The 144,179-nt window shown below is 42.1% G+C and overlaps 4 protein-coding genes across 5 annotated transcripts in view; 3 read left to right on the top strand and 1 right to left on the bottom strand.

Moving 5' to 3' along the window:
* IRAG1 (inositol 1,4,5-triphosphate receptor associated 1) overlaps positions 1-9,552 on the top strand; it is a 117,097-nt gene extending 107,545 nt beyond the window's left edge. The window contains 3 exon segments of the mRNA XM_047070566.1: positions 810-926; positions 2,334-2,468; positions 7,881-9,552. Of these exon segments, the coding sequence (XP_046926522.1) occupies positions 810-926; positions 2,334-2,468; positions 7,881-8,124 (496 nt within the window). The 3' untranslated portion in view covers positions 8,125-9,552.
* Positions 9,553-20,986: 11,434 nt separating this feature from the next.
* Positions 20,987-33,609, top strand: LYVE1 (lymphatic vessel endothelial hyaluronan receptor 1). The gene is made up of 6 exons (XM_047070039.1): positions 20,987-21,071; positions 24,754-24,925; positions 25,034-25,173; positions 31,857-32,165; positions 32,806-32,884; positions 33,423-33,609. Exons 1-6 carry the CDS (start codon positions 20,987-20,989, stop codon positions 33,607-33,609), a joined length of 972 nt encoding a protein of 323 aa, XP_046925995.1.
* A 20,768-nt stretch (positions 33,610-54,377) lies between these two features.
* RNF141 (ring finger protein 141) lies at positions 54,378-78,645 on the top strand. 2 transcript variants are annotated; one of them, XM_047071549.1, is made up of 6 exons: positions 54,378-54,466; positions 65,586-65,780; positions 68,879-68,987; positions 70,928-71,109; positions 72,772-72,879; positions 78,283-78,645. In XM_047071549.1, the coding sequence occupies exons 2-6, from the start codon at positions 65,638-65,640 to the stop codon at positions 78,431-78,433; spliced, it is 693 nt and encodes a 230-aa protein (XP_046927505.1). In that variant the 5' UTR covers positions 54,378-54,466; positions 65,586-65,637; the 3' UTR covers positions 78,434-78,645. The 2 variants fall into 2 exon arrangements, with proteins under 2 accessions (XP_046927505.1, XP_046927506.1); XM_047071550.1 differs by lacking the exon at positions 54,378-54,466 and adding an exon at positions 58,924-58,966.
* Positions 78,646-83,479: 4,834 nt separating this feature from the next.
* AMPD3 (adenosine monophosphate deaminase 3) lies at positions 83,480-121,062 on the bottom strand. The gene is made up of 14 exons (XM_047071908.1): positions 120,841-121,062; positions 109,582-109,786; positions 105,810-105,972; positions 103,471-103,690; positions 101,368-101,497; positions 96,916-97,110; positions 95,483-95,614; positions 94,787-94,950; positions 93,904-94,030; positions 91,036-91,199; positions 89,786-89,906; positions 88,425-88,598; positions 86,456-86,566; positions 83,480-85,417 (listed from the first exon to the last, which is right to left on the bottom strand). Exons 1-14 carry the CDS (start codon positions 121,059-121,061, stop codon positions 85,241-85,243), a joined length of 2,304 nt encoding a protein of 767 aa, XP_046927864.1. The 5' UTR covers position 121,062; the 3' UTR covers positions 83,480-85,240.
* Positions 121,063-144,179: the final 23,117 nt, after the last annotated feature.

Here is a 144,179-nt window from a genome sequence, read left to right as displayed (position 1 = left end):
GCTAACTCCTGCCTCATTGCCTCTTTTTAGTTCTTCAAATATCTTTACATCTTTTGTGTCTCAGGGTCTGCACATATCCTGCAACCTCCCCCGAGGATGATCTCCCCTCTGCTACAGATATGGCTGACTTTTCACCTTTCAGGTCTGTGTTTCAGTTACTCCACCTCAGAGAGGTCTTTTATGAGCACTCAATCTAAGAATATCCTCCCCTTATTGTTTTCTGCACCACAGAGTTTGTTTCTTTCATAAAAGTTATCACAATCTATAATTAACTACATATTTTTTTCCTTCCTCTTTTGGGGCATTCTCTCCCGCTAAGCTCATGTTGAAAAATGCTTTTTTTTTTTTTAATCATCCGATGTATCCCTAGCACATTGCAAGGTGCCTGTGACTTAGTCAGTACTCAGTAGATATTTAAATGAATGAAGCAAAAGATGGACTACAGGAATGGAATAACTCTGAACATTTTGGTCCACCTCCATCTTCCTAATCTAAGTGCTGTGGAGCTCCCAAAAACCATCTGTCCACTTATAGCATCTCCTGGAGTAAGAATAAAGGTGGATTTCAGAGCATGAAGAAAAAGGGACCTGGGATAATACCCAAACATTATTTGATGTTTGGATGTCTAGGGAGGGTTCTTGGGTGAGGACCTTTATAAAATCTTGTCTCAAAGTAGAAGGATTGAAATGAACTCAATCAAGAATGAGTTTCCTCACTTCTGATCAGGAATCAGGCCAAAGACATGGTTTGGTTTTCAGACACCGAGTCTTTCCCTGAAAGGACACCCTGTACTTCCCTCTTCTCACTAGTGGAAAGACAAATGCAGACCCAGATTGTGAAGCCTCTGCTCCCATGCCAACTTTGAGCTGCGTGGATATTAGCCAGGAGACCACGGCCAGGATGGAGGAAGAAGCTTACAACAAGGGGTGAGTCAGACTTTGTCCACCCAGAGGTCACCTGGTAGGTCTCAGAAGATACCTTGCCATGTGCTTTTCCTGTTTCTTAGAGGATTTAGGGAAGCAACCAGTGGCCCTAGGACCTCCTTGCTTCAGTAAGGAACTACTGAAAAGAGCAGTACTGTTCCACAGGAAGGACAGGAGGAAGCAGGGTGAGAGGGTGTGGTTAGGCAATAATTAGACTGCCCTCTTTTTAGGCAGAAAGCCACCAGGATGCCACTGCTCAGAATGGTCTGGAACTAAGGCCCCTGGGTGGGTTCCTCTTGGTGGTGCCTGAGGCTTCCTGACACGTGCTCAGAGGAGTCATATTGCTACCAACAATCCCAGGAGCAGCTGTAACTCTACTTCTTAGAACTTCCCCTGCCATCTCTTCTTCCTGTAAACTGGAGTCCCCTCAACTTCCAACTGTCCCCTATTGAGCTTCAGTAACACTGTGGCCCATTGTCAGTCACTGAGGGGACGGAGTACTGAGGAGGGCCCAAGTCCAGCCAAGTAGAGAATTATCTCTAACATAATTCTGGCATAGCATCCTTTTCTTCACATCCATTTCTACACATCCATTTCTTCACATTTCTGTGAAGAAAGTCTTCGCAGCTTCTCAGAGAGACATAGCTTCCCACTTACATGGAACTTGTGGGCATCTATATGGCAGTCATATACAATGTGGTGGAATTTCCCTAGCCAAACTGAGCTTGCCTTAAACATTCAGCTGTAGGACAATCAAAAAGAATATGTTCAGGGTAATACTGATCCTAGAAGAATAACATCAGAAAGATGTCTCTTTGGAAGCCATCTTTTTACCCACAACTATCCTCTATACTAAGCATGTACGGGGGTAAATACCTCCTTTGACTTTGTAAACATTTACTGAGTACCTCCCTAGGCCTAGTATGTGCTTATCACTTCCATAAAACTTCCCAACAAGCTATTGTGATGGGTGTCACCTTCCCTAGGTCAAGCTATATGCCTGGCACTGCCTCAAAACATTCCCATAGCCATGAAATGGGGGCCACCCTGTCCATTTTATAGGTGAAAAGCTGAAGCATCCAGGTTACACAGAAAGCAAACACACTGTTCTCCCTGCTGAATATTTTGTAGGATAAGAACACAATCAGGAGACTCTGCACCTACATTTTTCCCTGTCAATTTTGCCACATATTCACATATAAACAGGAAAGATGAGTGAGGAATGAGGGGAAATTGCACTGACATGAGCCACCTTGGGATTCAGTGGAGCTTCCCAGCTTTTTCCTGTTGTGTAGAACTACAGGAAGTGTATAATTATTGGAGGTGTTCAAGTTCCCACCTCTAGGAACTCAGGAAAAGATGCTCTGTGCCTCGCCTTTCCAGACTCCATTGTTACTTTTCACCCTGCAGATACCAGGAAGGTCTAAAGAAGACCAAAGAGCTTCAAGACCTGAAGGAAGAGGAAGAAGAACAGAAAGGTGAGAGTCTTGAGGAAGCTGAAGAGGCAGAAGAAACTGAGGAAGAGGAAAAGAACCAAAGAAGCAGGTTGGAGCCCTTGCCATTGCTGAAATGGGTCACAATTTATTTAACTGCACAGCATCCTGAGAGGTGCTACTCCAGGGCAACAGTGGGTCTAGGGTCCAAGTGAGCAGCCAATAGAAACCAAGAAGGGCACTTATTTTGGGAAAGAAGCAGAGGAAGGAGCCAAAATAGTTAAAAAAGAAATGTTTTCAAGAGCTGAGGGGTCAGAGGTGGTCAAGAGTGAGGCCAACAGCAATCAAGAACTTAGGACTAAGAAACTGACTGGAGTCCCCCCTAGCCCAACCACAGTTAGCTCATTTCCCAGATATTCCCATGAAAGAGCCAAGGTTAAGGGAGCTGTCATGAAGCCTTAGAGGTGGTTTCTTACAGGAACAGGAGCAGAGAGAACACATAGGGGTAGGAGACCCACTCAACTCATTGGCAAAGGTGAGTCTCCAACAGGTTCCACTTGGATTGGAAATACTTGGGCTTTCTTTTTTGATATACTTTATACTTCAAGTGTCTGTTTCCCTAAATCGGGGGAAAACATTAAACATGTAAACAAATATTGAATAGATCCTGCATCTTGTCCTAATTGTGCCCTCATAAGGGTCCTGGATTTTAACCATAGCCCCAATTTCATACATTCTGCCTTACTGTTTCTATTAGTCTTCAGTTTTGATTTTTAGAAATGTGGTTATAGAAAACCTGGAACACTTCATTAAAATCTTTGTTTTTAGACCCCCACCCAGGCTATCTTGGAGTCCAGGGTGGCTCCTGCCAAAATGATAATTATCCATTCAGCTGCTAAAATTCAAACAGGGTATGTGTCTGTGCCTCATTGCTTGACCAGTTAGTTTGAAATCACATGTGTGCAGTGAGTAAGTTAATAGAATGAAGATTAGAAGTGAGACAGATATGCTTCAAAGCACATAGGAACAGTCAATAGAGCCCATTTGGTGGAAGATTCAGCCAGAGTGAGAGGTCTCAGCCTGCATGGGTCAAGCCTAGTGTTCAAGGGAAGAGCAGTCTAGGAGAGCTGGAGAAAATCCTTCCCTGTTGAAAGCAAACCTATGCTAGGATGCACCATCTCCCCTAATGAAAGAACCCCTAAGTTTTGACAGTGAAAGCACAGTCCCTACTCCAAGCAACTGGATTCTAGTCTCCTTACATCTCTTCCTCTTGGGGGTCCCCTGCTCTTATTTATTTTATTTTATTTTTTTTAATTTACATCCAAATTAGTTAGCATATAGTGCAACAATGATTTCAGGAGTAGATTCCTTTTTTTTTTTTTTTAATTTTTTTTTTTCAACGTTTATTTATTTTTTGGGACAGAGAGAGACAGAGCATGAACGGGGGAGGGGCAGAGAGAGAGGGAGACACAGAATCGGAAACAGGCTCCAGGCTCTGAGCCATCAGCCCAGAGCCCGACGCGGGGCTCGAACTCACGGACCGCGAGATCGTGACCTGGCTGAAAGTCGGACGCTTAACCGACTGCGCCACCCAGGCGCCCCAGGAGTAGATTCCTTAAGGAATCTACCTCTGCTCTTATTTTTTAGAGATCACTACATTTTTTTAGAGGTCACTTTAATGTAGTCAAGCCCAGGCCTGGACAACAGCTCTTTCTTTGGCTTCTTTGAATACAGCTAAGACAGGCTAGAACTTCTAACACTTCCACATACCAAGAAAGAACAAAAGAAAATTAAATAGGGTACATGGGATATAAACAGTTTGGTTTACAAAGCACAGGACTGGAATCCTTATCTAGCTAATTTGATCTCAGCCAATGAGTAGCTCTGTCCCATTTTGTGAAACCGCAGGGGAAGTAAGTCTGGGCCTGAGTCCCTCTCTGTCTATCTCCTGGTCAGCAGCACATGGCAATGGCTGTCTTTCACATCCATCATCCAAAAGTGTCCTCTTGGTCCTGCCAATCCTGAGAGGACTTGTTCTCTCTCCTAACCTTTTCTCCCTCCTCGATTTACTTTTTGATCTTGAGAACATGCTTGTATCTTAAATGATGGATACCAGACATCAGCACAGCCTTCAAAAGTGTCCTTGTCCTTCATTACAGGGGTGTAGCTTCCCCTTTTCAGGCCCAGGGTGTGGCATCATCTTGTCTGTAACAACTAACACTGCTAGCATATGAACTGCCTGCTCATAGTTATATAGAGCTCCTTCCTCACCTGTCACCAAAGGAGACTGGCTCTGAGAGCCTGTTGTCTTCAATGCCAGGCAATCATTCCTGAGTCCTGTAGACATATGGTTGCCTGCAGGCACCTGCACTCAAACATGATTTTCCCCATGAAATTTTGGCATTGCATTAATAAGGAAGGTCTAAAGTTATTAAAAGTTCCACATCCTAATTAATGTATTTTAAAAATACTGGGCTAACCCCAGCAGTGAACCTTAGTTAAGAGATTCCACATCAAACACTATAGTCTTTTTTGTCTGAATTTCTCCTCTGTTATAATAATATACAGTTGACCCTTGAACAATGTGAGGGTTAGGGGTATCCATCCTCCATACAGTAAAAAACCCAAGTATAACATTTGATTCCTCAAAAACTTACTACTAATTGCATACTGTTGACCTAAAGCCTTACCAATAATAGTTAACACATATTTTGTATGTTATACATATTGTACAGTGTATTTTTACAATAAAGTAAGCTTGAGAAAGGAAAATGTTATTAAGAAAATTGTAAGGAAGAGAAAATACATTTACAGTACTATATTGTATTTATTTTTTTAAATGTTGCATAAAAGTGGGCCCATACAGTTCCAACTTGTTCAAGCATTAATTGTATAATAATGTAATCTGTTATAAATAGTATTTTCTGGAGTATCAGCTTAAATGAACATAGGGTGAATCAACCCAATATCTTAACTATATTAAAATAGAGAATACAGTCTTCTGACATTTATATGATACATTAAACAAGAGAAACAAAGTGCAATAGAAAATGTTAGCCTTTTCTGCCTATTCAAATCTGCTCCATGGGGTTAAGATAATGTTAGGCAGATTCCTTTACTTTTCCAGTAACTCTCAGAAAGCAGAACTCCTCTTGTCAAGTTTAAGTTCCAAGAATAATCTCATTTCATTAATTAAAATAGCCAGTTCCCTAAAATAGTCAAAAGCCTGAACTTAAAAATTGAACCTCTTTTCTCCCCCAACTCGTCTGCTTCAAGAAGGAAGCCTATATAGCAGGCAGGGGAGCATGGTTTCTTTGTCTCTACCCTCCCCCCTGCCTAAGCTTCACCAAATGCAGCACCTGACTCTCTAGAATCAATTCTGGGAAAGGGAATTGAGATGAAGGGGTAGGAAAGGTATTACTTGAATTGTACTGTGAGCAGGCTCCACGGCTTGGCAGGGGTTTAAAGCTGACTTGATGACTTTGATTAGTGCATTGCTTTATGGGACCTCTAGAGAAAACTACTCCTCCCACCTCCCAGCATACACACACATTCACACCGTGGCTGAGATCCGCTCAGCTGCTGGTCCCTCTATGAGGTTGAATGCATGTCTTTTAGCTAGCTGGCCACTTAAAATCCCTCTCAGTCCTCAGGCAGCTGGAAGTATATCTTTACTGTTCAGCTTTTAGGTAGAAATTTTGAGCAGGATCTGTGATGCCCCAAGCCATCTCTCCTTATCCTAACTATATCCAGTCAAGGTGAAACATGTACCTTTGGCCCACTATGGGTAGGATAGTTTTCTCTATCATGGCCCACTATTCTGATGCCATCAAGCACATCAGAAAGATTTTTGCTCTTCGAATTGCTCATGTGTGAGGCACACACCAGTCCACTGTGTCCCCCAGACCTCAACATGTTGAATTCTCCAGCAGTGTCTCTGAAGCCCCTCTCCCTAGGCCCAGGTGAAGGGGAAGCCACTTCACCCCTCCCTATAGGAGATTAAAAAAAATTGATTTCCACAGGGATTCCATTTCTAATCTAATTCTATTTCTTATTCTTTTATAAGCTAGAAATTAGGGACCAGCTAAGGGTCACAAAGCTAGATCTTGGCATCCTCCTCTGAAGTCCCACTTAAGAGTAGGGTTACAGTGGGATTCTCCCAACCCTAGATACTTGTTTTGGAGCATGGAATATGGCCCAAAAGGACTGCATTTTAGCATCCAATTATATCTAAGTAGAAACTAAGGACTCTAAATAGGGATGAAAGAAAAAAATCTTCCATTTCCAAGCTATCCCTTCCCAACAGTTGTGAAAATGGCCAGTGAATTTCACCTCAGCTAATGTGCGCTGTTTGGCTTTGCTTAACTCTTCCTGAAACAATCATTGAATAGTTTCCATGTGGAAGAGATACCAATCAGTACCTTAGCATCCAAGACAGGCACTCAGAGCCTCTGGTCTCTTTCCAAGGAAGGTATTTGTTGAGTTTTTTCCATGGGTCATTAGGCATATTTTTTCTACAAACTATATTAGAGCTGTCTACTTCTCAGCAAATGGCCCACATATTTCGGTATCTACGTGAGCCTTCAGAAAGCCTTCTTGTCACTTTTCTCACCTCCATTTGGTGATCCTCAGTAACCTTATTTTTTACATTATTATAAAACATAGATCAGGGATTGGAAACAGGAAAAAATTCTAGCCTAATGAATGTGTGCAGGATTTCTCTACAGAGCTTGAAGAATAGATTCTGTAAAGCAGGTCATATGACCAAGTGTCTTTTCACTAGGCTACAAAGAGAGAGGGGAAGTTGAAAGGCAATTGGGAAGAGAGCAAGAAGGAAAGGGGGAATGAGGCAGCCAGAAAATGGAGAGGGAGACAGATGAAAGGGAAGGAGGAAAGAGAAAAAAGAGAGTGGAGAAGGGAGAAGAAGAAGAAGAAGGAGAAGAAGGGATTAATGAAGAGAATGAAGACTAATGGTGTTGAGAAAACATCTGGAATAAGCCACTGAGAGGTTGCTAGAGGCTACTAGTCTTCTGGTTGCCCCTGGGATGGTTTGAAGTGAACTCTTGAGGTTGATCTGGTTCCTTGTCATTTATCATTGAACATGGAGGGTCTTCTAAGGGTTTAGCACAGTTCTTCTATTCTGAACACAGTCAGATGTGGAACAAAATATGCACTGGAGCACGGAGACAGGGGACAGAGTAGAACTTGAAACTGATCACTAAATAACACTAAGTGCAGAAAAGATGCTGGTCCCATCTGCATGCAAGGGAGTGTGGGTCAGCTAACCTTGTATCCTGGGGTTGGGAGAGTTCAGACATTAATGAACATCTCATGAATAGATCAGGGTATGTATGTATGTATGTATGTATGTATGTATGTATGTATGATCAAACAAGTAAATGGAGTATTCTAGCCCAGGAGCTCCCAACATCAAGGCTATGGACTGGTGGCATCAGAATCACCTGGGGAAAATTTTTAATGTGCCCAATATACTAAGCCCTTCTCCTATTTTTTCATTTGACAGCAAACTTGAAGAATTGGTTCATTTCTTACAAGTCATGTATCCCAAACTGTGTCAGCACTGGCAAGTCATCTGGATGATGGCCACAGTGATGCTGGTCTTGACTGTTGTATTGGGACTCTACAGTTCCTATAACTCTTGTGTGGAGCAGGCTGATGGGCCCCATGGGAGATCAACTTGCTCGGCAGCCCAGAGGGACTCGTGGTGGAGCTCAGGACTCCAGCATGAGCAACCTGCAGAGCAGTAGGAAACCTGACACCCAGTCAGTGCCCTGCTCCAGCACATAGCTGACTGCTCTTTTCCCAAGCATATGTTTCAGGCCAGTTGTGGGCATGCTGGCACCAGCCTATCAGGAAATAAGCAGGGTTCTTTCATACTCAGCAACCGTGTGGGAGCTATGTATACACAGTAACTGATGTTTTTGGAGGATCAACAAAACTGTCCTGGGAACACTTCTGGCGGATGAAGTCACCTTCACCAAGGAACTCTAACAGAAGGGAAAGTCATCTGTCCCTAGCTCAGATGGCAGGGGGAAATAAAACACCTTCACTGCAGAAAACAGTAAGAAGTTCACTCTCCCTCCCCTTTTTCCTCTCTGTAGTCAGAAATCAAGAAGAATTATGCCCAAAGGCTAACTCTGACCTTGAGGATCAGACCTAGAATTTGGAGTCAACATGAATATCATCCCATTTCCCATCTCATTCTCACTGACTCTTCTTCAGCCTCCCTGCCTCCCCTTTGGAACCAGAGTTTCTCTTTACAGAAGTAGGGAAGGTTTCTCAGAAAAATATTTAGGCTGAATTTAGATCAGTGCTTGAAATGAAATGGGAAGATGTGAGTTAACATATATGCATCTGTATGCACACACAGCACACACATACACACAGCATGCATGTGCATGAAGCCAACAACCCTCCAGACGTGTGCTCTAGGTGTGTGTTCTGGATAAAACAACCCACAGATTTTTCACTAGGTGTGGGGCAGTCACCAGGCACCTGTTCAATGAGCTCTCCACATTGATTTAAGATGTTTGAAGACACTGAAAACTCATGGCTGCAACAGTGAACTTGCTGGTCGCCATTTCAAGTGCTAATTCTAAGCTGTTGTACAACAGTCTATTCCCTATTTGTCCTCTACCATTGAGAACCCACCTCTCATGTGTGATTTCAGCCCTCGTGTACCCACAACCACATGTGCAGTTGCACCTTAGTGCTTCAGTTCAAATGGGTTTTCCAACCCAAGTACACATTTCAGAGCATTCTAATTGTTCAGCATAAAACTGAGGGAGCACATCCCATTTCCAATTTGACTTCTTGCTCCACCTTTACAGCCACTGCCTTCATTCATCCCTTATCAGTTTTGAGGGGTGTTGGTTTCTTGTGGGTTTTATTGTTCTGCTCTTGTTTTTGTTTTGTTGTTGATGTTGTTTGTTTTGTTGCTAACACTCATATAGAACTTACTATGAGCCAAACACTGTTCTATGTATTATATAGGTATTAATTCATTTAATCCTCAAAAAAAAAAAAAAAAAAAGAAAGAAGAAAAGAAAAGAAAAAACAATGAGGTGGGTACCACCCTCCCCATTTTCAGATAAGGAAACTGAAGCACAAAAAAACACAACTAACTTGCCAAGGACATCCAGTTAGTAAATTATGGGCCTGGAACTCATATCCAGGCAGACTGGCCCCTGCACAAAATTGCCTTTTCCAATGGTCTCCTAACTGCATGCCTTATGTTTCACTCCCACTTCCCCAAGTAGCCCTCCAACCACTCCAAACTATTTCTGGTTCCCAGACTAAACTGTTTTCTCATAGTTCTGTTCCTCCACTCACTAGTTTTTCTTTTGCCATTCTCCTCTTTTCTGCTGGTCACCCTTCAGGACCAAGTGCAAAAATTATCCCTGACGCACAGGCTTTGATGACTTCCCTCCAACTTCCTACCATACCCCACATAATAGGTTACACCCTCCTCTGCTGACACTTTTTAAACATCTTCATTATTTACTGTTGTGACAGTATATCACAATGACTTATTTAAGTGTCTGTCTCCCTATTTTTCCTCAAAGACAAGAACCATATCTTACCCATTCTCTGGGGTAAGTACCTAGCATGATGGCTGCTGATGCATGGGAGGGTGTTATTAAATGTTGATCAAAAGAACAAGTGAGCATTCAAGGTTGTGGAGAGTAGCCTGGGGAAGCTGACATTTTGCATACCTCCCAGTTCTAGCACCATCATTGCCACTATCTCAGTGAGAAAAATAACATCTTTATTAGCTTCAATTTATTCTAATATTTTTCAGTCTACTCTGTGAGAGAGCAGAAATGAGACCTAACTAGCAACACAATTTCCAAGCTCAAGTACTGGGCTTGATGCAACCACTCCTTTCAGAAAGACCCACCTAGATCAGCCCTACTATAAAACAGCATGCTGTTGTTGCAGAGGGGGAGGGGGTGGGGAGCAGGGGCGGGGAGGGTAATGGCATCCTTTACAGTGACTAAAAAACCACTGTGGGAGAAGCCCAAGCCAGGGTTGACCAAGAAAGTGCCATTAAGGTAAAGAGGTGTAGATCAAAGCAGAGGGACTTTGGGGATTTGGATGGATGGTTTTCCCTGCCTATTCCAGGGGGACTGGACACACTGAAAAATCTTTTAGGCCCTCAGAGCCACAGACACGATGCAAATGGAGCTCCAGAGACAGTAGCTGTGGGGCAGGACTCTATACTGGCAATGTCCAGTCTCAGCCTCCCTTATAGAAGGACCAGGCTGAACTGGGCCATTGTCCACTTGGCCACAGGGTTCCAACCTTTGTTACCAATTAAAACAAAGGTCAGGAGAACAGCTACAGTGAGCTCCTGAACCTCCAGCTGCTCCACAGAAAAACCTTCAAGAGTACTTCCAGACATAGGCCCTCACCCAAAGTGCTCTATGAGTAAGAGAGGTTGAAGAAAAGAACTGTAAGAGTAACCACATTTCCAAGGGCATTCCTGAAAAAGTACTCACTGGCATTTCTTTTTTGAAAAGCAAAGATCGATCTGAAGCAGTTGGAATGTTTCCAAAGCAGCAATGAAATGGAGAGAAATGGCCCCTGTATTTCCAATGGTGATATTGATCTAAAATAAAAATTCCCCTCAAAATGTCTCTGAAGTCTGACATTTCTGCTTAGCCCTAGGACTCTGGGTGCCTACCTTGAGTTTCAGAGTGATGTGTTGTTTGTGTCATTTTTGTTATCACTTCTTAAAAGGGCCTTCACTTTCTGGCTACCACAAAATCCTGTGTACAGCCTGGAAGAGTAAATGGAGAGGGAGATGCTGGATTTATGTATAACTGACTGTCAGTTCCTAATGTTAAACCTCACACAGGTGTGCTAGCATTAAACTACAGAGTGTCACATACCTGAGTTTGAAAATAAAAGCACCTTTCCAAACCTTTTGCAGTAGCCAAATGCCTCCTCATTTTCTGGAGCTAAGCCACAGTCTTACCCCAACCCTGAGTCAGATCCTCTTGGATATTAGTGCCTCCCAGAACCAAGCCAAAAGTCCCCAGCCCTTGGGTCACTATACTATAGGTTACCTCTTAGGGGCTGAATTGGTTCTTTTCTCTCTCCACTTCGTCATTCTTGATACTAGTTTCCTACACCTTCCTGGTTCATGATTTCTTTTTTGGGTATACAATACAATGATTCAACAATTCCATAGATTTCTCAGTGCTCATTGAAATAGTGTACTCTTAATCCCCTTTATTTCACCCATCCCCCTTCCACCTCCCCTTTGGCCACAACTAGTTTGTCCTCTGTACTTAAGAATCTGTTTTGTGTGTATGTCTCTTTTAATTTTTTTAAATTAATACATTTTGCTGTGCTAGAGACTGCTAAATTTTCACCAACATGATTTCCACAGCTAGACTACATTTTTCAGTTTTTCTTGCAGCCAGATGTAAGGGAATATAGACCCTCCAGATATAATTTCCTAAAAACAGACTCTCCTACCCAATATTTCACATTGCCTTTATTCCCCCTCTGCCTACTAAATTCAGAGGATTTAGCTGGGGACCTGAGGTCTAAGAAGATGTCAGGACCACTAGATGGAAGCTGGATCTTTGAATGGCCACTCACAGAATTCAACTGTGACATAAGCAAAAAATCAAATAGTGTATTAAGCCACTGAAATTCAGGAATATTTGTTCTAGTAGTTAGCCTACTCTGACTAATGTATAGATTTGAGCCAGAAATGGGGTGCTTCAATGGCAAATTTGCAAAATATGAGGCATTGGTTTAGCAGTCAAGTAGCAAAAAAACAAGAAAACTAATATCAGGAGCTAGAATTATGGTGACGCATGTAGTGAATAAAACAAAAATACTTGGCAAGGGGTTACCCATGATAACTTGAAAGGCAGTCCATGGGCAGCCTATAGCCCTAGGAGAAATGGTCAGAATAAGCCCAAGTATTGAAGTATGTGATCCTTTATTGGCTGCCTTTGGCAAGGTATTGTAAAAAAAAAAAAAAAAAAAAAAAAAAAAAATGCACTCAGGAAAAAAATGGCTATTTGGAAGTGGAAAAGAAAAAAGAATACATATTTTTAGATTGAAGGGTTAGAAAGCCTGTTTCTAAACTCCAAACAGTAAGGATAAAAATAGCTTTCAGTGGGAAAGAACCAATAAAATTTTTCAGTTGAACTCAAATCAACTCAGCCTATGGCAAAGGCCAGATTAAAGATGTGTCCCTTCCACCTGTAATTTCAAATGAACTCAGTGTAGGAACCATTAAATTAAAGAAAGAGTGGGATGGAGCTGAGAAAATAAGGAAATACATCTTGAGAATTATGACTGAGAAAGGATTTGGGGTATGATTATTAGCACATGGAATCAAATGAAAGCAAAAGATCAGAAATCTAGGTTTGTGAGGGAATTGTACTTTCAAAGAAACACAAGCCAAGATGGAAAAGTTCAATTGTTCAAATTAGAAAACAACTTTTGCCATCTTCAGCTTACAACAACAGAAGGTAGACTACTACCTCCCACCCCCGCCACAGGAGGGCATACTGCTTGATCTAGCTCAAATGTGGCCAAGGATGATTATATACAATGAAGGGCTATAGAGGTCAGTGGACATGGGACATAGCAGTTTCTCCCAGAAAGCAGAATCAAGATCTAATCAAAGGTAAGTAATTGTAGTAGAAAGAATTTGTAGAATTTCCCCCTCTCCAAAATGTCCCATCCCAATCCCTGAAACCTTTGCATATGAAATATCACTCCTGTAATGTAATATGGTAAAGTTGACCTTAAAATAGGGAAATCACCTCAGGGGGCCCAATGTAATCACATCAGCCCTTAAAAGCAGAGAGCTTTCTTTGGCTAATGGTAGACATGAAGGTCAGAAAGATTAAAGGTATGGGAAAAACCCAAAGAGTCATTGCTGCTTTGAAAATGGAATAAGTCAGATGAGAAGAAAAGCAGGCAGCTTCTTGAGCAAAGAATGGACCCCAGTTGACAGCAAGCAAGCAAATAGGGACCTCATTTCTACATCATCAAGGAAATGAATTCTGCCACCAACCTGAACGAGCATGAAAGTGGATTCTTCTCCAAGACCTCCAGGTAAGAGCACACCACAACCTACACCTTGATTTTAATCTTGTGAGACCCAGTGCAGAGAACCCAATTGAGCCCACCCAAACTTCTGACCTGTGGAACTCTAAGATAGTATAAAAGTGTTGTTTTAAGTTGCTAAGTGTACAGTAATTTCTTACATGACAATAGAAAATTAATATAGTGGCTTTTATACTGACTCTTCATTAGTATTCCAGGGTGTAGTCCTGTATCTCCCATTATTTTCCTTTACACATGAGATTTTTTTTGTATTATCTATTTAATAGTTACTACATTCCACTAACAAAAGTTCTGGAAAATTGAATTGAAATCCTTGGGGTGCTTAAGGCCAGAAAAAAAAAGAGCTTCACATTATTCTGGTTTTTATATTACAGAAGATATTGAAGTCTTTTGAAAGACCTTAAAATTTAAAGATAGAATAGTTTAATGCAGTTAAGTGTCCAACTCTGGATCTCAGCTCAGGTCTTGACCTCAGGGTTGTGAGTTCAAGTTCCATGTTGGGCTCCACACTGGGTGTAAAACTTACTAAAAAAAAATGTTTCAGGTAAGCTTTTTTCTGCATTATTTTTTGCAAATTTTACTTCCAATGTAGTTAACATACTTTATATTAGTTTCAGGTGTACAATACAGTGGTTATTCAGTTCCATATTATTACTCAGATGTTCATCAAGATAGTCCCCTTCACCTGTTTCACCCATCCCCCTCACTTATGTCCCCTCTGGTAACCATCTGTTTAATCTCTATAGTTAAAAGTCTTTTTTTTTTGGTTTGTCTCTTTTGCGGGATCTACACCCTTGGTACAGTCTCCTTTTTACTCTCTGCAGATCCTGGGTTGATCTTTCTTTAATATATATCATTTTTTTTCTTTTCCTACAGTCTGGTAAAATAGTAGGAAAGTTTTATTACTGTTCAATCCTCTCAGATTTTTGATAATTTTTTTTCCCAATTCACGAACACATGGGATATTTTTTATTGAGGTCATCCAGATCCTGCTTGATCATTACATTTAGGGGGAAGAATCTAACATTTTTAGCTCATAGGTCACCAAACCCCAAGTGCCACAGGTGAACCTGATAGGGAAGACTGGGCATAATTCAGAAATCAAAGACTTTGAGCTAGATGGAATTCTGCATTGGTTCCCTTGAGAATAGTGATTATATTCTATGTGTGGGAGGCATAGCAAACCCTATATGAGGTAGATAAGAAGGGTAACTGCTATGTGTTCACCAGATCACTTTTCCATCTGTTCCTTGGCACACAGATAGATTATATTTTCCAGACTCCCTTGCACTTAGATGGGAAGATGGGACAGAGTTCTGGCCAATGGGAAGTGATACAGCTACTTCCAGGCCTGGTCCCTAAAGTAATTTCCAGCACAATTCTCCACACTTTCTTCCTTTATTGCTGGCTCAACCAGAAGATCTTGGGGGAGGGCTCTAAGGTAGTAAGTAGGTAATGGTAGAGCTACAACATCTCTGAATAACTGTGTGTACAAAATCTCCTCAACACAGTCTCCACCACTACCACCACCACCACTGTCAGCCATTGGATTATGACATAAGACAAATGAACTTTTAATTTCTAAGGCACAGAGATTTGGGGTTAGTTATAGCAGTTAGACTACACTGACTAATTTATTTGCTTATCTACATATTTTAGAAAACAACTAATCCATATAATATCAGGTACCATAGAATTATATTGCTATGTAACTTTTAAGTTCAGATAATTCAACTCTCTTATTTGACAGATGATAAAACTGAGGCCCAGAGAAGTTTAAGTCGCTTGCTCAAACTCACACAGAAAATCAGTGTAAGAACTTAAAGCAAAATTTAGATATTACCCCTCAGTCTAGTCCTCTGGGTTGTACTGTATTTCCATCTTTCATGCAATATTTCAAAATTTCTACTCTATTTGAACTTTTATTTGCATGTATCAGATTAAATATAACTTGCACTCTTATGTGCCATATCGAGGGAATAAGAAAATGGGTTGGTTTGAATGCCACATTGGCCCAAATGGATCTAACAGATATATTCAGAATATTCCATTCTAAAAGAGCAGAATACACATTATTTTCAGGTGTACATAGAACATTCTCCAGAATAGACTACATGTTAGGCCACAAAATGAGTCTCAACAAATTCAAAATGATTGAAGTCATACCGTGCATCTTTTCCAACCACAATGATATCAAACTAGAAATCAACCACAAGAAAAAATCTGGAAAGAACACAAATACATGGAGGTTAAATAACATACTATTAAATAATGGTCAACTAAAAAATCAAAGAGGAAATAAAAAAATACATGGAGACAAATGAAAATGGTCTAAAATCTTTGGGATGCAGCAAGTGTGGTTCTAAGAGGGAAGTTTATAGCAATACAGACCTGCTTCAAGAAGCAAGAAAAATCTCAAACAGCCTAACCTTACACCTAAGGAGCTAGAAAAAAGAACAAACAAAACCAAAACCAGTATAAGGAAGGAAATAATAAAGATTAGAGAAGAAATAAATGAAATAGGGACTAAAAAACAAAAACAACAACAAAAAAATAGAACAGATCAATGAAACCAAGATGTGGTTCTCTGAAAAGATCAACAAAATTAATCAGTAGCCAGAGTCATCAAAAGAGAAAGAGAACTCAAAAAAAAAAAAAAAAAAAAAAAAAGCAGGGGCGCCTGGGTGGCGCAGTCGGTTAAGCGTCCGACTTCAGCCAGGTCACGATCTCGCGGTCCGTGAGTTCGAGCCCCGCATCGGGCTGTGGGCTGATGGCTCAGAGCCTGGAGCCTGTTTCCAATTCTGTGTCTCCCTCTCTCTCTGCCCCTCCCCCGTTCATGCTCTGTCTCTCTCTGTCCCAAAAATAAATAAAAAAAACGTTGAAAAAAAAAATTAAAAAAAAAAAAAGCAGAAATTAGAGAAATAACAATCAACACCTCGGAAATACAGAAGATTATAAGAGAATATTATGAAAAATTATATGCCAATTAATTGGACAAACTAGAAGAAATGGATAAGCTCCTAGAAACATATAACCTACCAAAACTGAGGCAGGAAGACATAGAAAATTTGAACAGATCAAATACCAGCACTGAAATTGAATTAGTAATCAAAAAACTCCCAACAAACAGAAGTCCAAGACTAGATGGCTTTAAGGGAAAATTCTACCAAACATTTGAAGTGGAGTTAATATCTGTTCTTCTCCAACTACTCAAAAATATAGGAGAGGAAGAAAACCTTCCAAATTCATTCCATGAGGCCAGCATTACCCTGATACCAAAACCACACACACACAAAAGAGAACTGCAGGCCAATATCTCTGATGAACATAAATGCAAAAATCCTCAACAAAATATTAGCAAACCAAATCCAACAATACAGTAACAAAACCATTCACCACCATCAGGTAGGATTTATTCCCAGGATGCAAGGTGGCTCAACATTTGCAAATGAATCAATGTGATACATCACATCAACAAAAGAAAGGATACAAGCCATATAATGATTTCAGTAGACGCAAAAAAAAAGCATTTGACAAAGTACAACATCCATCCCTGATAAAAACCCTCAACAAAGTAGGTTTAGAGGGAACGTACCTCAACATAATAAAGGCCATTAATGAAAACCCACAGCTAACATCATACTCAATGGTGAAAAACTGAAAGCTTTCCCCCCAAGATCAGGAACAAGATGAGGATGTCCTCTCTCACCATTTTTATTCAACACAGTACTGGAAATCCTAACCACAGCAATCAGAAAACAAGAAATAAAAGTCATCCAAATCAGGAAGGAAAAAGTAAACCTTTCACTATTTGCAGATGACATACTATATATAGAAAACCCTAAAGACTCCACCAAAAAACTACCAGAACTAATAAATGAATTCACTAAAGTTGCAGGATACAACAGATAGAAATTTGTTGCATTTCCATACACTAATAATGAAGCAGCAGAAAGAGAAATTAAGAAAACAGTACCATTTACAATTGCACCAAAAATAATAAAACACCTAGGAATAAGAATAACCAAGGAAGTGAAAGAATTGTAGTTTGAAAATCATAAAATATTGATGAAGGAAATTGAGGATAACACAAAGAAATAGAAAGACATTCCATGTTCATGGACTGACAACAAATATTGTTAAAATGTCCATACTACCTAAAGCAATCTACAGATTTAATGCAACCCCTATCAAAACACCAACAGCATTTCTCATAGAACTAGAACAAATAATCCTAAAATTTGTATAGAACCCCAAAAGACCCCCAATAGCCAAAGCAATCTTGAAAAAGAAGAACAAAACTGGAAGTATCACAATCCATATCCTACAAAGCTGTAGTAATCAAAACAGTATAGTACTGGCACAAAAAGAGACACTTAGATCAGTAGAACAGAACAGAGAATCCAGAAATAAACCCACAATTATATGGTCAATTAATCTATGACAAAGGAGGCAAGAATGTGCAAAGGGGAAAAAGACAGTCTTCAATAAATGGTGTTGGGAAAGTAGACAGCTACATGCTAAAGAATGAAAATGGACCACTTTCTTACACTATATGCAAAAATAAACTCAAAATGGATTAAAGACCTAAATATGAGACCTGAAATGATAAAAATCCTGGAAGAGAACACAGGTAATAATTTCTTTGACATTGGCAGTAGACATTTTTCTAGATATGTCTCCTGAGGCAAAAGCAAAAATAAACTATCAGGACTACATCAAAATGAAAAGCTTCTACACAGCAAAGGAAACAATTAACAAAACTAAAACGGCAACCTACCAAATGGAAGAAGATATTTACAAATGACAGATCTAATAAAGGATTAGTATCCAAAATATATAAAGAACTGATACAACTTAACACCAAAAGAACTGATAGAACTTAACACCAAAAAACCCCAAATAATCCAATTTAAAAATAGAAGACATGAACAGAAATTTCTCCAAAGAAGACATGCAGATGGCCAATAGACACATGAAAAGATGCTAAACATCACTCATCATCAGGGAAATGCAAATCAAAACTACAATGAGATATCACTACACAACTGTCAGAATGGCTAAACTCAAAAACACAAGAAACAGGTGTTGGTGAAGATGGGGAGAAAAAAAATCCTCACATACTGTTAGGGGGAACACAAAGTGGTACAGCCACTATGGAAGACAGTATGGAGGTTCTTCAAAAAATTAAAAATTTTAGAACTACCCTAAAATCCAGTAATTGCACTACTGACTATTTACCCAAAGACTATAAAAACACTAATTCAAAAGGATATATGGATCCCTATGTTTATTGCAGCATTATTTACAATAGCCAAATTATGGAAGCAGCCTGTGTCCATCAATAGATGAATGGAATAAAGAGGAGGTGGGTGAAATAGGTGATGGAGATTAAGAGTACACTTATCATTATGAGCACTGAGTAATGTATGGAAGTGTTGAATCAGTATATTGTACACCTGAAACTAATACAATATTGTACATTATACTGGAATTTAAAAAACAAATTAAAAAAAAGAAAATGGGTCTGGATATTGTTTCCTACTCTCCTTTGCAATTTGATTGCTATTCTCTTCATTTTCATTTAACTTTTCAAATTTCCCTTCTAATTCTACAAATTTTTCTTTGTTGATTCTCCTTGATTATAGCATGAGCTGTTGTTTTAGAAGAGGACAGTACTGCTGGTTCTTTTTCCATATCCTAAACACTGTTCCTCAAAACAATAAAGAGAAATTAACTGGCAATATTTTCTTTATAGCTCTCCAGTTTAGCTTTTCACTCCTGTCAATTAACTTTTCAGAAACCTGCCTTGAGTGAGAGGCCTAGAACTGAAGATTGAGCATACTCACATTTAGCGAGAGAGGCAACAAGTTCCCATCAATCATTCTCAATCACATTCCCATAGTGGCTTAACTTCTCTCAATATAGATATCCAAAAAAGTAAGATTGTTTCCTCTTTCAGAAACTCATTCTTAAGCACCAGCACCATCATGCAGACTCCCTTTATCTAATAACTCCCCTTCTAGAAGTTTGTTTCCAAAATTTAGGTCATTCTTTTCTTTTCTCATAAGTTATTTCTCCCATCCAAATCCTTGCATTCTACAGTTTGTTTTTCCCTTCCTGTCTTCTTTCCTTCTTTCTTTTTGAAATACTTTAGAAAAATGCTTGAAGGCTACCTCTCCTTTGGGCATGGTGCTAGGTTTTAAGGATAATGATGAAAAAGACCTGATTCCTTCCTCCTTGTCTATCTAGTTCCGTGGTGATAGAGTCACATATGTTTCCAAGTTAACTATACCTTGGGACTTGTGCTCACCCAAGTAATGAGGTGGACAGATATTTAAATATTAGAGACATTTAAGGGCTATCCCCTGGTCTCTTACAAGTCACCTATGTGCAGAACAGATTCTCCTTTCATTGCTGGTATTTTCTGTATGGATATCTAATTTTATGACCAATACCATTTGTAAGAAAATAAATCATTATCCAAAAACTCCTGTGAATGACATTCATTTTGAAGAAAACTCATAAACCATTGCTCAAGGCATTATTCACAAGTCAGAATTCCATAATTCCCATGGAATACAAACCATTGAATATCCATCTGGGAAAACAGAGAGTGCAGTCTACTTATACACAGTACATATAAACCTCACATTCATCAAGCAAGAAAGGGGAACTCTAAATTGAATTTTGGTCTACCAGAATAAAAGAGAAGCTATTAAAGAGAGAGTTATTATATAAAGGATGCTTGTGGTAATTACTATTATAACCTCAAAAATCCTTTTGTAAAGTGAAAAATGACTAAAATTTTGTGAATTGTCCCCCAGTTGTGTTTTCTAAATATGAATTGTGTGTGTCTTGTTTCTTTGAAGAAAGAATCACTTGCCATGGTGTATGAGAAAAGATAGGCATATACACCCTGTTCTCAGTATTTAAGTGTGCATTTGCTTTCATGAGCTTCTGCATCATCCCCTGCCCACAACCGCCGCCTTCACAAAGATAAGCAGCTGGAGAAAAAAAAAAAATCACTGACTGTGGGAGGAAAAGAAGCACAATCCATGCTCAATCTCCTTTAGAGACAGACATTCCTAAGAGTATATAAATGAATGGGCTCCACAGGTAATAACAATGAACCATGTCAGAACTGAGCTGGTTGGGGAGGTAGGGGATGGCAGGGAATATGGGAATTGGGGAAACCTCTAGCAGTTTATGCTGTGCTATCTGTCTTCCTCATTTGTGTGTTTTCTGAGTCAGCATTAGCTAAATTTTCCAGAAAGCAATCCACAAAGTACAGCCTGGGCATTTAAGGGACGTCACTCATTTCCCCCAGTGACCTTGACAAGTCAGAAGCTTGAAAGCAGGGAAATCCGGATGTCTCAGTTATGAAATGAAGCAGTGGGGCTCCAATGTATTTCCAGAAGACTCCATCTAGACTGGTGATTGCCTGCTTCTATTACTACCAGTGACCACCCAGGGTGCTTCTCTGGCTCATAAGGGATTTGCATAATGGCCAAGTGCTTCAGCCTGATGTTGCTTCTTGCCTCCATCTGGACCACAAAGCTCCTGGTCCATGGCTCTCTCCGTGTAGAAGGTAGGTTTCTTACCAGATTTCCAACCTGAGGCAAAGCAAGATCTTGCAAACTGTCCTAAGCCTACCAAATTCTTAACTATGGATTGCTGGGAGTAGGGGACCCTCAATATCCACAGATCTAGTTCATAGTGTTGCTCTGCCAGAAATGTTTTTACCATATTGTTGACTTCACCAGACTGATTCACATTTACCTTTATGTTATTTTGACTTTTATTTTTGGTTATCGAATCTTTTTAATGAGAATATTTTGAAACAAAATATTGAGGAGAGATCATTTGTTTTTAAAAGTATTTCATTGAAGAAATAAACCATGATTGTAATGAATTTTAAGCAAGCACTAAAAGCTGGGAAAAATGGCCAACTTTCACTAAATATTGACCTGTTTTATATTTTTGGAAGTGTCAATATAATTATTTTAATTTCAATTTTTCTGTATTACAATTGAATGCATATGTTTTTAATATGAAATAAATAGCAAATTAACTGAAAAAGTGTGAAAATATAGGTTTGAAAATTAGTCACTATCTCCCTACCAAAAAGGAATGGCTTTAAGGGATTTCCAGGCTTTTGAGATGCCTAAGTGGTAACCTCACTCTGCAATGTAGGCAAAAAAATTGTAACCACAAATCACTTATTATAGCTCCAGGCAAATGAAAATTTGAGCACTTTAAAAAGAAAGTTGTGTGTTCCTATGCTGGAATAGGCTCTGTGATATAAAGTATGTAGGAATCAGATATCCTGAGTTGATTCATATATTGTTATATTTATTATGAGAGCCTAGAGTAATATTTTTTTTTCAAAATTCCAGAATTGTTATTCTCAAATAAGTTTGGTCCTCTTTGAAATTCCCCTGGGAGACTTTTCCCCACAATGCTGCCATGACTCAAATATTTTGGAAATTGTTCTTTAACAATAATTCCATTGCACTCTGGACTATCTTTAATGATGGCAAAAATTTCCTAAGGAAATTAAATTATATATATCATATTTTATATTATATATAACTTTTATGTACGTAATATATGAAATTTCATTTAATCTTCTCAAGAAGGGGCACCTAGGTGGCTCAGTTGGTTAAGCGTCTGACTTTTGATTTTGGCTCAGGTCATGATCTTACGTTTTTTGAGATCTTCATGGACAGTAGGGAACTTGCTTGGGATTCTCTCTCTCTCTCCCTCTCTCTCTCTCCCTCTCTCTCTCTCTCTGCCCCTCCCCACTCTTGTGCTCTCACTTTCTCTCTCAAAATTAAAAAATCAACTTAAAAAAAATCTTCTCAAGTAGACATTTTATAGATGAAACAGCAGGCTCAAATGAAGCCAAGTGACTTCCTAATGCCGTATAGATGGTAAAAAAAAGCTTGGGTTTGAATTCAACTCTATCTGATCCAAACATACAGTATTTCTACGATGCCTGCTGTTTCCTAAAAATTCTTAAGGAAGAGGTTAGTGGAATAGCCCTTGGATTCCAACTCCCTACTTTTGTCTTTAAAAAAACTAGGAAAGCATAAAAACGACTAATATTTGTTGACTATCTCTTATGGACCCAGTCCCTGCTAGGCACAAGTTATCTAACTTAATTCTGACAAAAATTTTGTGAAGAAGATAGATAGAACCAACCATTTTCATCTTACAAATGAGAACAATAACTTGCCAGAGTCCCAGAGCCTATTAATAACAGGTGAATAATCAAAGCTAGATCCATTGTCCAGAATAGGTCCTTCATTACTCTAAATAATAACTTTTAAGGTAAAAATGAGTTATGATGGAAGAGTAGCAATACCACTTTATAGCGTAATTAATAAACCTTCTCTGCAGGTATTCCTAAAGAAACAGCCATGAGATTTGAACAATAGCAAGCTCATGGGCTAAGCCAAATTCCAGGACAAATGGTGTGTTTGGAGAGTTTAGCTCTAATTGTAGAGTGTGTGTGTGTGTGTGTTCATTTTCTCCTCCATAACACAGTGGGAAGCAAAATAGTGGGGTTTTAGAGTTTGTGGGGTTTGTGCACTCAATCTGTCCTATATCCATGCTTATATCCTTGGGTTTGGGAAAGTTACTTAATCTCCCTGAGCCTCAACTTTCTATTAAAGGAGACAGGGTTTGGCACAGAGTAGCATAAACAGATGATAGATGTTAGAATTAGTATTAGTATTTTTTAAAGTTTATTTATTTATTTTGAAAGAGAGAGAGCAGGGGAGGGGCAGAGAGAGAGGGAGAGAAAGAGAATCCCAAGCAGGCTCCACACTGTCAGTGCCATCCAGGTATCCCTAGTATTAGTATTAATATCCGTATTGCTATAGGTATTAGTATTAGTACATATAGCCATAAGAGGCTGTTTTGTCATTAACACTCATTTTGGGGTGTTGACTCTCTGGTTTCTCATCGTGAGGGCAACGTCTGGAAGCAAATAAGGCCATCCACAAATATTGTGTATCATATACATATTACCTCTTCTAGCTTCTTGCTCCAGAGCATAGCAAGGCCACATGGAGGACTTAGAAATACTCCTTCTATGTTTTCAAGAAACTTATTTTAAATACCAACCTAGAAAGTGATCAAAGCATTTGACTGGGTATCCAACACACAGATCTGTGTACAAGCAACCTCTTGGAAGATTGCAATGCCCTCTTATGGATTTTTGTGGACAAAGCCCAATAGGAATAATGCACCTGAATGCAATACAATTTTGCAATTTTATACAGGTCTATAAATCCCAGATCCAAGAAAGTGATCTAAAGAACTTTTGGATTCATGAATTTTTGAGTAAAATATATTCACAACATATCTATTCAACTGCCTCACCTTCCCTTGAGAGATCAGTCATTAGAGAACTAAAACCAAAAAGCTTTGAAGAGAACATAATGATGTTACTTATGATTTACTGAGCACCTACTTTGTGACAGGCACTATGCTAAGCATTTTTATTTGAATTAATTCATTCAACTGTCACTACCCTATACAATAGATACTGTTACTCTCTCAATTTTATGAATAAGGAAACTGAGGCTCAAAAAGATTAAATAACTAGCCTAAGATCTCAGAGCTAGCAAGTGACATAGGCCAGACTCCAAAACTCAACTTTATTTAGTTTCTCTGTCATGCCAGGTTTACTGCCTGATTTCTTTAGGAACTTCTGAGTAAGCCTGCCCCCCAATGGTCAGAGAACACCTGGGACTGAGAAAGCTCACATTGTGTTATACCAAGTGCAACATTTTTCAGCCCATCTCAGAAATACTGGTGTTCCCAAGCCATATTGGTTTGGTGTATTGTTAGCTGTTCTATTAACCAGAGCCCTGAATTCTATCTTTCTCAAAATCTCAGACCTTTCATTTTATAGACTCTAAAAAGGTTCGCAGCAACTGTATCACCTAGACTCAACCCAAGGAACTGGTGGCGAAAGTCTCTATGTAAAGAACAAGTCTCTATGTAAAAAACCCCTTAATGTAGTGGTGTAGGATAGACTCAAATCTGATGAGAGGTACAGCTGGGACCAGAGCAAAGACCCACCCTAACCCAGCAGGATTTCCTTGTGGGAAATGTCTGGCCTGTTATAGCTAACCGTCAATCCCAGCCACAAGGACCTCACTACTCTAACAAGACAATAATACTTTGCTAGGAAGAATAGCTTACAGGCTGGGAACAAGGACAGCGGCAAATTGAGGACCTCTGTGATTCCTTTGCAGAACTTTCCATCTCAGCACCATGCAGAATTGTAGGGGTCACCCTTGTGAACAAAAAGACAACCCAGCAGCTGAATTTCACAGAAGCCCAGGAGGCCTGTAGGCTGATGGGACTAACTTTGGCCAGCAAAGACCAGATTGAAGCAGCGTGGAGGTCTGGCTTTGAGACTTGCAGGTGAGAAACAACTGTATTCACAATACTGCTGTGCCTCTTCCAGCTCTGTGTTCTTGTTCAGCAGTAGAGATAAATGTTTCCATTCAACTCATGTGTATTCTGTTATAGCTATGGATGGGTTGCAGATAAGTTTCTGGTCATCCCTCGGATTCTCCCGAACCCCAAGTGTGGGAAGAATGGGATGGGTGTCCTGGTTTGGAGAAATTCACTCAGCAAAAAGTTCTTGGCCTACTGTTACAACTCATCTGGTGAGTCATATCTGTAGCCTCTCCATGTTTTCTCTAGCTCTATGACCTGTCTGAGTAGCCCTGAGTAGCAGCAGAAGGAATCTTGGTGATGGTCATTTAATACTCCCAATACTGCCTCTATGTAGGACCAGGCCAGAGTTGGTCATGTGCCCCTCAGAGGAAAAAGTTAGGGAAAATATGACTAAATGGCAACATAGGAAGAGGGCAACCCAGGAGGTTCCATTACCCACATTCCTCCATCTTATAAGATAAATAAGAAGAAGGTAAGGAAATATTCACTATAGACAAAGCAATGTATTGAGTTATCATACTGAACCTTGACAATCTCTTTATAAGGTATACTTTGTCACTCCCATTTTGCAGAGGAGAAAATTTAACCCAAAGGACATAAGTATATTTGTCTAAGTTCTCACTTACAACAAAGATTTTAACACAGGTCTAACTCTGAAAGCATGCTCTTTACCTTACCCTACATTCTTTTAAAGGAGAGGAAATTCAGATGCTACATTTTTTCTTTTTTTTTTAAGTAGGCTTCACACCCAGCATGGATCCCAGTGCAGGGCTTGAACTCATGACCCTGAGATCAAGACCTGAGCTGGATCAAGAGTCAAATGCTTAACTAACTGAGTCACCCAGGGGCCTCACTACACTTGACATTTTTAAGAATAAGATCATTTTATGAAGGAAGGAGTTGAAGTTAGGAAATAGAATTGGTTTGCTCATGGTCACACAGTCATCCTATTAACTTTGCTTGGAGACCACATCCACCTATCCCAAGTGCTCTACCTAAGGAACTTCCCAGAAAGTTTTTCTTTCACTAATTACTTATTCTCTGCTGATTTATTACACTTCACACATACTCATAAATCTGACCTTCTAAAGATCATATACAAGGGCAGATTCCAAAGTCATTCTCTAAGATCCAAGAGATAAGTGTGCACCAGCAACATTATGTTGCCCAAAGGCAACATAGGATCCAAGCAGTTCTCTGAATCAGGAGGCTTTGACCTAGAAAGAGCCCTGAAAGACGCTTTGTCCTCTTCCCTCATTTCATGGATGAAATGATAGCTCAGAATGAAGGTTTGGCTTGTTCTGTTGGTGGCAGAGTCAAAAGTGGAATAAAGCTTTTTTTGTTTGTTTCACCATCCTCCTTCTCTCTTCTGCCTCTTATGCCTACCGCTTTTGGTTGGGGAATTGGTGGTTCACAAACCTGTTTATCTCATAGCCAGCCCATGCCTGTCAAGTGACCTAGCCTTTCAACTTCCTGGCCTTCCTCCCAGCTGTCAGTGTGATGATATGATACCCAGCCCTCTGGACTTCACAAAATGGAGTCAAAGGAAGAGGACTTGGATTTGTGTATTTCCTCATGGTTTCATTTAACTCATACTTCCAACCCCTATATTTCCTGTATGCTTAAAGTTAGATCTAAAGGCTTGATTAGACTCTTGTTCAACATTTTGAGAATAATATTTCATAGATGATATTGTGCATTTTAAATCACATCCCAACTTAATGTCAGTATGTCCCACTATTAATATGCTAACTTTGGTCATTTGAATAATATGGTGACTGCCAGACCTCTCTAAAGGAACTCATAAAGATATGCTTTTCCCCTTGCAATGAGTAAGTAACCCATAATGTGATATTTTGGCACCATGCATATATTCTGACCCCAACTATCTAGTACCTAGAGTTTAAGCAGCCATTGGTTATTCTTACTGGAATCAGTTATTATATGTGGGGTTACAAAATGGTGATGTTTCTAATCTTCCTTTTACATTTATTAGCTGGAATTCTTTGATGCAGAAGAATCTCTCTCTTCTCCAACCCCACCCCCCACACACATTTCTTCCCCCCCTCTTATACTACTATGAATACATTATATTTTACTTATTCTGTGTGTTCAATATGTTGTAATCAATTTTACAATTATTATTCTTTTATTCTTTTTGATGCTCAAATTGTCCCAAATTTGGTGAGTAGGAGCCCCTTCTAGTTGACTTTTGTGTTCTTTATTCCATTAATATTTGAGTAATTCCTTGCTTTCTGACATAATAGCATGTCCCACACTCACGTTGTACTTTCTCTGCCCCTGATATGGAACCAGCCATTTATTTCTCCAAGAAGCCATGTTCTTTTTAATGGAGAATGTTAATTTGAAACCAAGATCTGGATGCAAGTAGTTTTCATTACTACTGGAGTATTCACTGCTTCTTCAGTATTTTTAGTGGATAGCTCTATACATATATAGCTCTCGCTCTCTCTCTCTCTCTCTCTATATATATATATATATATGCAGAGCTATCCACTAAAATACAGACTTATATCTAAACATTATGAATTTGGGGGCACCTGGGTGGCTCAGTCAGTTAAGTATCTGACTTCAGCTCAGGTCATGATCTGGTGGTTCATGAGTTAGAGCCCTGAGTCAGGCTCTGTGCTGACAGCCCAGAGCCTGGAGCCTGCTTCCAATTCTGTGTCTCCCTTTCTCTCTGCCCTTCCCCCACTCATGCTCTGTCTCTCTTTGTCTCTCAAAAATGAATAAATTTTAAAAATTTTTAATAAAAAATAAAAATTATGAATTTGTATTGATATTTCCAGCTCAAATATAACAGGTCAAGCTTTTTCTTAGTTTACTTTGTTTTACACTTATATTTTTCTCTTACACAGAAAATCACAGTTCCCAATAAATAATATTACTATACTTTCTCATCCTATGATAGTTTCAAAATTATAAAACCAACATTATTAGGAATAATGAGCCCATTGAGCGAAATTTGAGATTTCTTTGCATTTCTTTTAGTCCCCAGAATATAGCCCTCTAAGGGTGTACTGTCAATGAAGTATGTGCAAAAGGGACTTGAAAAATTCACAACTCTGTGTAGTTATACTATCAGTTTGAAATAAATTAGGTTCATCTGCTTTTGTTTGCCATCTTTGTGAGGATCAGAGATAATCTAACTTTTATCCAAATGCTAATCCTAAGCATATGCCATTTGTTTTTATAACTTTCTTTTTTATGGTTATCTTGTGAGGTCTATCAGAGTAACTTAAACCTGACCCTACACTTTATCCTAATTGTCTTTTTTATTGCTATCTTTGTGAGCTTTGGGGGACCAGATCTAGGTGCTTTGAATGCTCTGCATGCACCATCTGTTTCATGCTGTTCCCTCCACCACAATGCCCATCTTTCTATTTAGTTAACTGCTACTCTTTATTCAATTCTCGAGTGCCATCATCTTCAAGAAGCCTTCCCATACCCTTTACTCCTATCTTTCCTCTTGGACTCCAACTACACTCTGTGTTTAATATCAGTACATTTGGCACATTCTAAAGAAATCATATTCATAGTTTGAGGTATGTCGTCAACCCAGTAGGAATTATGGGACCAGACTGCTGTTGCTCCCTCACACTGTGGCCCTGTTGGCTATATTTAATGAACAGAGAGGCAAAGGAAAGTAATTGTTAGATAGATCCTGTCTATCATGCTCATACATTATGACAGGCCCTACACATTTATTATCTCATTAACCCTCAGTAAAATGACAGAAGGGTATCATTTCTATTTTCCAGGAGAAATAACTGATGTTTAGAGTATATTTTGCTATGATCCTAGTCAATAAAGGAAAGAGCCAGGATTTAAATCTTGAGTCACTACTCCCATGTAGCACCTTCCATGGTGATGACTACACATCAATAATATACCAGGCCCCGGTTGGGTTCTGGGCATCAATATTTTTAAAAACTCCCCAGATGACTCTAACCTATAGCCAGGGTTCAAAAAATCACTTTTCCCTAGGAGATCTCTAAAATATAACTTTTAGGATTCCAGATACTTCTGGATTCCCCTATTTCTTTGCAATTGCAATAATCTCCTTCCTTATTCCTGGATTGTACTCTCTCCCCATTGCATTTCATCCTCCACACACCTCCACTGATAATTATGTTACTCCTCTGCTCCATAGCCCTTGGTGACTTCCTATTTGAGAATATGATGTAAACTATGAAGCCTTTTACGCATTAAAGTGAGCATGTATGAGAACTCCTGTATATCAGTTAGGAGGTTTGTGGACCCAGTTGAAAATTCCATTTCCTACAAAATACATTCCAAATGCTTTAACAAGGCAATTACGAATCTCAATACTCTGGCTCTAGTCAATCTACCCAGTTTCATCTCCTGCTTGCAGTCTTTCATGCTACCAATCATATATACACTCTACTCTCCAGCCACCCTGCACTCCTTATCATTTTTCTGTAACTACATTTTCAAACTTCTGGATTCTTGGATCATGCTATTCCTATTGACTGGAATATTCTATTCCTTCCTGCATACTAGATGAGCTTCTGCTGTGTTCCAAACATACTGGCCTTTTATTCATCAAACATACTGAGTTCATTCAGCTTTGGGCTCTTGAACTTCCTGTTCTCTTTTCTTGGAATGATTTTGCCCTAGATTTTCAATGACTGGCTACTTTTTATCATTTAGGCCTCAGCTTAAGTATCACCTCACTTTCTCCTATCATCCTATTCAAAGTATCTTCTTGGGATGCCTGGTGGCTCAGTCGATTAAGCATCTGACTTCGGCTCAGGTCATCATCTCATGGTTTGTGAGTTCAATCCCCACGTCAGGATCTGTGCTGACAGCTCAGAGCCTAGAGCTTGCTTTGGATTCTGTGTCTCCTGCTCTCACTGCCCCTCCTCCTCCCCAGCTCATGCTCTCTCTCTCTCTCTCTCAAAAATAAACATTAAAAAAGATTTTTTTAATAGTTAAAAGCAAAGAGGGAGGGAGGCAAACCATAAAAGACTCTTAAATACAGAGAACAAACTGAGGGTTAATTGGGGGGGGAGCGGGGGGAGAGGGAAAAATGGGTGACGGGCATTGAGGAGGGCACTTGTTGGGATGAGCAATGGGTATTGTATGTAAGTGATGAATCACGGGAATCTGCCCCCAAAACCAAGAGCACACTGTACACACTGTATGTTAGCCAATTTGACAATAAATTATATTAAAATTTAAAATTTTTTTTTAATTCAAAGTATCTATCCCCCACCCCTACCAGTTTAATCCTTATTCTCTTTAATTTTCTTCTTAACATTTATCATACTCTGAAATTTCTGGCTTTTAAAAAAAATCTTATCCTTCCATTAGCATATAAGGCCCTTAAAAGTAAGGACTCTGTTTTCTTTGTATCATGACCTTAACACCTAGAACAGTGTTTTGCACAGAGTTGGAACTCAATAAATATTTGTTGAACAAACACATTAACCCTCCATACCTTGCTCAAATGCCATCTCCTCTGTGAATCTCTTTATCAAAATACTTCTGTACTGGAAACTGGAACTAGACCTAATTGTATCTGTATTTTCAGTTCCCAACATATAATGTGCTCATATGTTTTTTCCCTGATATTGAAATTTTTTCATTTTTTGAAGAAAAACTTAGCATGTGCTCAAGAATGAGAAATGTAACTAAAAGTTCAAGGCAGAGGTCAAGGATGATGTGTGTTTCAATAGAGATATTTTATAAGTATAATAAATAGTATAAAATTCTGACTGAATGTGTGTGTAATGACCTTGTCTGGTAATTTATGGTATTTTTCAAAAATGAATGAAATAACTTTTTCTTCCTAGCTAACATTCCAGCTGATGGTACCCACTGCCAGAAATAAGTAGGAATTTGAAATAGATGCAAACTCATATTATATCTATTATATTATACTATATATTATAATATGTCATATTATAATATATCATATGGCTCTGCCATTTACTAGGTATGTGACTTTGGGCAAGTTATTTAATTTCACTGAACTTCAGTTTCTCCCTATAAAATGAGAGTTTAATAAAATTGCTAAATAAAGTGTCATGATTGACTCAGAGTTAGCTGCTCAAAGATGTTGAGTTTCCTCTCCACCAGAGCCAACAGATAGGAAACAGATAAACCTATATCCAGCCCCTGCTCCCCTCCTTAAAATTTTTTTTATTTTGAAGAGCACAGAGAAAGCTGGTTTTAGATCTTTGTCCTGAAGTGGTGTCATCTGTATATATTCAGTCTCCCCAGCTACTCCTTCCATCCTGTCACTTTTCTTTCCTTTCTTTATTCATCAAATATTTATTGAGCATGTATTATGTGCTAGGCACAGGGAATGATAAGACAGGGGTCCTGCTTCCAAGGAGCTCAGTCTATGTAGAGCAGTGCAATGAGAACCTTGACAAGGGAAGTATAAGGAGGTACAAAAACATATGCCTCGGAACCCAATCTAGTCATCAAGTCTGCCTAATAAAGAGATGTTCAATCTGAGACTTGAAGAGTAAGTAATAGCTAAGTAAAGGGGACAAAGAGTCTTACAGGTGAAGAAAGCATCATGGTCAAGGCTTGGATATGAGAGAAAACACATCAAAGAAACTGAAGAAATCTGAGTAGGCAAGAGGAAGGAGAGATACACTGGTCAGATAAGGCTAGCCATGTCAGCAGGAGACAGATCACAAAGGGCCTTATGGGCCACTGAGTAGAGGCAGTCACTGAAGGATTCTAAGGAAGTGATATGATTAGATTTGCATTTTTCTAAGACCATTCTGGCTGCAGTATAAGGGGACTGGAAAGGAGTAACACTAGAGGCAGGAAGAACATTAGGAGGTGTTACAATACTTACTTGTTACTTTATTTTTCCCTCCCCCAACAGATACTCGGATTAACTCATGCTCTCCAGAAGTTATCACCACCAAAGATCCCATATTCAACACTCATGAGGCAACATACACAACAGAAATGATCACCAGTGACAGTGCATACTCGGCTTCATCTACTGTTGCACCTTACTCTACTACACCTACTCTTGCTCCTACTTCTGCTTTGGCTTCCACTTCTCGACGGAAAAGAAAGTTGATTTGTGTAACAGAAGCTTTTGTGGAAACTAGCACCATATCTACAGAAACAGAATCTTACATTGAAAATAAAGCAGCATTCAAGAATGAAGTTGTTGGGTTTGGAGGTAAAAGCTTTCTGTGTTTGCAGTATATTTGTGTGTGTTTGTGTGTTTATGTATAACAGAAAATACATAAAAAACTAGGCTGTCTCCAGATTGGCCATACAAGTAAAACCTTAATGCAAACTCAACTTTCATAAAGTCATAGAACTTGAGGGCTCTAAAGAACCTTAATGATTAAACTAAAAATCATAGTATATGAGTATAAAATAGCTTCACTTTTAAAACTCAAAGACTTTAAAAATAAGACACTATTAATATATCAGAGTTTAATATATATATATATATGTATATATATATATGCTTTTAAATGCCTATGATTAGAAAGTTTGTCTTCCTATTTAAAAGGAAGGGTTTACACCTAACTAGCTCCAAACCTATCATCCCACAGCCACAGAGAGGAAATGGACTCCATGATATTGCAATTTATAGAATAGAGCTTGAGAGGCAAGGCCTGGGATTCTATAGGAAAAGAAGCAAAGAAGCAGATGTGGGCCCAACATTCTAAGTAGCCTCGTTGTGGTCACAGAGAAGGCTTTTCCCCTGCATTATCTGTTGTCTTCATGCGTGTAAAGAATCATTAGAAGAGCAGCACACAACACTGTGTAAGCAAAGGACCCACAGACGATGTCTCTGTTTCCTCCAGGTGTCCCCACGGCTCTGCTAGTGCTTGCGCTCCTCTTCTTTGCTGCTGCAGCTGGTCTCGCAGTTTGCTACATCAAAAGGTGGGGTTGTTGCACATTGTTAGTCTTGTAATGTTTGTCACATTCCTATCTTGTGTTTTTTCCAGGGTTGTTGTTAGCATTTCGTCAGTCAAAACAGAGACAGTAGACTTCTCACATCGTAAATTTTCTCCCTCTTCTCACCTCTCCTCCCTAACACCCAATCTTTCCTACTATTTCAGCACATGCATGTCACCCAGACTTTAGAAACAGGTCAATGGGTGTCCCTTTGAAAATCAAGAGATAAAAAGAAAAGACTGAAATCTAGGGGGGAAGTATATGCTTTATTTTGATTCGGAATTCTCTGTTGTTGGTGGGAGGGTTGTGAGGTCAGCCTTAAGTGTGGCCTGCAAATTTACTGTCTCATCTAAATGAATCCACTAAGGTAGGGATGCAATGTATTTGAGAATGCACATGTTAGCATCTGACATAAAGGTACCAGCATACTGTGCTAATACATGCCAACACAGACAAAGCGTTATCTATTGTCATATGTGTTACATAGAAGTGTCTCACTTTAATTTTATGTTTATGCCTATAGGTATGTGAAGACCTTCCCTTTTACAAACAAGAATCAGCAGAAGGAAATGATTGAAACCAAAGTAGTAAAGGAAGAGAAAGTTGATGATAGCAATCCTAATGGGGAATCAAAGAAAGCTGATAAAAATTCAGAAGAGCCCAAGAGTCTGCCCAAAACTACAGTGCGATGCCTGGAGGCTGAAGTTTAGAAGAGAAAGAAATGAGAGGACACACCTGAGGCTGATTTCTTTCCTGATTCATATCCTGGTCCTAGATGGGGAAACTTAAAGGGCCAAAGAACCAAACAAGAAAGTCCACCCTTGGTTCCTAAATGGAATCAACTCAGGGCTACTTTTGGATTACGGAGTTCACCAAACGGAATTCCCTTCTTACTGCAATCCTTTCTGGATCCTCCTACCTCCAAAGCTTCCCACAGCCTTTCTAGCCTGGCTATGTCCTAATAATATCTCTGTGGGAGAAAGGAGATTTACAAACCACAAGAACCTAAAACAGCTAATCAGAACGCATTTATAAAGAGGCTTCTCAGCTGGCTGACAAGAGGTGCGTTGAGAACCAAGAGATTGTTGAGACCAAGCTTTTCTCTATTGATTCCACAGGCCAGATCCTTTCTTCAGCTCTGAAAAAGTAACATGCATCACCTGGCATGCCCTTCTGAGCCAGGCAAGAACAAAAGAAGGAAGGAAAAGTTCAGCAACTGAAGGTCATGGACATTCCCATGACTTGAGACCTGATCTCTGTAAAGCCAAAATAAGTAGAGAAAAAGAATGAGGCCAAGGATGTTGCCAGCATATTGTCAGCAGGGACTATAAGTACAAACAGGGTCAAAGTAGTCATCTCTGAATAATCTGAGTTGGAATCACTTTTTAGAACACACTTTCTTTTCTCTCTCTCTTGCTGCTGCCATTTTTTCTAGAAGTATATAATTTTATAAAGGAATCCCCCCCAATCTCTTACAAATTTTTATTTTTATTGGAGCTGTATCTGGGAAATTAGTACTGAAGAAAATTACTGTATTAAAAGGCAGTAGAATTTAACAAACATTTATTGATATCCTACTATATGTCAGGTGCTGGGTAAGGTATTATATTCTATAATAGAATATTATTTATCAAAAACAAACAATAAAATGTATGAAGCTAATTTTTTCAGTTTTGATATCCTTAGCTTATCTACTTGCAAAACTAATTTTTTGCTAAGACTAATCCATTCACTATTTTCTCTAATATGGCAGCCACTATAACCTTAATTTATTATTAACATACCTAAAAAGTACATTATTACCTCTACGCACCAAAGCACATTTTGAAAGCGTCATTAACAAATGTATTGCCAGTTCTTTTATCAGCAAGAAGGGCTCAAGAGGCGCAGAAATATTTGTGTCAAAAAAAATAATAAAAGCATTTAGAAAATTTTGTTGCTCCCTTATTTACATAGATGCGTTATAATTTTCATGGAAAACTGAAGTAATCTGTTTTTTGCAAAAGTAAGAGGGACAACTTTGGTTGTTGAAAAACAAATATTTGTAAACCCAGCGGTACATACATCACCATGTGGGGTTATGCTTGCTTTAGGGGGTCTTATTTTAAGTTGGTCAAGTACTCACCCATAAAACAGTCCTTTACTTAGGATACATTACAATCCATTTCAGAATTCACAGAGAGCTGAGGATTCAGGATTGTTCCCCTGTCCTGTTTTTCTAGCTTTCTCTCTCCCTCTCTCTGGTCTTCCCTTTTGGACTAGTATCTTCTTTCCCTTACCAGTGACTGCACAGCTAGCTAGCTCCATGATCCTTTCAGCTCAGAGACCATAAACTGCTGGCAGTCTTTGGTAGTTGGCCCAGAGTATTATCTTAAATTTTGGGTTAATTGCCGGGAATTAAAACTTGAGGGGTGCCTGGCTAGCTCAATCAGTAGAGTATGTGACTCTTGATCCAGGAGTTGTGAGTTTGAGCCCCATGTTGGGTGTAGAGATTACTTAAAAATAAAATCCTTAAAGAAATCAAGGGTTTTCACATATTTATATTTCTGGGTTCCCTTGAAAAGGGAAGATCTGGGGGCACTTCGTCTGACTTCGGCTCAGGTCATGATCTCACGGTCTGGTCCCTGAGTTTGAGCCCTGCGTTAGGCTCTGTGCTGACAGCTCAGAGCCTGGAGCCTGCTTCAGATTTTGTGTCTCCCTCTCTCTCTGCTCCTCCCCAACTCATGCTCTGTCTCTCTCTCTCTCTCTCAAAAATGAATACACGTTTTAAAAAACTTTTTTAAAAAGAAAAATGGGAAGATCTGGAAATCAAGAACCCATATTCCTACACAACAATAACTATCTCAGACTGAGTAGTGGCTGTTCCCTTTAAAAGGCCTCTGCTTAACAGAAGACCATGGGGGAGGGGAAGGGGAAAAAAAAAAGTTAGAGAGGGAGGGAGCCAAACCATAAGAGACTCTTAAATAATGAGAATAAACTGAGGGTTGATGGGGGTGGGAGGGAGGGGAAAGTAGGTGATGGGCATTGAGGAGGGTACCTGTTGGGATGAGCACTGGGTGTTGTATAGAAACCAATCTGACAATAAATTTCATATTAAAATTCATTCATTCACTCATTCATTCATTCATTCATTTAAAAAAAAAAAGGTCTCTTCTTGCTTCACGCCACCACAGTGTTCACTGTCTATTGCATTTTCATGCCAAAATAAAGGTGCCATGTCCCATGGATCTTGTAATACTATTGCCTTTTCTTTCACACTCAGCCCATTTCACTCATTTACAATCTTCCAGGTGCTGAGGTCTATGAGTTTGAAATTCTGGTTTGTCAGTCCTTAAGTTTTATTAGCCTCATCTAGTTCTCAAGTAGTGAAGAAGAAACAGCAAAAAAGAGCCTAAGTAATGGTCTTCCTTTTGTGTGTTAGCTGAAAAATAATCAGATCTTCCACACAAGATCTCTCATCTTGAAGGCATCTACTATATATTAAGACACTATCATCTATTAATTTAGACAGGTGTGTGTCCTCCTCAGGAGGAAGGGGGAAGGAGAAAAACCCCACCCATCCACATATAATCACTAGATAGCCCAGATGCTAACTGCAAACATATTGATGAAATAGGTAACATTCATCGTTAAGGAAGAAAGGAAAGGAAGGAAGGGAGGGAGAGAGGAAAGGAGTAACACTGAGTACCTACTAAGTGGCAGTCATTTTCACATGTCCTATTTAATCACTATGTTTTCTCTGAGAAGAATTATTACTGTCATTTTTTATTAGAACATTTTATTTTTAGAGGAGTTAAATCACTTTTCTATGGTCACACGTTTACTTATGTGCTAAAGGTAGGATTCAATCCCATGTCAGAATGACTGCAGAGCCCATATTCTTTTCCCTACACCACCAGACTCCTTTTGCAAATGACAAGAGAGTGATATAAACTATTCTAGTATGTAAGCTTGAAATCAGGCACTTGCCAAAAAACAATAGTGGGGAGATAAGAAAAACAACTTAGGACTCCTGTCCCAACTTCAGGGAATTTTTCCTAAATCCACTTGCAATAACAAAGAAAAAAGAGAACCACTAAAAACCTTTGAGAACTGTTCCCTCATTGATGCAGACACCAACCTCAGCAAAGACTTACCTGGTCCAGCTCATATGGTCAGAAAATGCAAGGCTCACAAGGATCCAAGATAAGGTCCTCTAAATTCTTCCTTCACAAAGTTAAAAAAATGAAGCCAAATGTCGCTGATAGCTAGAAGTGAAGTAGAGCCAGGTCTACAAGTCTCCTTCCTAGCCAAATTCTCTTTATTCTCCATTGAGCAAAGAGAAATTAGAAGAATGCAAGATATGACCCCAATTCACACCTACAATCTGGCCCTTGTGAAACTAACTGCTTTTTATAAAAACTAGGCCAACTATCAAGTATAAACATGTTAATGTGCGTCCAATAAAAACAAGCAGATTTCTAAGAGTGGAAAGCTGGAGTAAAGCAGAGGACTTGACACCCAGCACATGTATGCACAAAGTGGGAATTCATAAATGCCCACTGGCTTGAACAAGATTGAATCATGTTGATTTCCAGAGCAAAGAATCCTGCATGTTACTGCCCTTCTGTAGACTTTTAGCTGGTTACCAAAGCAAAATCAAACTAGGGAAGAGCAGGTTTCTAAGGACAATAATAATAACACTCAAGTAAATAAATTCTTACCAAGGAATGAGAGAGTTACTCACACACACACACACACACACACACACACACACACACACAGGTTTAAGTTTCCAAACAGGAAGAAAAGCAATTATTTGTCAATTCAATCTCCTAGTTAAATGTAAATAAGATTTAGTTGTTTATCATAATAGTCTATATGTAAGGTCAGGTTTGACCTAAGAGCATTTTTAATAATATTAAAACCAGCTCAGAGCATTCTCCTCTGTTTGTTCTCCAGGAAATGCCCAAATTTCCAGACAGTGCTGATGTGAGTTAGGATGTCCTCCTTTAGTATCTAGGCCATTTACTTTTTATTTAAAAAAAATTTTTTTTTAATGTTTATTTATTTTTTTAAGACAGAGAGACACAGAGCATGAAAGGGGGAGGGGCAGAGAGGGAGGGAGACACAGAATCGGAAACAGGCTCCAGGCTCTGAGCCATCAGCCCAGAGCCTGACACGGGGCTCGAACTCACGGACCGCGAGATCGTGACCTGGCTGAAGTCGGACGCTTAACCGACTGTGCCACCCAGGCGCCCCTAAAAATTTTTTTAATGTTTATTTATTTTTGAGAGAGAGAAAGTGTGAGCGGAGAGAGAAAGACACAGAACGTGAAGCAGGCTCCAGGTTCTGTGCTGGCAGCACAGAGTCCAATGTGGGGCTCAAACTCATGAACTGTGAGATCAAGACCTGAGCCAAAGCCGGATGCTTAACCGACTAAGCCACCCAGGCGCCCCAAGGCCATTTACTTTTTAAAAAATATATTTTTTTAGAATAGTTTTAAATTTACTTAGAAAAAAAGTGGAGATAGTAACAAAGAGTTCTCATATACCCCACAGCCAGTTTCCCCTATTATTAACATCTTATATTAGTATGGTACATTTGCCAGGCTTAATGAACCAATATTGATACATTATTATCAACTAAAATGTATACTTTATTCTGACTTCCTTAGTTTTTACCTAATATCTTTTCTTCTTTTCCAGGATCCCATCCAAGATATCATATTACAGTTAGTTGTAATGTCTCCATAGGCTTCTCTTGGCTTGACAGTTTCTCAGACTTTCCTTGTTCTTGATAACCACATCAATTTTGAGGAGTACTGGTCAGGTATTGTGCATAATATCCTTCAACTGGGGTTTCTCTGATGTTTTCTTATGAGTACACTGGAGAAGGGGAGAAAGAACACAAAGAAAGGTAAAGTGCTATTTTCATCACAGCATATCAAAGATACATACTATCAACACGACCTATCACTGTTGATATTAACCTTGGTGTCCATCAGTTTTCTCCAATGTAAAGTTACTCTTTTTCCCTCTTTCCATACTGTACTCTTTGGAAAGAAGTCACTATGCATAGCCCATACATAAATCGAGGGCAGTTATGCTCTGCCTCCTTGAAAGCAGAATATCTACATAAATTATTTGGAATTCTCCTGTGAGGAGATTCATCTATTTTCCCTCATTAATTTATTCAATCCTTTATTTACATCAGTGTGGATGAATATTTATTTTCTACTTTATGTTATAATCCAATGCTATTTAATTTATTTTTTGCTCAAATTGTTCCTGCTTTGATCACTGGGAATCTTTTCAGTTTGCTCTTGTGTCCCTTTGACCTAAGTTTGCTCCAGTGTCCCTTTGACCTACCCCCATCATGGTGTTTTTATTGTGTACTTCCTTACTTTCTGGCACTGTATGATAACCCAGGCTCATCTTATATATTTCCTGCCCCACTCCTAAAATCAGCCATTTCTCCAAGGATCCCTTGGGGGTTTTTTGTTTGATTGGTTGGATGTTTTTGAGAATGGTCATGGAAATAAAGATCTAGGTGCACTCAGGGCACCTGGGTGGTTCAGTTGGTTAAGCATCCAACTCTTGGTTTCAGCTCAGGTCATGATCTCACACTTTTGTGGATTTGAGCCTTGCATCAGGTTCTGCACTAGCAGTGTGGAGCCTGCTTGGGATTATCTCTCTCTCCGTCTCTCTCTCTGACCCTCTCCAACCTGTGCTGTCCCTATCTCTCTCAAAATAAACTTAAAAAAAAATCTAGATGTGCTCATTGCTGTTGGAATGTCATTTCTTCCAGGCCCTTTCCCAGATATCCAGGCAATAGGAGCCCCAGTAGTCCTAATTTCATAGACCAATGATTCTTTTTTAAATTTGGGGCTCAAAATAGGGTTTTTAACTTTTTCATATTTTCAGACAAAAACATCTAAAATTTATACTTCTAATACTGCTATCATTTTACAAAAGATAGCAAAGGAGAAAGTTATAAAAATCAGAATAAAGAAGAGTCACTAAATAAGTCTAGTTTTATGAAAAACTGACTACATGGACCTTATTTTCCTCATTTTACCAGTGACAACTAACTCACTGATAAGTACCAATCAAAGGATTGGCCTTTACCAATCAACTAGAAGAAATAATTTTCTGAACTGTACTTAAGATAACCCTTTAGGATAATGTGGACATGCTGAGAGCAAGTAAACAAGTCCTATGATTGGGATCTAACTCCTTCTACCTTCCCAGTGGTCTCTCCTTCCACATTCCTTCCCCTACCACAGCCTGGCCCGCTACATACACATACCATTACCATTAAGCAAAAAGAGAGCTCAGTATGTGGAAGGAGAGACAATTTACAATTCACAGTACTTTGAACCTAACTGTACTAAATGCTATAATTTCAACACAGACTATGGGAACTCAGAGGAGAAACAACCTCTGATTTATCTGGAAAGGCTTCATGAAAGTTATGTTATTTAGGCTAGGCTCTTAAGGATCCATAAGATTTTTGACAAGAAATGATGGAAAAAAGTGACAATCTGAGATTTACAGTCTTGAAAAGGCCCAGAGATATGAAAAAGGGAGCAATGTTCCCTAGGTAACCAGTTGTATATCGTGGCTACAGCCTATGGTATCATGGCAATAGGGAAGAGATGGAAAAAAATGAAACTGGAGGGGGGTTATGCAAGGAGCCAATTCTGTGGTGTCTTAATTCCTAGGCTAAATACTCTCTGATTGGCACAGGAAAGCATCATTGAGTTATGATCATCACAGGGATATAATAAGATTTTGAGGACTCTAAAAAATGATTCTAGTGGTGGTGATGTAAAATATGGGCTTAAGAAATTGTTAAACCAAATCTAGCTGATCACTGGACCCATAGAAGGAGATTTATAAAAGCTCAAAATCATGGGCCCCTAACCCAGCCCAAAAGAATCAGAATGTTTTTTCATGTTTAGGACCTAGAGAGATGTACTGAAGCAAACACATAAACAAAAGCAAAATAAATCCCAGAGAATCTGATCCAACTGATCCCAGGATCAGTGAATGGGAATTGCTGAACTACAGAAAAGAGGGATTAGAGACAGTAAGACAAAGAGTACCAGTACAAAATGATAAGGGCTTGGACTCTGGCAGTGCAGATAGGACAAAAAATGGATTCCAGAGAGATATCTGAGACTAAAATCAGAAATAGTGGCTAATTGATGAGATATGAAAGTAACTCAACAAGGACAGTGAAATTTTCAACTTGGGCAACTACATGAATGGTTCTTTCACTAGCCAAGTTAGGGTACAAAGAAAAATTAAGCATATTTGAGATAGAAGATAATGAGTTTGGCTTGAGTATGTGGTGTTTCTGGTATGGAAACAATATGTGAGTGGAAGTATCTATAAAGCAGGTAAATTTTTAGCTATGGGGGAAAGGTAGGACTAAAGATCAGGATTTTTAAGCCATTAACATGCAAGTGTCTTGGGAGGGAATAAGGAGAAATTGGTTTGGAAATAAAATCAAAGAAATATACCTAATAGTTGACAGTGAAAACTGTGGCAGGACAAACATTACTATGCAAACTTTACTTCTCTAATTGCCAGTCTAATTTTCCTCAAAATAAACCCCAAACCAGAAGGGTTTACTTTGCTGGAGAGAGTCTAAGTCAACCTATACAATCAAGGAATGAGAAGGAGGCAGTGATGGAAGGGGAATGAGGAAAAGAAAAAAATTGCAGGGGGTTAGGTGTCAAGAGAGAGTTAGGGGATTTATGGGAGGAGATGCCCCAGAGTACTTGGAGGCTGTGATGGAAGTCAATAGGATTGGAAGGAAATGTTTTACCAAGTTTGCTGTGGCATATGTATGGTCATAGTTTTTGAGAAATGTAAAAATAAATAAAACAGTATTATTTTGAAGTGAATTTTGGTTGTTGTGCTGTGTTTCTTTCACTTCAGCACCACTCTAAGCCTGAATCATACAGACCTAAGCTTAATAAAGAATAAAGAATTATTAGATTTGATAATACAGTAAGAAAGTACAGTTCCTGGAGTACTATTGTTACATTCAGAAAATACAGCCCCCAGAGAAGTGTCATTCAGGGTACATGAATTAAGGGACATAGAGTTTGAATGGTGGCATTAAATATTAACTGAATTGGAATGAACTCAATTTACTTTGTCTTACACATCCTCTGACCTCTCCTTGGTATTTCCTAGACCCGAGTTCAAGCTCTTTATCATTTTTCTTCTATACCACTGCACTGTTTCCAATCTCAGCAAACTCTCTGTCACACCTACAGTCCATCCTTTTCTCCTACATAAATGTATTTTCTCTAATACAGAGCTTATTATATCATTCCTCACACTTTGAGGACTCACCATTTTTTTCCAGAAGGAAGTCCAAACACGTTACTATACTAAGTGGATATGGTGAGTTGGCATTCAGCATCCATTTTGAGTGTGTGCTTTCTTAAACTGTAGAGGATGAAAAATGAAAACTACTTTTCCCAGACTGTCTACAGCTGGACTTCTGGAATCCAATAAGTTCTACCAATTAATGCATATCCACATGAGTTAGAAGGCAGTAAGGAGAGACGAACTTTATGCTACTTCAGCTACTGCTACAGGCAAGCATGATCATGGAAATACTGGTTTTTTCTGCAGCAAAGTTCCAGAATCTAGCCTAGCTTCTTGGGTGTTGAGAGGCAATTATAGTCATAGCAATGATCAGACTTAGTTTTAAGCACTTCTAATGGTTTCATAAGCACCTAATTCCCCATATTAAACTTTTTCTGTTTAAAATATTTGGAGAGGTTTCTGCTTCTCTTGAGGGAGCCCTGATTGATACAAATGCCATTAAACACATTTTACTATTTGGCCCTCCAATCCTCATCTCAAATCTTGTCTTAAGTCATTCTTAAATGATATTTCACACTATAACCACAAAAGATCATTTGCCATTCCAGAATTTAATCTATCCTATACACTCTCATCTCTACAAATGCTATTCCTTCTATTCTCATTACCCTTGATTTTCTTCCTAATTGTATTAGTTATTTGTTGCTGTATAACAAATTACCCCAAAACTTACTAGGTTGTAACAATATTTATTATCTTGTGTTGCTGTGGGTCAGGAATGGGGTCCTCTGCTTCAGGGCTTTCACAGAGTTGCAATCAAAGTGTTGGCCAGGGTTGTATTCATCTCAAGGCTCTATTAGAAAGGTATCATTTCCAGGTTCATTCATACTGTTGTTGGCAAGATTTAGTTCCTTGTTTGCTATTGGCCAAAGTTTGCCCTCAGTACCTTCCCATGTGAAACTATCCATTGGGGCAGCTCATAAAATGGCAATTTACTTCATTAGAGCAAGCAAGAGAAAAAGCCAAAGACAGAGGGTAATAGCAAGATGGAAATAATAATCTTTTAGACCAAATCTTGGATGTGACATCCTATTACTTTTGCTATAATTCTATTCATTATAAGCATCACTATGTCCAGACCACACTTAAGGGGAGGGAATTATGCAAGAGCATAAATACCAAAAGGCAGGGAGCCATTTTAGAAGGCTACCTCCCACATTAATGAATCCTTCTCATTCCTTCTCTTTGCAATTTGTTTATATATCACTACCTTGTACTATTGTTAGTTGTATACGATATTTTATTTTTCCTTTTATCTTTAGCACTTGTGTAGTACATGCTAACCTAGCACATACTTAGTTGGCTTTCAGTAAATGTTGTTGAATGAATGAATGCATATATTCTTTGGGATTTCACAAGTTCCAAGTCTTACCTTTATCCAGCTGTCTATACTAAGTGTTAAGATCATTCACTATAGGACCAAGTGATCCTGTCCACCTAAATATTGTTCATTTTGATGTCCTACTTTTAGTATAGAATGCAGTTGTTAACAAACCAGAAGAATGAATAAAGGCTATTGTGTTTGAACTTTACTCTCTGAGTTGGCTATTGACTCACTGCTATTGTGAGCAATCTCACATTAATATTTATTTTAACAAGGAAACTGCAGTGTGTTTTGAACTGTGGTCAAGTCAAAGAAAGTTGAGGGCCCCTAGGAAACCACATAGCCAATAAATATTGACAAAAATTTGGTTCCTTGGTCTCTAGATTTTTACTTTAGTCTTTGAAGGCTAAGATGCTTTCTTGGCAATCTGGAATTCTGCCTAACAAATACTATCATTTTCTAGAAATTAGAATCCTTTTGAAACATTTCCAGAGTTTTAATTTTACTACTCCAACTGTGTTGTTGTTATTTTCTTTGGGTTTAGTCTTCAGCTAAGTTGAAGACATTCTTTGTGATCAAAAAAAAAATAAAAATCAATTAAAAGTAAAATATCTATGAACAAAAAAAAGATCTGATAGAATACTCCATATACAGATTCTTTTATCTATGAAGATAATAATTTCAGCAAAAGTCAATATTATAAATAATAATTGTAATAGCAAAGACTTAGATGTTACAAAACTGCATAAACTGCTGTATCATAGAGGTGCCTGGGTGGCTCAGTTGGTTAAGCATCCAAGTTCAGCTCAGGTCATGATCTCACAGTTCATGGGTTTGAGCTCCACATTGGGCTCCCTGTGTCAGCGTGGAGCCCACTTTAGATCCTCTGTCTCCCTCTCTCTCTGCCCCTCCTGCACACATGTGGTCTCTCTTTCTCTCTCAAAAATAAATAAACATGAAAAAAAGTGCTGTATCATAGCAAAATATTAAAATCATATTACATTTTCTCCATTAGTAGGTTTTTGAAAATAATCTATTAAAAAGCAGCAAGAGAAAAGAAGACAGTTACATGCAAGGGGAAACCCCTATAAGGCTATCAGCAGATTTTTCAGCAGAAACTTTGAAGGTCAGAAGGGACTGGCATGATATATTCCAAGTGCTGAAAGGGGGAAAAGTGCAGCCAAGAATACTCTATCCAGCAAAGCTATCATTCAAAATAGAAGGAGAAATAAAGAGTTTCCTAGATAAACAAAAGCTAAAGGAGTTCATGACCACTAAGCCAGCCCTATAAGAAATTAATTAAAGAGGACTCTGAGTGCAAAGGAAAGACCATAAGTGAGAGTATGAAAAGTAAAAAACACAAAAGCAGTAAAAATAAGTATTTCTGTAAAAATCAGTCAAGGGATTTGTAAAATAAAAAGATGTAAAATATGACACCATATACCTAAAATGTGGGAAAAACGGACAAAAGATAAGAATGGACTATTCACAACAAAATTGAAAATGGCTCTTAAATGACTACTACTCATAATAAGAAACCATGAAAATTATCCTTGCTACACCACTTCTATCAGGTTGGCACAAATTCAAAAATGTGACAGAATATTCTTCTGATCCAGGTGCAGAGTAATGAGCACCCTCATATATTCCTGCTGAGAATTCTTCCCATAGAGAGAACTTAGGTAATACCTGGTTAAAACAACAAAAAAAAGTGAAATTACTTACATAAAAGATCATTGACTGTTGAATTCTGTGGATAACAACAACCCAAATGTCCATCAAAAGGGGTCTGGTTAAAGAAATTATGATAAAGCCATGTTTGAATTCTATGTAGTTATCCAAAAATGAAGTAAATCTCTATTTTTTAATTACTCTAATATGAAATGATCTTCAGGATATATTATTAAGTGAAAAAAAAAGGAGTTACAGAACACTATACATTGTGTAATAATGGGGTAGAAAACACAAACACGTTTCTACTTTTATTTATGTTTGTGTATGTATTTGCTTATATTTGCAAAAATCCTGGAAAAAATACAAAAATGTTTAAAAGTAGGAGTAAAGAGGTAACAGGGTAGAGGACTGGGAATGGGCATGACACTTCTCCAAATATGCCTTATTATATAATTCCAACTTGGGAAACGTAGAAAAATTTTACATTTCAAAAGTGAAATTAAAAAGAAATTTCTAAAAGTAATAAAACAAACTGAGGAACTACTAGAAAAAGGAGAATTATTTCAAGGGACTAGAACACAGCTATTTTGACTCTGCATCACTAGTGATACATAGTCTAAAGACAAATAGAACAGTAAGAACATGTAAAGTCATTCAGTAACCAGTCAGTATATTGGGATTTTTATTTTGTATCTATTTTCTATATTTTATAATATAAATAATTACTTAATTAGGTAATATGATTTTCAATGTAAGATTAAAGAGAGACAACTATTAAAATAGTGTTATATTTAAAGTCTTGTAATATTAAATTTAAATTAGGAATATCAGTACAAACTCTAAATTGTTATTTTCTTTTCAAACATACATACTCCCTAGCTCTGTCCTCCAAAAAGGACTAGAAATAATCATAATCCAATAGCTATGAATACATCTAGCAACCAGATTGTCGTCTCTAAAATACCATTCCCCATTGAAAGGATCCAGAACTCCTTGGAGGGATAGCTGGTTCCAGATCTGAAGCCGGAATTAAAGAAGATAAGCCAGGGAGAGACCAGGATGCAAGAAAGTTGTCTTGTCAAAAAGACAATATGAGGTGCTTACCATTGGCCAAAGATGGGACTAAACAACAAAAGAAATACTAAATGCAACTGATCAAGTATATAAAACCCATAAATTTGTAGTTATACTAAAAATTTTATATTCTACACGTTGGACATGATTGCAAGTAACTAGGTACCAACTCCTTAAAAGGAAAGAATTTGACATTTTTCTTGCCTTTCCTGTATGAACAGTATTTCGAGGTAGCCCCAGTTCATAAGAAAAAGGTTTTTTTTACAGAAACATACTAATAAATAATCATCATTTTTTAATCCGTAATAAACTGGATTCAGACTACCATCCTAATAGATAAAATCATTAGATAAACTATTGATGAAAACCCCAATGATCAGTCTAAAAGTGGACAAGCAGATATTGTGGACTTCCTGATGTAACATGAAGCACACAGCACCAACTATTTTCTTGCCAGAACAGTCTGATGGAGGCTGAATCTCTCTAAAGCCAAACTGTATTTATAGAAAATATGGAAAGAAAACAAAATAAATGACACTACAAGGAAGAAAACAGATAAATCCAGAATGTAGGAATAATCTACACAATTGACCCAATGTGATAGTCTTTGTATGTCAATATAGCTAGACTTTTAGTCCCTAATTATTCAATCAAACACTAAACTAAGTGTTGCTGTGAAGGTATTTTGTATAGTAATTAAGTCCATAATCAATTGACTTTAAGTAAAAGAGATTATCCTAGATAATCTTGAAGAGTCTGATTCAATCAGTTGAAACAATTTAAGAGCAAGAACTGAGGCTGCCCAGAAGAAATTCTACCTGGGCATAGTAGTTTCAGCTCATGCCCATAAGTTCCACTCTGCCCATCCTGACAGTTTACCTTATGCATTTCTAACTTGTCTTACCAGCTCTCCCAACTGAGATTTGCAATTCTTTGCAATAAATCTCTTAGTATATATCTCCTACTTGTTCCGTTTCTCTGGTTGAACCCCAATACACCCAGTTTCTGATACAATTTAATAGTACGAAGAAAGGAGGGGAGGAGTACTGCTCTCAATTAAAAGAAATTTCAAATATAACAATCAAAATGTAATGAGATGATCTTGTTTGGATCCCAATTCAAAACAAATTAGTACAAATTTACTATCTGTAAAGGACATATTTTAGATAATCTGGGAAATATAATTATGAACTGGCTGTTTCTAGTCCTTGTTTTCCATGTAGCAGAGTGACAAACTGACCTGGGATTGCTCTCTGGGAGTAAACTGTGTCATCTCACATTGGTCTGTCTGTGGTAACAAGGACCCAAAGGACCAAGTTGGATAGCTCCCAGGACTGGAGCAAGTATTCTCTATATTGTTTTTGAACTTTCTGACTTCATTTCCCCTGGCTTGATCATTCCTTGCATTGTACATGATAATGGGAAGATTTTAGTTTTGCATTTGCATAAGAAGAAACATGATTTCTTTGATCTGCAGTTATTAGGCCTAGTTAGCTTAGAAAACAACAACAACAACAACAACAACAACAACAACAACAACAACAAACAGACTTCCAGATGGAAAAGTTTAAAGAAGAGAGATGGCTGGTTGATAGTATTAAAACACTGATGTGAAAGGATGTGACAGCTAGGGAAGAGAATGTTAACTGTCTCCTAGCCAAAAAGGTTGTCATGGAAGCAGATTCCTTTGATTTCAGTAAGGTAGAAATTGTTTGAAGGAAAGGCAGATAATGGCAGAGGAGTTGTTGGCAGGAGAATGGAAATTCCTGAGGTCAAACTGACATAGCTAAGGCAGAGAGGAAGCTAGCATGAGGTGAGTGAAGAGGTATGCCAAAGGAAAGTGGGTCGTAAAGAACTGCAAAGATCAGTGATCATAGAACATAGCAATGAAGGATTGTGGGGAGAGTGTTGGGAGGTGGTTTGGAATGACATAACAATGGGGGTAGGTAGTATATTAAATGACTTTTCCCAGGATCCAGGTAGATCTCTGGGGCAATGGGATTGTAAAATCATCCATTTAAAATGAGTTCTCAAACACTGGGGTCCATTCTGTTGATATGTTCTGGCCTAATACTGAGCACCAGCACCTTTATGGCATAGACTTAATAATGTTTTAAGTTGGTTGGTCTGGCAGCAAGATACAAGATGGATTGAATAAATATGTTTCAAGATAAGTTGATTGGCTAGGATGTTGTTATACAAATTCATCTGTGAGACAAGGGATTTGTATTGAGATGATAGTATGGAATGGACAAGAATGGGTTAAGCCCAATAGTAGAAATATAACTCAGTAGCTAAAACTTGAGGTTCTAAAATCAGACAGTGGATTTGAATCCCTGCTCTACCATTTATGAATTATGTAACCTTGGGCAATTTATTTAACCTCTCCAGGACTGTTTACCCTTCTGTAAAATTGAGATGATATTGATATCTATCTTTAGGACTGTTGTGAGGCTTACATGAGATAATACATATAGAATACTTTTGGTACTTGGCAAACACTAAGAACTCAAAAAAAAAAAGAATAAAAAAATAAAGCAAAGAGAAATTTTAAAGAAAATATAGGATACCATGACAGAATGCTTTAGGAGACAGAAAGAAATCTCTTCATATGATTTAGCTTGGGAGACCAGAAGGAATACTGAAGCTACTTTGATAAGGAAATTGTTGAATTCAGGAGCCCATCACTGTAGTACCTTCATCCCTCTGGGAGATATTCTATGTAAATACGGAAATACAGGATTGGAACACTAATGAAAGATAACAATTGGCAATGTTGATTTGGAAATCATCTGAATATGGATGATAATTGAAGCTACAAGTGCCTGAGCTCCCCAAATGTTCAAAAATAAAAGCAGAAAACTGAGGACAGAGCTTGAGAAGAAACAGCCAGAAAGGAGGGATCAATAAGACATAAAAACCTCAAAATGCATCATTCTAGAAGATGATGAAGCTTTAATCTTAATTATAGGTGGCCAGTTGTTCCTCTGTATTCTACACTAATATAATTAAAAGCAGTAATGTACTGTGAGGAAAAGCACTAGACTGGTGGTCAGCATATCTGGATTCTAACACAGTTTAGTTAACTTGCTCTGTGGTCCTTAGGTGAAGGACCTTGTCATCTTTGGATCTCAGTTTCCTTATCTATAAATGAAGAATGTTGGACCAAATGATTTATTAGTTCTTTTAACTTCATAATTTTATGGATTAATATAGGAAGTTAAAAGTTTTTACAATCCAAAACCACTCAGAGCCTTCCTCATATATTCCCACAGTCCTATCACAGATGTTTAGTGACCTAACAAAAAGCAGGAGGCATTGGACATATTTTCTTAGAAAAAAGTTTTAAAAGTCTCTCAAATTTTCCTGGTCTTCACTACAGGACTGTGTTTACTACAATTTCATTGAAGCCTCTGTATTTGGATGGGCAAATACCTACCTAAACTATGAAAATCTGAATATGCATTACAAATTATAAGATTCATTACAAAAGGATCAATTCTTCTCCTCCTCCTCCTTGCCCTCCTCCTCCCCCTCCCCCTTTAGAGAGAGAGAGAGCATGAGAGCTGGAAGAGGGGCAGAAGGAGAGACAGAATCCTAAACTGAGCGCAGCTTAGGTCCATGCTGAGCGCAGCTTAGGTCCATGCTGAGCGCAGAGCCTCACACAGGATTCGATCACCATGACCCTGGGATCATGACCTGAGCGGAAATTAAGAGTTGGTTGCTCAACTGACTGAGCCACCTGGGCACACCCCACTCTTCTTCTTATAAAAGGGTTAACTTAGTAGTTTCTCTTTCCTTAACTCTTGCTATTTATACTTGTGGTTTCCTACAAACATTTTCCTGCACCTTTTTTTATATAAGAAAAATAAAGGTTTCCTTTGCCTGCTACAAAATAACTTCATAACTCCTATTTCAGAATTTCTAATCTCTTCTATTACAGCTTTTAAGATGATCTTTATTAATGTCTTATGGTTTTATATTTTAATCATTACACTTGTGGAAAGTTAAGAAAAAAGCTGTAGTGCTTAAAAGAAATTATCTAGAGGTGTCAATAATATTAATTTTAAAATATTTTAATCTTGTAGTCTCTCCTATAGTTGCAATCTTCACTACACTATGAAGTATAAAAAAGGACCACTTCAATTTTATAAATTGAAAGCAATTTGCACTGATTTTCTGACTCCCAGGCTCAGATTAGGCTGTAATATAAAGCCTTCTAAAATTTAAATAAATATGTTTTCCATCCCAACTTTATTGAGGCAAAATTTGCATATAGTAAACTGCACATGATAAAAATAGACAATTTGAGAACTTCTGACCAAGTATACGTCTGTGAAACCATCACTACAATCAAGAAAAATAACATGTCTATCACTACAAAAAGTTTTCTCCTTTGTGATACCACCTTCCCACCAATGTCCAGTCCCCATTTTTCATCCTCTTCATCCCACTGATCGCAACCACTGATCTTTTTATCACTATAGTTTGGATTTTCTAGAATTCTATATCAAAGGAATCATACAGTATGTGTTGCTTTTTTGGTCTGGCTTCTTTCACTCAGAATAATTATTCTGAGATTCATTCATGTTGTTGAGTCTATCAGTTGTCCATTCCTTCTCATTGTCAAGCAGTATTCCATTGTGTGAATATACCACAATTTGTTTTCCTTTCACCTGCTGGTGGTCATTTGGGTTGTTTCTAGTTTGGGCCTATCACAAATAATGCTGCAATGAATATTCGTAGTCTTAGTGGGTAAATACCTAGGAATGCAATGGGAATCATATGGTAGGTATATGTTTAGCTTTTTAAGAAATGGCCAAATTGTTTTCCAAATTAGTTATATCATTTTATATTCCCAAAATGCACTATATGAAAATTCCAATTGTTCCATATCCTTGCCAATAATTTGTATGATCAGTCTTTTTAATTTTAGCCATTCTGTGACTAGGGTGTGCAGTGATACCTCATTGTACTTCTAATTTTCATTTCCCTAATGTCTAATGATGTTAAGCATCTTCTCATATATTTATTTTGTCATCAATATAACTTCTTTGGTGAAGTGTCTATCTAAATTTGTTGCCCAGGGGCGCCTGGGTGGCTCAGTTGGTTAAGCATCTGACTTTGGCTCAGGTCATGGTCTTGCAGTTTGTGGGTTCAGGCCCCACGTGAGGCTCTGTGCTGACAGCTCAGGGCATGGAGCCTGCTTCAGATTCTGTCTCCCTCTCTCTCTGCTCCTCCCATGCTCATGCTCTATCTCTCACTGTCTCTCAATAAAAAATAAACGTTTAAAAAAATTTTAAAAAATTTGTGGCCCAGTTTTAAAAATTAGGTTCTTTGTCTTCTGAGTTGTAAGAGTTCTTTATATATTGTAGTTAGAAGTCCTTTATTAAATATATGCTTTCCAAACAGCTTCTCCCAGTCTATGGCCTACCTTTTTACTTTCTTAAGTATGTTTTGAAAAAATGTTTTAATTTTGAGAAGGTAAAATTTATCAATTCTTTTCCCTTTTAAGATGCTTTTTGTGCCATGTTTAAAAAATTTTTGCCAAATCCAAGGTAATGTATTTTTTTTCTTATATTCTCATCTATGAGTTTTATACTTTTAGCTCTTACATTTAGATTTATGATCCATTTTTTAATTTTTTATATGGTATGAGGAAAGGATTGAAATTCTTTTCATTTTTTTGGCATAACTATTCAATTGTTCTAGCACCATTTCTTGAAAATATTATCCTTTCCCCATTGAATTGCCTTGGCATATTTGTTGAAAATCAATTGACTCTGTATGTGTAGGTCTATCCCTGGGCTCTCAATTCTGTTACATTGCTCTATTTATATCTATCTTCACATCAATACCACACTGTGTTGATTACTGTAACTCTTATAATGTCTTTTTTTTTTTTTTTTTTTTTTGAGAGAGAGAGAGAGAGAGAGAATCTTAAGGATGTGGGGCTCAATCTCACGACCCTGGGATCAAGACCTGAGCTGAATCAAGAGTCAGAGGCTCAATGAACTCGGACATCCAGGCGCCCTTCTTATAATGTCTTGAAATCAAGTATTGTAAGTCCCTCAACTTTGTTTTTCTTGGTCAAAGTTTTGGCTACTCTAGTTCCTTTGCATTTCCATATAAAATTTAGAATCAGGTTGATAATTTCTATAAAAAGAATCTGCTATGATTTTTATTGGGCTTGCCTTAAATCTGTAGATCCATTCAGACAGAAATGACATCTTAAAAATATTGAATCTTCTGATCCATGAACATGATATATCTCTGTATTTAGATCATTAATTTCTCTTGCAATGTTTTACAGTTTTCATATTATGTGTTTCACATCTTTGGTCACATTTATCTCTAGGTTTTTGTGTTTTTGTTTTTGCTGCTAAATGATATTTTAAAAATTTCAACACTCAATTGTTAATTGCTAGTATACAGAAATACAGCTGATTTTTTGTATATTAACTTTGTATCCTGCATCTTTGCTAAACTAATTAGTTCCAGTAGCTTTTTTTTGGTACTATTCCATGGTATTTTTATCTGCAAATACAGTGTTATTCTTCCTTTCCAATCTCTATGCCTTTTATTTCTTTGCCTGGTTTTATTGCACTAAGTAGAACCTCCAATACTATTTTAATTGAAGGAAAATTTTACAGAGAAATATTCCAGGCTCCCAGGCCCAGATAAGGCTAAACTACAGAATCTTGCTGAATTTAATTAGATTTTTTTTTTAACTTACTAAATCATTACTTATAGGCTTAGTTTAGGCTTATCATTATTAGGCTTAGTTTTTCCAAGGTTCATATATTCATCACATGTTCAAATACTGAACAACTATTGCAGGCCAGGTTGTGTGCTAGTTGTCAGGCAGAGAATCCTCGGCACGTTCTCCGTAATGTATAAAAGGGGAGTACACGGACAACATGAACCTGGCCCTGATGAAGTCTTACTGAGGCAGTTTACAAGAGTTAAAAGCACAAGCTCATGGTTCAGTCAGTTAGGGTTTGAATACAGCTCTGTTCCTTACTGGTTGGTTGACCCTTGTAAAATTTAACATACTTTCCTGTTTCTTCAACTGTAAAATGAAGGTATTAATAATACCTACTTAACAGGATTGCTGTGAGGATTAAATTAATACCTTTAAAGTACTTGGAATAGGGCTTCTTCTATGGTCAATAGCTATTATTAGAGGGCAGGATTAATTCTTCACAGTTTAAATCTACAAATAACTGATACACAAGTGTCCAAACATTAAGAATCGTAAGTAGTTTAATTTACCTGCTAAGTAGTTTAATTTAATCTATCGTAAGTAATTTAAACCTGGGTTTAAGTCCTTGCTCTGCTGTTCACTGGCTGTGTGACTTTGAACAAACCACTTAAACAAGAGCAATGCCTGTAAGGTGACTTGTATAGTATTTTGCACACAACAGATGCTTAATGGGCAGTAATAATATCACAGCATGTGTTCATAAGAATTGCTGCCATTTATTAGGGCTTACCATGTGGGACCCAGTGCTAATTACTTTCCATATAGTTTTTTTTGCTTCTCAACCTAGCTGAGTATAATTGGCCCCATCGCATGGTAAAGTAACAAGATTACCTTTGTGTAGCTATGACCAGTGGGAGGCCTAACAAGTGGTGGCTTGGAATCCAACCCTTCACCAAACCCGGGTTCTACAGTGCGGCCTTTGTCAACAGCTGGGCGGGCCCCCGACAGCCGCTCAGGAGGTGGCGTCAGGAGGCGGCAGTCGGCCAGGCGGGAGCAAAGGCCACCTCACCTCACCGAGCCTCTAGGAGCCCGCCAGGCGAGGCTTCTCCTGCCTCCTCTTGGGCTCGGCCCCCTCCTGAGGCGTCACCCTCTCAGATGGCCTCCGGGCCTCGAACGTCAAAGATCCTCAGGCTGAGCGTCACGCCGCAGCCGGAACAGGAGCGGAGGGCTGGGGTCAGTGACTGCGCACTGTTTCCAAAAACGCTCTGGGGGCGGGGCTTCTGCGTCACTGAGGTGCGACCCGGTCGCAGCCCGGCCCGCGTCGCTGCCGCTGTGGGTCTGAGCTGCGGGCTGCGGTGGAGCTGCTGCCGCCGGTAGCGCGTTGCCTTGAGCCAGGGGTGAGCTGCTTCCTGCTGTCCTTTCTCCGTTTCCCTTCCTTGTTGCCCCAAGACCCCGGGGCTGGGAGGAGAAACACCGGCCGGTCCTCCACTGTCAAGCCGGGCTTCAGTGGGGCGACAGGCCCGGCCCCGCCATCCTTCTAGGCCTCGGTTTAGGGCGCAGGGCTGGTTTGGGAGGCCCTTCTGCGGACTTTGCGTACCCAACCCGGCAGTTTCCGGTGGCCAGAGGTGCAGATGGTTGTCCAGTGGGAGGGGTGGTTCTGGACAACTAGGAGAGGGTTTGTCCTTCTCGAGCCGGAAACTGCTTTTGAATATTGCCGCCGGCGCAGTCAAGTGGGCCAGCGGAAATAGCTGTTGGTTAAACGTGCAGGTGCGCTTGAGGAGGGGCCGAGGCAGCTAGGATGGCCAGAGGGTGGTGGGTGCGTAAACACACCGGTGCTGCAGAAACCTTGTGTGCCCCTGCCGCATTGGGCACCTCAGGTTAGAAACCCTTGCCTGGGGCGATAGTTCAGAAAAGGCCAAGTCGATCTGCTTAGCCGACCTTCTATTGCTAAATTAGCTTACACTGCCCATCTTCCCAAAAGGCTTGCCTTGTCGAACCAGCTACCTTGACCCCGTCTGAGACAAAAAGTTTCCTTTCTAATAACTGTAGTAACTACTCCTGGAAAGAAAGCCTTCTGTGTTAGCTTTTGAAGTGACTTCTTCTGTTATTTGTATCGTGTTACAAATGTGGATTTACTGCTATTATTCAAATTTATCCCTAGCCCCTTTATTAAATATCAATGTACATTCATATTCCAACCCTGTCCTAGTTCATGCTGCCAAATGATTTATTTAGTTCTTTCCTCTGGCGTATTTATAAAGCTGCCTTAACACTTCCTATGGTTTGTAAGTCTTAGATCTTCTGCATAAAGTTATTTTCCACCTCTCTTCCGCCCATTTTTGCTATAAGATGAGCTCCATCCATTCAGAATTTCATGCGGGGTATGGGGTGCCATGGATCAACGATCCTAAATCAGTAACCTGTGTATTGAAGTCACTCCTAAGAAGTGATGCTTTCTGAATTCAGAACTCAAAAGAAGTATGGGTTTTTCTCCTTTCCTTTGATTCTGACTGCAGTTTCTTTCTTTTTCTTGTTTTTTTTTTTATTTTTATTTTTTAACTTGTATTTATTTTTTGAGACACAAAGAGCATGAGTGGAGGAAGGGCAGAGAGAGAGGGAGACACAGAATCCGAAACAGGCTCCAGGCTCTGAGCGTCAGCACAGAGCCCAATGCGGGGCTAAAACTCAAGAACTGTGAGATCGTGACCTGGGCCGAAGTCAGACTTTAACTGATTGAGCTACCCCTGCCTGACTGCAGTTTCTAAATAGTTTCCTCTAGAATATGATTGTATGTCTCCAAAATGTGCTGTCATTTGGTGTAAGTGAACTTTATATTTAATGTGTGTAGCCTGATCCTTCTTAGTTCATGTCTAAATGCTTCACAGACTTCCCTTCCCCTTCTCCCAAAAAGGCAGGGAAGGTCCAGAGAGAATGCTTACAAGTCTAGTTAGTGTATTTTTCCAAATATGAAATGTGTTTAGTAAACACAACAGTGCTATCAAAAATCCAGTCTTAATCTCAAGTACTCTCTTTTTGTAGTTTTTCTTTCTATATATATATTTTTCTAATTAAGATCTTTGAGCCCAGAACAAGCATTCCAGCTTCTATAGTAACTAGTATAATTGTTTCCTTATGTATCCATCATAGCTACTGTTAATTTCTTATCTTGCAGAACAGCTGATATCTGCTTATAGATGTAGAGTTTGAGTAAGCAGTGAGTAACAAAGTAAATAGTATCTTTAGGGATCTAGTTTTTGGAACTTAGTTTTTATCACTGATCTTAAAGCTGACTTAATGAAAGTAGTTGATGATTATTATTTTTGTAAGTAAGGAAGTTGATACAAAAATTCATGGAGAATAGGCTTCAGAGAGGTTTTCTAAATACTACAGTACTTGTCAACTAGTCATTTTACTGTACTTTCAGGCTTTTAAACTTTGCTTTAATCCTTTTATTAATGGAAATATTTTAAATGTTCATGGAGGTTTTCCTTTGTTTTGGTTTTTGTTTTGCCAGGTGCCCATGATGTGATTTTTATATCTTTGTAATGAATATTTGAACTACAACAATTCGTTTGTTAGAAAAAGAAGTGATCAAGTGTATGTTACCACCCACTAGAGAATGTGGCATTTTTGGAATCCTTGATATTCTTATGAGTTTCAAAATAACATTTGTTCTTTATTTAGAAAATCCTTGAAATGTTTTTTTGAAAGCACATTACAGGCATACCTTGGAGATATTGCAGGTTCAGTAACAGACCACCACAGTAAAGCAAATATTGCAGTAAAGTGAGTCAAGTGAATGTTTTGGTTTCCCAGTGCATATAAAAGTTATGTTTACACTATACTGTAGTCTATTAAGTGTGCAACAGTATTATGCCTAAAAAACCAATATACATACCTTAATTTTAAAAAATACTTTATTGTGGGAGTGAAGTTTGCCTCATCAATTTACTCTTTCATGAGTGATTTCTTTCTGGCATGTAGTGTTATTTGGTAGCATTTTACGCACAGTGGAACTTCTTTCAAAATTGGAGTCAATTTTCAAATTTACTTTCAAATTGACTTCTCAAATCCTTCACTGCTTTACCAACTAAATTTATATAATATTCTAAATCCTTTGTTTTCATTTAAGCAATCTTCACAACATCTTCACCAGAGATGGATTTTATCTCAAGAAACCAATGTCTTTGCTCATCCATAAGAAGCAACTCCTCATCCTTTAAAGTTTTATCATGAGATTGCAGTGATTCAGTCATATCTTCAGGCTCCACTTCTAATTTTCATTCTCTTGCTCTTTCTACCACATCTGCAGTTCTTTCCTCCACTGAAGTCTTGAACCCCTCAAAGTCATCCGTGAGAGTTGGAATCAACTTCTTAAAAATTTCTGTTCATATTGATATTTTCATCTCTTGTCATGAATCATGAATGTTCTTAATGGCATCTAGAATGGTGAATCATTTCCAGAAGATTTTCAGTTGGCTTTGCCCAAATCCATCAGAGGAATCACTATCTGTGATAGCTATAGCCTTACAAAATGTTAACTAATTAGACTTGAAATTACCCCTTGATCCATGGGCTGCAGAATGGATGTTGTGTTAGCAGACATGAAAACAACATTAATCTCATTGTACATCTCTAACAGTGCTTTTGGGTGACCAGGTGCATTGTCAGTGAGCAGTAATAATTTGAAAGTAATCTTTTTTTTTCTGAGCAGTACGTCTCAACTGTGGGCTTAAAATATTCAGTAAGCCATGTTGTAAACAGATGTGCTATTATCCAGGCTTGAGCACACGCAGAGTAGATTTAGCATAATTCTTAAGGGCCCTGGGTTAATCCGAACGGTAAATGAGCATTGGCTTCAGTGTAAAGTCACCAGCTGCATTAGCCCCTAAAAAGAGAGTCAGCCTGTCCTTTGAAGCTTTGAAGCCAGGTTTTGACTTCTCCTTTCTATCCGTGAAAAAATCCTAATGACGTCTTCTCCCAATAGAAGACTGTTTCATCTACATTGAAAATCTGTTGTTTAGGGGCACCTGGGTGGCTCAGTCAGTTGAGCATCCAACTCTTGATTTCAGCTCAGGTCATGATCCCAGGGTCATGGGATTGAGCCCTGCATCGGGCTCCATGCTGAGTATGGAGCCTGCTTAGGATTCTCCCCACCCCCCTCCTCAATCTCCCTCTCTCCCTCTCTCCCTCTCTCCTTCTCTCCTTTACTCCCTCTCTCCCTCTCTCTCTCTCTCTCTCTCCCTCTCCCTCTCTCCCCCTCTACCCCATCTACCCCCTCCCTCCCCCCCAACTCCCTCCCCTCCTCTCCCCAGCTGATGTCCGCTCTTTCTAAAATAAAACAATTAAAGAAAAAAAAAAGAAAAAATCTGTTGTTTAGTGTAGCCACCTTCATTACTAATCTTAGCTAGATCTTCTGGACAACTCACTGCAACTTCTATATAAGCATTTGCTGCTTTACCTTGCACTTTTATGTTACAGAGATGGCTTCTTTCCTTAAACCTCATGAACCAACCTCTGCTAGCTTCAAACTTTCTTCTGCAGCTTCCTCACAACATTCAGCCTTCACAGAATTGAAGTGAGTTAGAGCCATGCTCTGGATTAGGTTTTGGCTTAAGAGAATGGTGTGCCTGGTTTGGTCCTCTATCCAGACCACTCAAACTTTCTCCATATCTGCAATATGGCTTTAAAAAAAATTTTTTTTTAATGTTTATTTATTTTTGACACAGAGACAGAGCATGAGCAGGGGAGGAGCAGAGAGAGAGGGAGACACAGAATCCGAGGCAGGCTCCAGGCTCTGAGCTGTCAGCACAGAGCCCGATGCGGGGCTTGAACTCATAAGCTGTGAGATCATGACCTGAGCCGAAGTTGGACGCTTAACCGACTGAGCCACCCAGGTGCCCCTCTACAATATGGCTTTTTAATTTTCTTATTGTTTGTGTTTTCACTGGAATAGCGCTTTTTAACTTCTTTCAAGAACTTTTCTTTTGCATTCACAATTTGGCTAACTGGTGCAAGCAGCCTAGCTTTTGGACCATTTCAGCTTTCAACATGCCTTCCTTACTAAGCTAATCAGTTCTTGCTTTTGACTTAAAGTGAGAGATGTGTGACTCTTCCTTTCACTTAAACACTTTGAGGCCATTGTCGGGTTAGTAATTGGCCTAATTTCAATATTGTTGTGTCTCAGGGAATAGGGAAGTTTGTGGAGAAGGAAAGAGACGGGAACTGCTTGTCAATGGAGCAGTCTGAATATACACAACATTTATCAGTTAAGTTTGCTATCTCATATGGGTGCAGTTCATAGCACCCCAAAACAATTACAATAGTAACATCAAAGATCACTAATCACAGATTACCATAACAAATATAATAAGAAGAAAGTTTGAAAAATTGCAAGAATTACTAAAATGTTACATGAAAAAATGAAGTCAGCAAATGCTATTGGAAACATGGCACCCATAGACTTGCTCCATGCAGGGTTACCACAAACCTTCAACTTGGGAAAGAAAAAAAAGAGGCAATATTTGTGAAGCACAATAAAGGTGTATGCAATAAAAATGAAACAAGGTGTGCCTTTATTATCCTGCTAGAAAGGCAGGTGGCATTAATTATAGATGGCATAATAGTATGAGAACTGCTAGTTCCTTAAGAACTTAAAAAAAATATTTCTTTAATGTTTATTTTTGAGAGAAAGACAGAGAATGAGCGGGGGAAGGGCAGAGAGAGAGAGGGAAACACAGAATTTGAAGCAGGCTCCAGGCTCTGAGCGGTCAGAACAGAGCCCGAAGCAGGGCTTGAACTCATGAACCACGAGATCATGACCTGAGCCAAAATCAGACACTCAACCGACTGAGTCACCCAGGCGCCCCTCTTTAAGAACTTTTGATGGGAGATTTATCTTGTACTGAGTTCTATGCCAGTGGTTTGTACAAATTATGTTCCTATGCTATACTACTGTGCCCTGTCTAGAGGGAATTATTTGCTACTATCAAATAATGAATATTTTTCAATTCATGTACACATTAAATTAGTGATGAATTTTTACAATTTTATTTTTTCATGTATTTTAAAAATTTCAACTTCTTTCCAAGTTATGACTAGATGAATGAACAAGTTAGTCAAAAGAATACTAAGTGAACAATAATTTTTTAAAAATCTGTCAACAATATTTACTGTATCTGTTCATAAACAATTATTTTATGCTTATGTATCTACCAGAAGAGAGAACACAGCTGCTATCCTCAGGAAGCTCACAGAGGGGGATGGTCAAGTGACCTAACTGATGATGTGTGCTATTTTATAAAAGAATGTGCAGAGTCACCGAAGAGGGACACTGAAAAACCTATGGCGGGTGACTCGAGGATGGCCACAACAGACTGTTTTTGTGAATATCTGTCCTTGGTTTTGGTTTTATAATGCATATAGATCACAGAATCATATATTTATGTTAGTGATGGACATTAATATTTATCATTATTATCCTTATTTTATGGTAGTCAAAATGAACTGTAAATTCTAGGCCCTATCCACTGAACCAGGGTGAGAACCACTGCCCAGACTCTCTTAGTGTCTAGTGTTGCCTTTTAATCAGAGGAGTTAGTGAGGCATCTGGATGGCTCAGTTGGTCAAGCATCCAACTTCAGCTCAGATCATGATCTCACAGCTCATGAGTTTGAGCCCCAAGTGGAGCTCAGTGCTGACAGCTCAGAGCCTGGAGCCTGCTTCAGATTCTGTGTCTCCCTCTCTCTCTGGCCCTCCCCCGCTGGTTAGTTTTCTCTCTCTCTCTCAGAAATAAACATTAAAAAAATTAATCAGAGGAGTTAGTGATTAGGTTTTCCAGATACCAAGTGCAATTACAGGATAGCAAGTTAATATGCTGCATCAAATTAAAAACCTTATTCAGAGTTAGGGCATCAAATCAAAACTATTCAGAAACAAAAGGGACCATTTTCTAACTCAATAAATAAGTGACTAAAGCTTCTTTTTAAATATCTGGTTGGTGGGCACATTGGTTAAATTATCATTAAATGTTTTATACTAAATATTAAGATCGTGTATTTAAAAAGTTTAATTTTTTCTTTGTTAAGTAATATAGGTGTAATTTAAAGTTTTCAGTCCGGTGGTTAGAATTTTTTAAATTGCATTTTGATTGGATTGGTACAGGAAAGCTAGAGGGAATTTAAGCTTCACTTTAGGAATGAAATATTAGGTTAGGAGTCACCTACTCTATTTCTCACCCAAGCAAACATCTTTTCTAAAACACTCATTAGATGAACTTCTAATCTTTATTTAAACACTTCCACACTTCCAATGAAAACAAGCTTGCATACATTACAAGACAGCCCTTATTCTGGATAATTGTGGATGATAGAAATTTCTTATTTGACCTGAAGTTTGCCTAATTCACACTTATAGGCCAGTATTTTCACTGTAATTATGTAAATCTTACTCTTGTACATGAAATCTCTTTAAATGTTTGAACAAACCTATTGGTTGTTACTGAATTATGCTTATCTAGAATAAATCACTTTGTTTCCTTTGCTAGATCCATAACATCTTGTATACTGTCTCAGGTATGTTCAAATGATTAATGCCCTTTAAAAATGTGTGCTTAGAGCTGATTACAGAACTACAATGTGGTGGACCCATTACAGAGAACAATAGGACTAGGGTCTTGCTTTGGACATCTGCTTCTAGCAAGAGTTTGGGATTATCTTAATATCTTTTTTGTCCTTATTTACTGTTGGCTTATTTTGACTGAAACTCTCAGACTTTTTATATTTTTTTAACTGCTTTTAAGCACATCTTAGCTTTTGTTTTTGTGCAATTGGCTTTTCAAAAAATATTAAGGATTTAACTTTGTCATATTTGAAATAATTTATTCCATTTCAGAAAATCATTATCTATTTCAGTCTTAATCCTAGTCTTCAGTGGACATTATTCATTCATACCAATTTTAGCCATCCACAGGTTGGACAGGCATGCAGGCTTGTCTTCAGGTCGTCTCTTGATACCAGTCTCCCTCTCCCTCTCCCTCTGCCTCTGCTTTAGTCACTCTAGCCTTTTTTTTATTGACTCAAACGTACAATGTTCCTTCCTCCATTACACACTTTCTATAACTTCTGCCTGGAATGGCTTTCCTTTCCATTCCTCTGTCCCTCTTCTTAAATCAAATGTTGTCTGTGCACGACTTCCCTGACACAATACTACATCAAGCCTCCCTTTTATAGGCTTTTGTAGCACCCTGTACTTGTTTGGCTTAGTTCTTCTCATTTTATAATTATGTATTTAATGGTGTGATTGTTGTCTCTTCCCCACTGTATCAAATGCTCCATCATGGCAAGAAACATGTTTCTTTCACTCACTGTTGTATCTCCATGGCCTTAAAAAGACGGTGGTAACACAGTGGCTTCCTAACACCTGTTTACAACCATTGGCTCCTAATGATATTTCACATGTTTAAATTAGAACAGGAAAAATAAGGACAATAGTGCACGTGTATATACGTAGTATACATCAGTGTGAAGTTACTGCCTTCTTGGGAAGGACTTTTATTTCTTTACTTAGTTATTTAAAATTTTTTTAACATTTTTATTTATTATTGAGAGACAGAGGATGAGCATGGGAGGGGCAGAGAGAGGAGGAGACACAGAATCCAAAGCAGGCTTCAGGCTCTGAGCTGTCAGCACAGAGCCCGACGTGGGGCTCAAATTCGTAAATGGCGAGATCATGACCTGAGCCAAAGTTGACGCTTAACCAACTGAGCCACCTAGGCGCCCCTGTTCTTCTAACTTTATATTACAAAACAAACAAACAAACAAAACAACCCTGTAAGCTGTGTGACTTTGTTACTTTAACCTCTCTTTGCTTGTTTCCATAACTATTCTATTTCTTCATCTATAAAATGGTTATTATGGGAATTTGAATGACTGAAGTCCTTTTTTTTCTTTTTAAGTTTATTTTGAGAGAGAGAGAAGGGGAACCAGCGGGGGAGGGGCAGAGGGAGAGGGGGACAGAGGATCTGAAGCAGGCTCTTTGCTGTGAGCAAAGAGCCAGATGTGGGGCTCAAACTCACAAACTGTGAGATCATGACCCGAGTCGAAGTCGGGAGCCACCTAGGTCCCCCTGACTGAATTCCTGAATATATGTAGAGTGCTCAGAAGATTGTGTTACACAATGGAAGTGATCAAAAGTATTAGCTGCTTTTACTATTAGTAGTAGTAGTATTTGTGTTGAATAGGGATTTTCATATTAAGTGACAGAGTAAGACAGCATAGACAGACTTTATTTTCTGTTTCAACCATATTCTCAGTACTTGATATTCTGATTAATCATTATCTACCAAAGAAAAAAACTTTGCAGAATAAACACATTCAACTCTTCTCTAGCCACAATTCATAGAATTACATCTTTCAAGACTTTAGAGTAATTATTAAATGTTTTGTGATTACAGGGGTGCCTGGGTGGCTCAGTCGGTTGGGTGTCCAACTTTGGCTCAGGTCATGATCTCACGGTTCGTGGGTTCGAGACCCGCGTCAGGCTCTGTGCTGACAGCTCAGAGCCTGAGGCCTGCTTCGGATTCTGCGTCTCCCTCTCTCTCTGACCCTCCCTTGCTTGCACTTGGTCTCTCTCTATCTCTCTCAAAAATAAATAAACATTAAAAAAAAGTTATAAATGTTTTGTGATTACATTTTTAAGTCATTTCAATAACTTATTGATCTATACTGCTAGTAGATTATTAAAGGAGTGATCCAGCCTTTCAACTAAAATATCACCTTCATACTTAGAAAACAAGTTATATAAACTTTAAGTTTAAAACACCTGGTGGGCACCTGCATGGCTCAGTTGGTTGAGCGTCTGACTTGAGCTCAGGTTATGATCTCATGGTTCTTGAGTTCGAGCCCCATGTTGGGCTCTGTGCAGACAGCTCAGAGTCTGGAGCCTGCTTTGGATTCCGTGTCTTCCTCTCTCTGCCCATCCCCTGCTCGTGCTCTCTCTCTCTCAAAAATAAATTAAAAAAAAATTTTTTTTAAACATTAAAACACCTGGAGAAGTTAGATAGCAAAAGTGCTATCTTTTCTAAGCAGAAAATGTGAGGTGGTTAAATTATCTAATATTTTAATTTTCTTAGGCTTTCAAGCCAAAAAAAGTGTTTAATTTGCATATATTTTATAATTAAAAATTAAGTTGCACGTTTACAAATAAAGTATTTCAACAAATGTTATTTGGCTGATATAATTATATCATGATTATGTATCTTGGTATATCAGTGATTAAAAATATGAGTACTAGAAAGTGAAATAAGAGAAGGATAAATATATGATTTCACTCACATGTGGAATTTAAGAAACAAAACAGATGAACATAGGGGAAGGGAAGGAAAAATAAGATAAAAACAGAGAGGGACGCAAACTATAAGAAATTCTTAAATACAGAGAACTGAAGGTTGCTGGAGGGGAGATGGGTAGGGGGATGAGCTAAATATGTGATGGGCATTGAGGAGGGCACTTATGGGGATGAGCATTGGTTGTTATATGTAAGTGGTGAATCACTAAATTCTACTCCTGAAACTGTTATTACACTATATGTTAACTAACCTGGATTTAAATAAAATTTTAAAAAATAACTATGTTAGTATTTTACACTTGTGTGCTAAGCACTGGTGATGTATGGAAGTGTTGAATCACTATTTTGTACACCTGAAACTAATATTACACTGTATGTTAACTAGAATTTAAATAAAAACTTTAAAAAATATATGAGCACTAGAATCTGAAAAACCTGAGTTCGAAGTTCACCTCGGTCACTTACCATTTAATTTTAGATAAGTTACTTAGCTCTACTTCCTTATCTGTAAAAATAAGAATATAATAATGCCTCGCCCTTAAGGTTGTTGTAAGAAATAAATGAGGTAATATATGGGAAGCTCTTAGGTAAGAGTCTGACATGTGGTAAGTAGTCAGTAAATGTCCTTTGAAAATTATACGTATAAACAAGCTTCCTATTATATACAAGCACTTAAATGCCTCTGTGTGTGTGTGTGTGTGTGTGTGTGTGTGTGTGTGTATAATGTTTTTTTTTTTAATTTTATTGTTTATTTACTTATTTTGAGAGAGAGAGAGAGAGCACAGTCATGCACTCCCATCAGTCAGGGCTCAATCTCACAAATCATGAGATCATGACCTGAGCCAAAATCAAGAGTTGGAAACTTAACCAACTGAGCCACTCAGTTGTGATGGTTTTTGAGTTGACAAAATTATAGGAATTGGAAGTTCACCACCCTACCAATAACATAAGTGAATCTTGTTTTTTCATTTAGTTATATGATCTTAAAAATAGAAATATAAATCTTTACTTTAAAAATATAATTGTTTAAATAAATTCCACCTTAGACTTGTTTAAGTTTACTGAACCCTCACTTAAAGGTATTCCTAGTTTTTCTTATTTTCTTGAAGGGATGGGTATATTGCTGTTTTTATAGTATATATGAAAGTAACTTTTATATATATTTGACAGATAACTATGTGAAGCAACACTGTTTCTGGATTTCAAAAGACATCATTTCATCATGGGACAGCAAATTTCGGATCAGACACAGTTGGTTCTTAGCAAGTTACCAGAAAAAGTAGCAAAACATGTCATATTGGTTCGAGAAAGTGGCTCCTTAACTTATGAAGAATTTCTTGGGAGAGTAGCTGAACTTAATGATATGTAAGGCTTGCTCTTTTTCATTTTATTTTTCCTCCCTGACATATGCCCCATATGCCATGACTGTCTGAGAAGTAACCAGAAATATTGATTGGTAAGACTGAATGTTTTCAGCTGCAGCAGTTAGCAAATATTTATTGAGTGCCCACTACAAGATTTTCTATGTGGCTATTTTAAAATATATAACAGGAACAAAAGAGACCAAAGGAACTTAAAACTGGATTTTGAACATAGGCTTATAAATCAATTCTTGTTTGAAACACCTAAAGGTTTACATAAACAGAAGAGAGTAAGAATAAGCCAATTAGTCACTCTAGAGAAAGGTTCCGAGGATAGTCAAAGGGCAGTCAGGTTTCTATACATCAGCCAGTTCATCTGGTTAATAAATAAATAAATCTGTGTTCACTGAGCATTATTTTTGCCATAGAAATACATAATAGTAATAATTCATTTGTCACCACTGAAGGACAAGGTATTTCATTTATTAATATTTTCTAATTAGCTAACATTTTTAAATCTCTTTAACTCTTGAATAGATTTCTAAGATGGAATTTAAATTTCTCTGCCTTTTCTTTGTGAATTTATTCTTTAAAAAAATTTTTTTTAATGTTTCTTTATTTTTGAGAGAAAGCGAGAGAGACAGTGCAAGCAGGGGAGGAGCAGAGAGAGAGGGAGACACAGAATCCCAAGCAGACTCCAGGCTCTGAACTGCCAACACGGAGCCCAGTGCAGGGCTAGAACTCATGAACTGTGAGATCATGACCTGAGCCGAAGTCAGATGCTTAACCAAAAAGCCACCCAGGCGCCCAGAGTTTATTCTTTATTGTATCAATTTTTATACTGATCTGTGTAGAAGCTATTAAAATACAGAGTCTACTGTTATCCAGTCATGAAGAATAAAGAATGTCTTATACATTAAAGTTATCTTAGAAGTTAACATCTTTTAGAAACATTGGATTTCATTCATTTAATAAAAAAAAAGAAATTCTGTATAGATATATGGATGGATCCTGTATGAATATACATATAAATGCATAGAAAATGAACTGTAAGTATGTATACAATGTTTCTGGGGAATTGCTGGAAAAGGGGGGCAGTGAAGGGAGAGTGTACATTTTACTGGGTATATTTACATATTGTCTGATCTTTTATAATAAAAATATAGTCATAAAATTTTAGCCTTTTTCTTTTTTCCTTTTTTAGATTATACAGATGGTAGTATTTGAGGCATTACTTCTGGGACTGTATTCTTAAGGAGTAAAAATAGATTAAATTTAATAGAATAATGAATGGAATGCTTTTTTTTTTTTTTTTTTAACTTTTTAAGAGCGAGAGCATGGGGGGGGGAGGGAAGGGAGGGAGAGAGGGAGAATTCCAAGAGGGCTCCACGCCCAGTACGGAGCCCAACGTGAGGCTCAATCTCACAACCATGAGATCATGACCTGAGCTGAAACCAAGAGTCAAATGCTTAATTGACTGAGTCATCAAGGTGCCTGAGTGGAATGCTTTTTGGTGTTTATTGTTTTGACTCTTACGAAGAGTAATCATTGACATTTGCCATCCCTTTAGAGTCTCGGAATTTATGTACATAAACCATCTGTTCTATAAAATTTTACTTTTTGGTCTAAAGATACCAGATAAAATATGTCTTGTGAAAGCATCCACAGCTAAGCTTATTGTGTAATACAGAGGTGATGGTAAAGAATATCTTCCTTTTATTTACTTAGCACAGGATGTTCTGACTGGATTTGGTTCCTAAAACTAATTTATATGGGTCAGAGTTGGGCATTTCACAAGTGCAATGCTGTGTGAGAATTATAAAGTTAAACCTATACAAAAAGCGTGGCTCAATAGCTAGAAAACAGCTGAGAGCTGGCACAGATGAATTTCTTTCACTAGCAGACTTTGTTACCTAGAGCTAGTTGCTTTATTTTCGGTGGCTTCTATTTAACTCTACATCCTTTGGTTCTGAGTATGATATCCCCACTGGTGCTCAGAGAGAAATGTGACTAATGATAATACTTAGTGTATCTTTGATCTGATATAATTTGGCATTAATGGGAAGATACTGAATTATCCTCTAAAGGTGTTATATTTTTATGTTAGAATCCTGTGGCCCTCAAAATTACTCTGCTAAAGGAAGAGAGCAAAGCTGTATTTAAGGTGTCTCAAATCATTTGCTTGATCCAGTCCCAAATTTAAAAAAAAAATTTTTTTTCAAAGAGGTGTGTGTTGCTTAAATTAGGACTCAACCAAGAGCAAGATTTTTTTCTCACACTTTATACATCTGAGGCAGTAGTCAAAATGCAGGTGGCTCATTCAGTTAAGCATCCAACTCTTGGTTTTGGCTCAGGTCATGATCTCACAGTTCATGAGACAGAGCCCTCATTCTGCTCCACTCTGACAGCATGGAGCCTGCTTGGGATTCTCTCTCTCGCTCTCTCTCTCTCTCTCTGCCTCTCTTTCTTTCTCTCTCTCTCCCAAAATACATAAATAAACATAAGGAAAAAAAATGTGGCTAAATGAAACCAGCTAAACTTTTTCTTTAAGTACCTGATTTCTTAGATGTGTTTTTTCTAGACATCTTTGTTAGACATTAAAAAACCATTGAGATATGACATAAAAAGATCTATTATTCTGTCAGTGATGCTGTTGACATTAAAAACTTAGTTGTATGTTTATAATCAAAACATTCTCTGTCCCTGTGTTTTAAGAATCTAATTATTACGGGGCGCCTGGGTGGCGTAGTCGGTTAAGCGTCCGACTTCAGCCAGGTCACGATCTCGCGGTCCGTGGGTTCGAGCCCCGCGTCAGGCTCTGGGCTGATGGCTCAGAGCCTGGAGCCTGTTTCCGATTCTGTGTCTCCCTCTCTCTCTGCCCCTCCCCCGTTCATGCTCTGTCTCTCTCTGTCCCAAAAATAAATAAACGTTGAAAAAAAAAATTTTAAAAAGAATCTAATTATTACAATCATTATTGTTACTTGTCTCTGTATTTTCTTCAGATTTTCTTCTATTTTAAAGTGTTTCTTGAATCTGGTTTCATAGCTCCATTATTTTATAAGACTTTTCATAAAATTAACAAATGTGTTTGTCTCTTTTCAGAACTGCTAAAATGGTTTCTGGCCAGGGAAAACATCTTGTTTTTGAGGTACTCCCTCGGTCTGATTCCTCTGCCTTATGGAAAATGGTTGTACGGGTGATCTGTACCAAGGTGAGGACAACAGAGATTTCAAGCTCTGAACTTAAATTCTTTTGGTGGTTAGAGCCACGCTTAATCATGTAATACAGTATAGTAGAATTACATATTAATAACTTGCTAAAATTTTTTGGTTAAAATTACAAGGTTTTATTTTAAGGCAACTCATTTTCAACAAAGCAGTTTGCAATTTTTTAATTTTTTTTTAAATTTTCTAGTTCTCTCTGCTGAGGCATAATAGAAACCTTGTCATTTTTTTAACTTTTTTGTAAGTTTAAAATTTATTAACATACAGTGCAGTATTGGTTTCAGGAATAGAATTTAATGATTCATGACTTACATACAACCCCCAATGCTCATCACAACAAGTGCCCTCCTTAAACTTTTTTTTTTAAGATTTATTTATTTTTGAGAGGGAAGAAGAGAGAGAGAGAAAGAGAGAGGAGGGGCAGAGAGAGAGGGAGACACAGAATCTGAATTAGACTCCAGGCTCTGAGCTGTCAGCAGTCTAACGCGGGGCTTGAACTCACAAACTACGAGATCATGACCTGAGCCGAAGCCGGATGCTCAATCGACTGAGCCACCCAGGCATTCCTCATATTTCTTAATCTTAAGCGACTGAAACACAGTTGTGCTATAACCTTCGTATTTACAAAAAGACCTTGTCTTGACTGTTACTACCATAATTATCCTCAAATAATATTTAATTCATTATAAAAGCTAATCTAAATGATGTTTAAATGAAATATTTTATGGAAATAATATTAGAAAAATTAATGGGTTAATTAAAATTATGGACTACAATGGCTATTAAGAAACTTCATGAGGGGCACCTGGGGTGCTCAGTCAGTTAAGTATCTGACTATTGGTTTTGGCTCAGGTCATGATCTCACAGTTTGTGATTTCTGGCCCTGCCTCAGGCTCTGTGCTGTCAGTACAGAGCCTTCTTGGGATTCTCTTTCTCTCCCTCTCTCTCTGGCCCTCCGCTGCTTGTACTCTCGGTCTTTCTCTGTCTCTTTCAAAATAAATAAATAAACTTTAAAAAAGGAACTTCATGAATTGTATTGTTTTTATCCATCTGAGCCTGTTTGGGATTCTCTTTCTTTCCATCTGCCCCCCTCTGTCTCTCTCAAAATAAATAAATAAACTTTAAAATAATAATAAAAGAATGTAAGCGAGGGTGGGGAGAGGTACAATCTGTAGGCCACTGGTTCCACTTTATACTAAATGAGTTTTTTTGCCAAAACAAAATAGCCTTCTGGGAAGAATTCAACCACTTTTTCTTAGGATTTACTTTAGTGTAATTTTCTTTCTTTAGTTTGGAAGTTTTAGTGTAAAATAGAACTTAAGATATTCAAGAAAGCAGTTGGTTGTTTCAGTTATAGTAGAATGGCATGTGGTTGTTGGATTCAAATAAATCTTTTAGTTAAGAAATTCGTTAAGAAGTTAAAAAGAATTGTCAATACTGGTCTCTGAAATTCATTTTTTAGGTCTGGGAAAGTCATCTGACATCATCAACTCTAAACAGGGTGATACCTACAGGGTTATTTTGAGTATCAAATGAGATACATGTGTGCAAGTACTTTGACTTCCATAAATGTAGGAGACATGACATTTATTATTCATTTGCTCAGACAGACTTTTTCTCTCTTGTTAGGTAGTTTGCAAACCTTGAAAAATTTTATTTCCTAGGATGTTTGGCTAAATATCTGTTCCCCCCTCTTTTGGGAAAAATGATTAGAGAAGGGGGATGGATTAAATAGGTGATGAGGATTAAGGAGGGCACTTGCTGTGATGAGTACCAGGTGATGTATGTAAGTGATGAATCACTAAATTCTATACCTGAAACTAATATTACACTGCATGTTAACTAACTGGAATTTAAATAAAAACTTGAAAAAAAAATTGCTCAAAGAAATTATGAACTTTTTTTTTCATTTTCTTTGTATTTGTAGATTAACAAAAGCACTGGCATTGTGGAAGCATCACGGATCATGAATTTGTACCAGTTTATTCAGCTTTATAAAGACATCACAAGTCAAGCATCAGGAGTATTGGCAATGAGCTCCACCTCTGAAGACCCTGATGAAAACTCATCATCTGTAACATCGTGTCAGGCTAGTCTTTGGATGGGAAGGTATACAGTGCATAAGTACCATGTTTCTCTTCTTTTCCAATATGCAAGCTGCTGAAATCTCAGTAATATTTGCTGGTGTTCTTTGTGATATCTTAAATCACATTACTTCTTATCTCAGCTGATCAGTTTTTGGATGTCTGTGCTTCGGGACATTAAGTGCCAAATTATAGAAAAATTAAAGTGACTCACACCAGGTAATGCTTCTATCAACCCAGTTTCCATGAATGCACTCTCCGCTCTATATGCTTGCATTTAATGACAAAGGATATTAATATCTCTCTTATAACAGGAAGAAATGAAGTCAGCCAGAGTTTTCTTTGATGGCATTTGTTTACTCAGGCCTAATATATTATTGTTCTATTTAAACTTTCTTTTCCTTCTCTATAATGCTCTTTGCATGTGAAAGCTCCCACCTGTTGCCATTTGACAACCATGAACATAATTTAAATTTGTAAATGCCTCATTGGAAAAAGTCTTTGGTGGATCCAGACATGTTGACATCCTGTCTTATTGTCATACTGAATAGACAGCGAAAATCTGTATTGACAGTGTCTTTTACCTTAAAATTAAGAGTATGTTTAGCAAGAATTTCTCTTTTATTGCTTCTTTTACAGTTGCATTTTCTGGTCTGTTCTTAACCAACTGGTTTCCAAATACTATATTGTAGTAAAATTGTTATTTCCTTTTATCATTTGTTGTTTATAGGATTGTTTGGTTTTCTAGGTTTGGGCTGTACAAACATTACTGAAATGCCAAGTGAATTTTAGAGCATGACTGGCAATGTTTAGGCTTTTCTTTTCTGTATTTTGTTGTTGCTGTTGTTGTTTTAATGTTTATTCATTTTGGGAGAGAGAGACACAGAAAATGAGTGAGAGGGAAGAGGCAAAGACAAGGGGAGAGAGAATCCCAAGCAGGTTCTGAAGTGGCAGGAGCCTGACACGGGGCTCAATCCCATGAACTGTGAGATCATGACCTGAACTGAAATAGTCAGATACTTAACTGACTGAGCCACCCAGGCATCCCAACAAGGTCCATAATTTAAAGAGCTTTGTATCCTACATGGCAAATAAATCTTCTTTCGGTCGAATTCATTTATGTAAATGTGATATAATTGAAAGGACCTAATATGGGGGCGCCTGTATGGCTCAGTCCAACCTTGACTCAGGTCATGATCTTCCAGTTCATGAGTTTGAGCCCTAACCCCACATAGGGCTCTGAGCTGACAGCATGGAACCTGGAGACTGCTTCAGATTCTGTGTCTCCCTCTCTCTATGCCCCTCCCCGCCTCATGTGCACGAGCGCACGCACGCGCACTCTCTCTGTCTCAAAAATAAACATTAAAAAAAATTTAAAAACAAAAGGGCCTATTATTTTCAGAAAGACCTGAGTATTTCCAGTTTTAGTTTATGTATTCTTTTTGATCATCACAGTGTTCTATTATCCAGTCTTTCTTTATGAAATTTGTCCCTCTTAGTACTTCTTCCCTAATGTTTGCTGTCCCTAAAAGTGATGTTAATTTAGTCTTATTTTGCCTGAGTCATGTTTTGCTTCATGCTGAGGGCACACAGATGCTGATAATGCGTTCTAAGGCACTGGAGACAAAGTTTAAAGCACAATGACAGCAGAGAATATTGTTGCTCTAGCTCTGTTTTCACACTGCAGGGTGAAGCAGCTGACTGACGAGGAGGAGTGTTGTATCTGTATGGATGGTCGAGCTGACCTCATCCTGCCTTGTGCTCACAGCTTTTGTCAGAAATGCATTGATAAATGGTAAGTTATCTGCTGCCTTCAAGGGATGGGCACAGATCAAATGGAAAAGTACATGAATAAACTTCAAAGGATACAAAAATAGTGTAGTTAAGTGTAAAAGATTTTGTTCTTTAGTACTTTGGATTGTATAACATGCTTCCTCTTCTGGTTAAAAACATTTTTATACTTTAACTTTATGAAATGTGGCAGTGTATCTTAATTTTGGCATTTTACTTTTGCTGTAAGATTTGTGCCTGACTTGAGTCTAGAATCACAAGCTTCCCTTTTTCTTCATTTTTGTCCTCATTTCTGTATTTTGCCTCTATATATTATTAAAAGGCATAATATGAATCCTTGAATATTAGATTATTGGACCTGGAGGGAACTTTAGAGATCAGCTAGTCAAGCACATTATTTTACAAAATAAAAATCAAGCATTTAGGTGACTTTATAACTGACGTACAATAAACTACATATATTTAAAGTACAGTTTGGTGTTTTGACATATATACACCCATAAAAAATGTCATCACAATGAACAAATTTATCCTCCCCAAATCACCCCAAAAGTTATTTTGTGCCCCACTGTAAAGTCTCCTTCCCAACACTTCCAGTCCCCAGACAACCACTAATCTGCTTTTAGTCATTATAAAATAATTTGGATTTTCTAGAATCTTTTTAAATGAAATTATATAACATGCACTCTTTTTTTTTTTTCATTCAATAGAATTATTTTCAGATTTATCCATGTTATAGCATGCTATCAGTAGTCCCCCCCTCCCCACTACTTTTTTTCTGAGTAGTGTTCATTGTATGGTATACCACAGTTTACTTATCTATTCACCCATTATGGACATTGGATTGTTTCCAATTTTTAGGTATTGCAAATGAAGCTGCTATATATATTTGTAGACAAGTCTTTTTATGGACGTGTATTTTAGGTGTCTCTTGGTTAAATACCTAGAAGTAGAATAGCTAGATCATATGGTGGGTATATGTTTAACCTTTTAAAGAAACTGCCTCCTGTTTTCCAAAAGTGGTTGTACCATTTTGAACTGCCACCAGCAGTATATGACAATTCTAGTTGCTCCACAACCTTGCCAGTACTTAGTATGGTCAGTTTTGTTTTTGTTTTTGTTTTTTTAATTCCAGTGTTAACATCAGTGTTATATTAGTTTCAGCTGTATAATATAGTGATTCAGCAGTTCCATATATTACATAGTGCTCACCAAGAGAAGTGTATTTTTAATCCCCTTCACCTGTTTTACCCATCCCCTACTCTCCTCCCCTCTGGTAAGTACGGTCAGTCCTTTCATTTTAGCCATTCTAACAGATGTGTAGTGGTATCTCATTGCAGTTTTAGTTTGCATTTCCCTACTGATTGATGATGTTGAGCATCTTTTTATATGTTAATTTACCACCTGTCTGTCTTCTTTGGTGAAGTGCCTACACACATCTTTTGCCTATTTCTTTATTGGGTTGTTTTGGTATTAAGTTTTAGAGTTCTTTCTATATTATGAATACATATCAGATATTTGACTTGAAAATATTTTCTCCCACTTTGTGATTTGCCTTTTCATTCTCTTAAGAATGTCTTTGATAGAGTAGAAGTTTTTAATTTTGATGAGGTCCAATTATCAGTTTGTGATTTAAGCATAGTGATTTTAGTGTCATATCTAAGAAATCTGTCTAACCTAAGGTGACAAGGATTTTCCTCTGTTCTTTTGGAAGCTCTATAATTTTAGGTTTTACATTTATATCTATGATCCGTTTTGAGTTAATTTTTTGTATATGATGTGAGGTATTGATCAAAATTCTTTTTTTGCCTATGGCTATCTAGTTGCTTCAGCACATTTTACTGAAAAGACTATCTTTCCTTCACTAATTGCCGCTTCACCTTTATTGTAAATCATTTGTTTAAATACACATGGGTCTATTTCTGGATTCTCTTCTGTTCCATTGATCTGTTTATTTCATAACAATACCACACTACCTTGATTAATGTAGCTTTGAGTCTTAAAATCAGGGAATGTTAGTCCTCCAACTTTGTTCTTTGTCAAAGTTGTTTTGCCTATTCTAGTTCTTTTGCATTTCAAAATGAGTTTTAGAGTCAACTGTCAATTTCTTCAAAAAAGCTATAAGGATTTTGGTTAAAATTGCATTAAATAAATAGACTGATTTGGCAAGTGTTGACTTCTTAACAACATTAAGTCTTCTAGTCCACAATCACAGTGTATTCCTCCATTTATTCAGCTCTTTCACTTGTCTCATCAATTTTTGTAGTTTTCAGTATTACAAATCTTTGATAGATTTATCTCTAATTATTTTGTATTTTAGGCTATTTTAAGAGTATTTTTAATTTCAATTTCTGATCATTTGTTGCTAGTATATAAAACTACAGGGGCGCCTGGGTGGCGCAGTTGGTTAAGCGTCCGACTTCAGCCAGGTCACGATCTCGCGGTCCGTGAGTTCGAGCCCCGCGTCAGGCTCTGGGCTGATGGCTCAGAGCCCGGAGCCTGTTTCCGATTCTGTGTCTCCCTCTCTCTCTGCCCCTCCCCCGTTCATGCTCTGTCTCTCTCTGTCCCAAAAATAAATAAACGTTGAAAAAAAAAATAAAATAAAATAAAACTACAATAGATTTTTGTGTATTAATCCTTTATTCTACAACCTTACTAAACCCATTTATTAGTTCTGATAGCTTTTTTGTAGATTCCATAGAACGTTCTTGAGTGTCTGAACATTGTTTTTCAAAGATATTTTTTCTGGGTATAGAATTCTAGACTAATACTATTTTTTCTTTCAGGACTTTAATGATGTTGCTCTCACTCCACCCTCATTTTTCTTGCATTGTTTCCTATGAGAAATATGCTATCACTCTTATCTTTTTTTCCTCTGTAGATAATATGCCTTTTTTTTCTCTGGCTGCTTTTAAGGGTTTTTTTTTTTTTTTTATCATTGATTCTGAGAAGTTTGATTATGATATGCCTTCTAGTAGTTTTCTTCACGTTCCTTGTGCTTAGTGTTCACTGAATTCCTTGGATTTGTAGGTTTATTGCATCATCAATTTTGGAAAATTTTCAGCCATTATTTTCTTAAATATATTTTTGTTCTCTTCTCCTAGGACTCAAGTTACACATATATTAGACCACTTAAAGTTGTCCCACAGCTCACTGTTGCTCTTTTCCTTTTAAAAATCATTTTCTCTATGTTTTCATTTTGGAGATTTAACATTGCTAGATCTTTTCAAATTTGTCAATCTTTTTTTTGGCAATGTCTAATTTGTCAGTAATCCCATCCAGTGTATTTTTTATTGCAGACATTATAGTTTTCATGTCAAGAAGTTTGAGTTTTTAAAATATCTTCCATATCTTGGGGCGCCTGGGTGGCACAGTCAGTTGAGCGTCCAACTTCGGCTCAGGTCATGATCTCACTCTCCGTGATGTCGGGCCCCACATCGGGTTCTGTGCTGACAGCTCAGAATTCTGGGTCTCCCTCTCTCTTTCCGCACCACCGCCCCCCCCCACCTTGCTCATGCTCTGTCTCTCTCTCTCTGTCAAAAATAAATAAACATTAAAAAAATGTTTTTAATATCTTCTATATCTCTACTTCAAATGTTTGGTCTTTCCTCTAGTGTTTTTAATACATAGACTATGATCGTTATAACCATTAATTTTCTTTCCCTGCTAATTCTAACATCTGTGTCTGCTCTGGATTGGTTTTGATTGATTTTTCCTCTTCATTTGGGGTTGTATTTTTCTGCTTCTTTTTATGCCTGGTAGTTCTTGACTGGGTGCCAGACACTGTGATTTTTACCTTTTTGGGTACTGGATATTTTTGTATTCCTATAAATATCCTTGAGCTTTGTTCTGGAATATAGTTACTTAGAACAGTTTGATCCTTTTGGGTCTTGCTTTTATGATTTGTTAGGCAGGACCAGAGCAGTGTTTAGTTGAGAGCTAATTATGTCCCACTAATGAGGCCTTCAGAGGACCCTTCAGAGTACTCTGCTCAATGCTCCATGAGTTACGAGGTTTTCCAGTCTGTCTGGTGAAAGCAGGCAATATCCCAGGCCCTGTGTGAGTTTTGGGTAGTGTTCCTTCACATTCTTTTCGGTGATTCCTGAGCCTCACATGCACACACTGGTCATAACTCTGCTGAATATATTCTAAGGAGACCTTCAGTAGATTCCAGAATTCTCCCTTTGTGTAACTTTCTGCAGTTAAGTACTTCAGTACTCTGCCCTGTGAACTCTAGCTGCCTTGGCCTCCCAAGAGTCTCAGCTGTGTCTCTTCAACTCAGAGAGTCTGCCAGGCTCCATCTGGGTTTCTCCTGCTTGCTCTACAGCCTGAAGGCTCTCAAGACAATAAGCTGGGGCAATTATAGGGCTCACTTTCTTTGCTTCTCATCCCCAGGGATTATTGTCCTGTGTTATCTGATGATGTCCAGTGTTGAAAGCCTTGTTTCATGTATTTTTCCAGTGTTTTCATTGTTTTAAGTGGGAAGATAAATCTGGTCCCTATTGGCCAGAAACAGAAGTTGACTCTTAAAATTGAGACTTTTGTGCACAGAAGAGAACACATTATTATCTTATAAAATATCTCTGAGGAACCAGAAATGAATCTGAATAATATATGCCAGCTCTAGCTTTCACATTTAGTTTTTGGAACAGATTTCTAAATTTTTGCACAAAAGCCAAAGAGCAATTGATATAATTTAATTACTTTGGTCTCAGATTTCACTGAGAAATGAAGAGAAAAACATTTTCCCTGCATGACATGTTTCTGGCTCAAATGTGGTATTTTTGAAATTTCCAAAATAATATTTGTCAAGGCAGAAAAATCCCTGTGGAAAACATAATCTCATTTAAGTGATCATATATGTTTTTTCCCTGTCAGAAAAATTATTCTACATGTAAGTTTCATCTTCTGTTTTAAACCTTGAATGCTTCCATTCCCCTAACTGTATCTTTTACAGTTTGTAGCTGTAAAAGATAGGGGAAAACTTAAATGTCCTTCTGTGGGAGATGAGTTAAGTGAATTATGGCCTGTCCACACAGTGTATGTTTAAAAAGAACAGACAGCTCTAACATGTACTAACACATAATGGCCTATAAGATATATTGACAAGTAAAAAAAAAAAAAAAAAAGATATATTGACAAGTAAAAAAAGCAGTAATGTATATATACACACGAGCTTAATCATGTGTAGTCTATCTCTAGAAGAATATATAAGAAACTGGTAACAGTAGTTGCCCCTGAGGATAAGAATTAAAGATTGGAGTGGGAAGGAGAGATTTATTTTTTACTGTATACTTTTATGCTGTTTACTTTTTTTAAAATCATGTACATGGATTACTTTTCAAACACACCTATTTTTTTTTAAAGAATTAAAAACAAACTGTTCTTTATTTGACTTCTCTGATAGGAGTGATCGACACAGGAATTGCCCTATTTGTCGCCTACAGATGACTGGAGCAAATGAATCTTGGGTGGTGTCAGATGCACCCACTGAAGATGATATGGCTAACTATATTCTTAACATGGCTGATGAGGCAGGCCAGCCCCTTATACCATGACCTTGGGGTGAAGGTCTTCTGTTGCTATTACAAGCTGCAAACACTTTGGTCATGGGGGAAGAATGCAGGGATATTGTGGCACAGACGCAGAGATATCAATTTTCCCTACCCTCTTATTTTCGCTGTTCTGACAGTTTGTCCCATTTCTTTTGATAAACTTGCTATGTCTTCCATTTATAGTAAACTAAAATTTGCTACTGTTTTAGACCATATTTTTCTATTATTTATCTGTTCTAATATATATTAGAACTAATTGCTCTTGAATCCTTTGCTGAGGTAACAGCAACATTTCCAGAGACTTCTGAAACACTATTTTTCAGGGCAGGAGTATTCTGGGATCTATTTAGTTAGGTTTAAAATAAACTTTGAATGTTAAAAAGTGTAGCCATCTGAGAGAAAATTTGAAGTGACTGAAAATGTAGAGTATATCAAAGTGCAGGTTACTACTTTAGTCTTTCTGCTGGAATCTAAGGAGTGTGTATGCCCCCTTGTGGTTAATTATTGCTCCTTTAATAATTTTTACTTGAAACGATCCACAATTATTTCATAACTGTAGCAATGTGTTTTGGAACTACATGTTTTTTACTTAAAAGTCTTTTTTTTTTTTTCCATGCTGTATAATTTGGGTGAGGACTATAAAGCTGGGCGTGACTTCGCCTTGTAAATGGATTTCTGCTGGGGAATCTTCTTGGCTGATCTGGAAATGCTTTCCCATAGTTGGAAAACTGTTCTAAATAGCTTTTGATAATGCTCTTGCATCTTGGAGTTTCAGAAGGAAATTTTTCTTCTTCACAGATCCTGAATTTTGTATTTCCAAATTATGGTAAATCATTCAATATTGGTTCATGGTGCCTTTATTTTCTTAACTTGAAGGCATCTTTCTGAAGTCTCAAAGTCTTTAAATTTCTTATGTCATTAAGTGAGAAGAACATAGGGTACAGCCTTTTAAACGTGTACCATGAACACCTCTGAAAATCAGGAGATAATTTGGCTTTCTACTGTTTCACTGTACTTCCTTTGAAATACTCAGAGAGTATAGTCATAATGGAATTATGATTTTTAGTGACACTCCATTTTTCAAAAATTTTGCTTATAAAGTAAAATTTTTGTTTTATGTTAAGCATTAACATATTAGCATATAATAAAACTAGAACCTGATGTCTCCTTTAAAAGATATGTTAACATTCCACTTAACTTTTTTGACTTATTATGCATAATTGCAAATATTACTATTTTCCAAAATACCAAAGTACACAATTTAAGTTGCTGCTTAATGATGGCAGAATTTTTGGATGTTGGGATTTTTTAAACTACTTTTTAAAGTTTATTTATTTACTTTGAGAGAGAGAGAGCAAGCAGGGGAGGGGCAAAGAGAGAGAGAGACAGACAGACAGACAGACAGACAGAATCCCAAACAGGCTCTGTGCTGTCAGTACAGAGCCTGACACAGGCCCAAACCCACAAACCGCGAGATCATGACCTGAGCCAAGATCAAGAGTCAGACACTTAACCAACTGAACCACCTGGGTGCCCCTGGATGTCAGGATTTTAATAGGCATGCAAATTAAATAATTCATTTCCCTCCCAAAAATGTCTGACCAAAGATAGCTTGATTTTACCCCCAAAATATTGATAACTAATTGGTTGACATTCATGATGGAGACAGCCCAGGACCAAATAGCTAAACACCACTGTGGAGCACGAGGGGCTCTATCATATCCACCTGGCAATGTGCTTGATGGTTTGTGTGACCTTGAGAAAGTCCCTGCTGCTGGTTTGTAGGTTCCTGCATTAGAAACTGAGATGTTATCTGTGCTTTTTACACTTTATTTTAGCAGTAGAACTTTTCCCCCCCCCAGGTAAAATCTTACTCAGAACCCCTACACATACATGCTATATACCCACACACACTACCCCTCTATATAAAAGTCATATTTTATTATATAAATTTCCTTATATAACTATATACCACAATAAATATTATAAAGTCAACCAATAAAAACATGTATTAATGCATTGGTGGTATCCAGGATAGTCGAATTTATTTAGTAATGTAGTTGTATGATGGGAGTTATTTTTTAAATGAATTTTTTTTTAATGTTTGTTTATTTTTGAGGGAGAGAGAGACACAATGCGAGCAGGGGAGGGGCGGAGAGAGAGGGAGACACAGAATCTGAAGCAGGCTCCAGGCTTTGAGCTGTCAGCACAGAACCCGACGTGGGGCTCAAACTCACAAACCACGAGATCATGACCTGAGCCGAAATCAGACACTTAACCGACTGAGCCACCCAGGGCCCCCCACCCCCGCCCCCACCAAAAATTTTTTAATTCAAGTCAGATTTGTAGAACGCTGAATCTCCTCCCCGAAGTCTTAGTATCCCATGGGACAGATTTTGAAAACCTTGGGATAGATGATCTCTGAGATCTTTTCCAGCTCTAAGATTTTAAATTGTCCTTTTGGATTAGACTTGCTGAGTCTAACTCAGATTGCCTAATTGAAGAATGTTTCTGAAAATGAACAAAGTTGCTTTACATGTTTTTGGATCTTTCCAGGTATAGCCAATGATCTTATCCCCCAGAATCCTTCACCTTTCAAGGAATTATTTAACAGTAAGCTCAACGACCTGATATTGCCCAAACCTTTTTACTTTCCAATATGAGCTCCAAGACACTAACTGATCTACTGTGAAGTAGAAAGTTCTTAGTTTTTGTTAGTCTTATTAAATCAATGAGCACAGGTTTTTGCCTACTGCATTAACTGGGTGATAATTCTTTAGATGTGAATGTTAGGTAGGTTCTACTATTATAACTAATCATAAAAGTTGTAAATTTGTTTCATGGATAAAATGTACACTTTTTGTATTCTGTACAGCTTTGTCTTTTTTAAATATGAAGTACTTAAATGCACTTACTATGATAGGAAATATAATGTGTGCCTTCTAGGATTTGTGAAATGTTTTCATGAACTCTAAGGAATTTGTTTTAGAAGTTAAAATGTTTTCCCTATCCTAACTCAGTAACAAAGAGTTTACTCATATTGTGATGCTGTAGAACTTTAGTTTGAGAAAATGTATTTGACTACGTACTGAATTTAGAAGTTGAGAATAATAGTATCTGCTTTATTCTTAGGACAAACTGATATATTGTGCAATAAATAATCTTTAGCAAGTAAATTTTAGCTAACTGAAGAGACTCTTTTCTTACGTAGTTTCACATTCTTCTATACTAAATGTTTATATTCCTTAGAGGACTATTTTGTATTGTGCTCTGGGGAGTTGTGATGTTTGCGTCCTATGTTTTAAAATTCATTTCAAATTGAACTCAGCTTCCTTATACCTAATCTATATCTGGGTAATAAGGCTGCTTGAAATTATCTTTTGTTTCTGTGATTAACAGTGGAAAGTTGGATTCATTAAAAGGCAGTCCAAAGAATTTGTATTTTTAACTGTTTTTTTTTTCTTTCTTAAGTCAAGCTTACTTTGTCTATCGAGGAATAAGAAAACTGCTTGGAGATTAGGGAAGTCAGCTGATCACTCCCATTTATGATGGGCAGCACAATGACAATATAATATACATAGCTGACAACAGATTTTCATTTGTTCTCATGTCTTATTTACCCTGTTGGACAGAAAAAAGATAAAACACTACAGTGTTTTTTTTTTTTTGTGGTTCTTGTAAAATCATTTCCAAAGTTAAAGAGTATAATTAGAAAAGCATGTTAGAATCTTAGTCCTGAGAAGAGGAAAGCCATTTATAAGAAGGAATGGCAGTTTATATTTCAATTTACTGATGTACAGCATCCTGGAGAAGTACACATTTTGGTACCAAAAGACATAAGCCTCCTCAGAGATACATTTTGATAATCTTGCAACTGTTTATAGTCTTACTCTCTGGCATCCTCGATCTTTCTGATAAAATACTTATTTAAAGGTTGAGGATTAAATTTCCAAGCAACTATGTTTTTCTGATTAGTATTCCTTTCATTGTAGTTAGTTACCCTTGTTCTTTATAACAGTCATAGTTCAGGTATTGTGTGCTTAGGTGTATTACCAATATATCTCCTTCAATCGTGTGTATAAATCCAAAAAAAGATGAATATTCCAGTGGAGGACTCAGAAACAAGTAAAGAGAAAGCCAGAGAGATGTGCTTTCAACTCTGCTTTAATCCAAGATAAAAGGAAGTAAAGGCCCAGGACTCACCTTGGTACATACCAACCCAGGAGCTGTGATTGGTTTTCATGTGGCAAAGAGCAATGTTATTGATCATCTCAACAATGCAGTTTGGAGTGACACATACATGAACTTGAGGCTTTTATAGTAAGGGATAACCTGCTTCGAAATTTGTTCTTTTACAAACATGGGCTAGTATACAATAGCCTTTGATTCCACCTGTGAACACAAAAGAAAGTAGGGATTCATCCCCCACCCACCCCATGCCCCTGCAAAAGGCCAAAGCCAATTAGGTACAGTGATGAGATAAAAGAGCAAAGCACTACCGACAAAGGTGTCTGAAAAGTTTGCAGGACAGGTAAAATCGAATACATGGTGGCTGAACAGACTAAAGTAATATCCAGGGGAAGGGAACACGTGTGGTTTTACTCAGGAACTGTAACAGGCCAGAAGTTAGAGAAAAAAGATAGCAAAGGTCCACCTTCTGGGTCTAGTGAGCTTCAGTTTAAAATTTTTGAGTATTCATTATAAACGTCATCTATGTCTGAGTCTTAGTAAAAGATAAATTGGTAGTTGTTACTTATAACTTTTCATGATGCCCAATCTTTTTTTAAAATTGTTTTTATTTCAGTACAGTTGACACACAAGGCTACATTAGTTTTGGGTGTACAACATAGTGATTCAACTTCTCTGTATGTTATGCTGTGCTCACCACACGTGTAGCTACCATCTGTTACCGTACAGTGCTATTACAATATCATTGACTTATTTCCGATGCTGTGCATTTTATTCCTGTGACTTATTCCATAACTGGAAGCTTGTGTCTACCACTCCCCTTCCTGTGTTACCCATGCTCCCACCCCATTCCCTCTGGCAACCATCAGTTTGTTCTCTATTTATAGGTCTGATTCTGCTTTTTGTTTCTTCATTTGTATTGCTTTAAATAGTATTAACTTGAAATAGTTTTAAATTATTGAGACATTTATTTAATAATTAAAAACAAATACTTGGTACAGATAAAATGACAATTAAAAACTGTACAATAATTGCTGAGTTAGGACAAATGTATACAAATGGGGCCTTTTCAAAAATAATGAATGTGTAAGATAAATACTGGGTTTTCAGTTAGTTTCATCATTAGCTGGAAGATAGCATACATGTCTGCCTAATAAAAAGACTACATTTATTGTTCCATATGCTGAGTTAATCGGTAGAGGGGATAAGCATTATAAAGTCACAGGACAAGACCATCTAAAGTCAAATAAGCATCTTCACAGGCAAAAATAGAGTTCTTCTAAGTCTATAATAATTTAGAAAGGCTTGTCATAATCTGCATTTGCCCACAGAAATAGAAAGGTCCTTGAGCAGCTTGTTGCATACTTGGAGCACATATCCTTAAAAAATTGCCAAAAGAGAAATTCATTCAGTTATTCAATGTACATTTATTGAGCACCTACTATGTACCAGGCACTAGTAACACAGATGAAGAGTACATTGGTAAAGCTTAAATTCAGTTTGGTCTTAAAAATAATTTCTACCTGGCCCCTGGGACCACTTATATCTTCTAAAGAAGTCTGCATGTTAGGTAAGGGAGAAATTTCACCTTAAAAAAATGCACAGGTTACACTGGTAAAATTTAACATCTGTGAGGCCTAATGGAACAGTGGGGAAAAGGACTGGATTAGGAGGAGTAGGGAAAGTAGTTCTGGTCCTACTACTTATTAGCTGTGTGACCTTAAGCAAATTTCACCTCTCTGGCCCTAACTTTTCATAAGTAAAATGGTAATTGGGCTATAGTCAAAATATTAGAACCAAAAGGAACAGGGATCATCTAATCCTATGTTTTCCAAAGTCCGTAGTTCAAATGAAAATATGTAGAAGCCCCAGTGTAAAAGTGATGAAAGAATTGCTTTGAAGAAAGCGGCATCCAGAACCTCACTCCCCCTGCCCTCCCCCTCCTCCTGAAGTGGTCCAGGAGGGGGGCATTCACAGAACATTTGAGAACTACTCATCTAGTCCAAAACCGTACTTTTCAGATGAGAAAACCAAGACACAAGAACAGAAGCGACTGGTTCAATGTGCATATGTGGCTTCCTAAATAGGAGGGCTAAGTAACACATTTTAAGAAATTCATAAAAAATGCAAATTGTCAAGAAGGAAATTTTCTATTTTAATTCTCTCAAAGTAGTTCCTTTATGAAAGGGAGCTTTGAAATTGATTTTGTTTAAGGCAGCCAGCCAGAGGCTGAAATGAACAACTACCAACTAGCCTGCAGGGTCTATAGAGGATTTTGGCAGAAAACCACACAGACCTCATGTCAGTAGGCACTGGACCTTGCAAGATCCTGGCCCCAACAATGCAAGCACTAGCTGTTTCAAGAGACATATTTGGAAAATTAGGAATGAGTACAGACAAGTGTCCAGCTCCCAGATCCCCAAGGAGGAGTCACCAACTACTACTCAGAAATACTAACAGAAGTGGGCATGTTAGATCTTAAAGTGAACAGTACAACCGAAATCACTAGTCAGAGGCATCCTCTACATGGAGGACGGTCCTAGTTTGGTATCTTGACCACTGTTAATCGCAGCAAACTTGAAATTAAACCAGAAAGTTAAAATGCATTGTCCACTGCTGGACCTATTTGGTCAGAGCTGTGATCTCTTCTGATTTCATGGCATCAGACAGGAAGCTGAGCTCATTGCATAAGGTCTCGTATCGGAACGCCATCCGGATCTGAGCAACATTTGTCTTTCGGATATCATTTCCTTCAGGTCCTTCTTTATAATAATTTTGTCCCAGAAACTTTTGCTTCTCCTGTGGAACCAGAGAAGTACAAATGAAACCATATACCTTAGGTTTATTTTCTGTATCCCCATGGCAGCTTTGACATTAGCCACACCAAATCAAACCAGTCCCTGAAGCTGGTCCTTCACCAGGACATTGTTCCCCACAGGGTTCTTAAAAATTCCTGCTGGCCCATGTGCTCGAGCATGTCACCCTGATGCCCACATTCATTCCCTTCATTTCTGACTATGCTTTCCTTGACCACAAGAAAAAGATAAGACCTCCAGGAGCTGCTGGCAATGAAGAAGGCAAGATGAAGGCACGAAGACTCTCAGTCCCTCCTGAGAGCTGACAGGGACAAACAGTCTTAGGAAGCGGGTCTGCACAATTGAATCGTGAACGTTTAGCTCTTCTCTGCATCAGCATCCAATAAGAGCAGCACCGATGCGGCTTCTTCCTGTACCAGTGACACCACCCCAGGGAGGTACCCAGGAACCTAAGACACCGTGTAGAGAAATGGTTCTCAACCCTGGCTCCACATCAGAATCACCTAGGGAACTATAAAAAAAATTACCGATGTCCAGGTCCCATCCCTACAATGTTTTATTCAGTGTAGGTACTATTCACTATCCAAAAAACACCGAGTGCCTACTATGTGCCAGGGACTATTCTACGCCCTAGAGATATAATGCTGAACAAAACTATCTAATGGAACTTACATTCTGGAAGGAAAGACGGGAAAACACCTAACTACATATTACAATGTCAGTAGTAATAAATGTTATGAAGAAAAACAGATTAAAGGGCTGGAGAATGATGGCAAGTGTGTGGCTGTGGTAGAATGGTGATCAGGGAGGGCCTCTCGGAGGAGGTCATGTTTGAGGTGTGAAAGGGTGAAAGAGCAGCCTTGAAAATTCAGGGGTCTCCCCTAGAGAGTTTCAGCGTTCACCCTGCTTGTCATCCTCACGGATCTCAGAGCCTAGAAAGTGCCTAACATGCAGCAGGCACCCATTGTATGTGTGTTGAAGGGACAAGAGGGACAGAAGGCAGTGCCATCACACACCATACCTGATGGGAGAGGCCACTCTGCAGCACGCTGTTCCTGGCGATTTCACACAGGTCACACGTGCTCAGCTTCCACACTTGAGCGGCAATTGCATATTCTTCCATAAGTGCTTCCTAGATCCGCCCCCCCAAAAAGCAAATATATGAGATGGTAGGATATCCATTTCAATCCTTCACATATTCCCAAAGCTAGAAACATCAGACAGACATTGCAGATCTAATTTTTCTTTAATGTCTGCCACCTGGAAAACCAAACAACATTCCCACCCCCTTAAATTATGAACTCGTAAGATCATCTTTGGTGAATTCTCAGGTTTCCAAAGAGAGATATGTCAAAGAACCCCTACACGTTGATTTGTTGGCCGGCACATGTTTGAAGCCCTGTGTCAAGTCATGCGGATGCCAGCCTCTGTTCCACTGCGACAATCACCCTGGGCGTGTACATGTTTAGTACCTGCTCTGTAGCTTTGTTTTTTATTTAACATCACTTTCTTAAGATTGCCCCAAAATAAAAATGAATCTGAATAAAGTATTAAGAGCAAAGCTGGAACGTTAAATAAGAATGAGAAATGACCAAGTAGTGAGACAGTAATCCCAAAGGGATTTGGGTTTGAGCTGTGCTTTCTGCCTTATCTCCTAGGATGTGAAATGTCTACCATTGATCATGAGCTCTCCCATTACTGCTCGGACACCCCCACTGCCTCTGTAACCTAGAGCAGCAGTTCTCAAAATGTGATCCAAGGTCCTGAAGGCCTTTTGAAAGGTCATCCCTCTTCCAACTATGTACCTTTGTGAGGCAAGATTTTCTTCATATACTTTGATAAAAAAACAAAGCATCACAACCGATTGAATGCAGATGCAGATGTAAGAATCCTGCTGTCTTCTATTAAACCAGACATTAAGGGGATTTGCAAAAATGTAAAATAATGCCATTCTTGATGCCATTTTTTTTTTTTTTTTTGCTTTTGGACAATATGACTAGTTTCCATAAAAATGGCTATTTATGTTAACATTTGGTAGGTTTGTTAATGTTACTTTTTAAGTATGTATTTATTTTGGGAGATGGAGAATGAGCAGGGGAGGGGCAGAGAGAGAGAGAGAGAGAGAGAGAGAGAGAGAGAATCCCAAGCAGGCTCCACACTGTCTGTGCAGAGCCCAGCGCAGGGCTCAATCCCACGAATGGTGAGACCATGGTCTGAGCTGAAATCAAGAGTTAGATGCTTAACCAACTGAGCTACCCCCAGACACACACAACCTTGTTAATGTTAGTTTTAAATGAGTTAATATTTTTCAATTTCAAATTAGTTTCTAACACACTTAAATATCACTAGATATAGCTTATGTAATCAACAGCTTTCTGAGGACCTTTAATTCTTAAAGCTTATAAAGGGGTCCTGAGACCAAAAACTTGGAGAGCCTGTCCTAGACAACTCAGGCACTTATGTTTTTACTAATCAATGGCTGGTCCCCATGCATGATATTGCCTTTCCCTCCCTCTCTCCTGGCCCTACAGATCCAGAGTAGAATAATAATAATTAATAATAATAATAATAGTATTAAAATGTTAACTAACATTTTGAATACATGCTATATTCAGACACTCTGTTAGACTCTGGTTCATTATCTTAATGGATCCTCACAATAAAGCAGAGGTAGACATAGAGACAATTTCATCCCTATTTTACAGATGAAGAGGAATAAGATAGAGATCAAGTAATTTTACCAACATCATGGAGATAGTAAATGCCAAAGAAAGGGAAAATGGAGAAGGCAAAAAAATAAAATTGTGCCTTCATGGGTTCAAGGACTCCAAAGACAGGGCTCCTGGAAGAAACACTTTTTGCTCCCCAGGAGCTTATCTCTTGCCTTCACTGGGCACCAACCCCACCCCAAAAGCAGAACTGAGTGTGTTCTCCGGTGTGTGCAGTTGGGAGGGCAGACCAGGGCTGGCTGGGGCACCTAACATCCTCACCTTTGTATAGTGGAACTGCATGGGGTCATCAGTGGAGAGAGAAACATGGAGTCCCTTGTGCAGGAATTCCCTCAGAGGGTTTTTGGAATATTCAAGGAACAGACTGTTGTTGCTAAGAGGAGACATGGCAATGGGGATCTGAGCAAGGTAGTAGAGATACTGCAACACCGGACTCTGCAAAAGAACCACCAAACTCAGGTGACAAGCGCCAGAGAAGGGAGGGAAGGAGCATTCATCAGTGGAAACCAGGTCCGGCTAGTGTCTGTGTAACAGAGCTCCATGAAGCCAACAGACCCAGATCCCCACCTCCCCTTCCCCACCTCTATGTTCATCTGATACATCACATGCCCCTCTCCTCCTGGGCTGCCCTCCACCTACTGTTGGGAGCTCGCCTTCTTGGCTCCAGACAAGGCACAGCTCAGGGCAAGAAGGCAGCTGCAATGCTCCAAACTGACCCCAGGCTACATACTCTGCTCCCCTCCCCCAGGTACTGCCCCCAGTGGGTCAGCCCAGGAGATGCTGGGCTTTTGGTATGTTGCTTTGACCACAAACACCCAGGATGAGTCTGTAAATGCTCTGGCTCCTCGGAGATGGGAAGGGGCAGACCTGACTGGGCTAGAGTGGTTTTCTGATGTAACACCCTCCGCCCACGGAATTGTGACACACAATTAGACCTCCCCAGGACACAAGAGGCACCAGAGGAGCTTGAGCAAACATCTTTCTTATGGAAGTGATCCAAAATATGGAGAAGACCAAATGGGCAGAGTTCGTGGTTGTTATTATTTACACAAGCAAAAATTTGATAGACTCTGTCGAATAATCAGAGACTAGCTGAATCAATTATAGACCATCCAAGTGGTGGGCCATCCTTCCAACAGCCTTTAGGATGAGGAGCATAAATGTTGCAGCACAGAAAAATGCTTGTTATATAAAGTTAAAGGACAAAGTAGAACCAAAACAAAACAAAACAAAAAAAAATCTGTGCTCATAATAAGCACATTAGAAATCTGCTCTGGTAAAAAAAAAAAAAAAAAAAAAAAAGAATTAGAAATCCGAAAAAGCTAATAATGGCTATTTCTTTTAAAGTAATAGCAATAATGTTTGTTTTTTCCATTTCTCCATCTTTTGGAAGATCCAAATTGCAGTATGTTTGATTATATTCTTTTCATAATTAAATATGATAAATATGAAACCAAGATGACTACAGACAGCCCAACCCAGAAAAAGGCGCCAGCCTTTTAACGTCACTGGCCAGAGCCTCCCAGAGGGCAGACAGGAGCCCAAGCGATCCCACTCCTCCCCAGGGGAGCCCATGGCAGGACCATCATTGCAGGGCAGGTTTCCGTGAGTGGTCTGGTTACCTTCTTGAGGAGTAGCCCATGGGAAATGTTGTCAGCGGTCAGGAACGCAGACACTAGGTGGGTGATGGAGCCAGACTCTCCACAGTGAGGCCGGAACAAGAAAGTGCTCAGGCCTCGTTCCCTGCAGAAGTGAGGCTCTTAGTCAGTAAGGACCCCTAGTCCACTGTATGTAGGGCCGCACAGGCCTGGGGTGTGTACTCCTAGCTCAGGACCTACTCCAGGGAAGACAGTCACCCGTGGGAGAGTCAACACAGCTGACACAGGGCACTCTGGAAACTACCACCCCACCCTCCAAAATACAGAGAGCCAGGTCCAGTGATCTTCAGAACCAAAAGATGCCATCTCTGGGGAATAGAAAGGGGACCTAGTGGTACAAAGAGAACTTGCTGTGTCCCCGTCCACTACTGACCTTCCCCTCTTTACCACGTCTTGTAGCCTAGATTCACAGACCTTCAGAGCAAAGGCCATGTGAAACCATGGCGTCCAACCACTTTGTCATAAAAATGGGCAAACCCAGAGGGTGGAGTCAGGCATTCAAAACCCCTGGGCAGGTCAGCTAGAGCTAGAACTTAAGCCCCTCCCTCCAGCAGCTCAGCCTGGACTGCCCCACCCCAACACCAGGCCATCTCCTCTCAATCATGGTCCATCCAAAACCTCCACAGGCTGCGCTGGCTTAGGCTGAGCTAGAGAGGCCCCATGGCCCAGCAGGGGCAGGAGGGAGGCTAGACCTGCAAGGGGGTGGGGATGAACAGCTCAGTGTCTGCTGCTCTGGGCACCCAACTCCCGCCTTACGTGCCCTGTGTGTGTGAGCACTGGTGGGAGCCTGTGCAAATAAGATAGTGATGTGAGCTCCACGAGGGCGTGGATTTAGTCTACTTTGTTCTCTGTTAGATGTCTAGTGCCTGGGACAGTGCCTGTCACATACAATAATCGGTTGCATGGATAGATGCATGTGTGCACACTGTTGGTGCGGTGGAAAGAACATGCGTGTGTGTTGGCACGTCCCATGTCTGTATCATATCAGGGATGAACAGATACACGCATAGCTCTTGGTGGGTATATGTATGCACACGTGTGTGTACGGGCATAAAGTCTGGCTGTGTTGTACGATCATGTCTGTGGCATAGCAGCATGCCTGCATGTGTGCATGGCTCTGTGAATACTGTGACCTGTGTTGTGTGCTGGGGCATGACCCCGGGTGTGAGGTGTGAGGGCACACAGACGTGTGTGCAGGGGCTGGGCTCACCCACCTGCGGAGGTTGTTGAGCACCATGATGTTGGCATACATGTAGTACAGGTAGTAGCTGTAGGGCGGGTTCTGCTCACTGGTCCAGATGTCTGGGTTGGGGCTCTTGTCTGAGAACATGTGGTCGCTGTGCTTGGATTCATCATCCACGCTGTCAAACCCTGTCACCTGGGCAGGAGGAGGGGTCCTGCATCAAGCTGAGGCAGATGAGCTGCCAAAGGCCTTGGGGGCCAAGCCTCCCAGGTTCATCTGTCAGCTGGGGACCCCATAGCCTAACTGAGGCCACATTCCTCCCAGGGATCGGAAGTGGGGACGATGCCATAACCTGTCCCTCTGTGGCTTCTAAAAGTAGCCAGAAGGCCAGACTGGAGAGTGCAAAGCCCTAGTGTGGTAGTGGTGATGTGTAAGAGGGGAAACTCAGACTGGACCAGCCACACCCACCACCCATCCCTCTGCTGTGCCAAGGAGAAGGCCAACACTGCAGGGTAGCTAGCAGAAATTGCCATCAGCAGCAGTGACAACAGCTGTGAGGGGGAATGGGACAGGCCAACTATACGGCAGGCCCTATGCACTTACCACACATCAGCTAATATAACACTCAGAGCCATCCTGTGAGGGAGGGCTTGACTATGAACAAACCAGACCCAAAACGCTTAGGGAGCTTGCCCACACAAGACAACCAGTCTCTGAACCTAAATGGACTCTGGGTCTGGTCTCTGGGGCTGTGAGTGGAGGATGCCCCTGGGATATACCAGGTGAGGCCACAGGAAACCAGTCTCAGTGCCTCACAAACAGGTCAAGGTGGGCCCCATCCAGGAGGGCCCCTTGGAGGGTGAGCTGTGGTTCCCAGGAGGGAGGTGCTCTGCCCCCTAACTCCTCCCTGGGAACTTCCCTCTGAGCTTCCTGTCTTTCCACAGTAGCTGCACCTCAGCTGAGACCCAAATTTTGCCTCTGGGGGCACCACCCTGGTCACTGGCTGCCTGGTCACCTGCTCCCAGCCCCTGACCAAACATGTACCTACAGAAGATACAGCCTCTCGGCCAGCACAAAGGAGCAGTTCTGCTAACGCATCTCCCCCACTTTTACTCAGCCGCAACAGCACTTTGGAAGGAGCCTCTGAATGACTCCACCTTGCTCCACAACTGGCCCAAACTGGGGAGTCCTGGCCAGGTCTGCCAGCCTCTGCCATTCCTATATGGGCAGTAGGTGCCCAGAGGAGCAAGGGACCATGAGGGTCCTTGCGGAATCTTCCCTGTCATAGAAACACGTGTCAAAAGCAATGACATGGCTGCCACCACAGCTCCCAGCATGGCCTGGATGGGTCTGGGGGCCAGGGAGGGCCTTGATCCCTGCTCTGTACTCACTAGCCCTGCACCTTACCTGAACTCTCCAGGGCCTGACATGGAGGTAACAACAGTCCCTCTTCTCAGCTTTGTATTCAACAGATGGAGGCCCTCAAGCACAAAATATGTCCAATCCCCAACTCCTCCTCCTCCCCAAGCGTGCTTTTCCCCCACTTCTAGTGACCTCTGAAGGCACAGGGTCCACTCTCCCACAAAGCCGGGCACTGGGGAGGCACCCTAGATTCTTCCCCCGGGCTCACCTTCAGGCTTTGCCCAGGTCCTGTCGATGCTGCAACCATGCCCACCGCATGCCCAGAAGCCCTGGCCTGCCATCTGCATATGCCTCACTTTTCCTACTTGGGAGGCACTACAGCATGAGGGTAATAACACCTGCTGGGGAATCAGACACCTGGATATGAATTCCAGTTCTACCACTTTTGAGCCTCATGTGATTTCCTCATATGTAGATTGGAGCAAGTAGCTTCACTGGGCTGAATTAAATGAGACAATCCGTGGAAGCATTAACAGTGCTTCATACAGCAAGCATGTAATAATTCTGCCCAGCATGAACACCAACAAAATGACATGGAGTCAGGTAATCATGAAGCTGAAGCAAAACCATGTCATGGTGTGGATCACTGGGCAGGCAGCAAACACTCAATAACTGTGAGCTGTTCTGCTGGTGCAAGTCCCCGGCATCTGTCTCTACTGCTGGAGCAGCCCCCCTGGCTCTCATCTTGCCCCTTTCCCCCCACCTTTAGCTACCATCTGTTCCCGGCCTTTCTCCATACAACAGCCAGCATGGTGTTTGTCTAAAACATAAATTCAATGACGTCCTTCAGCCTGCCCAAACATTTCCTAGCAGCCCCCTACACACACACACAGAGACCCCATCACCCCTTCCCACACCCCCAGCTCTCCAGAACCTTCTCTGCCTCCCTCCCTGTCAGACCCCCAGAACCTCCATGGGGTACTGAACTTGCTTCTCACTGTCTACAGCCATCTCCATTCTGGGATCCCAGAGGGAGGGATCAGGGCCTGCCCCACTTATACCCTTTCTGGTTAACTTCTCCTCTATCCCTTCTTCCCCTCTCCCATAACTAGTCAGATAAATGCATGTTGTCGGGCTTGTGTACTCAACCAGACAAGACGTGAGGACCATTGTTATGAGGTAAAAGCAAGAGCACTGATTGTCTGCATTTCTAAAGACCTGGGGGTGCTGCTGGGCGCTTCTGGGGACAGAATCCAGTCTTTCCAGCACCACCCAGCCAGGAACTGACTCTTCAGTCTTTCCCCACTGCTGTCTTCCTGGCACCCCATCCACATCCCAGGGCTGCCCCTGAGGAGAAGGGGACTTCCCCTACCCGGAGCAAACTCATTATTTTAGAAATTCAGTTTCTTGGGATCGGCCACCGCTGCCTGGGGCACAGAGTGACAGGATCTGAGAAGGGAAGCCTGACCCAACCCACTTGGAATTTTCTCTTCCCTTCACCACTGGCCACATCACCTGAAGCACCACCCACACTTACATATTTGAGGAAAAGATGAAGCTCTCGGTGATCCTGGGGGTTGATTGTGGCCTCAAAAAGGGGCAGGAAGATATTCTCCAGCATCTTCCCAAAGCTTGGCAGCAGCTTCTTTGACCTAAATATGTCACTGGGGGGAAGCAGAGACTTGCTGATTAAAGTGAACCTACCAGCCCTGTTGGTCTGTGGGAGAGCAACCCCATCGCTTCCTCAGGCCACTTGTGTTTCCATCTAAACACCCGGAGTAGAGTCAGAGATGTGGCTTGAACACAGGTCCTTCCCCTCCTCTCCAACTCCCAGCAAGTTCTGCAATGCTAGGCATTGGTCAACGCCCACCCATGCCCATCAGAGAGCTTTTCCAAGCTAGAGGCCATGCTGGAGTAGGGTGCTGGGACTCAGGCTGACCAAAGGTCTGAGAGATGAGTTCTCAAATTTCTTGGTTCTCAAATTTCTCCTCCACCGAGTTGAGTTCCCTTAAACCACATATCCCGGCCCACGCAGGGACCATGAGCCCCACATTGGCCAGATGGCAGAGGACAGTGGTCATCTGAGTCCTAGCCATGGAAATCCAGTGCCAGCAACACCACCATCAAGTTACTCATACCCAGGGGCTCACGCAAAAGGATAATCCACCCTCAAACCCCACTGAGAAGATGGGTAGTAGTTCCTTCTAGGTTTTGCATGGGATTGTTCTTCAAAGAATGAGTTTAAGTGTCACAAGGACAACTTTGCCAACCACCCCCGCACTATGGGAAAATCCCTAGGGAGGAGAGGCCCAAGCTGGCACCAGAACGAGCCCCACCAGCAATAGTACAGACTCAGCAGCCCATGAGGGACAGGCTGTGTCCCCAGAGGGCATGGGCAGACAGTGGGCCACCTCACTTACTAGATCCGGGGCACCTGGATGATCCAGCGCATGTTGGGCGAGTAGACCTTGTGCTGGATGAACCAGCGGGCCAGTTTGGGCCACTCCTTGGGATTGCGGCCATAGATGGACAGCCGTGGCTCTGAGTACTGGTACTTGCTCTCCTCCAGCTCCCTGGCCACCTCCTAGCACCAAGAAGAGCTCAGGTCAGCCCAAGAGCACCCCAGCTGCTGGATCCTGCAGCTCCCTCACCACCTGCTCCCAGGCTGGGAAGGCCTAATCTACATCCTCTCGCTGCCATGTAACTACTCCTCCACCTCAGTAGAGGCTCCTTCCTGGGGGAGGGGAAGGCTGTGGTCTGCACAGTCACATGTCTAACCAGGCCAGGCAGCAGAAGCCCCTCCAAATGGAGCTATGCTGCCCCAAATCCAGACTGCAGACAGGGCAGTGAGCCTGGCTGCTGTGAGCACTGGTGGATACCCTCCCTTCCTCTGGCATGCATTCAGCACCTGCAGCACCAGTGTGCCCATGCTCGGGAGCTGGCAGCCTGGGCCACCGCACAGGGCTCCTGGGTGCCTGTGCCTTGCCTGAGCTGGATGGTGGACTGATGGGGATTCGGGGAGGGGAAAACAGAAGGCTATGCAGCGCCCCCACCCTCTGCAGGTAGATGCTGTCAGGTATCGGAAGAGGGCTTGGAGAGGCCCAGGGCTCACTCGCCTTGACCATCCGAGCAAAGTACTCTCCTCCCAGGTAGTTTTCAGTTTTCAAATATAGGTCGCGCAGCTCACTGGCCCCCACAGGGTTGTATTTGGAGTTGAACTTGTCAAAGCGATGGAATGTCTGCCGGCCCTGGAGAGAGGAGACCACCAGGCAGATCACCACATTGTTCTGTAGCCACCATACACATTTCTCTCTCCAGGCCTTTACAAGGGGGTCTTATGTGCAGCCATGCTGATGGCTATCTTCTATGTCAGCTCTTGCATGAAATCTTGGAAAGTCCTGGGGCCAGGATGTGTCTCCTCACTCAGTCAGCCCCGGGGTCCTGTACTGAGGCCCTCTGTGAAGGATCAAGGCATCTCGTGCTCCAAGAAACCACGGCTAGGAGCATCACTGGCTGAGTGAGCAGAAAACACCAGACTACTAACCAATCAGTAATAAAGGGTGTCTATTACTGCTTCGACTTCATCAGGCAGTTTCTTCACATTACTTCATTCAGTGTTTTATTTGCTTTACTAAGATTTTTTTATTGTGGTAAAATATACATAACACAAAATTTATCATCTTAACCGTTTTTTAAGTGTGCAGTTCAACTCTCTATCTTGTGAAACTAAAACTTTATACCCATTAAACAATAACTCCCCATGACCCCTTCCTCCTGGTTGCCCCTGGTAACCACCCCTCTCTCTCTATGAATTTGCCTATTCCACGTACCTCATATGAATAAATCACATACCCACTGTCCTTTTGTGTCTGGCTTTTCTGACTTAGCATGTTTTCGAGGTTCACCCGTGTTGTAGCAGGTATCAGTACTTCATTCCTTCTTAGGACTGCAGAATATTCCATTGTGTGTATCTACCACATCTTGTTTATCCATTCATCTACTGATGGACACTTGGGTCATTTCCACCTACTGGTTGTTGTGAATAGTGCTGCTATATAAGCTCTGGTGTGCAAGTATCTGTTTTAGTCCCTGCTTTCAATTCTTTTGGGTATATTCCTAGAAGTGGAATTGCTGGAATATAATAGTAATTCTGCATTTAACTTTTTGAGGAAACTCCACGCTGTCTTCTATAGCAGCTGCACCATCATTTAGAATTTTAATAACTTCGTAATATCAACAAGGCACATGGCATTCACCATTTCATAAACAAGGAAATGAAAGCTTAAGTGACCTGCTTAAGGGCACACAACCTCTAACTGGCAGAAGGAGAATTAGAAGGGGGACCTGTCTGACTCCAGTCACACTCTTTTTTCCGACCCCATGGCCCTGCTATTCCCTGAGGCCAAACTACCTCTTATATCTCCTATGGCTAGAAGAGAAAGAGCTGCTTACACCGCCAGCCTCTCTCCAGGCACAACCATGGCTTCCTTCCAGCAGGTCGAGTCCCCAACCAGGATGGCTTGAGGCACTAGGGCAGAACCTCACTCACCGCATGGACATCCAGTGAATCGACAGTGAGATCATATGGGTCCATGTGCAAGCTGTCGAACACCTGCCGCAGGGTGATCTTCCGGCCCCGCTTCTCGGCCACAGTCCTGTCAGGCTCTGTCTTGTACGTGTGCTTGATAAAGCGCAGCAAGTGCTTCTGGTTCATGCAGGCAGCTGCATGGATGTGTGTGTCCACCTGCAACATGGTGCCCACAAGCCATGAGCCAGGCCACCTCCCCCGGCCACAAGAATTGGGGTGTCCAACCCTCAAAGTGGACGGCAAAACCTCAGTATCCATGGCCCTGCCAATGCCTGAATCTACACCCCTCCCCCCAGTTTCTCCTCTAGGCTTTGAAACTGGTCCTCCCTCTAGTTTTGCTGCTCAATTCACCTCATTATAGCATCCAGAGATCTTTTTAAAATGTGTCTGGCCATTCCCCAGCTAACAAAACCATCAATGGCCCCCAAGTCTTCAAGATAAAGCTCAAACTCCTTAGCCTGGGATTCAAGGCTTACTTTCACCCTTAATTCCCACCTTACCACTGCCTGCTCTATGCTCCAGCCATGACATACCACTTACAGGTACCCGAGGCATTGTGCTATTCTGCACCACATCACTTTGCCCATGTGTCTCCTCTGCCTGGCGTGTCTTCCTTCCTCCTCACCAATCTCATCCACCTACAGGGAATTTCTAACAACCTCCTCCTCCTGGAAGCCAACCCTGATCCCCTCAGCACACTGACCAGTTTTTCCCTTGCCCAACCAGGAAAGCTAGCATGGACACTCCCATTAGTGTACATGTCTCTGCTGTTCACTCTACAAATTCCCCATCTACACTGTCACTAGACTGGGAGCACAGTGCTCAAGGACAGAGACCTCATCTTATGCATCTAAGTCTCCAGTGCCCACCCAGAGCCTAATATGATGCATTTGTTGAGTCAATGGATGGATGGATGAACAAATGATGATATCCACATCCTCAAATAACCCTAAGGGCCTGCCAAATGCCCCACAAGGTACCATTCTTCCCACTGACTTCTCTTGGAATATTCCCATCAGCCACCAGCCCTGAGGAAACAGAGACCTGGCTAATCCGGGGGATGGCTGAAGTCACAGTGGGCATCCTGATGCCCCTTGCATGAGCCCAAGGGGCCTCAGGGAAGTCCCCAGGGAGAGAGGCAGCAGTCTCATGGGCTCTGCAGTTACTGCTGTAGCCGGCTGGGTACTCTGCCAGGGCCAGGATGAGGAGGCGGCTGACCTCTGGCCAGGGAATGCTGTCCACAGCTGGCCAGGCATCTCCAAGTCAGGCCAAACCAGACATTTGATCTGTTGAATTTCTGTGAATATTGTCTGAGCCAGCCCATGTCACTGACAGCATCACTGACTCATCCGGGCCCTTCTTGCCATTAATCTTGCCACTTCCAACCAGAAAGACCACTAGACATCAAAGAAATAAAACAATTCAAAGCACCAAAAGCTAAAACATCGCCCAAAGCACACTGTAAAGGCTCAGTCATCTCAGGGATAGGCTGGGCTCATGTGGGATGCACAAGAGGTCAGCCTGGCTTAGCTCAGCAGGACGCAGCTGGACTCCACTACCTCAGCATGACAGAGCACATTCTGGGCTTTCTGCTTGTGTCCTCTAGCATACCAATGACACACTGCAGGGGGTGCAGTCTGTCCTTATCCCCACGAGTCACAAGATGAAGGAAGAAAACAACTGGACAATCCAGGAAGCATCCAATCCAAACTTCGGAATGTCCAAGGTGATTATTTTAGAAACAAGTAAAAGAGCCTGTTGTTGGATGTCAGTGTTTTCAATTCACGAGGAGACACCAGCATGTTCCTTGTTTTCACCTAAGACCCAGGTGTAAGCAAACAGTACAGTTTACACACAGGGCTGGCCAACACTGGCCATTTCCACATGCATATCAGACATCATTAATTGATTGCAGCACTTTCACTATGCTTTGGGAGTAGCCACTGCCAAATGGTCAAGTCTGGCACAGAAGATGAAGCCTATTTGCTATGCCTGATATGGCACGTAAACCAAAGTGGATTGAGGACTAATCTTACCCAACTCCTAAGCAGTAAACACACTCGGCCCTGGTTCTTAACTCTGAGCAAACAACAAATGTCTCAGTTACACAGTTCTGCTGGTTGGTCCCTGTGGTGTCATGACACATGACCTGTTGTGATGTTGCAGATACTTTCACAAACACCACCCACACAGACCCAATGGCCACGCACAGCTTCTGCCTCAGAGCACAGCCCTGGTTTGCCCTCACAACACTGATAGCTACCTTAGAAATATGGAGGCCACCCTCCCAGGCCACCCTGGGTTTCAGAAAGCCAGTTCTCTCACAGAAGAGGTTTCCAAGGTAAGATAGAGCAGTCAGCACCCAGGAGGCAGGGAGGGGCAAGCAGAGGCCTGACTTGGAGCAGATCTGGGCCCATGTTTATGGACTGCTGTGGTGCCAGAAAACAGGCCACTGCATTACGGCACAGGGGTTAAGGCCATCTCTATCCAGAGAGCACGTTTAGCCTCAGACTGAGAGGGGGACCCCTAGGGTTAGGTAACCACGGCCCCCTCTAGGACCCTCTTCCACATCACAGCCAGAGAGCAGCTGGTTGGCTCAGGAGCCCACCCATTGGGGCCCTACCTCAGAAGCAGTGTCCCAGCCAGTAAAATCACCAAGGACACCTTAGCCCCAGGCAGCAGGAAGTAGGCCCAGAGCACTCATGTGGAGGGTAGGACTGCACTGGGCTGGGCAAGAAGCTTCCTCAGACACCCATCTGGGTACGTGTAGTGCGTTTAGGCAGGGCTGAGAGGGGCTGGCATGGTGCCTCAGCATCTACCTGTCTGAGCACCTGAGGCTCTTAGAGAAGGAGCAAATAGTGCTCAAAGGTAAGGGTACCAGGTAGGTGATTTCTCACATATGCTGTCACCTCTACCTGGAACCCCCTGAGACACTTCCATAAGCCTCACAGCTCATGAGCTGAAGTCACCTCTCATTCTCAAGGCTCTTCCTTGAGAAGAGCCTTGGATGGATGGTCCCATCCAAGGGGAGTCCATGCCAGACCGCAAGAAGTGACCTTAGAACCCCCTAGAGGAGGCCCCCAGGGATGGGAACTCACTTAACAGAAGTGACCTTGGGACCTCTCTGGAGGAGGCCTTCCAACCATCACAGCTGAGTGTTCCCAATCAGGTCAGGGAGACTTGGGCTCCACAGAGGAGCCACATCTTCCCTGTACCCCCAGCCAAGGTTCCCTTATCAAAGCTTGCCCCAGAGAGGGGCAGTCCTCAGGGGTCACATCTAGGACAGAGGCCCCAGTGGAGATGAGGACCCCACTGTGACTCAGCTCAGGTTTGGCCATGAGGCAAAGCCTAATCCCCACCCTTCCCCTATGAGCTCCTGTCCCAGAATACTACCATGCCCCCTCCCCCTTCCCAGCTTCCTCTGCGAACCCCAGGGGCCCTGCATGGTCCAGAACCTCATACACCTCTGCCAACACACTCTCCCCACAGCCCAGCACCATGCTCCCCCCCAGCACCTGAGCTCCTGTCACACCACACCACCTGCTGTCGTGGCATACACTGGTCGTAGTCTCTTCTCTCATAGCACCCTCTCCCTCTTGGTCTTTGCATATGCTGTGCCCTCTGCCTGGAACGCCATCCCTTTCATTCCTTTGCCCCCAACCCCACCCCCCCTCCAGGCTGACTCCTACTCACTCTTTAAGTCAGCTCAGTTCTGGCCTCTTCCTGAAAGCCACCCCTGCCACAACACCACACTGAGAGGACTAGGCTAGGAACTTCTTGGGGATGGGCAGCGACTGCTACTCAACATCAAACACCCCATGCTTAGCACTGATATTCATGAATGGAAGAAAGTGGAAAAGCTGGAATCCATGATCATTTAACCTACACACCTGCCCCAGCTGCAGCCCCTGCAGGCCACAGGAACCTGAGCCCAGGCTAAGCCTCCCCCTCCACCCTAGGGGAGTGGCAGAGACAGGAGCACATCAGATCTTTTCCAAAAATACACCTGATCCAGAAGGAAGCAAAACCACAAACTCCCAAGCCCAAAGAGTTCATAACAGCCTTTTCTCTCTGTGATGAATGTAATACATCCTCTACCTTAAAAGTAGCCTGACCTCAAGTCTTATGACAATTAACAGACAGACCATACCCTATTTTCTAAGGAAGAGGGCACATTCCAAGAGATACATGATATGGACAAAGATTTCCACCTAGAATCATACCCAGCATGATCTGAGGCATGGCCTGAGAGAAGGAAGGCAACTCACCAGTCTTCCTTCTGCATGTACACATCACACTCCTCTGGCCAAGGAAGACCACACAGGGGTCCAGCCCCAGACTCACCCAGGGTATCCCAGTGGTTTGGAAAGGGGACCGGGAGGGGTGGCTCTCAACAGTGGCCCACTGACGCACCTTTCTCACATTATAGAAGTCTCGGTGAGGGTTACTCTTCAACTCTTTGAACTCAGACATTTCATTTAACATCTCATGAAGACTGAACTTGGATTCCAGAAAGTTTAGTCGCCGGTGACAGTATGTTTTCCTGCAAGTGGGGAGAAACCACAGTTAAGGAGAAGTGGCATCGAGCTCTCCAGTTTGGAGACCTCCAGTGGCTGTGGGGACCAACCCTCAGGTGCAAGGTCAGGATGCAGCAGGGAGGGATGTGGTGGTCCCAGCTTTCTGCAGACCCAGCTGACCTGTGTAACCACCTCCACATATTCCACGAAATGAGCAGAGAGTCAGTTCAGGGCAGTGGAAAGCTGACTTTGCAAACTCACACAGGTGCTCTGACTTCTAGCTTTATGTGCTTAAGTAATTCATCCCAAGCCTCTGTTTCCCATGAGCAACTACAGAGATGGCAATGCCCAGGACTGAACTGGAGGTTAAATTGGCTCATGTGTGTGAAGGGCCTAACTCTGAGCAGAGTGGATGCTCAATAAAAGTCTCCCTCCTCATCCCTTCCTTCCTTCCTTCCTTCCTTCCTTATGTCTTCCCATTGATCCTCAGCCACGTTTACTTCTTTAAAGACTTTCACTTCTCCCCAGAAGATCAGGAGTACAGTCAAACTATAAGGCAAGACCTGCCTACCTTTGGCATAGAGAGGAAGCATCCTGTAATCTAATGACATTCCCCAAACCCCAAGACCTGAAGACCCTTCAACTCTAAGGTCTCAAGACAAGCAGAGGATGTTTTGTATCATGGGCAGATTAGGAATGTAGGGATGTTTAGTAGCACAGAAATCTCTGCATGGACTGATGCTCCCACCAGCCAGCAAAGGCCCCCAGGGGTGGGAACTCACTGCTCCTGGCCAACTGCCAGCCCACAACCAACCCAGGGGTCTGGCCATGTGCCTGTGCTCAAGCCACACGGAACCTTCAACCACAAGTCACGCCACCCTGCTTCCTTGTGGCCCCCAAATAAACAGCAGCTCTCATGGCATGCAATCACTCGGACATTCTTAAGGACCAGCTGTCGACCCTGGAACGTCACCATGTCAGCCGAGGCAAGCCCCAGAGCGGCACAGAGGATGCATGAAGAGTCTGAGTCACGAGGGATTTCAAAAGCCATCTCCACCCAATCCTTTCCCCAGCAGGTCTCACCTGGATAGCCTCCTGGACAGGACAGCCACTGTTTACATACCTCCCGGAACAGCCAGGGTCCTCCCCCTACCCTCCCTCCCAAGGCTCCCCCTCAAAGTTCCTCCTCACAAGGCAGAGGCAAGCCTGCTGGGAACTGCCTTTTCCCCCTCCCAGATCTGTCTTCAGATCAGTGAGGACAGAGAACTACTCTGCCCACCCCCCAGGGGTCCACTCCCTGTCTTGGGAACTGGCATCACACCATTCCCAGAAAAAACCTAAAGGCAGTGCAAGAGAGGTCCCTCGGCAATGACCAGCACCCTTTCCCTCCCCCAGCTTTCCAGTCCTGGCTGGACACTCACAGCACAGCCACTTGAGGGTTCAGGGACCGGCCCTCCTCTGCTGATGAGCTGCAGTGCTCACCAAGGAGGGAGGGGCCCAATGCAGGGAGACGACTGACCGCCTGACAGGTTAGCTTAGCCAAGCCCATGAGCATCCTGGGGGTCATGGCACAAAGTCCCCAGGCTCCCTGCACTCTCCCCTCCAGAAACATGGGAAAACCAATGCCTGCGGCAACAGCCTTCACCTCTCCCCTACCACCTGTGGTAATGCCCTGGGCACTATCTCCACAAGGCCACTGCCCTGCCTGGGGAGAGCGAGAGCAGCCGCTCTCAGGTACACAGGTGGCCACCAGCAAACAGAAGCTCCACATCTAGGATGCAGAAGGGACAGGTAGTACCACTCTAAGAACATGCCAGCCTATGATGGAAAATCGTTGCAGGAACCCACAAAGCACTGGGGAAGGGGACAAGTACTCTCTTTCTGGTATGATTGAAGTGCAGGCAAGCCCAGAGTTAAAGGGTGAGCTGACCTTTCCCAGCCCCTTCCTACAGAACAACCCCCATGCAAAGAGAGGCAGACCCGGGGAAAGCTGGCTTACGTGGGACCATCCGTGATAAGAGCCAAGATGTGGCTCATGTCCACTGTGTAGGTCTCCAGGTCGGGGTAGGGTAGGCTGTGGGGCTCCTGGCGCTCCAGCATCTTCTTATTATCATACACGAAGAGGATGCCCCCCTGCATGCAGACCAGGTAGCCCAGGTTGGGGGGAGCATCATCCAGACAGTAAGGGTCTTCCTGGGGTGGAGGGGGAGGGTGGAAGTCTGCAAAACAGGATTGAGTGATGGTAAAGTGCCCTTGACCTCTTGAGCTCACAGGAGCTCAAAAGTCACGTTCCTTAGCCCTCTAATGAGGAATATCCCCATCATCTTATCTAAAACCTAACCACCCCACCCACCCCCACCTACCCTGACATCATATATCTCCTTGCCTGCTCTGTTTTGTTTCCTTAGCATTTGCCACTATGTAAAATAATTTCACTTACTTATCCTAGGTAGTGTATGTTTGGTTTGTTTACTACTGTATCCCCATTTCCTAGAACAGACCCTGGCACATGGCTAGCACTTCAGTAAATATTTTTAATTTAACTGAAATGAACCCCAGCCTCCTGGGCATGACAGGGATGCCAGGCCCATTAAAAAGGGCAGCTGTGTCCTCTCCTAATAAAAGAACAGGCAGCACTTGGGACTGCCCAATGGGAATAATTGTCCCTGTCCTCCCACATCTTCCTGAGCCGAGGGCAGCCAAGAAGCTGCATGGAAAAGCCTCCTCCTCCCCAAAGTGAGCACAGAATAGGCAGCTTATCTCCCACAGAGCAGGGAATGGCAACGACAGAGCTATCTGTCCCCACAGCTGTTAGCCCACAGGAGGCAGAAAACACCTCTTGGCTATTTCCCAGCTATGAGACCGAACAAACCACTTCAGCTCTCTGATCCTGTCTGCTCATCTGAGAATAACACAACCTGCCTTAACAGGCTGTGGTGAAGGCTGCAAAAGTGGGCATACGAAATGCTTTGTAACAGTAACGCCTAACCCATAAATTAGAGGACATTATTCTCATTACTCTTATAATGAGTATTCCTAACTCTTGATAAGCTCTGTCTCTGGCCAGGGAACGGGTTCTACTAAATAGCAGTAAAACTGGGGGCTTCAACTCTGCACATCAACCAACCCACATAGAGCCCACCTTCTCAGATGCCAGCGAGAGCTAGGGACACTCCCTGGAATCTTCATCAAAGAAAGCAACCAAGGCAGTGTCCCCCATTCAGTGCTCAGAACAGACTGTCCCAGAGCAGGAGTGAGGCATCACAGGGGCTGAAGCAGCACAGCCCCAGGCTAGCTCAGGAGTCCCTAAAGTGTGCCAGGGGCCTGTGAGATGCAGGCAGGACCAAGGCCTGCAAGAAGCCACAGCCTCTGTCTCACCACGCTCATTTCCAGCCCCCGGGGTACTCTGCTTTGTATAGAGTACACATTTGACAGTCATTCCTGTCTGCCCTTGCCCAAACTGGGGCAGATGGCATCAACTTGCCTCAGACAGATAGGGAAATGGGCCCCGAAGTGTTGAGATACACCCAGGGTCCCAGGTAGCAACAGATGCCCAAAGCCCAGGTCTCAGAGCTGCAAGGAAAACCCAGACAGGAGAAGACCTGTCGACAGCAGTCACACCCAGCAGGCAGCCAGGTCCTTGGGCACTGGCACAGACCACCAGGCCCTCATCTGAGCCCCCACCACCACCTTCACAGATAGTGGTTTCTTGTTGTATTCATTCACGTTACCTAACTTACAGCCTCTACTGCTCCTATGTCCTTCACAGGCCAGTCTCCAGCAGAAATCATCCTCCCATCTCTGACCTCCTCTTCCCCAAACGCTGCAGAACAGGCCCAAGGCATAGGTATTATTCCCATTTTACATATTGAGAAACTGAGGTCTGGCGAGATACCTTGCCCAAGAATGTGGTGGAGCTGAGACCAGAATGCAGGTGTGTTTGATGTCAAAGCCTACTTTCCCTACCCCCAGAACATGCACTCTGCATCTATCCCCACACTACCCCACCCCACCAGCAATTCAACATTTACTGTCTGATGGTGTTGTGTTAAACACCCAGAATGAGATTGCCTATGTCTCTGGAGGATTCTCTAGCTCAGGGACTATCTTTTGCCTCTCTCTTAACTTCTATAGCTCAGCTCTGCCCAGAGTCGGGTACACAGTGCGCACAGAATCAGACATTGGGGAAACCATCAAACGTGGGTGTAGGAAGCCAATACCAGAGCCTTGCCCTTAAAACACCATGTGGGAGAAATACATCCAGCCAGAACAAAGAGAATACATCCGGCCAGTACCAATTCTTGGGCCGTGCCCCACTTGGGACCCACATGCACCCACCTGGGAGGCCCTCCTCTGGAGGTGCACTGTCTACCCTCTGGTCACCCAGGTACCGGGCCGTGGTCCGTGGGAAGCGATGGTAGGCAAGTCTGGCATACTTCTCCCGTATCATCAGGGCCTTGGCTAGGCTTTTGGCAGCCTGCTCATAGTCCTCCACGGTGATCTGCAGAAGGAGGTGTGCAGAGAAGAGTCCGCATCACAGGCCTGAGACCGCTGCCCTTAACAAGATCTACTGTAAAGTTGGCTCTCAGCTGGTGGCTGGGAACTCGGGCTTCAGGGGGCATTCCTCCCACTGACTCATACGAGCAGCTCACCCAGCCTAAACTGTACAGTTTATGCTCGGTTTATGTCGAACACCTGATTTCCTCGAGGAGTCTGGGAGACAACGTTTTTATTAACCTTAGGTGCTGAGTCTCTAATGAGCTTCCATGGTAGACGACACTTCAAACTTGTCATAAATCAATGCTGATGGAATTAAGTATGTTCTGGTGACTCCACGGGGAGAGGAGTCTGGCTTCTCCATACTCCACCCCCTGTACCTTTTCCCGGTGCTGACTTCGCTCTGCATCCATTTGCTATAATAAATCCTAGTCCTGAGTATAACTGTGTGCTCGGTCCTAGACGTCCTCTTAGTGAATCACTGAGCCCAGGGGTGGTCTTGGGGACCCTTGGCACAGGAGGAGAGTTACGGCTGCCAGAGACTAGGGAAGAGGCAGGTACTCTAGCCTGCACCCCCAAGGCCAGCCCCAAGTCCTGCTGATTAAACCACAAGCCTGCTGTTGCATCCTGAACATGAAGAGGCAAGGCCAGAACATATGTCTGATCACAGGGTGAGTATCATCGCTTTCACATGAGGGACTCACCTGAGTCCCTCAGAGGGAAAAATAAAAACTCTGCACGCTCTGTCTGCTGCTTTGCTTTGGCTTCTGATTCGTGTGTTAATCATTCAATTCACCCAGGCAACAAGCGCTTGTTGACAAGTGTTAGATTTCATTTTGGTCCTTACAGCAACCCATTTTACAAATGGGGAAACCACGGCCCAGAGAGGCCCAGAAATTACAAAGTCAAACTTCGGATTCTGATCTGACTGGGTCCCAAAGCCTAAGCATGTTCTGCTTTCCCAGAGCTGCCTCGTACTCAAAGACAGACAAGATAAATTCCCACCTTCCATTGGGCTCATTTACCTCTGTGCGTTTGGCAAGGATGTGTGTGGCAGAAACATGAATGTGTCTGGGGAGACAAGCCGCTAACCAGACGGTCGTAATAGGAGGTAAGTGACACAGCAGAGGGAGGTACAAGATGCTGGTGGAGCATGGGGCGCCGGGGTGGGGGGGGTGGCAGGGGTGTTCCTGGAACTTTTCCTCTCTGCTTTAATTAAAAATCATTTTTAGTTTTGGTGCACCTGGGTGGCTCAGTCGGTTAAGTGTCTGACTCTTGATTTCGGCTCAGGTCATGATCTCATGGTTCATGAGTTCAAGCCCCGCATTGGGCTCTGTGCTGACAGTGTAGAGCCTGCTTGGGATTCTCTCTCTCCCTCTCTCTCTGCCACCCCCACCCCGACTCACTCTCCTTCACTCTCTCTCAAAATAAATAAACATTAAAAAATTTTTAAATCATTTTTAGTTTTAAAATACTTTAAACATAAAGACAGCACTGAAGATAATATGACAGACACTCATGTGTTTACCTTCCAGAGCTAAACTTTTAATTTTTTTCATTACTGTTCCAGATCTCTTATATACATGAATAAATAAATCACCATAGATATAGCTAAAACTCTACCCTCCTTGTTCCTTCACCCTACTCCAGCCTCAGAGGAAGGAAGTTGGTATATATCTTTTTCCATGCATGTTTTTATACTTTCACTAAATGTTGCTCCTCACTTTAAGAAAGTAACTTCTCCTTTCCTGATTCCAAATGTCCCCATAAGAGTGTGTTAATTCCATTTTACACCTTCCAGTGGATGGCTTCTGAGAGTAGCAGGAATAGGTGAGAAGACACAAACACCTTAGAACCTTAGACAAAAATATGTCCCTGCCAATGACAAAGCCAAACACCTTGCAGAGCCAATGGACTCAGCCTGGCAAGGGGCACAGGCCATGGCTAGAGAGGGTACTTGGGATCCCAGGGAATGACCAGCCATCGGCCCACTTATAGATACTGCAGGCCCCATGCTGACAGTGGGCCTACTGGGGGCCAAGGTGATCTGCAAGGTCAGCCTGTTTCTCATGGACTCATAGTTCTCTGGGGACCAACCGCCCAGCTCAGGGGCTCTGTGCCAGGAAATCAATGGAAAGAAGCTAGCTACTGAACCAGGCCAACATCCTCCCATTCAGCTGGCTTTCAACCTACTTCAACTCCCCCTATTCCTGTTCTGCCCACATATCAGAGGCCAGGTAGACACCAAGGACTCCTGGTCAGGATACTGCTTCTTTGGGGAAGGACTGCATTGTTTCCAGTCCAACAAAATTCCCATCCATAAGAACTTAAAGTGTGGTACATCCACACAGTGGAATATTATGCACTTATATATATTTAAAAAAAAAAGAACAAGGAAGTTCTTTATCTATTGAGATGGCATTATCTCTAAGATGTACCGTAAAGTGAAAAAAGCTAGACTCAGTATAATGTGTAAACTACCATTTGTGTAAAAATAAACAAATTATATGTGCCTAATTAATTGTAGGTACATAGGTTATTTGTGTGAAAACACACAAGGGTTGCCTCAAACAAATAACATATTTTTTAAAACTACAGGGTAATGTATAAGAAGAGTAGTAGCTACTTTGCTTTCTCAGATATATCATATATTCTAAAACCACTGTTAAAAAGAAGAGAGAACAACAAGGTCAATTGAGGTCAACAGGTAGCTGGTTGAGGGCCAGGGAGATAGAATCAAACTTAACCCTGGCACTAACTGATATTTCTCTTCAAGAAGTAGGGGCACCTGGGTGGCTCAGTCGGTTGAGTGTCCTACTTCAGCTCAGGTCATGATCTCTCAGTCCGTGGGTTCGAGCCCCACGTCAGGCTCTGTGCTGACAGCTCAGAGCCTGGAGCCTGCTTCAGATTCTGTCTCCTTCTCTCTGTCTCTCACCTGCTTGTGCTCTGTCTCTCTCTGTCTCTCAAAAATAAATAAACATTAAAAAATTGGGGAAAAAAAAAAGAAGTAAGCAATAAAAATGCATCATCCAACCAGGAAAATCAGCACATTTTTGGTGACTGTATTAACCGACTTGGTGTAAACCAAGCTTGTTCATTTTCTCCTCAAACCCCCTCTTCCTGGTTGGGAGAGTTTGGCCTGTATTTAAGGATACTGAGCCTAATCACATAGGAGAAGCTGAACAAACAATACTGATTTCACGCAAACCTGGACTTCAAGTCCACTCAACACTTGGAAACACTGAGGGGTCCGAGCTAGCATCTTCCTTAGTGGGCTGCAGGGACAGAGAGAAGCATTCTGGACCCAGGGAATGCATGGAACTTGCAGGCCACAGCCACAGCCCACTGTGCTAGCCTGCAACCCTAGGCCCCCTTCACGGGGATGAGCAGCACCCTAGACATACCCATACCCCACAACCTCTACTAAGACTCTCCTCTTCAGACTTCTGTGCCTCCTGCCGGCCACCTCCTAGATACCCACAGACGATACCAGGCTTCAGGGCTGGGCATAGTCCCCAGTGGCCCAGGGGACCCTGGCCTCTGCACAAGGCCATCAGCCTTCATACAACCCCCAGGGGAGTGGGTAGAGAATGGGGAGTGGGAGACACCTTACCCCGGCACAGTAATCTCCACTGATGATGACCCGCTGGAACTCGGGAATGGCATAGGGCCCTGGCGTGGGCTGGCAAGTGGCTCCAGGGAACACAGGGGTAGTGGGAGACAGGACCGGACTGGCTGTCGGGGCGCCCTTCCAATCTTGCTGCGTAGGCATTTGCAGAGACAGGGACTGGGACCGAATCATCTTGAAACTTTTCTTTCTAAAAGCCAAGGACAAGGAAAAGTGGGAAGCATCAGTCACTAATTGGGGCAAGTGATAAAGAGTCTTTGTTATGTACATGGCAGGAGAATTTCCCTCTGATTAACCACTGGTACTGGCCCTACCATTAATAAGTAGCCAATTATGGGCGCCTGGGTGGCTCAGTCAGTTAAGCTTCTGACCGCAGCTCAGATCATGATATCGTGGTCCATAAGTTTGAGCCCCGCACTGGGCTCTGTGCTGACAGCTCAGAGTCTGGAGCCTGCTTCAAGTTCTGTGTCTCCGTCTCTCTCTGCCCCTCCCCGCCCCCTCCCCCCCCCCCCCAGTCTCTGTCTCTCTCTTTCTCTCTCAAAAATAAACATTTAAAAAATTTTTAAAAAAGAAGTTGCCAATTATGCCTTCCTCTTGCACACATCTCTCTGCCTGAGGTACAGAACAGCCCTCAGATACCCCTCCCTGTGGTCACTAAGAATGGTTGTGGCCTGTGCAGGGCACACAGAACATTAGAGAAGGCAACTGTCTTGGGAGACAGAGAGCAGACCATACTGCAGGGGTCTAACACCAAGGGCAGGAGTGAGGACCATATTAAGTCACCCAAACTCCGAGTCCCAGCATCTGAACAGCCTCAGAAGGACAATGAACAGGGTCACAGACAGATAACCACCTTGTATTTCAAAGCATTCAAAATTTGGGGCACTGGAGCCAGAAAAGCTCATGATGACTAACTAGTCCCACCTCTTTTTTTCATGAAGGAGTCAGGGGCCCAGAGATGGAAGAGGGCTTGTACAAAGTCACAGGGCAGGGTGGCAGTTAGCCCATAGCCTACCGCCTCTCTGGGAACTTATCCACCCCGTCACCTCCTCTGCTCCTTCCTGTGCCTAATCTGTGCCACCCTGGCTGCTGCTACTGCTGGGCAGGTGCAGATCTGTATCTCTGTTACGAGAAAGAGATCAGTCAGCATCAATCTCAGGTCCCTTTGGTCACTTAGCACCAAAAGATGATTTTACAAACTCTCGGGGAAGTGGGCATAGGTTGGTTTTAAAGTGCCACAAGCTCATGCTTATTTACAGTGATTTGTGAACACTCACCACCCCAAGTCCTAGGATCTCCAGGAAGGGAGTTAACCAGTAATGAGGTAAAGCCATGAGCACTCCCCTCTCCTGGGAGGAGTTCTGACTTTAATGACCCCAGGCCCCCAGCATAGCCACCCAGCAGTGCCCAATGCCAGAAACCAGCTGAGGACTCAGCAGGATATCCAAGGCCTATAGTCACCAGCAAAGGCCTCAGTGGCCCACAGACCCACAGAACCCCTCTCTCCTCTAGGTGCCATGATACCTAGAAGGGGTGGAAAAATTGGTTGATCTCCAAACAGGCCTTATGTGTCACCTGGAAGAGGTTACCTTCCTCCTGACACTTGACCAGGTCTCCTTACAGGCCCATTGCTAATTTTTCAGGAACCACATTTACCTCTTCTGTCTATACACCCAACGCTTGCCATGGCTCTCAGGTCTTTATCTGCCCACTTGTGTTATCACCTCTTTGGGGCAAGGCTGTTTACACCTGGAAAGTAGAGGCAGCCCCTTTTCAAGAGTTTGACTTTGCCCTGACCTTGGGCCTTGCATAACAGATGCACTGAGTTGTTCAGGAAAGGCAGCCTGAACTCCAGGAGCCTACAACCCAGGCTCTCTCCAGCCTGCCATCCATCCTTTCCACAGAGCTAAGCTAAGCAACATGCCCCCAAGGAAGATGTCAACTCATGCCGGTCAATCATTCCTCAAAGGCAGATTTACCTTGACCAATACAGTTCTCACTTTGGCATCTTTTGGTTATTCACACCTACAGGAAGAGCTATTACTTTGGGCTCCCTCTAACATTCTCACCGGTTCAGCTGGGTCCCATAAGACTCTGGCATTTGTGTCATTCACATGCCTGCCAGCTCACTGTTTTGTCTCTTTGCCAACTTCACCCCCATGCTTCAGCCAATGCTGCCTGAGGGCCAGTCTCACCAGGGAGAAGCAAGGTAACATCTAAGGTGAGCAACAGGTAAGAAAGGTAATAAAGCCCAGTATAATCAGGAAGCTGGAAGGCTGCCTAAGCCAAGAACCCACCAGGCTTGTCCTAGGAATGTCCATATTCCTCTGCCTCAGTGAGAAAGCCAGTACCCATCAGCAGGTGCCCAAAGAGTTCTTCTTGAAGACATCCATTATGTCTCCTGTCTTGGTCTTCAAGTGAGCACCAGACTATCACATGTGAACATCTGTGGGCTAGGAGCTCAGATTTTGCAGGCACAGGGATAGGTTAAACAACAGATGGGGCAACTCCTCAGGGCTTGCTCACCTTGGGCAAGGGCTTGGAGTAACAAGAGCTAACCATTAAGCTTATATCTCAGAACATTGGAAAAGCTAACTGGAGCCCAAGGAGAGGGCCCTGTATTGTTTCTATTGGGGCACATAACATATTGCCACAAGCTTGGTGGCTTAAAAACCACACCCATTTATTGGCTCACAGTTCTGTAGGTGAGAAGTCTGGGTAGGCTTGGCTGGGCTCTATGCTCCAGGTATCAAAAGGCCAAAATCAAGATGCTGGCTTCACTGAGCTCTTATCTGGAGACTCTGGGAAAGAATCCATTTGCATGCTCATCCAGGCTGTTGGCGGAATCCAGTTCCACATGGCCATAAGACTAAGGTTCCTGTTCCTGGTTGGCTACTGGGCAGGGGTTGCTCTCTGATTCTTGCACACAGCCCCCTCCATCTTCAAAGCCAGGCATAGCTGCCTCTGTGCTCCAAACCTCTCTGACTTCCCTTCTCCTACCAGCCAGAGAGAGCCCCCTACTCTTTATATGTGTGTCATTAGATCAAGTCCACCTCTGTAGCCTCCTTATCTTCAAGTCTGCTACTGTGCTACATATGACAGTATAATCGCTGAGTGATGTCTCATCATATTCAGAAAGTCTGGAGATTAGGGAGGGCCATCTTTGGGGAAGGCATTTTAGAAATTCTGTCTACTGTAGGCGCATATCTAGTATCTATTCTATTCAACCAAGGCTCAGCCAACAAAGGTGGAAAGCAGCAACTGAGTGACTGAATATGTGCGTGTGTCCACACACCTGTCTTTCTTTCCCTCTCAAGGCTGTCTGAAGCCCCGCATGTGTAACAGCAATAAAAGAAGTTGTCTTTTAATAAGCTTAAAGTAAGCTTTATCTGGATTATAGAACAAGGGAGTGTCCTAGCTGGAAAGGATTTTAAACACTACACACCCCAGTCCTCTCATTAACACTGCCTCTGCTTGAATACCTCCACTGACAGACAGCTCATTACATTTCTGGATAAGACATCAGCAATCAATCATTTGTTCAAGAAACACTTACCAAGCACTTACTCTGGGCCAGGCCAGTGCTAAGCACACAAACAAGGTGAACAAAACATGATCTGTTGCCACTGTTAGAAAGCATTTCCTTATGATGGGCCAAGATCTGTCTGTCCACAGTCCCACCTGTTCTACCTCGTGCTAGCCCTTGGGGCATCAGAGTAAGCCAGCTCTCTCTGCCACAGCTGGCACGCCCCCTCTTTCCCCCACCCACACATTCACCTGGCAGAAATTCACTCCTACCAAAGAGCTGGCAGGGTGTGGGGCTGTGAGGACACCAGCTCCAGGCCAAGCCTAAGGGCCCAAGGGGCCAGGAGCAGCTTTGTCCTCTCTGAAATGGATGGCACTTCTGGGTCACAAGAACCTTCTTGCCCAAACAGGTCCTCAATACAAGGACACAAACTGGTCACATGGGCTGTTATTATGGTATCTCTTAGCACCTGTCTGGTGCCCCTCCCGCCCAGCTCTATGGCCCTCAGCTGCCCCTGCCATTCACTGTGTCCCCATCATTACCCTGCTCCATTTCCCAACCCTCCTCAACATCTGGACACCCCAAAGCCTTCCTGTAATAACATTTGATTCATGTGTTAAACCCAAGTTAAGAACCCCAAGACCCTCTTCAATCTTCTAGAGAACAGCCAGCATCTTCCCAGGGACCTTCACAAGCCCACTGCCCTTATGTAGTCTGTCCAGAGGACTTGAAGGCTGGGAAAGTCACCAGACCAAACCTTTCACCAGAGGCTCTCAAATGTGTACAACAAGTCACTTCATTCAATAAAGTACCAAGTGCCAGCCCCCAGGGCTAGACAGATAGAAAATACACCTTGGACTCCAGGGACTGACTGACTGATGATGGCATAGATGGCCAGACAACTCAGCAGACTGTCACCACACAATGTCGTTGGTGTGTGAGAGGCTCTGGATATTTTGGGATCCCAGAGGAGACGCCTAATCACACTGAGGGTGGGAGCAGTGAAGCAGCAGGATCAGAGATGTCTCCCTGCATCATTCTCAAAGGGAGAGGAGAACACTTCAGAATGAGCAGGCTTGTTTGAAAACCTCCCTCTCACATACTCAGATTATTCTGGTAGCCGCTACCCTTCCAGATGAGAACTACCACTTTAAAGGTTTGGGGCAAGAGGGGCGGCTGTGTGGCTCAGTCAGTTAAGCATCTGACTTCGGCTCAGGTCATGACCTCACAGCTTGTGGGTTCAAGCTTTGTGGGTTCAAGCCCCGCATCAGGCTGTCTGCTGTCAGTGCAGAGCCCGCTTCTGTCAGATCTTCTGTCCCCTCTCTCTCTCTTCCCCTCTCCCTCACTCTCTCTCTCTCTCTCAAAGATAAATAAATAAACATTAAAAAAATTTTTTTAAATAAAGGTTTGGGGCAAGAGCCACAACCAGCATAGAGATTTATTCACAGTTTTAATTGGAATGCTATTAGGTGGGGCAGGCATTCCCCACCTCCAGAGGCTCAGCTGTTGCTCTTGCTTCCACTGTCACTGCAGTGATTCATGTGAGAGTGGGGAGCAGTGACTGAGACCAAAGGTCCCAGCCGATCCAGAAGGAAGAAAGCAGATACAGCTGACTATGGTGCACTTCCGTGATGGGCAGACACTAGGAGAAGGAATGCCAGGCGCTTGGGCCCCATGGAGAGCACTTACTCCATGTGCCCACCAAGTAACCAGTGCCCTGCTCGGGGGGGGGGGGGGGTGTGGCTTTGAATTGCACACTTGAAGCCTATCAGGTGTAAAAATTCACAATCTCAACCCCTGTTTCTTCCTTCACTTCCCTCTGATAACCTGCCCTCCCTTGTCACTATCCCCCTCTGCTCTCTCCTGACCAAGCGTAGGACTCCATTGCCCACCAACTCCCTTCCCATTGCCCTTCCTCCCCAAAGGCCCCAGCTTTTTGTTCTTAACTTTAAAAGCAGATGAATCAAACGGGTTTAAATGAAGCTGCTTTGTTAATGGCCCTGAATTTTAAAAGTTGCATAGCCCTAATTTAAGAAATTTTATTAACCAGGGGTATCTGGATGGCTCAGTTGGTTGAGTGTCCAACTTTGGCTCAGGTCGTGATCTCACAGTTCCTGAGTTCCAGTCCCACATCGGGCTCATGGCTGTCAGCCTTGTCAGCCTGTCAGCTTCTCAGTGCAGAGCCCGCTTCAGATCCTCTGTCCCCCTGTCTCTGCCCTTCCTCCACTTGTGCTCTCCCAAAAAATACTTAAAAAAAAAAGAAATTTCATTAAACAAAATGATTTAATAACATTGTAGCTGTACTATGCTCAACTCATAACAACTATCTGTTTATCTGTTTTACTTGGGAAAGCAGCTGTTCCAGAAAGCTACATTTTTCAGACAAAGTCTGTCCCCTTTATACCCTAATTTAAAAAACAACAACAACAACTATGATGTGGCTTTTTAAAATGAAATTCATAATTCCTATATCTTAATCAGAGCGTGCCGAACATAATTGCAAGTTCTCTCGATGACTCAGAGTCATCACCGTGTTACCCAGTCATGAGCTTAAAGGCATTTTGTCCCAAGACTTCAAATTCTTGTGTCTGCTTTTCATAGTTTCCTCCCTCACTGGTGACTGTCAAATAATAATGACAGAAACAAGAACACTAATGATGTTCCAAGTGCTGTCCTAAGTAGTCATGCATATTAGCTCACTTAGTTCTCCCAAGGTAGGTGTTTTATTACCCTCATTGTGCAGATCAGGAAATAGGCTCCTGCAGTGAAGACCTCGCCCAAGTGCACTCAGTACTAACACATGGGCGTCATTTGAACTCAGTGGCCTTGACTCCCACGCCTGAGCTTACAGTCACCACAATGACCCTGCCTGTAGAAATTCCTCTCCCCACTTCTAGTCTCCTTCCTTAAATCTGTCACAGGATAAGAAACAAGATCACCAAGCTTATTATATGAAGTAAGAATAAATAGGAGATGGGACAAGAGTACTGGGGACATGACAGCTGAAAGCTACTAGGGTTTCTTTGGGGAATGATAAAAATGTTCTAAAACTGATTGTGGTGATGGTTGCATAACTTTGCAAGTATAATAAAAACCACTGACTTGTACAGGTTAAATGGGTGGGTTGTATGGTATGCGGATTGTATCTCAATAAAGCTGCTCAAAAAGAAGAAATGGGAGAGCTGGGGAGCACTAATGTACATTTTGGTTGCACAGACATTTTTCATGTCACCATCAGTGTTGGCTAAGTTCCAACTTTGTACTTTAGTAGGGTAGATGCGCTCTGGCTAAGTAGAATGATAAATTCAAAGTGAGCAAAGGCAAAAAAAAAAGGAGGAGTGAACAAAAGAGAGCTTCTGGGTACTTCTCAGGTTTTCCTGTCTTCTTTTCTCTGCCCCCTAACTTTGATTCCATAGATGGTCCACCCCTCTTGGACCCACCCCCTGACCCACCCCCACGTCCCAACAGAGTCTTAGCTAATGCCATCTTCCTAAGGAAGTAGAGCCCAGTAGCAAGCTGTCCCTGCTGGCCTCCTCACCCAGCCTGGGGGAGCAGTGATGGAGACCAGAGGTCCCAGCCTCTGCAAAACAAGTGCTTCTCTGAGTAGGCTGAATCACTGGCTCCCTGGAAAGAGCCCCCAATCCTAGAAGGGCTGTGTCTGAACCCAGCTCAGCTCTTACAGCTGCTGGCTTCCTGAAGCCAGCCTCCATGTTTTAGGTGCTCATCTTTCTTATTCACAATCCGGTTTTTCTTCTTTTTGGAAGAAACTGTTTTATTTCCTGATTTTAGTTTGTGCCTTTACATTAGACCTCCAATAGTCTTTGCTTGCTTGCTTGCTTGCTTGCTTGCTTGCTTGCTTGCTTCGTAAAAGAGAAAAAGGCAATGGTTGTAAAGAAAGGCTTTCTCCAAGTGCCAGGAATATTCAGCCTTCTCAGAAGAGCCAGGGTGAGGAAGGGCTTTTTCTAAACGATGTCCCTTCTCATGTCACAGTTTGAAACACAAACCCACAGACTCTGGGTATCTGGAGATGTGCTGCAGGCTCTAGGCCTGTGGGCTCCTTGCAGGATGCCTCCACATCACCACTTACATTCCAGAGTGTCAAGGAGGAGCCAGAGACAAAGAGGAAGCTGGGGAGAGGGTTCCTCCAGGGACTGTCCACGTCTGAATGTTTGCATAATGGTGCCTCTACTGAGCAGTGAGGCTGAAAGAAAATTAGGGATGTACCGCTCTGGAGAACACTGGGACTTCTGACAGGTAATCTGGGGATCAGTCCATCCTTTGGCAGAAAAGAAGCTTCTCTTTTGGGGAGCTCTGGCCCAGCTTCCTTCATTTCATTCAAAAGCCGGCAATAATACCCTGGGGAGCAGCACCCAGTGTCATTCCAGCATCTACGGGTGGAACCAAAGATTCCGCCCCTGGCTGGAGATAGAATAGCCTCATGATCAAGGTGTGGGGTTCTAGATTCAAAAGACATGGGTTCTTTGGGGCACCTGAGTGGCTCAGTCAGTTAAACGTCCGACTTGGTTAAGTGTCCGACTTCTGCTTAGGTCATGATCTCACAGTCTGTGGGTTCAGGCCCCACATGGGACTCTGTGCTGTTAACACAGAGCTTGCTTCGGATACTCCGTCCCCATCTCTGTCTGCCCCTCCCCACACACATGTGTTCTCTCTCTCTCTCTCTCTCTCTCAAAAATGAACATTAAAAAAAAAAAGTCGTGGATTCTACTCCCTGCTCTGTCACTTACTCACTCTACATTCTCATGGAAGTTAATTTAACCTCTCTGTGCCTTAGTTTCCTCATCTGCAAAATGAAGTCCATAAGAATATCCATTTAATAAGCTTGATGTGGGGATTAAAGAATGAAAGCAAACCACACAGCCCAGCACTGAGCCCACAGTAAGCAGTAGCTGATGCTGTCTCCCCAGGAGGAAGTCGGGCAAACAGTGAACAGTTAACAGAGGGCTTATTGTGACACTGTTCTAGGCCCTTTCCATGTCAATTCCCTCATTCCTCACAACACCCCACAAAAGTAGCTACTGTTACCATCCCCACTTTATAGATGAGGAAGAAAGTAGGGCACAGAGACGTTTCCTAATTTTCTAAGGTCATAGAACATACTAGAGAGTGACAGAACACAATGGTCCAGAGAGCTGTAGCCACCCTGAAGTGCTATCTGTGAAGATACTACAGCTTTTCTCTGTCATACATCCACTGCTCACCAACATGGCCTAAGTCCTAGGCTGGACCCTGGGGATCCAGATACAGAACTCAGGAAGCTTCCAGTGTTAGGGAGCATATAGATGCGAACCAAGACCACCACATCCTAACGAGCAGGGACAGAACATAATTCCTGGAGAGGAGCCAGCCTATGGAAGAATTTCTGGAAATCATGAGGCACCATTTGGACTTAGAGTAAGAAAGTTTCCATTTTGCTGTTAGCCTGGGCATTGATAAGAAGAGTACACTCTCTTTTTGCAGATGTGAGGCCCGGTGTCACCCTGTAATGAAACTGGCCTCAGAACCCCACTATTCCCGATAATAAAAAATACCAGGACTTCTTCTCTTCCAATTATTAAGGGTCGAAAATGCTCAATTCATAAGACACAGCGGGTTCTGCACACCATTCAGTCCACAAAGCCAGCCCTCTCTTAAGCCAGTGCAGTGTGGATGAGGGGCCTCTACAGTCATGTTCTTCTTTTCTTTTTTATCTTTTTTTTAACGTTTATTTATTTTTGAGACAGAGAGAGACAGAGCATGAACGGGGGAGGGGCAGAGAGAGAGGAAGACACAGAATCGGAAGCAGGCTCCAGGCTCTGAGCCATTAGCCCAGAGCCCGACGCAGGGCTCGAACTCACGGACCGCGAGATCGTGACCTGAGCTGAAGTCGGACGCTTAACCGACTGAGCTACCCAGGCGACCCACTTCTTGACCCTCCAGGGGTGAACACACTGTTGGACCTCCAGCCACCCCACCTCACCTAACACAGGCTGGCACTCACAGCTGGCTAACGGCACCCACTACCCCTTCCCTCCGTGGGCCCAGAGCCCCTCACTTATTTTATGGATGGCGAAGCCTTTATACCAGTACTTGCCTTTTTACTTCTTTCCCAAAAAGTGAAGGAAATACTGAAATTCTATACTACCAAGAAAGCAGAGGGCGTGCTTTAAAAATAAGGAGATATTTTAGGAAGGACCTGATTGCTGACGAGGGCACAGTCAGGGCTCACGTTCCACCATGTTAGCTCTGAGGTCTGCAGTATGCTGGTGGTCCAAGCACCCAGCTAAAGCCCCACTAGACTTTTTCTCAAAGTTCTTTTATTCTTTAATTCCACTCTCCTGGGTGAGATCAACTGAAAGGAGGAAGGCTTCACATTGTACTTGGACTTAAGATCCAAACTTCTCATCAGGGAGCACAAGACCAGTCTGACCTGAGCCCTGACTATCCCTCCAGCCTGAGGTCTCTCTCTCTCTCTCCTTCAACACTTTATTCATCTACTTCATAGCACCCATGCTCGGCCTGCTTGTCCTCAGATCCACTTCTCAATCTCCCCCTCTGCCCCTCTGTGTTTCCTGCTTTGTGTTAGCTGGCTTCTGGCTAGGTTTGGCCGATGGCAACCACTGGAAGAAACTGGAAGGTACCAGAAGGATTGCAGCTAGGTATCTCCTGCTTCCATCTCTGCATTGGAAGCATCTCTGCAGCTGCTGCCTCTCCTCCTTGGCTCCTTTTCCATCGAAAAGGCCACCACAGTTCCAACTTCTCCCCCCTGGGCTCCAGCAGCACCGCCTCTTTCCATCATCCCTGCAGCTTCAAGTGGTAGCTGCTTCCTACTGCTTTGAGTCTCCGGCCTGCCTCCCTGCCCTCTGCTTGTCTTCTCAGGTCTCCGCCACCTCAGCAACCATTCCCTGCGTTAAAATCCTCCTTCCAGGGCTGCCTGGGTGGCTCAGTCGGTTAAGTGTCCGACTGCAGCTCAGGTCATGATCTCATGGTTCATGGGTTCAGCCCCATGTCAGGCTCTGCGCTGACAGCTCAGAGCCTGGAACCTGCTTTGCATTCTGTGTCTCCCTCTCTCTGTCCCTCCCTCCCCTGCCACACTCACGCTCTGTCTCTCTCTCAAAAATAAATAAGCTTTAAAAAAAGAAGAATTCTAAATCCTCCTTCCAGTATTTAAGTGATTTCTGTTTTTTTCTGGTTAGATCCTCACTGATACAGCACTTATCATTACTTGTCATTTTTTTAATTTAATTTGTCCCATTACTTAATTGTTGTCTAGACCAACTACCTGTAAGCTCAACAGGGCAGGGACTGGAAATATCTTGTTCATTAGTGCATCCTCTGTGCCCCGTATAGCACCTGGCACATAGTGAACTGACTTATTTAATAATGCAAAGTAATTGTCAAGCGATGAAAAGAAGTAAAATTGATGTTTCCCAAGCAATCTTCAAATTTCCAAAAGGATCATAGAACTGTCATTTGCAAATGGTGCGTATTTATGCACATGATTTGTTGTTCAAACAGCAGCAGAGAAAAAGTGTTTTTTTTACCTTTTCTGCCAAACACAGGCCTGGAAACGGCCTTCAAGAAAGAAATGGTGAATTAAGGGGTCTTGGTTAAGGAATGAACTCAGCTCCCAGGGACAGGCCCCCTATCTCAGACACATGCCCACAGCCTGCCTGGGTCTGCACCACTGTGCACATGTGCTCTGGCTTGTGGGGACAAACCTTTTTGCCGTCTCCACGGACTTCTGCTCCGCCAGCTCCTTCTGCAGCTCCCTCTCCTTGGCCTCCTTCTGCCCAATGGGGCAGTCCTCGGGGACAGTGAAGAGGGACAGGGCATCTTTGCTGTCCTCTTCTCGGAGCACTTTAGCAAACACTTTCTCTGCCAGGAGCCGGACTTGCTCGTCCACCTCGGAGATGTTCAGCTTGGGAAACTGGCGCGGCATCTCGGCTAGTAGAAAAAGAGCAAGCGTTAGCCTCTGGAATTCCCAGATGGCCCGAGTCAGTGGGATGGGGGAGGAGAAGCTACTAAAACAAGGGTCCTTGGGGTCAGCTGTCTTACTCCGGAATTCCCCAGACCAAACCCAGTGCACCAGCTTCAGAAACTAGCTCCATAAGTCATTGGATGTGAAGGGTATAGCACCACTCACCTTTCATGAGAAAGCAAATGTTCAGAAGTCAAAGAATGACCGAACTACGTGTGTTTCTATTGTCCCGAACACAGGGGACCCACAGCGTGCTGGCAGTCCTACCTCTCCTGGCTTTGTTTCCATGACGGGGAAGGGATAGGAGAGTTCAGACCCCTCTCCTGCAGACTATCAGGGGACCGTCTGGGTACAGCAATGTCCAAACCTCACTCCCCACTGCATAAAGGCAAGATGAGAGCCCAAAGTTCTTAATGATTAGCCTAAGGTCTCATGAGATGGCCGCAGTGCTCTGGGCGATCCAAAGCCACATTCTTCATCACACAAAACACGCTCTTTTGCTGAAAAGAAAGAATCTACCATGACGGTTCTACCATCTCCCAAGTTTTCTGGAACTCTGAACAAGACACAGCAAATAAAATAAAGGTTTAGAGACAGGGATACTCTACCTTTCACAGCCCCACTGAAAACTTACTTCCTCAAAGCTTGGCCTATCTCTCTTCACACTGGCTCCTTATTATCCCTAGCTGGCCTAAATTACCTGGTTTGTTCCTTTCTTTTCTTTCTACCTGTCTTTCTTTTAACATTTATATAGGACTTATTAATAGGTACACTCTGCCAAGCCCTTTCTACTTATTAACTCAGTGAATCCTATTATTCACATTTTACAGATGAGAAAATAAAGGCACAGAGAGCTAACTTGCCCGGGGTCACACTTTTACTAAATGAGCAGAGACTTGCGCTGTTCTCAGCCTTTGGCCCTCTGCCCCTTTCCTCTCTGAGCCTCTGTTCAGAGGTTTGAACCCAGGCACCTGGTCCCCATGCCTGTCTTCTTAACCACTACATTGTAGTGCTTCTCTTTGTCCAGCTAGGTGTCAGGGTAGGTTCCCTGGCTGTGCCCAGCATCACTCCTATGGAATGAATGAATACTGCATCCTATCAACAAGCTACCTTCACTAGAGCAGCTCTGGAAGAAGGGTGTCCTGTCTACCTATTACCACAGTTTCTTTGAGCAAGGTTTAAGAGAGAGGTGGTTTAGTCAGCTGGGAGACGAGGATGAAGGTAAGACAGGAGTCCTGTTTCTGTGTGGCCAGGAAAGGAAGCAATTACAGGGGAGGAGAGGTTCACTGAGCAGCCTTGGGACAGTCACTCTCTGCGCCTCACAGTTTTCTCCTCTGTGAGATAAAGGGATGAGACTAGGCAGTCTCCAAGGCGCTCTCAGTTCTAAGTGCTGTAATTTCTAGATACGAGAGCTTTCTGGTGCCCAGGGAGGCTCGCTGCTCTGATGTTCTCATGGGCCTAATTCATGACACAGACAGGAAGGAAGAAAGCAGGTCAAACACCAGTCAAAGTACATCTGTGAGCCCCTTGACTGTGAATCCAATTTCCTCCTTCCCTCCACACCCAGAACGATAGCTTTCCTGGGCCTCTCCCCTCCAAGTGATTGAGTGGGAGGGAGCTGCTGTGGAGGGAGGAAGTTGGCACGTAACTGTGCTGATCTGTAGCAGCAGAGAGCAAGACAGTGAAGGCCAGACCTGCAAAGAGGAAGAGACAGAGCTGTCTGTGGAGACGTCCACATCCTGATAGCACACAGAAGGGGAAGCTGGAAATCATCAGAACGGGGCTTGGGGAAAAAGGTGACAGAGAGAAATGGAGAGGAAGACACAAAACTAGAGCCAGGGGGAGCTGTTAGGTGAAAAGGAAGCTGGACCCCATCAATCCCTCTCCCCACTCTAAGGCTGCAGGTCAAGTGCAGCATTCTACAACCTCACAGGGCATCTCAGAAGTAGACATCAAACAGGGCCCGGGCAAGGGGCAGCAAATGCCATAAAGCATCCATACCATTTGACAGAATAAACCCAGTTCCAGAAATTGCTTCTAAGAAAAGAATCTGAAGGAAAAAGCACAAAGATGTTTACCTGCACTATTTATATAAAAAGCTTTAAAGTGTCCAAATAAGAGCACATTCACTTGAAGAAAAAAGTCAAGCAACCAAAATTATAATTATGAGGACAGTGTAATCACATAAAAAATATTGTGAAATAACAGTAAATGAAAAAATTAATACATAAAACTGTACCCATGCTTTTGTTGCAGTGAGATGAAAATGCATTCCCTTAAAGACAAGGGCTGGAAGAGAGACACATACTCAGATGACCAGATAACAGGACTGCATGTGTGAGGCAGTATCTGACTTTGATCACTGATGCTGTTATAATGTCATTTTAACAAACACAAAGAAGATAGAAAGAACATAAATATTTTTTAATGTTTATTCATCTTTGAGAGAGAGAGAGAGAGAGAGACAAAGTGTGAGCAGGCGAAGGGCAGAGAGAGGGAGACACAGAATCCGAAGCAGGCTCTAGGCTCTGAGCTGTAAGCACAGAGCCCAATGTGGGGCTCGAACCCACCAAACGCGAGACCTGAACCGAAGTTGGACGCTCAACCAACTGAGCCACCTAAATGCCCCAGAAAATAATTAGACTGAAGAGGTTTTTTTTAATGAAAGGAAACTAGGAAGAAAATCAAACTTCTACATCCCAGGTTTTGGTAATTAGGGTCCTCTCCCACCTAAACCACATCAGACACTGGCCAGCTAAGGGAATTAACACCATTGAGATCCATCTCTGCATTAGCTCTTGCCCTGGACAGAAACTGCCCCCCACCACCTTCCTACCCCATAGCCCTTTCCCCTACAAACACACCCAGGCCTGACACAGCCCACCAGGCCTCCTCAGAAGTGGGCAGGGGGTAGAGGGTCCTTTGTGCCTGAGGGCTCTTATGACAGACTGCCATGTCTTTCCATGAAGCATTTTCACCTCGCTGAAGTCAACTAAACATACATTTTGGGATGCATCTTTCTACAAAAGATCTTCTTTTCTCTTTAAATAGTTTAAACCAGCCTTTTCCCACCGTGGTTCCATGAAAGGTCAACACTTGTTGCTGGTGAAACAGGTCCTGTGGTCAGTTATCAGGAACATGCTATATCCCACAGTTCCTCACCCCAGATTCCCAAGGCACATCAATGACCCGAGGATAGGATCATATAGCAACATTTCCCCATAGAGATAGATTTCTTTCGTTGCAGAAGCCATATCAATCTCTTGCAGAATTATTACCAGTGTCTTCAATAAGTGGTGAAGACTTCACTCCATACCTTAGTATAGATCAAGTAACCCAGCTGGGGTGCTGGGCTAAGTCAGTGAGCCTTAGGAGCCCATTATACATCTGTCTTCCGGACAGCTCCCTCCTGCCAACCCTCCCTCCACAGCCCGGCTCTCTTCTGAGACCTAGAGACACCTGGCAGGGCAGGCTTATGCAAGGAAAGCCTGCTCTGTAGATGCCAAGCAGTTTCAGCTCCAGCTGCTTCTTTAAGCCTGGCTTTTACCCGTTTGTCAACCGTTTGTCAGCTGAAGCCGGCAGGCTTGGGAGGCTTAACCATAAATTTAATCAGCTAGGGATACAGCTTATCTCACTGTTACAAACGACACCCTGTGACGAGCTTAAAGAAGTGTCACAAAGTTAGAAAGCTATAAAATGCCACCATTTCAACCAACAGTTACTTTTCATGGCACCATAGCCCCTCCAGAATGGAAGCACAGTACCACTCAAATCCCCTCCTTACACAAATGAAGCTGTTTCTTGCTCTTGCCAGACTCCCACTGTCAGAACCCATGACACAGACCTGAGCCTGGGGCTGGAGTCTCCATGGCTGATCCTGAGCATGCCACACAGGTGAGGCCCTCAGGCCATGGGCCGTGTATGCCCGGAAGGCTGAGCTGAGTCCGTGTGAGTGCAGCTGGCTGGGTCCTGTCTGCTGCTGCTGGGGTGGGAGGTCTCTGTTTTGCATATCTGTGAGCTGCCGTGAGCAAGAGCAGGAAGTGCCTGGGCTGGAAATTCTTCCATGAATATGAAACGTAAGTGGAAAATTTCCAAGACTCCTAAAGGGCCCAGGTAATGCCAGCTATCCATAGCTGCTGCGTGCTGAACGCGGTGTCCTGGCCCTGTTCTCAGCCCTCTCCAGAGCAAGACACAAAGCCGCTGCCCCAACACAACAGTTCATTCAGCCTTCCTGACCTGACCGAGCACAGAAGACAAGCCACGGCCTCCCTCTAATGCCCAGACCTCTGAAAGCCAAGCAGGAACGTGCCACACCGTCACCCTTGCTGCTTCCTCAGGCCTGGCCTGGTGACCAGGTTCATTCTACCAAGGGGATTGTCTACGGCACAACCTGGCCTGCCTTCCCTCACAAGGCCCCCCAAAGCAACCTCCCTGAAGGCACCCCAGCACTGACAGGAGTGGCGCTGAGCCCAGTTATCAATAGAGCTCCTCCTCTCCCTCCTCCTCTAAAAGAGCAAGGGCTTTGAACAGCTCCCTCCTTTCCCAGGAAAGGGACAGTGACTCTAGGAGAGGAGACTCCTTAGTACAGGAGCAGGCTAGGATGAAAAGCTGCCATGCCTTGTCCCACTCCTTCCTTTCTTCCCTGAAGGAATCTGACATCACAGGTGACTGGGCAGCCTGGACAGGCTCTACCAGATCCCAAGTACATGAGCATATGCGTGCGCGTGCACACACACACACACACACACACACACACACACACACACAGAAAAGAAGCATGTCCCTCTTGACCCCCCTGAGCCCACCTGCCCCGTCCTCCCCTCTTACTGTCGCTGTCTGCTCCCACGAGGGCCTCCAGCTCTGACTAGCCTCCTGGGCACTGGCTGCACTCGGCCACCCTGCCACCAGCAGCTGCTGCTCTCCCTGGGAATGGTAGAGCTGCCTCAAGTGACCCACAGGATCAGTTCTCTAAAAGCAAGCCTCAGAACCCACACAGTGACTTAGACAAATGGTACGGGTCTGGGAAATAACCGTGAGCAAAATGGCTATTTCTGTGGTGCTGTTGAAATCCTGGGGACAAGAGCCCAGAAAGGATGGGTCAGTTGTTTACCAGGAGGCTAGCTCCAGCCCTGACTTGGGCCTGAGTCACCTCCTCATGTCCAATTGTGAGATTGTGCCTTCCTAAGCCCACATAATGATTCCTGTGTGTGCAGAGCAGGATTACAGGGTTGACACATGATCCTCGGGCTGTTGCTGGGCTTTAGCTACCCAGAGATTATGACCCACCTGTCCTCACAGCTGTTTCATAAACACTGCGATCAGCAAGCTACAAGCAACCTGGGGGAGGGGGATATTTATTCATTAAATAATTGAATGAACTTAAAGCACAGGGGGAAAAGGTCCAAGCCCTTAGTACTGCTCTGTCAGAGGGGAGGTGGGGCAAGTGATTCCTTCCTTTTGGGGAAGGAGGAGGTTCAATTGGGGCTGTAGTGGGAGCATCCTAGCCCATGCATCTGAGAACCTACCTGGATCCAGTTCAGGGAATTCTATTCTGCACCTGTAACCAGACCATAGATAGCCTCAGTCTAAACAAGCATTTTCCAAAGTGTAGTCTATAGAACATAAAAGGACAGAAGATGGGGTGCCTGGGTGGCTGAGTGGGTTAAGCATCTGCCTTCAGCTCAGGTCATGATCTCATGGTTTGTGGGTTTGAGTCCCACGTCCGGCTCTGTACTGATAGCTCAGAGCCTGGAGCCTGCTTCAGATTCTGTGTCTCTTCTCTCTCTCTCTCTGTCTCTCTCTCTCTCTCTCTCTTTCTTGATGCCCCTCCCCCACTCATGCTCTGTCTCTCTCTCTCAAAAACAAATAAACATTAAAAACAATTAAAAAAAAAGGACAGAAGGCTTGGAAAATGCTGCACACAATAATCCCTTACGGGGATTCATGCACAATCTCTACTAGCAGAGAGTCCCATAGTAAAGAAAGCTGTTTGACTTTGTTTAGCCCAACACACCTATTTGACCCTCTGACCATAACCACCATAGGAAAAAACACCTATTAATATCCGTGGCATAGGCTTTGGAAAATGCCTTCTGCTTTGAGCCTTCATTTTCCAACATAGAGAAAACTGCCTTCCTGAGGCCCAGGTAGGGGTGTGAGACTCACTCCATTAGGTCTGGACAGAGATGGGCAGCAGCCCAGCGAAGGTAACGTAGGTGGGGACAATGGCCAAGGGTCCTGCTAGTGCCAAAAAGATAGAGGACCCTCCAGAACAGTGGCAGTTTACGAGGAAAATGTGGCTTGTCTTGGGAGGACAAACTTTGCTCATGACCTCACAAATCCATCTTGAGCTTAATATGTCACTGCTCCTTGTGGCCCAGAAGTCTCCCTGGACTAAGGAGTACTGGTCTCAAGCTCAAAGACTTATTTCCTTTTTGAATAAAAATTAAGACAATCTATGACAACCGGGCCCAGGGCCTGTATCTCCTTCCCAGGAGACCAGACTGCATCACTTTTATCACTTAAGTGCCCCTCACAAACTCCAAGACAGGAAAGGCTAGAATCAAATTATGTCTCACCAAGGAATATATTACTCTCCCTTTTTCTGAAATGATGCTTTGAGCTTTCTGATAGGAGTTGATTTTCCTTCTTTGTCTTCTTGAGGTGTGCGTGACTCACACGGCAGTTGGACAAAAGGGTTCCACCTGCTAAAAATCAGCTCCATGAAGATCTTGTTCATCTCATTCACTATTGTATCCCCATGCCTAGAATATGGTGGGTATCAATAAATATTCCTTGAATGAATGAATGCATGCATAAAATAATGAATGAGTGAATAAGCTAAGTGATTAATCCATCTATGGGGATGTCAAGAGTCAGTACAGTATATGGTTAAGTATATGGACTCAAGCCAGACTACCTAGGGTTTGAATCCTGTTCCACAACTTAATTGCATGACCTTGAGCAAGTTACTCAATTTCTCTGGCTTAGTTTTATTCCCTATGAGCACCAACCTCATAGGTTGTCATGGCAATTAACTTAGTTAGCATATGTAAATACACTAGAATAACTTAGTTAGCATATGTAAATACGCTTAGAATAGTGCCTGGCACATAGTATGTGCTTTATATCATAAAGTTATTTATCAACATCATCGTCATCATGGTATCCGGTACAAGACAGAGTCCAACTGGGAAAACAAAACATGAAGTTTCATCCAGACACTGAGTCCTTTTATTCAACATTATTTATTGAGCACTGTTGTGTGCCAGGCACTCTCTCAAGCTCCTATTTGGGAGCAATGAGAAGGAAACCACGTTTAAATGTGAAACCAGATCAGGAGAAATAGCTTCCTCCTCTAGGATTGATACTTCTTGCTGACTTTGTACGGCTAGTGCTCCAGCCATGAGCCCATCTTCCTATGCCTTAGCCCCTTCTATATCAAAGCCCAAAGATATGGTCTGCTCTCCTTGATACACAGCCAGCACTCAGAAGATCTAAGAGATTAATATATTCAAGGAAAGAACCAGGACAGCCATGAGTAGCTTTAGGAGAGTATAGGTATCTACTTGCTTAATCCTAAGGCTGTATTTTATCTGCCCATGATATTTTCAATATCTGGGATTGATTTTGAGGCCATTTGAAGAGTGATTCGCCTAGTGTAAGGACAAGAAAAATAGGCCTCATCTCTAAAAGAACTTTTTGACCTAGCTGAAAGCTACTCATCCCTTATCTAGGATCTCAGAAGGATTGAGGGTATGCTGAGGAAGGGGCTAAGAGGTCCAAGAGTCTCCTAGCAACCCATTGATGCAAACTCCATGATTCTTAGGGCAGCGGGGTACCATCATCTTCACAGCAAGCCAGACCCTCAGAGTTTCACCCAGAATTATAACCAGGCCAAGCTCATTACTCCAAACCTGCTGTCAACACTTGGAGAGGTGAGAGCTGATAGGGGCTCTGTCTGACTGGCTCAGTAGCTCAACTACCACTCAGCATTGATGCTTCACAGCCAGGGGAGGAATTTCTCCCATGAGAGCTCCAGCTGCTGACAGCTCTTCCCTGAAGCTGGCCAATTGTTAGCCACCACGTCAAGGGGGATAGCCAACATGGGCTCAGGACCACGCTAAAATTCCTTCCTCGCAGCTTTCACCTGGCTTCTTTGCTAATTTGTCACCCCCAAGCTTCCAGATACACACAGAGACCTAAAAATTTGAGGAAATGACACTGTAGTTAGCAAGCCTCTTCTATTCCACAGTCCCTCGAAACTCACCCCAGAGGCCTCTGCCAGCCAAGAAGAGCGTGGGAGCTCCACTGGCAAAGCAGCTACCAGGAAGTGCAAGGGCAAAAAGCAGACTTTCAGAGGCCAGTACATGTCCCATGGTGGGAGACAGCCAAAAGAGGTAAGGATGAAGGCCTCAACTGAACCCATCACCCTGCCATTCTGTCCATTCCCCTGCCTTTAGGTGGAAGTCCACCCCAGCAGTGGGCATCTGGCCAGTCCTCAAGCACCTAGAAACTTGTCCGGGAGCTTAAGTGGCGGCATGTCCCTTAATTTCTCTAAACCTTGCGAATCGAATGTAGGCCGCCAGGGAGCTGAGATGAGGCTGGCTCACCTGAGGTCTCTGGCGCCCAGGCCACTGCAGAGAGAGAGGCAGGAATACAGGCAAGAACCCAGGCAGGGCTGAGTCCGGGGTCAGCGCCGTCGCCAGAGAAGGCTGGGAAGCCCAGAGCCGAGATTCCGACCTCGGGGCACTCCGACTCGCGTCCTGGGCAGCAGGGGCCTTGGGCCCAAGGTCAGCAGCGCAGCATCGCGCGCACTCATCCGGTTCGGGTGCCAGGGCCCTGCCGTGGGCCCGCAGGGGGCGGCCCGCAGGGCTGGAGCGCAGGTGGCGGCACTGAGCAGGGCACACGGCGAGCGCCGCGGAGGGGCTGCCCGGCACCGCAGCGGGCTGGGGCCGGGCCGGGCCCAGGCCGCGCCCCCCCGCCTGCTCACCGGGAGCCCGCGGTGCAGCCCCGCGGCAGGGGTGTGGACCGAGCGTTCTGCGGCCGCGGCGCCGCGGAGCTCAAGCGCCCGCGCTGCCGTACCTCCGAGGCCCCGCGCCGGCCGGGCGGGAGAAGGAGAGCCGCCTCCTCGCGGAAGAAGCCCGCCAGCCGCGCGCCGCCCCAGTCGGTGCCCTACCTGGGCGCGGAGCGGAGAGGCGACGAGCGGGCAGCAGAGGGGCAAGGGGCGAGCCGCCGCCGCCGCGCAGGTCCGCCTGCCCGCCGCCTGCCAACCAGGCCTGCCCGCCGCTACCTGAGGCGCCGGGTTGGCGCTGCCAACAGGAAACTTGAGAGCGCCAGGGGCGCGGCGGCCGCCCTGTCCGCCGGCCGGAAACGCGCCCGCCGCAGCCCGGGGTCAGGCTCCAGCCGGGCTCCTGCGACCTCGCCTCCCCTGCCACCCGCCGGGCCCCGAGAGCGCTCCCCGCAGTGTTCGGACTCGCCCGAACCTCCTTCCCGGCCAGGACGTTTCTCAAGGTAAGAGTCTGGGGCCACGGCCCCCAGACAGGTGACTTACTCCCTGTAGCTGAGCGGACCTGAAAGCATCGGCTTTCCGTCTGGTCCCTTGATCACCTTCCTGCCCCTCCCAGCACGCGCGCACACACACACACACACACACACACACACACGTACGCACATACACACACTCACATACTCCTCCAACACTCTCCAGCTTACACACCCGCCCTTCCAAGTCCCGACCGACCTCCTAGTTGCTAAATCCAATGGGTGCCGTGTACCCCTTCTTCCCCCCTCCCCTGCATTTGAACCTGCTGACCACACCTTCCTCCCTGGAGCGCTAGGCGTACAAAAGTTTCCAGAGTTGGCGCTTGCCGCTTTCTCTCCAAATTTTCTACTTAGCTTGGTGACTGCAGCTTCTTGGCCTCCAAGGCTTGGCTTTTCCTTGTGGTGTTCCCCCCCGCCCCGCCCCCGGTCCCACAGCTGCCTGTCTCCTCTGTCCTTCTGCGGGCCCATCCAGTCCTCCGGTTTTAACAACCTACCGACTGCTAACGACTTTTGAACCTCATCTCCAGCCCAGGAAGTCCTAGAGCTGCGGATAGCACATCAGTTTCCTGGGGTCCATCTCCACTAGAGGTTTGCAGGCCCAAACTCAAACTCCTAATTTCCTCCCAAGAACATGCCAGAACCTGCCTCTGCTCCCGTGTTTCCTGTCTTAGTGAATGATAGCACCACCTCCCACTCCCCAGGCTGTACTGCGGAGGCCATCCTTGACTCTCTCCTTTTCATCTCGCACATCAAATTTGTCACCAAAGGAGGAAATGGAACTAGTCATTAGTGAGCACCCACTGTGTCCTCACTGTGCCAACTGTTGTCACATGGCTGCCTCATCTAAGTACCAGGTTTTATTCCTTCTAACTGGCAGCCTGATATTTACAATTTACTTATTTATAAATGATACAAACATGCAACTGTATTAATATATTATGTATTATAAAGCACACCTAAAACTGCCAAAGGATGTGGTAAAGATGAAGATACTTCATTTTTTAAACATAAAGTTTATTTATTTTTGAGACAGAAAGGGAGAAAGCATGAGTGGGGAAGGGGCACAGAAAGAGGGAGACAGAAGATCCCAAGCATTCAATGCTGTCAGCACAGAGACCTACGGTGAGGGTTGGGGGGAGGGGTGGGGGCTTCAACTCAGGAACCATGAGATCAGGACCTGAGCCCAAGTCGGATGCTTAACGGACTGTGCCCCCCAGGTGCCCCAAAGATACTTAATTTTTAATGAATGGTGAAATATATCTTTTTCCTTTCACTTTAAAGTTATTTGTGGGGTGCCTGGGTGGCTCAGTTGATTAAATGTCTGACTCTTGATATCAGCTCAGGGCATGGTCTCACGATTGGTGAGTTAAAGCATGAGTGGAGTTCTGCGCCAGCACTGTGGAGTCTGCTTTGGATTCTCTCTCTCTCTCTCTCTCTCTCTCTCTCTCTCTCTCTCTCTCTCTCTCCGTCTGTCTCTCTGTCTCTCTCTCCCCCCCTCCCCTGCTTGCACAATCTCTCAATATAAATAAGCATTAAAAAATTTTAAATAAAGTTATTTGCAAAAACCTGTTGAGGGAGAGTAACAGGATTAAAAATGGTTTTAATAAATCTTAGTTTAGTATTTTATGAAACTACAAAGTATGCTTTTTAAGTTCAGGTAGTGTCAATACTTAGTCCTAATGGTTGTTGTTGCCCCCCGCCAAAAAGATATCTCACAAAGATAAATAGACCCAAATAGAAAAATTCTTTGACTACACTTACTAAATCACAATTCTCTGTTTAAATCCCATCTACCAATTTCACAAATGTGAAATTCCACCAGAAGATTCTTCTTTCTCCATGAAGCCCACATTCTCTATGATGTTGTCATCAGTTATTTGTGTGAATATTTTTAACAACTCTTCATCTGGAAGATTATAAAATGTATTTAAAAGTGTATTTCTTAATTTTGAAGACTATGGTTAGCACAGTCCATATACATGACAATGACATTTCATTTTGGCATTAAAATCACATGAAAATGGAAACAGTTCCAAACATCAGTTTTCAAAAGTCTTTCCCTTTAACATGGTTCTTTTAAAACACAATTATATTCATTGGGAAAATATCACCTTTATCTGAAGGGATACATTGTATGTGTGCGTGTGTGTGTGTGTGTGTGTGTGTGTGCACGTGCACGTATGTATGCAGGCATCTGTGACAATCACAAGCCAGCACATCAGAGGTCAGCAAATTTGGAATACTTGTCCTTTTGTTAAACTCATCTTTAAGTTCCACAGCTTTTAAATTCTCTGCCTTGAGATAATCAGTAAACAAAGATTTCACAGTCTCATTCCACATTTCATTACAAAGTATTGTAAAGATTCTACTGTATTTTAAGACTTTTTTTCAAATCAGTCATACTATGGGCATCATATAGTGTTTTGTGCTCTTCTAACTTCAATTACAATAAAGAAATTATAATTTGTAAATGAATGATACAATTGATGAGTTTCACCCCTCCCTGCTCCCAACTCCCAGTTTTGTATTCCAGTCAGGGCAGCCATTCCATCAGTGGTTACTTTTACACATAAAAACTGCAGCATGTTATAAGCCATTCACATTGTAAACAATGTCTCTCCTTTAGTAGGTCACAAGAAGCATTTCTTTATGAATGCCATCGTTGAAAATTATGGCAAAGATGTAAAGGGAAACATGTCTGCAACTTGCATCCAACCATATAGCCAACCTCCAGACACCCCCAGCAGCATCAACCAGCCTCTTCTCCATGCTTTCGCCACCAGTGGCAGACATCCTGAGTCCTCTCCTCTCATCTGCCCCATGCTCCAGTCATTCAGACTTGAACATCCTGGAGAGCACTGGGATCAGAGCTGTGGGTTACCTCCAGCAGTGCTCTGACTCCTAATACCACTGGGTGTGGGTGTTGTTTGAACATTTCTGGCAGCCCAGAAGTGTTTGGGATCTTTACTCCACCCTCCAACCCCACTAATGCTCTCCTCTGGGTGACATTGTACACATACATCCAAGATGGGTATGGCAGCCTCCAAATACCCAACTTCTCTTTCTCCTTTTACAGTCTCCGGGGCTATAGAAGCCAAAATCTTCCTCCCAGGAGACAATAAGAAAGGGGCTCTGCTTCTGAGTGCTTTAGCAGAACCTCATCAAATACATCTAGTTTTCAAACCAAAATGCCCTAGAGCCTTCTACTAATTGAGTGGACTGAAATCATGGCATATGGTCTGACAACAGGCAGAAATAGGTCTCTCGGAAGAGTACATGGTGGCTGGAAGAAGATTGCCCAGGGCAGTGCTCCTGGCTCTGGACACGGAAGGGCATTGTGGCCCCTGCCGATGTTGTGGCATAATGGGAGGACACCTTCCCCCCCCCCCACCTGCCTCTCACTCCAATTTGAGGTTCAAATCCTTCCCCCATGAATTTATGTCTCAGGTCATCAATCAGCCCTCAGTAAGCTGGAGATGGGCAGTGGGCAGAAAAGTGCCCTTACAGTTAATAGCTGTTTCCTTCTTTCTGAAATGGGTTTTTAGAAAGGAGGGAGTTGACCCTGAGCAATTTGAAAATTAGTGTGAATTAGAGCTGGGACCTAGACCCACAGCATATGCACTTGGGGCCAGAAATGACGCTGTTGTGACAGGAAGCAGAGGGAGAGGGGAGAGCTGAGGAGTAGGACTGCATTGAGTCTTGGGGTGGCTAGAGACCTTGGGCTCAAAGCCCCTCAGTCATTCCTGTCTGCATAGTGCAGGAGGGTCAGTGAGTGAGTATTTGAACCTTGGGCCAGCAGCATATGAGCACAGAACACTCTCTCTTTCAGTAGGCAGGAGGGTGACACTCCCCGGGACATGCCCGTGTGCTCATAGGCACATGGTCTCTGCAGTTAACTTGAAGTTTAGCAATTAGCAGTCCCCTTCCCCATCTAAGAATGGCCTGTTGTCTCTGCCTTCCCTCTAGGACTCTGCACAAGATTATTCTAGGCTATTTCTCCAGTTTACCACTAGCTCATTCCCATGTCTGTGTGTCTTTCATACTCTCCAAAACTCCACCATCAGCCATTACACCATTCTTGCGAGATTGTGCAGCTGGACTTGTACAATGGAAGTCACAGCCTCAGACAGCCTTGCTCATTCAACCCATTGTCTGAACTCCCCAAATCATCTGCCTTCAACTCCCTTCATATTTTACATTATAACTTGAAATTCAGATGTCAAATTCTAGCATGACTATGGCCCTCTAGAATTGGGAGTGGGGAGAAGGTGGTGGGCGGAGTAGAGCTCACAGAGAGGCTGTGATTTCCATCTCCCAGATATGCAACCCCATTGCATAGCACACACATACACACACACACACGTTCCCCTTAGGTCATACTCATTCCCAAGATCCCTCCTGGCTGAAGCTTCTAGCATTCCTCCAACCCAGGTTGTCCTCTTCCTGATTCCTGTTAGTTCAGAACTGCCTGCCCAACCATTCAGTGAGTGATAGGGTTAAAGGCTGAGCCAGGAGCAAGAGTATATAGCTGTCCTATCCCTCAGTATCTGCTTCCCAGTTGAGTATTAGACTCCCAACTGTACCATCAACACCCAATCCATCCTCAGCTCAGTGGGTTCTACCAGGGACATCTGGAGAAATGGGAACAGCTTAAATTGTATCAGAGGGAAGCGTAGGGATTTTTCCAGTTCCTGAATTCCTGTTATTTGAATGAGCCTAACTCTGATCTCACTAAGGATAATAACACCTCTGGGTGAGGGAGGATGACTCTGCATAAGAATTTGATTCGGAAAATCAATATTTTAAAAATTGTGATGGCTGCACAACATTGTGAATATAATTAATGCCACTGAATTGTACATGTAAAATGTGCATGTAAAATTGTATATGTTAAAATGGCAAGTATTATGTTCTATATGTTTTACTACAATAAAAAAATTGTTGAAAGAACAAAAAATATCAAAAATTGAATTTTTAAAAACCTGTTACTTCACAGCTCCACTGTTTCTTTGCATCATTAAGTGAGAACAGGGAAAATGGCTCTTTATCAACTATCCAAGTATCCATAAACCTTCAGGAAAAGTGGTTTAAGAGATGGTCTGAGGGACCAAAGAAAGAAAAGTCATGTTCCATGCTAGAAGGACCCAGGACAAAAAAGGAAGGGCAGTTCCCAGAAAAAAAAAAAAAAAAAAAGAGGAAAGAGTACCCAAAGGTTACTATTACACAGAAGTTCCTCCCAGGAATCTTCAGAAATCTTGGAGAGAAGGCTGGATAAGCCCCAAACAGCTCAAGGTGGACAGAAGTTCCCATCACTCACGATTTTTCTAAAGACTGAGCCTTTGAGAAAGAGAAGTAAACCACTTGCATGTCAACTGTTCCCAAAAGGTAAGCCCCAGTCACTGGTCCATCTGCATATTTCATGTCTACATCACATTCCAGATAATCCCCATTTGAGCCAATCAATTCCCATGACCTATGGCAAAGCTCAAATCCTTTCTAAATAAACATAGCTTACCAATAATTTAGTATTCTCAAATTAATTGGAATTAGGTTCAGCTGAGGGTAAGGGTAACAGATTCCTAAACTAGCAATGAGATAAATAAAAGTTTCTTTCTTTCACTAAATAGCTCAGAGTTGGGAATTATGGACACTTCACGAATCCTTGGACTTCTTCCAGCCACCACCCTACCATCCCTCAAGTGTGGCCCTCATCCTTGTGGGAATTAACCATCCCCCTTCCTTTGCTAAGAGCCTATAGCTAGATCTTCAGCCATTACATACGTTTCATGGAGCAATAAATGAGGAAAGATCATATGGTAATTCTATTTTTAGTTTTTGATCAACCTTCATACTGTTTTCCATAGTGGTGCATCATTTTGCATTCCCACAACAGTGCGCAAGGGTTTTAACTTCTCCACATCCCCACCAACCCTTATTGTCTTTTGTTTTCTTGAGACTAGCCATCCTGACATGTGTAAGTTGATATTGTGATTTTGATTTGTATTTCCCTGATGATTAGTGATGTTGAACATCTTCATACACCTGTTGACCTTTGACAACAATGCTACAATTAACTTGATTACAAGAGACCTAAACATTCTCTTCTTTGGAGAAATGTCTATTCAAGTCTTTAGCCCTTTTTAAAATCAGGTTATTAGGGTTTTGTGGGTTTTTGGGTTGGTTTTGTTTTTTTTTTTTTTTTTTTTTTTTTTTGCTATTGAGTTGTATTGCCATATGATCCAACAATCTCACTTCTGCATATTTATCCAAAATAATTGAAATCAGGATCTCAAGAGATATTGGCACTCCCATGTTCACTGCAGCAGTATTCATAATAGCCAACATGTGGGTAAAACCTAAATGCCCATTGGTGAATGAATGGATAAAGAAGATGTGAAATATATATAGCATGGAATGTTATTCAGCCTTTAAAATGAAGGAAATTCTGCAATATGTGGCAAAATGAATGAATCTTAGGGAATTATGCTAAGTAAAATAAGCCAGTCACAGAAGGACAAATGCTTCATAATTCCACTTATAAGAGTTATCTAAAATAGTCAAACTCATAGAAGCAAAGAATATAATGGTGGCTGCCAGGGGCTGGGGGAGGAGGAAATGGGAAGTTGCTAATCAACATGTATAAAATTTCAGTTATGCATGATAGAAGAACTCTAGAGATCTTGCTGTTCAACATGATGCCTATAGATAACAATACTGTGGTGTAGACTTAAAAATCTGTTAAGACAGTAGATCTCATGTTGAATGTTCTGAATGGAAGGAAGGAAGAAGGAAGGAAGGAAGGAAGGAAGGAAGGAAGGAAGGAAGGAAATGGAAGGAATGAAAACTAAAAGTCAGAGGGTATGTAGCAAATATCTTTTAATGAAGCCACCATATCACACTTCTACTTATCCCCCATTGACCACACTGAGCAACCCTGTAGCATCACTGACCAATGACATTGGTATTTCTTTTCTCATATATAACTCTGCCAAGGCATAGCCTTCCTCTCCAAATACAACTGCCATTGATTTTCATGCTTAACTTGATTATAACAGGCTTAAAACCTCACATCAAAGAAAGCAGAGAAAAATATCAACACAGCGCAGTTAGATATCCTCACCACCTCAGAACTTCTCCAGATCAATCTCCGTGCACCATGATATTTGCATAGTTGTAGGAGTCACTCCAAGATCCAAGACCTCTGAGTTAAGTGAGATCCTTTTGGCAATTTTGGGGGAATCAAAGGAGTTATTTTTCTCTCATGCTATGAGGGCAGGATTCTACCTGATTAAAGTCTTCACTACCCTTCCTTATCAAGAATTGATGTCAGCAGTTACCATGCTGGTGTTTCATGCTCCCACTCTACTAGTGTGGTGTCATGCTCCCACTCCACTAGTGTGGTGTCAGAAGAATGTCTTTACACAGAGAAATGCAGGAAATATAGGCCCAAGGTTACCAGAATTATGTTATGCTTCACTTCCTCTTCCTTGGGAAGCCAGTCTTAACATGGCGTGCTTTAAAAGTTCTTCAGGCAGTCACCTATGAAATACCTGTTGAGCATCTGGCAGGTGTCAGGCACTGGGTTTTAGAGAAACAATGGTGATCAGAACACAGCCCTTGCCTTCATGGAGGTTATCAGCTAAGAAGCAAGACAGGACATTGATCAAATGACCACATGAAAGCACGACTTACATGCTTATACTATCTGTGAAGGAACAGTACAAGAGTTATATCAGAGCATAACAAGAAAACCTGACCTTCTTCCAGGTATGAGGAAGGAGAAGAAGTTTCCAGACATTGGAAACAGCATGTGCAAAGGCCCTAGAGAATTTAGGGGAACAACCTAAGCCATTTCCCCTCCACTTTATTTCTGTCCTGTATTCATGATTGCACATTCTAAATTTACACAGTAAAAACTCAATTTCCAATGTCTATAAATTCCTTAGTTTACTAAGGGAAGTACCACATGACCTGGGTAAATAAAACCAGATTTAGTGTTCTAGGGTGGTGTTTTGTTTAATCAACTTTCCTAACCCCTGTCACTTTTCCAGTATTTATTAAATTTATAACAAACCTGTTATAAAATTCCTCATGCTCACCCTCCCCAACTCTTTGTGTTTTCTGAATAATTCCAGTACTGCCTCTCTCAAACATTCCTTCCATGTGAGTATATTCTGAAAGTCAGTGGAGAAGAATGTCCTCCCTATGCTGTTTTGTAAGCATATTCATTTCTTCCACCAAATTTGTAGAGGGGCTCACTGGTGTTAGACCCTGTGCAGGCACTCCGACCAGGTATGCACCCTACTCCTTCCTCATGGGCTCAAAACTTAATACTTATCCTCCCTGAGTCTGCCCTCCTGATTCTGCTCCACAGAGCAAGTGGAATTAGATCTGGGTGATTCATGGTCCTGGGCTATGGTCTTTATTTACCCTTTCTGCCTCCTAATAGAGCCACCCCACCCTGCATGGAATCAGATCTATCTAATCTCTATCCATCCCAACATTTCAGGCCTAAATGCATGGCCAGATTCCATTCCCACCAGGGACCTCTGAAGTAGGACGATGAAATCACAATCTCTGTCCTTACCTGTTGTGCCTTCCTCACACACCTCCCTTCAGGGATCCACCATTTAAACCTCATCCTCATCCTCTATCTCCAGAGCCGGTTGCTGAGAGCCAGGGTCCCAGGGGGCTTCCCCAGAGCCATCAACAGAATAGCACTGTGTTGGTAATGTCCTAGCAGCAAACGGATGGTATATTCATATCGAGATAATTGATATAACAGATAATTTAATAGAAGGGCAATTTATGAAGATATGAGGTGTATGAAGATATGAGGATTTGTACAACATTCAAGGACTCATAACATCAAGGTGTTATCTTCCTGGGCCTGAAAGGGCAAGTTGAAAGAGCAGCAGCACTATTTACATGGCAGGCTTCCAATAAAGCCAGACTCTCGGTGATCTTAATTGTCTCATTACAAGGTCAACTTCTTTAGTCCTGCCAGTCCTCTTCCTCACAGCCTTATCTATGTATGCAGACCCCTCACTAAGCCCCTATGTAGGGGTTACTCTTCAGCATAGGGTTTTCCTCTCTCTAACCTGGCCTGAAGGCTTTCCTATGAACCTGATGGCTGCAGACACCTGGCTAAGCCCACCTGCCCCTGTAGGCTCTGCTCTGAAACCCAAGGATCTGGAAACAGTGCTGTGTTACCACTTTGGCCCTCTGACCTCTCTTGCATTTTGGTTAGCTGGTGACTGGTACTCAATCAGGCTAACACTGAAGTCATGGCCAGTTCTTATGGCAACTCTTTAGACCCTCCTTTTCCAGACAAACATAGTTTGGTTCAGCTGCCCGGTTCAGTTACTCAGGCAACTGTGTCCAATCTGTTTCCAGGGTTATCCACCACTGGGGAGGAGGGAGGGAAGATCTTTCCACCATCCCTTCCCTGTCCTCTGTGGGCCACTGTTGCAGAGAACACAAAGGAAGATGGCTTGATACTCCCACAGAAATTTCAGTGAACTTGCCATGCTTTTACCCCCTTTCCATTATAGCCCCTCCCTCTGAGGTGGGGCCAGGACGATGTGAACCACATTCATAGGCTGGACCCTTTCCCATGGGTTCCTACATCCTTCTGCCAACAGACTGCTGCCTGCCCCACTCCCTACAACTGCTCCAGACATACCCAGATGCATCTGAATCTGGCAGTCCTGGTTCTCAGGACACCAGGCTGTCCCACCAGAACCATGGCTCTGTTACAGTTTGGTTAAGCGACAGGTTTGTCCAAGCAGTGGCTCCACAGATTTTCTGAATATCCTCCTTTCTGTTCAGCTGTCAGTGCTGAAGTCATGCAGCCTAATTTGTTCAATGTTTTCTGTCTGGTGCTTGGGATTTCAGGAATTTGCATGTCCTTCTTATACCCCTTAGGACTGATCATTGAGTTTTTAAAGAGGAAAAAAAAATGTGAATGTACAATAATGTTTACCAAGATCACATATGAATATAGTAAATACTCATGATAGAAAATTAAGTCATAAAAGGAGGGTGCAGAGCAGGATTTCAACTATGTGAAAAATAAAACAAATGAAATAAAAGAAGCAAAAATGTGGACATATAAAGAAAGTAGTAAGAAGACTTTTTAAAATACAACTCTAGGTCCTGGGGGAAAATCTTCTCCACTCAGAGTCCCCACTCTGACCATCCATCAGGCTGCCCACAGCCACCTGTCTGCTACAGACCTCTGGATGAGCTCTGATCAGTAGAAAAGACACTATGACCAGGAATTTTGTTTTATCCAAAGTAAGGAAAAGCTGTATGTAGAAGTTGGAGAGTTTGGGGTGCTCTGGAATAAAAGGTATGTGAAGAAGAGAGAATATGAACCAGGAGAGAAGAGTCTAAACAGAGAAGAGAACCCCAAATCTTGGCAACAGGGCAATGCCAGACTGCAAAGACAATGAAAAATTCCCTATGGGAGGGAGGGGAAGGCATATTACATGTAATGTTGTTTCTGATTGTCTTCTGTGCTGTAATACCCCTTCACAATCTCCCCACATCTTCAGTGAAAATGTTTTATAACAATAATCTCATAATATTGATATTTGGGAGTATAAAAGAATAGAGATCATAGCAAACTGTCATGCAAACCAACACAGGAACTGATATAAGACAAGTCCTCCTGTATCAGACAAGATAGGCTAGGCTATAGCAAACATATACAAAACAAACAAATAAACAAACCATATAGAAAACCCAGTAGCTAAACACATCAAAGCTAGACTTCTTGCTTATATCACAAGCCAGTGCAGGCCAGGTAGCTCTCTTGCATGGCTTTCCTCCAAACAATGACTCAGAGATTCAGGCAGGTTCAATCCTACATTTCCACCATTAGGAGTCTCTCACTACTTGATGTGTGGGAGAAGGGAGGTGGTGTGGCCAGAAACACTACTAAAGCAGTACCTAGAAGAAAAGATACACCTTTACATTTTTATATTAAAAAATAAGAAAGGTTGAAAACCAATGATCTAAGATTCCAACTCAAAAGCTAGAAAAAGAACAGCAAATTAACCCCCCCAAAAAAGGAGAACAGAGGCAAAAAGATAGGAGCAGAAATCATTTTTTTAAAAATACACACAACAGTAAATCAACAGTCAAAATCTTAATCTTTAACAGATTAATATAATTAATAGCCCCCTAGCAAAAAGAAAATCTAGAGGGGGGGGAAAAGAGGCAAAGAGAGAACACAGATACCAAAATCAAATATTTGAAATGGGATATCATGGGGCATCTGTGTGGCTCAGTTGGTTAAGCATCCAACTTTGGATCAGGTCATGATCTCACTGTTTTGTGGGTTCAAGCCCCGCATCAGGCTCTCTACTGTCAGCACAGAGCCTGCTTCAGATCCTCTGCCCCCACTCTGTCCCCCCCACTCACACTCCTTTGCTCACTCTTTCTCTCAAAAAATAAACATTAAAAACATTAAAAAAATTAGCAGTAAAATGGGATATCACTATGGATCTTATATACATTAATAGGATAATGAGAGGACATAATAAACAACTTATGTAAACAAATTGGCACTCTATGTGCCCACATTTATGCCAATAAATTGGAAGATTAAAGTGAAATATACAGGTTCCCTAGAATACAATTTACCAAAAGAAGAAATTTTAAAATACCAATACCAATATCAAAGAAAGTGAATCTGAAATTAAAACTCTTCCCACAGAGAAAACTACAGCCCAAAATAGCTTCACAAAAATTTAAAGTACAAATAATGCTGATCTAAATAAGTGCATCCAGAGAATAGAGGAAGAGAAACATCCAAACTCATTTTTATAAAGCTTGCAAAACTTGATACCTTGATATTGGAAAGACATTAAGAAGAGAAAATTACTGACCAACACTGCAAGCTGGGAAATTTAGAGGAGTCCATGGTGGGGCGCCTGGGTGACTCAGTCAGCTAAGCATCCGACTTCGGCTCGGGTCATGATCTCATGGTTTGTGAGTCTGAGCCCCACATTGGGCTCTGTGCTGACAGCTCGGAGCCTGGAGCCTGCTTCAGATTCTCTCTCTCTCTCTCTCTCTCTCTCTCTCTCTCTCTCTGCCCTTCTCCTGCTCCCACTCTACCCCCCTCTCTCTCAAAAAAATAAACATTAAAAAAATTTTTTAGAGGAGTCCATGGTGAGCCCATATGGTGAGCAGTAACAATCTCCACCAAAGTATACTCTTCTGGTCATTAAACACTTGTTTGTTCCCTCTTCCCACAAGAAAACGCCTTCAACTGATCCTCAAGGAAGACAATGCAAAGTCCAATCTACCATTGCATTGGTGAAATCCCTGAAATCCCAATCACCGGACAGAAAACATTGAACAAATCGGGCTGCATGACTTCGGCACTGACAGCTGAACAGAAAGGAGGATATTCAGAAAATCTGCGGAGCCACTGCTTGGACAAACCTGTCACTTAACCAAACTGTAACAGAGCCATGGTTCTGGTGGGACAGCCTGGTGTCCTGAGAACCAGGACTGCCAGATTCAGATGCATCTGGGTATGTCTGGAGCAGTTGTAGGGAGTGGGGCAGGCAGCAGTCTGTTGGCAGAAGGATGTAGGAACCTATGGGAAAGGGTCCAGCCTGTGAATGTGGTTCAATCTACCATTGTATTGCATAGTCCTCTCCATCAAGAACAGATAAAACTTCTCTTAGACTTGAAGACCTGTGAACTAAAAAAGCAAGTTGTCCATCTCATGCCCATGCCAACCTACAAATGTGCAAAGTGGATCAGGCAAAAGATAACTTCAGTAAGCAAATAAGCACACCCCTTCAGAAAGGCAAGACTGAGAGACCCCCCGTAGTCACCATTCCACAGATACACTGGTATTACAATGCTGAAATACCAATGCTTCGACATCAGCGTTGCCTAGCCTGGAGCAGCGACTCTCACCATTATTATCCTTTGTGATCCTCTGCATCATCCTCTGGAGGGCTTCTTTCTGGACCCTTATTCTCCTTGGCTACATATAAAGAGGGAGCTGGAGAGACTTCTCTTCCTAGGGGCAATGCAACTTCCTGCCAGAGGTTGTTATATGGCTTAACTAACGAACTTAGGCTTTTTACACAAGCTTGGGGTTTCTTTGACAATACGGTTTCCTCAAAACATTGGTAAACTCTAATCTATTGGCACCCAGACTGTTTCATTTGCCAGCATTCCTACTCAGTGTTCTTTTGTAAGACAGTCTTCGAATTTTCTTGTAAGATACAGTCTTACAATTGCTTTTGTAAGACATAATCTTCTGCCTCCTTGCCCCCATGCTCTCTCTTTCAATGTGATAGTGATTTCCTTGAAGCTGACTGGAACAAAGGAACACACATTTAATCAGATATTTTCCATGATTCACTATAATCAACTGAAACATCTTGAGCGTTTGTCACGCAGTGTTTTAAATTTCCATCTCTTACTGTTTAGGAGCTAGAAGCAGTCAGCTTTTCTAAGTCTGCTGGCCTCAGTATTCCAGGCTTTTGTCTATACCATTTAATT

This window comes from Lynx rufus, unplaced genomic scaffold (genome assembly GCF_022079265.1).
Source record: "Lynx rufus isolate CCGP_SWC_20201006 ecotype Redwood Valley unplaced genomic scaffold, mLynRuf1.p SCAF_9, whole genome shotgun sequence".
Lineage (NCBI taxonomy): Eukaryota > Metazoa > Chordata > Mammalia > Carnivora > Felidae > Lynx > Lynx rufus.
Note: the sequence above shows the minus strand (reverse complement) of the source record. Positions and strands in the feature narration are given on the sequence as shown.

Bases quoted from the DNA above. Each gene is read 5' to 3' on its own strand.
- AMPD3 (XM_047071908.1), bottom strand. From the start codon at position 121,061: ATGCCGCGCCAGTTTCCCAAGCTGAACATCTCCGAGGTGGACGAGCAA. The intron at 103,691-105,809 runs GTGGGTGCATGT...CCTGTTTTGCAG, and splicing joins TCCAGAGGAGGGCCTCCCAG to ACTTCCACCCTCCCCCTCCA. The intron at 97,111-101,367 runs GTGCGTCAGTGG...ACCATGTTGCAG, and splicing joins ACTTCTATAATGTGAGAAAG to GTGGACACACACATCCATGC.
- LYVE1 (XM_047070039.1), top strand. From the start codon at position 20,987: ATGGCCAAGTGCTTCAGCCTGATGTTGCTTCTTGCCTCCATCTGGACC. The intron at 21,072-24,753 runs GTAGGTTTCTTA...ATTCCTTTGCAG, and splicing joins TGGCTCTCTCCGTGTAGAAG to AACTTTCCATCTCAGCACCA. The intron at 32,166-32,805 runs GTAAAAGCTTTC...TGTTTCCTCCAG, and splicing joins TGAAGTTGTTGGGTTTGGAG to GTGTCCCCACGGCTCTGCTA.
- RNF141 (XM_047071549.1), top strand. From the start codon at position 65,638: ATGGGACAGCAAATTTCGGATCAGACACAGTTGGTTCTTAGCAAGTTA. The intron at 65,781-68,878 runs GTAAGGCTTGCT...GTCTCTTTTCAG, and splicing joins GTAGCTGAACTTAATGATAT to AACTGCTAAAATGGTTTCTG. The intron at 72,880-78,282 runs GTAAGTTATCTG...CTTCTCTGATAG, and splicing joins CAGAAATGCATTGATAAATG to GAGTGATCGACACAGGAATT.